The 121,896-nt window shown below is 43.7% G+C and overlaps 1 protein-coding gene and 3 pseudogenes across 7 annotated transcripts; 3 read left to right on the top strand and 1 right to left on the bottom strand.

Annotated features, from left to right (window-relative positions):
* Positions 1-8,310: 8,310 nt before the first annotated feature.
* On the bottom strand, positions 8,311-80,038 carry SOCS2 (suppressor of cytokine signaling 2). 7 transcript variants are annotated; one of them, XM_032594023.1, is made up of 4 exons: positions 79,786-80,038; positions 77,039-77,396; positions 74,875-75,326; positions 8,311-8,755 (listed from the first exon to the last, which is right to left on the bottom strand). In XM_032594023.1, the coding sequence occupies exons 2-4, from the start codon at positions 77,175-77,177 to the stop codon at positions 8,714-8,716; spliced, it is 633 nt and encodes a 210-aa protein (XP_032449914.1). In that variant the 5' UTR covers positions 77,178-77,396; positions 79,786-80,038; the 3' UTR covers positions 8,311-8,713. The 7 variants fall into 7 exon arrangements, with proteins under 7 accessions (XP_032449914.1, XP_032449913.1, XP_032449915.1 ...); XM_032594022.1 differs by having other exon boundaries at positions 79,816-80,038; XM_032594024.1 differs by lacking the exon at positions 79,786-80,038 and adding an exon at positions 79,311-79,481.
* LOC115519437 lies at positions 28,166-29,646 on the top strand (annotated as a pseudogene).
* Positions 80,039-88,918: 8,880 nt separating the features above from the next.
* Positions 88,919-89,936, top strand: LOC115519227 (annotated as a pseudogene).
* Positions 89,937-116,530: 26,594 nt separating this feature from the next.
* LOC115518774 lies at positions 116,531-119,208 on the top strand (annotated as a pseudogene).
* The last annotated feature ends 2,688 nt before the right edge of the window (positions 119,209-121,896 follow it).

The raw sequence follows: 121,896 nt of genomic DNA, 5'->3' as shown, positions 1-121,896 counted from the left end.
TGTATATCTATACCACATCTTCTTTATCCATTCATTAGTCGATGGACATTTGGGCCCTTTCCATACTTTGGCTACAGTCGATAGGGCTGTTTTAAACACTGGGGTACATGTGCCCCTACAAATCAGCACTCCTGTATCCACTGGATAGATTCCTGGTAGTATTATTGCTGGGTCATAAGGTAATTCTACTTTTCCTTTTCTGAGGAATCTCCACACTGTTTTCCAGAGTGGCTGCACCAGTTTGCATTCTCACTAACACTGCAAGAGGTTTCCCCTTATCTCCATATCCTCACCAACATCTGTTGTTTCCTGAGTTGTTAATGTTTGCTATTTTGACAGGTGTGAGGTGGTATCTCATTGTGGTTTTGATTTGTATTTCCCTGATGATGAGTGATGTTGAGCATTTTTTCATGGGTCTGTTACCATCTGGATATCTTCTTTGGAAAAGTGTGTATTCATGTCTTTTGCCCATTTCTTCAGTGGATTATTTGTTTTCTGGGTGTTGAGTTTGATAAGTTCTTTACAGATTTGGGATACTAACCCTTTATCGGATATGTCATTTGCAAATATCTTCTCCCATTCCCTCAGCTGCCTTTTAGTTTTGCTGATTGTCTCCTTCTCTGCGTAGAAGCTTTTTATCTTGATGAGTCCCCAATAGTTATGAATTTGGTAGTGTGTGGGTATCTGAGAATTTGTCCATCTCTTCCAATTGTCCAGTTTGTTGACATACAATTTTTTATACTATTAATAATTGTTGTATTTCTGTTGTGTTGGTTGTGAGCTCTCCTCTTTCATTTGTGACTTTATCTATTTGGGTCCTCTCTTTTTTCTTCATGAGAAGTCTGAATAGGGGTTTATCAATTTTGTTTTTCTTCCAAAAAACTAACTCTTAGGTTCATTGATCTGTTCTACTGGGTTTTTTTTTTTTTTTATTCTATATTGTTTATTTCTGCTCTAATCTTTATTATTTCTCTTCTGCTGGTTTTGGGCTTTCTTTGCTGCTATCTTTCTAGTTCCTTTAGGTGTGAAGTCAGGTTCTGTGTTTGGGATTTTTCTTGCTTCTTGAGATAGGCCTGGATTGCAATGTATTTTCCTCTTAGGACTACATTTGCTGCATCCCAAAGGGTTTGGACTGTCGTGTTTTCATTTGCTTCCATATATTTTTAAACTTCTTTAATTTCCTGGTTGACTCATTCATTCTTTAATAGGATGTTCTTTAACCTCCATGTATTTGGGGGCTCTCCAAATGTTTTCTTGTGGTTGAGTTCAAGTTTCATAGTGTTGTGTGATCTGAAAATATGCATGGTATGATCTAAGAGTCAGAGGTTTAACCAGCTGAGCCACCCAGGTGCCCTTAGAAGTTCTTTTAAAAATTAAAAGTAAAATTACTATATGATCCAGCAATCCCACTTCTGGGATTATCCAGAAGAATTGAGAATAGGATCTCTGTATGACTCCACTCATGTGAGGTGTAGAGTAGCCAAATGCATAGAAATAGAAAGTAGAATGTGGTTACCAAGAGAGGAAATGGGGAGTTGTTCAACGAGCCTAGAATTTCAGTTTTGCAAGATGAAAAGTTCCAGAGATCTGTTGTACCACATGGTGAATATAGTTAACACTGCTGTGCTGTACAATTAAAGATAGTTACGATAGTCAATTTTATGTTATACATTTTTTACAATAGTCATTTTTAAAAACATCCATGAAAGCAAACTGGACCTTAGACTTTATTAAAATTAAAAATCCTGTAGGGATGAAGATTTTGTTATACAAATAAAGTTGGAAAGACCAAAAAAAAAAAATAGCAAATAGAACAGGTGAAACTAAATATGCTTAAAGAAGTAATTCACGTAAACCACATACTACAGTGCCTGACACACAGCAAGTCCCAGTAAATAATGACTGTTATTTTATGTTGTTACTGGCAAGGTTCATATAGCAATTTGTGTTCAAATAGTGAAACAATTTCCTAGGTTAGAGCAACACTTTCTTGAAATGACCATACTGTAGTCTCAGCTCCATTTCTAGGCATCTAGAGGATACTCTTTAGTGCACATGAGATATGTATATGAAAGTTTATTCTATTATTGATACTGCCTCTCCTGAAAAAGTGGCAGATCAACCTATCTAGATGTGAATAAATCTCAAATGTATATGCTTACCTGAAGATGGCAAATTTTAGAAGAATAGTGTGATGTGCACTTTGAAAATACATGGAATAATTCTATGTATACATACTTACTTACCTATGCAGGAAGCATCGCAACATTTGTATGGTGATACCCAGCAATCTCATGCTATATATTACTTCTGGATAAGGAAAAAATCAACGGATGAAGGATAGAACTTACGCTGTAACTATTGCATTTTATTTCCTAAAATTAAAACAAATGTTAGGAGAGATATCTAAAACAAAGCTCACTGTATTACACTTGGGTCATGGATATGCAGAAGTCTGCTACAGTATTTTCTGTGTTTTGTGTATGTGTAATATGCTTCATAGTTTACAGCCTATAACATTAGAGTGTTAATATTAATTTTCACACGCATTTTCATTACTCAGTAAAACTCATAAGCACCCCTCTTGAAAGCCTCCTCAGAATCCTCTGGAAGTTTCTCTTTCTGGACTCCCACAGCATCTATTTTAGTCCCCTATGGTCAGTTCCTTATTTATTTTTTTTAAAACTCAAGGGTAAACTGTTAGATTCTCATTTTCAGTGACTGGCACTTCTTCACCTTTGTATCCTATCCAAAGCTTAAGGCCAAATTGGCTATGTTAGCAAATTTTTAATAAACATACAATAAAATAATGAGGTTAAATTACATATTTCATAATTGCTGATGAAGTATGATGTGGCTGCTTACAAAAATGAGGAAAGAAGTTAATACAAAAAAAAAAAAAAGGTATAGTCATGAGACAATACACCTGAGAAATCCAATTTATTCATCAAATCCTCAGAAGCCTAAATCTCTGTCTTAGCTCAGGCTACCATAACAAAGTACCATACACTGGGTGCCTTGAACAACAGACATTTATTTCTCACCTTTCTGGAGATTGAGAAGTCCAAGGTCAAGGTGCTGGCCAATTTGATTCCCGGTAAGAGCCCTCCTCCTTGCCACCTTTTCACTGTGTCCTCATATGACACAGACAGAGTTCTTGTGTCTCTTGTTCTGCTCGTAGCAGCACTAATCCTATCATGAAGGCCAACATTCAAGACATAATTACTTATGGAATTTACATTCCAATAATCTTCTTAAGCCTGTGTCTCCAAATACCATCACAATGAAGGTTAGGGCTTCAATATACAAATCTGGGGATAAGCGGGGGTGGGGGGTGGATACAAACATTCAGTCCATAACATCCATCCAGATGTAACACTCCACCTGTGAACATTATCACAAAGTGAGCAGGCACTGTGGGCACTGGGGGCTACTACCCATGCTCAGAGTCTCATGTCTGTGTGAGGCAGAGAGAGGACAATGGTGGCAGAATTGTATGGCTTTTCTCCAGGTCACACATTTCTAAAATCTCTTCCACACCTGAGTGCCAATGAATTTTAACACTTAACACTTCGTAATTGGCTTCGTAATGCTCATCAGCTTGTCATTGATTGCCTTCATGTCTAGATGATGGAGGATTATAGAATTTTGCATTCAATTATAGAATTTCATAATCAATTACACAGCCCTTGAATGGTCTACATCTCCTTCATGCAAAAGTCATCTCAATGTTAAATTATTGAAAAATCCAAGGAAAGCAAAGAAAAAATGATTTGATGCATCCATTTCCTGTGGTTTAAAAAAAAGACCTACCATAAGCATAAATTGTTAGCATTAGATTTAGATAAATTATTGTAAAAATCAATTTAATAGAATTATCAATAATTACAAATCTAAAGAACGGTTTCTACATGAAGGTTGATTATGTTAACATAACCAGGTAGTTGTTTATTGATGGACAAAAGGATGCGTAATTATTCATTGTCTTGGAGATAATGCTGATTCATCGCTCTGCTGATGGGCAACATTAACCGCATCAGAAAAGGAAATCTGGTTCATTTATCTAAGGCTCCATAAAAGTCAAGTGTTAATTTTTGTCACAAAATTAAAAAGGTTCTTTTCTTTATTTTTAATCATGAAATAAAAAACTGTGCACTTTCCTCGTTTAGAACTTGAAGCTCCTGGGTTTGAAAGATAAACTTCCAAGCCTCCCTTTGCCAAAATGAGGTTCCAGGAGATCCCCCCCACCCCCTCTTATTCATTTCCTATAAACCTAGAATTCAAACCAATGACTCACCATATTAGTTTCTCAGCAATAGACTGATACCTCTTATTGCTCTCCTGAGTTCTGCACGTCTAGCCTTAAGAGACCATGATAATCTCTCCCAACTGCAAATTCATTCTCATAAAACTGGATGAGAATTCTATGAGGAGTCATTATAAGAATCACTATCGAGGTGAGCAGTTCTATAATTAATATGTGGGTTGCTTTTTTTCACCAGGTGATGAAATTTTTTCTCCATAGCCCATCAAAGTACTTTCAGCTGAAGAAATGATGACATTGTAATGGTCATTGTAAAACTGGCTCCAAAGCTAGCCAATGGAAAATACACTGAACTAACAGGAAGTAAGCTGAGCTTCAGACATGACTGCCTGACTTATCCTGGGAAAGTCTCTTATTCCGTTCCCAGGCTGCCTTAGGTCTCTAACCCATAACTTTCCAGTCTCTGGAAGTCAAGTGCACTGAGAACTATTCTCTCACCTATTCTTACTTATTACTACAATACACAAACCAAACTGTGTGTAGGAGCGTGTATATGTGGGCATTCATTCATCTGACAAGCTTTATTTTGGGCCAACTATATGCAGACACAGCCTCAGGCTCTCCAGCATTCAGAAAATAAAACACAGTTCGCTGGGAAGGATGTACTTATGTGCAGTGTACGAAATAATGTGATTCAGCAAATCACAATAGAAATACAATGACCAATAAATACTTGAAAAAATGTTCACTCCCACTGGTAATCAAAGAATATTACATGACAATAGGGAACTATTTGTCACCTATCAAATTAGAAAAGGCTTTTAAACATTTTAATATCCTGTACCAAGTAGGGAAGGAACTTGGCTCCTATAAAACAGTTACTCTCAAATCTTCCTTAATAACAAAAAAACTTTTTTTTTTTTTTTTTTTTTTAGGTATTGGATGTGATAGGATACATCTAAGCCAATCACAGAGTCTTGCTGCCCTTACAAGCACCTGGTTTCTGCATTTGCATATGATGTAATTCTGTCTGTCAGACCTAAGGGGAAATTTTCTGGGAAGAGGAGGTTCCTGGGAAGGTTTTCCTCTTCCCCTTTCTTTCTTTCTTTCTTTCTTTCTTTTTTAAGTTTATTCATTTAGTTTGAGAGAGAGAGCAAGCACGAGCAGGGCATGAGGCAGAGAGAGAGGGAGAGAGAGAATCCCAAGCAGGTTCCATGTTATCAGCACAGAGCCTGACTCTGGGCTTGATCCCAGGAACTGTGGGATCATGACCTGAGCTGAAATCAAGAGTTGGTCGCTAAAAAAAAAAAAAATAAATAAAAAAAAAAAAAAAAAAAAAAAAAGAGTTGGTCGCTAAACCGACTAAGCCATCCAGGCGCCCCAAGGTTTTCCTCTTTCTGTGAAAGGGACCCAAGACAGTAACATTTGTTGCTTTCTTTCCTTTGGAACTTGTTTGCACACCCCTGAACTCAGCAACTGTATTTCTAGGTCTTCATCCTTAAGAAACAATCAGAAATATGCAATGATTGACATCCAAGGCCACTCATCCCAGAATTATTTACTACAATGAGAATTAGAAACGGTCATAAACAGTAGAAAACTGGCATAATATACATGGTGCTCTATTTTTTCCAAGGATTACCCCATTGAGGGTCAATTGGTTGGGAAAGAACTGCTAATATTACATTGCTCTGAATAAAGAATGTTATAAATTGGGGGGGGGGGGGAAGAAATAGTCATAAACATCTGACGATCCATTTTGTTAAATAAAGTATGGGACGTCCATCCATAAGGTATTACATATTTTTTTTAAATTGTATTATAGGGGCGCCTGGGTGGCTCAGTCGGTTGAGCATCTGACTTCAGCTCAGGTCATGACCTCATGGCTCGTGAGTTCAAGCCCTGCATCAGGCTCTGTGCTGACAGCTCAGAGCCTGGAGCCTGCTTCCAATTCTTTGTCTCCCTCTCTCTCTGCCCCTAACCCGCTTGCATTCTGTCTCTGTCTCTCTCAAAAATAAAATAAACATTAAAATTGTATTATAGATTGGGGTGCCTGGGTGGCTCAGTTGGTTAAGCGTCCAACCTCGGCTCAGGTCATGATCTCTCAGTTCACAAGTTAGAGCCCTGCCTCGGGCTCTGTGATGACAGCTCAGAGCCTGGAGCCTGCTTTGGATTCTGTGTCTCTCTCTCTTTCTGCCCCTCCCCGCTCATACTTTGTCTCTCTCTCTCTCTCTTTCAAAAATAATAAAACATTAAAATTTTTTTAATCGTATTGTAGATGTATAAGAAATTCCTTGTGACATATTGTCAAGAGAATAAGTACAAAATGAAAAGTTTTGGGAAATTATCTGTATATGTACATGATGTGTGTGTGTGTATATATGTTGTACATATATACCTCCTGGAGGGTGCGATGATGGGAGATTTTTATTTTCTTTTTTGTTTGTTTGTTTTGAGACAGAGAGAGAGAGAGTAGGAGCAGAGGAGGGCAGAGCAAGAGCGAGGGAGAGAGAATCTTAAGCAGGCTCCACACTCAGCACAGAACCCACTGCAGGGCTCAGGATCAGGACCTGAGCCAAAATCAAGAGTTGGACGCTTAACCGACTGAGCCACCCAGGCGCCCCCATTTTCTTTTTTGTGCCTATTTGGACTTCCAAAGTTTGTAGCATTAACATTTTTTGGTTACTGCAATTAGAGGGGAAAAATGTTGTTTACAAAACCAAAGCATCATGAGTAGGTGTTGTGACAGAGCATAAAGGAGACACGGCCTAACCCTAACTGTAAGTGTGCTGGAGCTGAGTTTTGAAATTAGCCAGGATTATTTGCTCATAAGGAGGAAGGGATATTTCAGGCAGGGGGGGAAAGTACACCTTGAAAACTGAGCCTTTGGGGAACATAGCCCTTTCAGGGAAACGCTCATGGTTTAACCTGGTTAGAGGCTGGTAGATAGAGTGTGTGATAGGACCTCGTGGCAGATCACACTGGGGAGTGGCTCTCACAAAGGCCCTTGCAAAACATGCTCTGAATCTTAACTTATCTTTCAGGCAGTGGGATGTGACAGAGACACAGAAAATTACTTACTTACGTGGAAAAGCAGACATTTGCGTGGCCACTTTTTTGTTTTGTGATATTTCCTCCATGCTTTTGGGGGAGTCAAACTCCTATCTATCTACCATCCGCTGCAGCACCATCCTGAGGTCCCTTTCTGGACTTTCCTGCATCACACTTGAAGTCCAACGCACAAGATAATAATCCCCACCCATCACCTATTGCAGACGTCAGTGTGATCACCATGTCCAGTGTGGCCCACAGGCCAGAACCTGCAACTCCTACACCAGTGCCTCACCACCCTGGAAGGGCAGTATTGTTGCATCGTGCCGTTTAAGGGCAGTTGGGAAAGGCTACCCAAACCCAAGAAGTAAATAATTACCTGATGACTAAGAAGCCAAAGCCATCCTTAGAGATTCATTCTCCAGAGGTATAGAAGAAAGAAAAGCGTGTCTGCACTCTGCCCACGTTCCTTTTCAAAAAACGTCAGCAGCGAGTACGGGGTACCGGGTAAATGTGTTTTGAGCTGGCGGCCAAGCACCACCTTTCTGGAATGTCCCCCTCTTCCTTATCCCACAGATGTCATAGAGTGATGGTTCAGAGACTGACACTTATTATGAGCTGGAATTAACCCAGTTCTCTCAAAGGAATGTGAAATACGAAATACAATTTTTTTAATTTTTTTTAAATGTTTTTGTTTATTTTTGAGAGAGCGAGCACGCAAGCAGGGGAGGGGCAGAAAGAGAGGGAGACACAGAATCCGAAGCAGGCTCCAGGCTCTGAGCTGTCGGCACAGAGCCTGACGCGGGGCTTGAACTCATGCACTGCAAGATCACGCATGACCTGAGCTGAAGTCGGATGCCTAACCAACTGAGCCACACAGGCACCCCTGAAATAAATGTTTTTAGTTGCAATCAAGCTGTTCTCTTGAATGGAAGAGAGGTCACCTTGGTTGCTATGGTTGGTGGCCACTTTCCCTCATGCTGAATAAGAAGGCAGAGGAAGCTGGTATGCAGCAGACAGAAGATGAAGGGGGCAGGCAAAAGCAGACTCAAGTTATGGTGCATTTGGGTAGACCACTATAAGAAACAATCCCAAGTCTCCGTGGCTTAACACAATGCAAGTTTATTTCTTGCTCACACAAAGTCCAATGTTAATGTTGTTGGCTGGGCAGTTCTCTGGTGCAGCTCTCTCCAAGAGGTGATTCAGGGACTCAGGCTCTTTCATTCCATCTCCACAATCTGGTGGTTTCAAGATCCCCCCAGCCTCATCCCCTCCCATCCAGTACTGAAGAGAGAGAACATGAAAAATCACACGGGATATTTTGTAAGCAGGTCTCGAGGAGGCATATATCACTTCTTCCCACAATCTATTGGCCAGAACTCAGTCGTGTAGCTCCATCTAGACACGAGGAGGGCAAGGAAATAGAACTTCACTTTGTGTCTATGAACGAGAACAGAACCAGATATTGGTCAGCACTGGAAGGATCTGCTGCATATGGAGAGAGAGAGAACCTCTTGGTTTCCCGTAGCCCCTCAATCTTGCCTCATATATGAGGCTTCATTAGTCAAATCCAGTATCTTACTGATGCTCACTCAGTTGACTTCTACTATTTACAACCCAAGGAAAACACTAACGAATAATCAAAAGACTTTTCAGATCGTAAAGCAGTCCAACCACTCACAATCTCAATGAAATCTCACATCAAGCCTGTGGGATAAATATTATTACCATTCTCATTTTCTTGACGAATAAACAGAGTCTCAGAGAAATGGTATCAATTGCCCAAGTCCCATACCAACATGTCCCGTCAGGACTGGAATTAAGGCCTTCAGACTCCAAAGCCGAGCTCTCTCTTCACTTCATTGTGAGGAAGAACCTCTGGGAGGATGGGAATTACACTCCTGACTCCTTACTGTGAGTGGTTTTTATGAGACTAGTGAGAACGCTGACAAGAACTCCGGAGGGAGAGTGAAAGATGGTACAAAGCCGCCAGATCTCAGGGGGAAGGGTAGATAAGGATGAAACAGAAGGACTTTCCTGTAGAACGTCCAGGAAGAGCAGGCACTCCACTTTCTTTCCAATTTTGCAGAGGCTGTGCTGGGAATTCAGAAAGAAAATCTGATCAGAGCTGAAAGGGTAGGAGCCGTTGCCGTATGGAGACCCACATTTTGCGTTCGGTGCCGGAACGCAGTCCAGACCATGACCGTGAAGAAACACTTAAAGAAAGCCCTGAAGGAAAGCAAGACAAATGCAAAGTCCTTGAGTCGTGGCACCAAGATGAAAGGCATCCGTTCCCCCAGCCTGGGTGAGAAGAACAAGGATGCGGGAGAGCTATAAATCCATCTTGGTGCACAATGAATGATGAGATAGCTCTGGAACGACAGCGAACAGCTGCCTGGTTTCCTCCGAGCTAACAGCTGCCGCCTCTGCTGGGCTTTCTCCGCCACCAGCTCCTTTGACATCCAGCCTAACAGAATTGATGATCAAGGCTCTCCGGTGTGGCAGCGAAGCCTCTGCCAGGGGGAAAGGCGTTTGAACTGCCGCTGAGTGAGAGGGGAAAGTGCCAGGTGGGAACAACCTTGACAAAATAAGGATAACAGAAAGTGCTCAAAGCAAATTGGTAAGAGGGAATGGATAGGGCTCTTAAGGTAGCCGTTCTCATGTGTCTTTGTAGAGATTTTCACTGGTCCCAGGCAAAAAGAGAAAAAGGACAATGTAGCAAGTATTTCTTTTTAAATGCATTCCATTTAAAGGACCGTCCTTTATTGCAAGATTATTTCCTTGCTTGCTTTGATGTTAAAATGTCCTTTTATGAAGTGATAATAATAGAAAATGGTATTTTTAAAAAGGTGTACTCCCGGCAAAATAAAATGTTGGCAGAGGATTTCAGTTCTCAACTTTTTTCTCTTTTGTTGGTCCATGAAATTGATAAGTCTGGTACCCATTCAAAAGTCCAAAACTCTTTAGGCATTATTCACAAAGAAATTATAAAAAGGAGAAAACTTGGCAAACACCCTTACGAATCAGAAGGTTAAACCACACAAACTTCAAGGGTACATCAGTACTTACAAGTAGGATAAATAATAGACCTTTGAGAACAGCCATAACTCCCAACAGAAATGAATTAAATACTCAGCTTCTATCAGCCTCAAAAATCAGAATTCTGGGGGTGCCTTGGTGGCTCAGTCACTTAAGTGTCCCACTCTCGATTTTGGCTCAGGTCATGATCCCACGGTCGTGACAACAAGCTCCACGTTGGGCTCCACGCTGACAGCATGGAGTCTGCTTGAGATTCTCTCTTTCTCTCTCCTTCTCTCTCCCTCTCTCCCTCCCAAAATAAATAAGTAAACTTAAAAAAAATTCAGAATTCTGGGTGCCCCTTCAAGACATGTGAAAAAGGGTTTAGATGGCCCAACCAGTCTCAACTATTACTCATAATTATCTCTAAGACAAGAAATGTTATGCACATGAAAAACCAGAGGCTATTCCATTTTGCAGAATGCATTACAAAATACTACCAAGGAGCCAGCTGCAAAGACTTAGATAGCAAAATAGTCCCCAGTGTTCACAAGGAGACTGGGAAGCACTCACAACAGCAGCTGTTTTACAAACGTGCAAAACACAGGTAAAAGAACAAGAGGAAAATGCTTGGAATAGAAGCCACAAGTGTTTCTACATGAAGGGGACTACCTCCACCTGCCCCCTGCTTGCATTATAGGACCAGGGCATGTGACAAAATGAGACAGGTTGGGAAAGGCAAAGGCTTGGGGTGCAGTGCAGAGGAGCAGGGTAAAAGAGTAAGGTATCTTTTCCTTGACTGGTTTTCCATGAATTTCGGATACCCATGCCTCAGCTTAATTCAAGGTTGTGTTCCTAGCTTGCAATAACTTAAAGAAATATTGAGTGCTTTATAAGTAGGAAAAGAATTGTAAATGGAATGTCAAGACATTCACGTTCCCTGAAAATTATAACAATCATTCCCTTGTCCCATGTTTTTAACTTTCCAATGGAAACAGAAGTGATCGAGAAGGGTTTGGGGGAAGGAACTAACATTTATTAAACACCTATTATGGACCAGGCATGGTGCTTGAAACCCTCTTTATGTATGTTATCTCATCAACTTCCAACAACATTCTGAGGTATCATGGCCCCACTTTTCAGACAAGAACTCTGAGGCTCAGTGACAATGAGATGCTTGCCCAGCGGTCAATAGCTAAGTGTCAGAGTCAAGCACGTGTTTTCGCCACTACTGTCCACATCCAGCTACTCTCTCTGCATGGGGGCAGGATGAATGGCTATGGCAACTGAGATGAAGACGACCCCTTCTCTCAGAATCCCTCCTCCTACTGTTGCCCCCTTTGTCCTCCACAGCGTCAGTTTCACACTCCAGTGTCTGCCCCACCTAATGCTGAACCCTCTTATTAGCTCACATCAAAGTTAATTTACTTTTCCTTTCTGGTAAGCACAGAAAATCACTTTGGTGCACCAAGTTAGAAGAGCATTTATCCGGTCAAATAATACAAATAATCTAACAGAGGAGGACAAAAGAACAAATCCCCTACAGGGTAGAGATACTGGACCTGTCTTTATTAGCAACCGATTACAGATTCCACTGGGAGGAATTTCAAGTCCACTAACAGGATTGCTCAGCAGAAATCTGGTGGGGTTTTCTACTTCCACTATCCAAAAAGCATTCCTTTTGTAGTAATTACCAGTTCAAAACTACAATGGCTAAAAAATATATGCAGGTATCCTGTTCCCAGCAGGCACAAAGACATGAAAACTGAAAGACTTGTGATGCTGGGTTGAACAGTGCCTCTAGTCTGTACTCCCAAATGCATGCCCACCAGAAACCTGTAAATGTAACCTTATTTGAAGATAAGTCTTTGCTAAAATGAGATCATACCTGATTAGGTGGGCCCTGATCCAATGGCTGTGGTCATTATAAGAAGGAAATTTAAACACAAACACATACAGAGGGAAGATGGCCGTGATGGAGACAGAGTTTGGAGTAAAACAGCTACAAGCCAAGGAACACCAAGGATTATAGGCAACCACTAGAAGCTGGAAAGAGACAATCTTCCCTCGAGCCTTTTAGAGGGACCATGGCCCTGCCAGTACTTTGATTGCAGATGTCTGGCCTCCAGAACTGTGAGAGAATAAGATTCTGTTGTTTTAAGTCATCCTATTTGCAGTACTTGGGTTCAGCAGCCCTGGAAAACTAACACACTTAGCACGTTCCATCAGTGAGAGTCTTGTCTAATGCAAAATGGCTAATTCTGTTCAAATTCATGTTTGCTGCAACTCCAAACAATACCTAAGTCCCTCCATCCTAATCAAAATCTCAGTGGGATTAGTGGAGGGGACAATTTAACAAGTTGACACTTTGTGTTGTCTGGAGCTAACTGGATCCTAGCAAGATGGCAAACTACCAGAACAGTGTTCGTGGGGCATGCCCAGAGATGCTCTTACTGAGCAGAGAATGAAGGAGGCAAGGAAGAAAGCCCTGAAGGCAGACGACTCCTCCAAGCAGAGGAGCAAAATGCAAAAGCACAAAGACTCTTGGAGGGAGTGTGTCTGAGGCCTCAAGGAACCAGAAGAGCCTGGGGAACAGGGTCTGGTGAGCAGCAGGAGATGAGTTTGGAACACCCAGAACACGAGGAGCGCATGCAGCTCTATGAGATCTGCGTGAACCCTGCGAGAAACTTTTGGGGAATGAGGACAGTTGGAAGAAGAGAGGATTCTTTGGGAGTTGTGTTCTTTCTTCCTCTCTCACAATACCCTGGGGTTGATTTTCACCTGCCTCTAGAGAAGCAGAAAAACAGTGGCACCAGCCCCACAGTGCCAGCGTAGGCAGGGTAACACATTGGCAGGCGGCCCTGGAGCTGGGTGGATGAGAAGAAAACAACAGGTGCAGGTGGACTGGCCAGCACAAGGTACTTCATCCTGCTCTCATGCCCACCCTTAAGAGAGAGAAACTCTTGGAAAAAGCTCAAATGTAAGGCAGAAGTGATGGAGGTTCCCTAAGGGACAGGTGACTTGCCCTATGTGTGATGAACAGGACACAGCAAAGATGGCTCAAGCCCATACTATGGGGCTGAGAGTGGGAGGCAAGGAACTCTCCATCCTGGGGCAGGAGACCCTCTGCCTCCCAGGACCTGACCCCACCACACCCAAGACCTGACAGTTCCCCAGTACAAGTGCATATTGTCAAATACTGAAGTCAATTTCCCAGGGTAACAGAAACCCAAAGAGAGGAGCGTTACTATTTAACAAAAAAAAAAAACAAAACAAAACAAAAAAAAAAAAACGACAACAAAAAGAGAAGAAACAATTAATGGAGTAGTTAAATAATGCTAAATGAGCATCAAAATTTTCAAACACATGAGACAATATTGGTAACATGACATCAGAACTAACAGAATAAAGCACCAGGTTGAATACCTAATTTGCTTTGTTGAAATAACTCAATAAATGAGATTAATAACTTGAGAACTACACCCAAAGAACAAGTTGCTGAGCTGGGAGACCAAGTTGGAGGAACTCTACCATATAGATACACAGAAGGGATAGGATGATGAAAAATGTATAAGAAAAATTAAGAGATAGGAGAATAGACATAGAAATGTCAACATGTGTTATAATGGGAATCCCAGAAGGAGAAAAAACAAACAGAGGGGAGGAAGTGTTTGAAAGGGTAACAGAATTTACCAGAGAGAGGAAAGCTGTTTTAGATCAAAAGACCTTACAGAAAGCCAAACAAAATTAAGGGAAAGACAACACCTGGATGTATTATGCTGAAACTTATAACCCAGCTAAAGTATCTTTTCTATGTGAGCATACAATAAAGAAGAAAAAAAGACCCAGAAAGTTTACCATCCTGTGGCCCTTTTTGAAAAACAAAAACAAAAACAAAAACAAAAACAAAAAACAACTCTTGAAAGAGAAATACAGAAGGCTGCTACCATGATAAAGGAAAATAAATAACTTGGAAATATTCATTGCCAGACAAGATGGAGTTCAAGACCAAAAGCACAAGGGATAAAGAGGGACATTATGCATGAGAGAAGGAACAGAGTTCAATACAAGATAATGGCTAAGGGGGCAACTGGATGGCTCAGTCAGTAGAGCATGCAACTCTTGATCTTGGGGTTGTGAGTTCGAGCCCCCCACTGGGTGTAGAGATTACTTAAAAACAAAAAATCTTTTAAGCAATCATTCTCCACCCCCCCCCAAAAAGTTAAAAGAACAACAACAAGATGACTGTGGACCTCTCTTCACTAAATAAAACAACAGCTGGCAGAACTATGGGGAGAAACAGAGCTATGAATGTTGTTGGTATGTTTAATATATGCTTGTCAGAAGCTCTGTGATCAAGCAAACACCACCTCCCTCCACAAAACCCAACAGGCACACACATACACAAATATATGGATTGTTTGAAAAACCAACTAATGAACAAACATGCACCGAGCAGAGAATATACATTCTTTCCAAGCAAACATAGTAATACTCACAAAAAGTAATAACAAAGGCCACCTTAATAAAGTACAGTTGATGTCTTACCAACAATGTTCTAATAAATAATAACAAAAGGATATTTAAAGTTATTCTTTATGTCTGAAAACTAAAATATATTCTACTGAACTAATTCTTAGGTTAAAGCAGAAATTGTAAGGAGCATTTAAAAATGCTTAGGGTCACCTGTGTGGCTCAGTTGGTTAAGTATCCAACTCTTGATTTTGGCTCAAGTCATGATCTAATTGTTCATGGGTTTGAGTCCTGCACTGGGCTCTGCACAGCATGGAGCCTGCTTGGGATTTTCTCTCTCTCCCTGTCTCTCTGTATTGAACCTCAAAAGACCTGAATAGCCAAAGCAATCCTGAAAAAGAAAAACCAAGCTGGAGGCATCACGATTCTGGATTTCAAGCTATATTACAAAGCTGTAGTCATCAAGACAGCATGGTGCTGGCACAAAAACAGACACAAAAAATAGATCAAGGGAACAGAATAGAAAACTGAGAAATGGACCCACAAATGAATGGCCAACTAATCTTTGACAAAGCAGGAAAGAATATCCAATGGAATAAAGACAGCCCCTACAGCCAGTGGTGCTAGGAAAACTGGACAGCGACATGCAGAAGAATGAACCTGGACCACTTTCTTACACCGTACACAAAAATAAATTCAAAATGGATGAAAGACCTAAATGTAAGACAGGAAGCCATCAAAATCCTAGAGGAGAAAACAGGTAGCAACCTCTTTGACCTTGGCCAGAGCAACTTCTTTCTAGACACATCTAGACACAAGACAAGGGAAACAAAAGCAAACATGAACTATTGGGACCTCATCAAGATAAAAAGCTTTTGCACAGTGAAGGAAACAATCAACAAAACTGAAAGGCAGACTACGGAATGGGAGAAGATATCTGCAAATGACATATCAGATAAAGGGTTAGTATCCAAAATCTATAAAGAACTTATCAAACTCAACACCCAAAAAAACAAACAACTCAGTTAAGAAAAGGGCAGAAGATATGAATAGACACTTTTCCAAAGAAGACATCCAGATGGCTAACAGACATATGAAAAGATGTTCCACATCACTCATCATCTGGGAAGTACAAATCAAAACCACACTGATATACCACTTCACACCTGTCAGAATGGCTAACATTAACAACTCAGGCAACAACAGACGTTGGTGAGGATGCAGAGAAAGGGAAACCCTCTTGCACTGTTGGTGGGAATGCAAACTGATGCAGCCACTCTGGAAAACAGTATGGAGTGTCCTCAAAAACTAAAAATAGAACTACCTTGCAATCCAACAACTGCACAATTAGGCATTTACCCAAAAGATACAAAATTACAGATTCAAAGGGATACATGTACCCCAATGTTTATAGCAACGTTATCAACAACAGCCAAACTATGGAGAGAGCCCAAATATCCATCAACTGATGAATGGATGAAGAAGATGTTGTATGTATATATAATGGAATATTACTCAGCCATCAAAAAGAATGAAATCTTGTCATTTGCAACAATGTGGATGGAGACAGAATGCATTATGCTAAGCAACAATAAGTCAATCAGACAAAGTCAAATATATGATTTCACATACGTGGAATTTAAGAAACAAAATAGATGAACATATGGGAAGGGGGGACAAAAAAGAGAAGAAAGGGAAATAAGCCACAAGAGACTCTTAATGACAGAGAACAAACTGAGGGCTGATGGAGGGGAGGTGGTTGGGGGATGGGCTAGATGGGTGATGTGTATTAAGGAGGGCACTTGTGATGAGCACTGGGCCTTGTATGTGAGTGATGAATCACTGAATTCTACTTCTGAAACCAATATTGTACTATATGTTAACTAGCTAAAATATTTAAAAAATTAATTTAAAAAATGCTTAGAATTGAAAACATCAGAAATGCTACAGGAAAGAAATATCAAGAAAGTACCAAGAAGAGAATTTAGAGCTTTGCATACATTTATTAGAAAATGAGAAATTGAAAGAAAATGAGCTAAACTCTTCTTAATCTGTGAATTTAGAAAAAAAAATGAATAAGCTCAGTGAAATAAGAGGGAAAGAAGTAATGAAGGTAAGGATAGAAAGAAAATAGAGAAGACTAATAACCAACAACAAATTACTTGAAAAGATGAACAAAATAGGCAGAACGATCTGTGGGATTTTACACTGAGTGTGCATTTTAAGCACACACAACAAACAATACACATCTTATAAGGGTGTGTATGTTATTTGAAGACCTACATCAACCATACTAAGGTGAATGTCGATGCATAAGAAATGAGAGTAGGATCAGTGATGGAAGTAAAAACATAAATCAAGAGATGGGTCTCACATGGATGAATGCGAACAGAGTTCTGTGACATTGGATACGATGAGCAAAGAAAGCCATTTGGTAACTTGTAGGAGAATAATTTGGGGGAAAAATAATAAAGTTAAATCCTTCTTCACTCCCTACAGTACTTTCTTCAGGTGGATTAAAAAGTTTAATGTTAAAAACGAAACCAAATAGCTAAATAAATGTCTGATTATTTACCTTAATTTATCCTATCTATCTTATCTTTAACTCACGGTAAGTATAAATGCAGTAAAAGAAATATCAAAAGAGGAAAAAATGAATGCGTTGACTTCATTAAAATAAAACCTTTAAAAAATAAAATCATTTTGTCCAACAAAGAGACATTAGAAAAATTAGGTACCGGGGCGCCTGGGTGGCTCAGTCAGTTAAGCGTCCACCTCCTGAGTTCCAATCAGGTCACGATCTCGCAGTTCATGGGTTCCAGCCCCACACTGGGCTGTGTGCTGATGATGCGGAGCATGCTTGGGATTCTGCCTCCCTCCTTCTCTGCCCTTCCCCTGCTTGTTCTCTATCTCTCTCTCAAAATAAATAAGAAAAAGAAAAAGAAAAGAAAAATTAGATACCAAAAACAAGTGGGAAAGAATATTTGCAACAAAAAGTACAAAAGAAAAATATCCACAGTGTATTAAATAAGGAAAATAAGCCTTACTAAGAGCTGGGCAAAAAAATTCTTAATCCACAAAGAATATACAATTGGCTAATAAACATGAAAAATATTCTATCTCAGTAGCAATATAAAAAATGCAAATTAAAACAGAAATTTTCCATCTACTAAATAAGCAAGCTACTATGCTCATACACTCCCCTTGAGAATATAAACTGGTCCCACTTCCTGGAAAGCAATTTCACACTGCATGTCAAGAGACTTTTAAATTTTCATATATTTTGACTAAGTAATTCCTCTTCTAAGCATCTGTCTTTAGGAAAATATCTACACATTCATCAAAATGGAATACTAATTTTGGTACATTCATACTGTCACAGTGAAGCTCCATGAGAACATAGTCTCTGAATCCCCAGGGCCTGCCACACAGCAGGGACTCAACAAATGTTTGTTAAATGACTCTGAAATTCTATGTGACAGTTACAAAAAAAAGAATGAATTCAAATTATTAAATGGAAAAATCCCTTAGACATATGTTACGTGGTAAAGAAAACAAGATGAACAATAGGACATACAGGATGATCCACCGATGTAAAACTAAAACCAGCATCAAAATAAACAAAAAACATGTGTGTGTGTGTGTGTGTGTGTGTATGTCTGAGTGTGTGTGTGAAATGCATAGACAAATACATTAAAAAGTATACACACTAAGCTGATAAGAGTGATTATGTCTAGAAGGAGATGCATATGCCCTATGAAGGGGACTTCGTGTTATTGAATGGTTTCAGGTATAAGCATATTCTCAGATGAATTGCCTACTTTAAAAATGAAGGTGTCCTTTAGGACACATACATACATACATACATACATACATACATTAACATACATGCAAAGATGTTAATGATAGCATGATTTGTAACAGTGAAAAGTTGAAAATAAACCCCTTAGAAGAATAGTTAGATACACGTTAGCCATGAAATATCATGTAGGCATAATAAGTCATGTTTTCTGAGGAAGAGTTGACAGGAAATGTCATGGTACATTATCAAGTGAAAACAACAGCAGCGACAACAACAAAGATTCAATGCAAAAGATACAGACTCACCTTTCAGGAAACACCAAAGAAAGTTGTTCAAGCTGAAAGCAAGTAAGTCTGGAGAGTAGTTTGACTCCAGACACAAAATACATAGAAAACCCGGGAAGGTAATTATGTAGGTAATTATAAGAGAAAGGCTAAATGCATAAAATGTATATTTCTTTTCTTAACTTATTTTAATAGCAATTATATAAAACAGTTTATATATAATCCTTGGGCCCCCACAACATATAGGAACATAATATATTTGAGAGTAACAGCACATAGAAGGAACAAAGCTGTACTGGAGTAAGGAAATGACACTAGATGGTAATGCACACACACAGTAACAATGGAGAGAACTAGACAGAATAAATAAGGCTAATATAACAAACAAATATAAACAAACTAATACATACTTGTAGTATAAATGTATACTACACAATATGTATATGTACATATTATACATATATACATATATGATACCTATATATGGTATATACCCAACAATCCGTCATTATTACTATTATTTTATATAATTTTATGTCTTTTAAAGAAATTGCGAGAAGAAAGGATATATATAACAGCACAAGAAGGGGGAAGAGGGAATAAAACTATGGAGGAGAAAATTTTCTATATGTCATTGTAATTAAATTTGTATAAATCTTAAGTCGATTCCAATAAGCTAAAGAGGATATGGTAAGACCTAGAGCAACAACTAAGAAAATAACGCAAAAAATGTAGTGAGAAAAATCATTTGAGGAATTAAAATGTTATACTAAAAAATAACCACTTAATGCAAAAGAAACAGCAAAGGAGACTAAAGGAACAAAAAAGACATGAGTTGGGGTGGGGGGAAGGAAAATGGCAGACATAAATCCAACTATTTCAATAATAATGGTAAATGTGAATAGATCAAACAATCCAATCAAAAGGAAGAGATTGTCAGACAGAATCAAAAAAATAAGAACCAAATACATGCTGTATATAAGGGACACAATTTAGATTCAAAGATACAAATAGGCTGAAAGTAAAAGGATAAAAAAAGTTGCATCAGGCAAATGGCAACCATAAGAAAGCTGGAGTGGCTATACTAATATCAGACAAAATCAATTTTAAAACCAAAATAAGTATTACTAGAGATAAAGACGGATGTATTATAATGATTATAAAGTCAGTTCAGCAGGAAAATACAATAATTATAAATCTATCTGTACGCTTAACAACAGAGCCCCAAAACACACGAAACAAAAACTGACAGAATTGAAGGAAGAAATAGACAATTCAATACTCATGGCTGGAGACGTCAATACCCTTCTTTCAATAATTGATAGAACTAGGCAGAGGATCAACAAGGAAATGGAAGACTTGAACAGCACTGTAAACCGACTATACCTAACATCTATAGAACACTCCATTCAACAACAGTAGAATACACATTCTTTTCAAGTGCACTATGAAACATTCTCCAGGGTATATATTAGTCTAAATAAATGTAAAGAGGATTGGAATCATACAAAATATGTTCTCTGACCATAGTGGAATAAAAATAGAAATCCATAACAGAAAGAATAACAGAATTTTAGGAAAATTCACAAATATGTGGAAATTGAACAACATATTTCTAAATAACAACTCAAAGAAGAAATCACGAGGGAAATTTAAAAATATTTTCAGAAGAATGAAAATGAAAGTCTTACATACCAACATTTATGGGATGCAGCTAAAGCAGTGTTTTCAAGGGAATTTATAGCTATAAACACCCATACTGGAAAGGGGAGAAAACATCTCAAAGCTGTAACCCAAACTTACACCTTAAGACATTGGAAAAAGAAAAGCAAGCTAAACCCAAACCAAGTAGAAGGAGGGAAATAATTACAATTATAGTGGAAATTAATGAGATAGAGTATAGAAAAACAGCAGAGAAAAATCAACAAAACCAAAAGTTGATTCTTTGAAAAGATAAACCACATTGACCAATATTTAGCTAGACTAACCACGGAAAAAAAGAGAGAAGGCTTGAATTACTAAAATTAGAAGTGAGAAAAGGGACATTGTTACCAACATTAGAGAAACAAAAAGGACTGTAAGAAAATACTATGCACAACTGAATGCCAACAAATTAAATAACATAGATGAGGGGCGCCTGGGTGGCGCAGTCGGTTAAGCGTCCGACTTCAGCCAGGTCACGATCTCGCGGTCCGTGAGTTCGAGCCCCGCGTCAGGCTCTGGGCTGATGGCTCGGAGCCTGGAGCCTGTTTCCGATTCTGTGTCTCCCTCTCTCTCTGCCCCTCCCCCGTTCATGCTCTGTCTCTCTCTGTCCCAAAAATAAATAAACGTTGAAAAAAAATTTAAAAAAAAAAAAAAAAAAAAAAAAAAAAAAAAAAAAATAACATAGATGAAACAAACACATTTCTACAAACAAAAACTACCCAAAGTGACTCAACAAGAAATGGAAAATCTAAAGAGTCCTATAATAAATAAAGAGATTGAATTTGTGTATTAATCATGCATTTTTATTTTCTGTATTTCTGATGCGTTGATATCTGAAGTCTTGTGGAACCTGAGAGACTGCCCCTTCCAGATTAGCCAATTCCCACAGGTAGTAACCTACTCACCTGTGAGTATACCTTTCATATGTAAACTAACACATCCAAAGCCCACCCCCCACCCCAGCCCCCACCATCTCTGTTAATGGGCTCTTATACTCTGGGCCACTATTCCACTGCCCTAATCATCCCAGCTCCAAGTGCTAGGCAACCAGGAAAAATCACTATGCCCTAGAGCCTGCTGAAACCATTAAATTAACCATCCTAAACCTGATGGCACTGCTTTCCATGAAAACCATAAAAAAAGTCCTTGCCAAAGTGTTCCTTCCCCTTGATCTCCTTGCCTCCTCACTGACGATGTTGTTTCCCCATGTGTGTAAGACCTTGGGAACTTCGAGTAACAAACTATCTTCTCAACAGCAATGATCTCCTCATCTAATAGCTTTACCACACTTGAATGATAATAAAATAAAAAATAATTGTTTTAAAACAATTAGTAATTTTGAAACTATCCACAGAAAAATCTCAGGTACAGATGGATTCACTGATAAATTCTACAGATAATTAAAAGAAGAATCAAGGGGTGCCTGGATGGCTCAGTCAGTTAAGCCTCCTACTCTTGATTTTGGCTCAGGTCCTGATCTCATGGTTCGTGAGACTGAGCCCCATATCGGGCTCTGTGCTGACAACTCAGAGCCTGGAGCCTGCTTCGGATTCTGTGTCTCCCTCTTTCTCTGCCCTTCCCCCACTCATGCTTTGTCTGTCTCTCTCTCAAAAATAAGTAAACATTAAAAAAAATTTTAAAAATTAAAAACAGAAATATAGATGCAAAGATACAGAAAAGCATTTGACAAAATCCAACACCATTTCATTAATTAAAAAACACTCCACAAACTAAGAATAGAAACTTTCTCAAGCTGATAAAGGGCATCTATGAAAAACCCACAGCTAACATCAGACTTAATGGTAAAAGACTAAATGCTTTCTGCCTAAGACTAGGAACAAGACAAGGATGTCCATTCCCACCACTTGTATTAAACATTGTACTGCAGTGAATTAGGCAAATAGACAAGAAAAGAAATAAAGGCATTCAGATAGGAAAGGAAGAAGTAAAACTGTATTTGCAGATGACACAATCTTATACATAGAAAATCCTAAGGAATCCGCCAAAAAACTATTCAAACTAAAAAATGAGTTCAGCAAGGTTATAAGATAGAATATCACTATATGAAAGTCAATTGTATTTCTATACACTTGCAATGACCAATCCGAAAATGAAATTAAGAAAATGATTCCATTGGGGCGCCTGGGTGGCTCAGTCAGTTAAGCGTCCAACTTTAGGTTTCTGCTCAGGTCGTGATCTCACAGCTCAATTTGAGCCCTGTGTCATGCTTTGTGCTGACAGGGCAGAGCCCTCTCTCCCCCTCTCTCTCTCTCTCACTCTCTCTCTGCCCCTTTCCTGCTCACATGCTCTCTCTCTCTCTCTCAAAATAAATAAACTTTAAAAAAAGAAAATAATTCCATTTATAATAGCATCAAAAGGAATAAAATACTTAGAAATTAAAAATTAACAAAGGAAGTTCAAAGTATATACCCTGAAAGTTATAAAATACTGCTGAAAGAAACTAAAGAAGACCTATTAAATGGAAAGACATCTCATGTTCATTGATCAAACGACAACATTGTTGGATAGGGCAAGTCTCATCCAATTGATCCACAAATCCAGTGCAACTCCTTTTGAGATTCTAGCTGACCTGTTTGCAAAAATTGACAAGCTGATCCTAAAATTCATATGAAAATTCAAGAGACCCAGAAGAGCCAAAATAATCCTAAAATAGAAGAATGAAGTTGGAAAATTCACACTTATCAATTACACAATAGTACAAGCTACAGTAAGCAAGGTAGTGTGGTTATTGGCACTAGGACATATATATATAGAGCAACAGAATAGAATTGAGAATGAGAAATAAATCCTTTTTTAAGTTTATTTATTTATTTTAAGAGAGAGAGAGAAGGTGGGGGAGGGGCAGAGAGAGAGAGAGAGGGAAAGAGAGAATCCCAAGCAGGCTCCACCCTCCACCAGAAGCCCAATGCAGGACTCCATCTCACAACTGATCTCATGACGGCAAGATCAGGACCTGAGCCAATATCAACAGCAGGGTGTTTAACCAACTGAGCCACCCAGGAGCCTCCAGAAATAAATCCTTACATCTACAGTCAATTGATTTTCAAGAAGGTTGCCCAAGCAATTGGAGAGAGGAAAAATAATTTCCTCAACAGATGTACTGGAACAATAGATATTCACATGAAGAAAGTAGGACCTCTATCTCACACCATTTACAAATATTAACTAAAAATGGATCAAAAACCTCTTAAATATAAGAGCTAAAACTACCAACCTCCTGGAAGAAACTATAGGTGAAAATCTTCAGTATCCTGGATTAAGCAATGATTTCTTAGATATGACACCAAAAACACAACAACAAAACGAAAACTAGATAAATTGGGCTTCAAAATTTAAAACTTTCATGCTTCAAAGGACACTATCAGGAAAGCGGAAAGACAACTCACAAAATGGGAGAAAATGTTTACAATTTCTCTATCTGAAAAAGAAATTGGACTTGAAATATATAAAGAATTTTGACAACTAGATAATAAAAATAAATAAAGAAACCAGTTACAAATAGGCTAAGGATCTGAATGGGCATTTCTCCAAAGAAGATATATGAATGGTCAGTAAACACATGAAAAAAATATTCTACTTCCTGAGCCATCAAGGAGGAAACACAAATCAAACCCACAATGAGATACCACGTAAGACCTGCCAAGACAGTTATAATCAAAAAGGCAAATAATAATAAGCGTGGGTAAGGATGTGGAGAATTTGGAACCCTGGTACATTGCTGGTGGGAATCTAAGCCGGTGTCACCCCTTTGGAAAAAAGTCTAGCAACATAAAGCTGGAGAGGTGGGCCATGCTAAGGAGTCAAGACTCAGCATAGTCTGCAAAAGTATGTCCGCATTCAGCCGAGCCTTTAAGAAGCCTTCAAGGAATACATTGTTAAGACAAAATGGCAGCTGTGGGATAAACAAAAAGAGGCTCATTTTACTTTAAATACTCCCTAGGAAGACTTAAGCGATGATCTCAAGCTGTAAAGAGCCAAGTCTGGCAGAACAGTTTAACAGCGGGGCTAAGTATTCGCTGTAGTGTCCACCCTGGGTGCCCCTCACATCGCTTATCACTTTCATCAGGCCTTTCTCTCTTAGTTACTGAGCATCCTATATTTTCAGGGCTTTTTGAAAATCATAAAACAGGATTGCACCACTGACTCTGCTAGTCTCATTACTGAATAATTTCAGACACAGGGTTGGATGCCAGAAGGGTGGAAGGTAGCAAAACAATGGATCCAATGGGCAAAAGAATGATGATATGCCCTTCTTTTTCATCAAGGAATTCCTACGCTTCTTGAAGCCGAATCCTGAATTTAATACTCTTGGCTAAAGTTGGGACTTGGTTAAAGATTAAATAATCAAATTTTTATTTCATCTGTATGAACCAGAAAACTACAATACCAGTGAAGACGTGCACTGAGAAAGCAGAGATTTGGTATTAGATGACTGAAACTCTTTTTGAGAGTCTTACTTTGCATGTGCGTGTGACCCATCAACAAAAATAAATAAGAGAACTAGTAAGGATACATGAGGATGTTTTAAACTATTTGGCTCCCCCAGGAGATGGCCAGAAAGCTGGTGCCTGATTCAGCATGGGAAATAACCAGTAAGAGCAAATGCCAAATAACCAGTAAGAGCAAATGCCAACAGTGAAGGGATCTGAAAGCAACATCAGAGGTGGGGAGAAGTAAGACCTTCCCTTGCTGCTGAGAATTTTAAAAGGATGAGCTTAAGGGATTAGTGAAGGGCTGGGCCCTAATCTGCTTGTTTCAATGGTAGTTTATAAGATACAATTGGAAAAGAACAGTAAGTTGCATCAGTCACTTTCATTGCTAACCCAACAAGATTCTTTCCACCAAGGAACATCTTGCCGGGTCTTGTTTTGGGGTTCTATCATTAGCATGGCATCAGAAACAACTTCATCTACGTAGCTTCTACAGAACTACAGCTTCCCCCCACCTTAGTTTATGAAATGGCATGCAAGTCCCGTTAAGAAATTCTAACAATCTAGGCAATCTCCAATGCCTGCAACATTCACATGCTCTGCTCTTATAAAATAACACCCTCCGTGGTGCACATGGGTGGCTGAATTGGTTAAGTGTGTGACTCCTGATTTCAGCTTGGGTTATGATCTCATGGGTTGTGAGATCGAGTCCTGCATTGGGCTCCACACCGGGCATGGAGCCTGCTTAAGATTCTCTCTCTCTTCCATCCGCCTCTTTCTCTCTCAAAATAAATAAATAAATTAACTAATTCATTCATTAAAATAATAAAACAATGCCCCGCAAAGTTGTTTGGGAGGGCACACATCCCTGTATAGTATCTTTCTTTAAAAATTTTTTTAACGTTTCTTCATCTTTGAAGGAGAGAGACATGGAAGTGAGTTGGGGAGGGGCAGAGAGAGAGGGAGACACAGAATCTGAAGCAGGCTCCAGGTTCTGAGATGAGACATAGGGCTTGAGCTCACGAACTGAGAGATCATGACCTGAGCCAAAGTCAGACACTTAACTGACTGAGACACCCAGGTGCCACCCACTCCCCCATAGTATCTTCAGTGGCACCTTATTCGTGTACCTGGAGATCCAATAAATATGGCTTGGTGCTGTTGATTATCCAGGCAGGAGTAAGTATCTTAATTGAATTTCAAACTCTAAAAAGTAAAGTCATCGTGGCATTTGCAACCTCTGTAGGCCTTCTTCCTAAAGAACTCAAAGTGATTATTAAAAAAACAAAACAAAACAAAAAAACTTGCTTAAAGTAATCATACCTCAAACCTCTCAGAAGACAGAAAATTAGTAGCTATTACTTGTTGAATGCTTATCACGTGGCAAGCAGTCTTCAAAGCATGCACTAGTTGTATCACTTTGGGCAAATTCTGTATTCTCCATGAGCTTCAGTTTATCTGTAAAATGGGGCAAACAGTCCTCCTCAAGAATCATAAACTCGGCTGCCCCCGGGGTAGCTAAGTAAGTAGCGGGAGCTGGATGTATGCACTTGAGCTGTTACCAGGTGAGCTGTACCTGGCATTCTTGAGAGCCTACTCACCAACCTTGTTTCCTTCCTGTAGGCAGATCCTGCCTTCCCACTTAGAACAGCAGGAAGTGTGGGACATGCTTCCCGGCCCCCTTGCCCCCCCCCCCCCCCGGGGAATTGGTAATATGATCCAGTCCTGGCCACTGTGAGCTCAGGGGGAAGTCAGCTAGGGTTCTGTTTTGTTGTTGTTGTTTTTTAAGACTTGCCTTCATAAGAAAAAGAAACCAATGCAAGGGCATGCTCTCCTCTTCTGGACACGTGTGTTTTTGCATGCGTCCTATGAGCCTTTGGAGCGTTGGGAGAAATGAGGAGGAACATCATTGCTGACATGCTTGAAGATATCAGAGAGGAAAGGCAGAAGACCTCAGCACTGGGGGAGGAGCAGTCCTTAACAGTGTTTTTGTGCCACTGTATTAACCTTGGAACTACCCCCACCTCGGGCTTAACTGAGGTTATAAATCCTCGCCTGAAGCAACCGTGTCACCACTGAAATCAACCCATGGTATGGTGGCGGGGCTAAGGGCACGCCTCCTCTGAAGAAGCCGGCCGCATGGAGCCCCTGCTGGTTGCTGCCACATGAGGATTTTTAAAGAAGAGCCAGGAATCCAGATTTTTATAGAAAAGTCCAGATTTTTAAATATTGGCTCATTTGAAAGAAACGTGTGCAAGCCAAACAAAACACGTTTGGAAGCCAAGTTCGGCCCATAGACGGGCAGTTTTCAACCCCTGCTCCACCTCAGAGAGTTGTAGGAACTAAATTAAATGAGTTTAAAATAAGATCGGTAATAATAATGGCAAACACTCACATAGCACTTAATACGGCCCAGGCGTTATTCTGCTTGCTTTACCGACCCAGTCCTCGTATGTAACCATGTCCTGCAAGCACCTCATAGAGATATTTTAACAGATAAAGAAAGTAAGGAAAAGAGAACCCCCTCGCCTTGCCCCTTCAGGCCTAGGGGTGGGGGTGGCTTTCCCTGGGAGCTGGTTCCCTTAGCCCTGCCCACATTTCTGTACAAGGTCCCTTTGTTAAATTCTTCTTGGTTATACTCTTTTGAGTATGCCATCCGCTGCCCTCCGGGACACTCACTGACTGATATGAATGACGAAGAAGGTGGATGGGTCCTTGCCCTCCTGATGCGCACATTCTGGTAACAACTACATAAACGAGATAGCCACGGGTACCGTGAAGAAAATAAAAGGTGATGCGACTGAAGAATGGCCGAGAGAGGCTACTCGAGGGGGAGACATCTGAGCTGAGACAGAAGGTCCGAAGGGGAGCCAGCAACCCCAGGACCTGGGAGACCCCTCTTCAGGCACACGTGCCTGTCTATGTCAAAGTTTTGGGGCTAGAACAAGCATGGCATGCTGGAAGGATGACAAGAGGCCAGGGGGGCTGGAAATTGGTGAGGTGGGGGAGAGTGGTGGGACGATGGTCAGGGAGACAGAAGGCACCAGTCACTGCTGGGCGTGCTGGGATCTGGGCTTTAAGACTATTGGCAATTCTTACATTTCCTGTAGGAGCCACAGGGATGAGAGGAGGGTGGCTGTCTCCTCTCCCCACGATGGCATGTATTTATTCATTGATATCCTTATACTCCGAAAAGGGGGAATCATCTGGCAGAAATGCTACTTTGCCTGCCATGTTCAAGCCTCCAATTCGACCTGATGTTGTGAACTTTGTTCACACCCACTCGGCAAGAACGACAGACAGCCCCGTGTTGTCAGTGAGTTAGCAGGCCATCGAAGCAGTGCTGAGTCCTGGGGTGCTGGCAGAGCCGCGGCTCCAATTCCCAGAGTTCAAGGCAGTGGGGCTCACCGTTCTGGCCAGGTGCCTCTGGAAACATGTGTTGTGGGGGCCGCGTGTTCGCACCAACCGAAACCTGGCGTCGTTAGCACTGCAGAATGAGCACGACACAGAGGCGGTGCGTCATCTGCTCTGCCTGGCTGCCTCCGCCTTACCAGTGCTGGTCATGTCTGAAGGTCATCGTATTGGGCCCCTGGGTGGCTCAGTCGGTTCAGTGTCTGACTCTTGATCTCAGCTCAGGTCATGATCTCACGGTGGTTCGTGAGTTTGAGCCCCCCCCCACCCTTGGGCTCCATACTGACAGCGCTGGGGCCTGGTTGGGATTCTGTCTCTCCCTCTCCCTCCCTCAAAATAAACAAACTTTAAAAAAACTAAGTAAATAAAAATAACGGTCATCGTATTGAGGAAGTTCCTGAACTTCCTTTGATGGTTGAAGATAAAGTTGAAGGTTACAAGAAGTCCAAGGTGGCCGTTTTGCTTCCTAAGAGACTTAAAGCCTGGAATGATATCAAAGAGTTCTATGCCTCTCAGCAAATGAGAGCTGGCAAGGGGCAAAATGAGAAACCGTTGTCATATCCAGTGCAGGGGACCCTGCGTTATCTCTAATGAGGACAACGTTGTCCCCAGAAACATCCCTGGATTTACTTTACTTAATGTAAGCCAAGCGAACATTTTGCAGCTTGCTTCTGGTGGGGATGTGGGACGTTTCTGCATTTGGACTGAAAGTGCTCCCCGCAAGTTAGACGATCTGTATGGCACTTGGCAGAAGGCTGCCTCCCTCAAGAGTAACTATAAGCTTCCCGTGCACAAGATGCTTAACACAGACCTTAGCGGAATCTTGAAAAGCCCAGAGATCCAAAGAGCCCTCTGAGCACCACGAAAGAAGACTCGTCGCAGAGCCCTGAAGAATCACGTTTGAAGCTAACCCTGTATGTCAAGACTCTGCCCCAGAACAGCGTTCATCGCCAGGCCAAGAATCACAAACTCTGGATGGACAGAGCAGCCGCAGCCTTAGAAGCCAAATCAGAGAAGACGGTTCCAGGCAAGAGGTCTGTGGTAGAGAAGAAAGGAAAGAAGCCTGCTGGTGTGAAAAAGCAGAAGAAACTTTGGCGGGGTGGGGGGGAAGGCTGCAGCTTCCAAGCAACTGAGAAGAAGCCTGCACAAGAGAAACCCACCTCGGAAGAAAAGAAGGCTGTTGCATAAAAAGTTAAATTTGTTTATTCCATAAGAGTCAAATCATTTCGGACAGCTAATTTTGAATAAAGACCTGATCAAAGGCAGGAAGAAAAAAAAAAAAAAAGACTTTTAGGAATTCTTTGAAGGTCTTCCAGTAGGGGAGTTATTTGAGCTGTTTTTTAAGTCTACAGTCTTCTTCTGTGTGGACAGTGGATTATACATCAGCGAGAGGTTATTGCCACAGTCCAGCCTAGAGTTGTTGGTGCTTTGAACAAGAGTGGTGGCAATCGGGGCACCTGGGCGGCTCAGTCGGTTAAGCGTCTGACTCTGGATTTGGGCTCAGATCATGATCTCGCGGTTCTTGAGTTTGAGCCCCGCAGTGGGCTCTGTGCTCACATTGCAGAGTCTGCTTGGGATTCTCTCTCTCTCTCTGCCCCTCTCCGCTCTTGCTCTCTCTCAAAATAAATACATAAACTTAAAAAAGAAAAAAAAAGAGTGACGGCAATCAAAGTGGAGAGAGGTGAACAGGTCTGAGGTCCGTTTACACTGATTCTGAGGTATCTTAATATTCCAGTTTTTTCCATCCAGCGTCCTGGACCCCTGGAAGACAGTGAGCATGCTACGAGATTTTTTCTTTTATATTTTCATTTTTATTATATACTTTCAAATTAATATGAACATATTCTGGATCATTTGTGTGCCCACCTTACAAGAGAAGAGTATCATCACATAATTTCAGTGGCCTCATTTGACTGCCTACAATGACCAGCATTCAACACACTGTAATGTTTTTATTGAAATACAACACACAGAGAAAAGTACATCACCCATAAGTACATAGCTCAAGAGATTTTCACAAACGGAACATTTCCGGGTAAACAGCACACAGTCGAAGAACACAACGCTCCAGAAAACTCTCTCGCACCCTCTCCAAGACCCTCCCGGCCCACCTCCCAAAGATAGCCATTGTCCTGCTTTCTAACGCCATAACTTACTTTTGCTTATTTTTTTTAATTTTTTTTAACATTTATTTATTTTTGAGACAGAGAGAGACAGAGCATGAACAGGGGAGGGGCAGAGAGAGAGGGAGACACAGAATCTGAAACGGGCTTCAGGCTCTGAGCTGTAGGCACAGAGCCAGACGCGAGACTGGAACTCACGGACCGTGAGATCATGACCTGAGCCGAAGTCGGACGTTTAACCGACTGAGCCACCCAGGCGCCCCCTATTTTTGAACTTTATATGAATACAGAGAAGAGAGTTACATTAGCAGGATGAATCCGACCTCTAAAAACTCCGTGCTGGTGTGTGTGGGCAGTATGGGTGGGGTTCCCACCAGGGATAGACCCTCCATTTTAGTTCATGCATCCTGGGCATTGTGATGAAGATTTGACCTCAGAGACTAGAAACCAAATTATCACCAAGGCGGGAAGCCATCTCATTAGCATATCTTGCCTGCAACAACAGGCATGGCCCAGCACAGTCATATCAGTGGTGCCGGGCATAGAGAAGGTTCACTTGTTGTGGCTGTGAACCGGCTGTGGCCGGTCTGTGGCACAGAGTTTCCCACACTTAGGGGAGTCATGAGATGTTAAGGGTAAAATAGTGATGTCGTGACTTTTGTCCTTGCCTTTCCAATCTGCACCCCAGCAACTTCCCCAGGTCCAGACCAAAGGGTCTTTTCATTAATCTAGAAGAAAAGCCTGGCTGAATCTGCTTCTAATCACATATATGCCCCCACCTCTAACCACGCCCCATAGCCCCCCACCTCCACCCCATGTCAAAACAGGAAAACAAGCAAAATTTGGTTTTTAGCTACTCTCTTTTTTGCTCCAGTTCTAACGCCTCCTGTTACCCCAGTGACCTCCCAGTAGTCCCCAGAGTCCCTCACTGGAGACACATCCCATACTCATCAAAATGTAGCCCTGTTGTCTCCCATTCCCTCCCAATTCTACTTTCTCTTATGTGATGATGGGTGGCATAGGGTTAATTGGAGGAATGCCCAGTGTGGTTCAGTGGAAAGAGCACTGCATTTGGGGGTAAAGAGGCCTGGTTCTAGTTCTAACATTACATTAGATTAACTGGTTGAAAGGGACAGAATTGAACTTAAGCAAAAAAGCCACACATACACAATAATTAATGAGTTCCTACAGGAATCAGGGATCAGACACATCTGTATCAGGGTCTCCAATGATGTCATTAGGACAGACTCACTCTCTTCATCTCTTGGCACTGTTTTCCTTGGCTCTCCACTCATGGTGACAAGATGGCTGCCAATGGTTGGTCCTATCTTCTCAGCAACCCCAATGGGGCATATGAACTTTTCTTTTCCAATGTTCTGGAATCAAGTCTCATCACCTTTGACTGGCCTCCTGGGAACACATGTTTTGATGCTCTGATTGGCCAGACCCAGTTCATATGCTCATCCTGGATTTGGGAGTAAACCCAGCACCACTCAAAATGCTATGACTGAGAGTGGGAAGGGCTGGTTCCCCCAAAGGGACTGAGTTAGGCAGAAGCAACAGATGTCTTTAGCTATTAATTGATCGTGAAAGCTTAACAAATCTTTCTACCCTTGGGCCTGGTTTCTCACCTGAAAAATGAGAAGGATGATCCCTATAACCTCTAAGGTCCCTTCTACTTCAACATTCTATTATTCTACCTAATTTCTCATAAGAATTCAATATCGTGTTTTCATCTCTCAGAGAATAACTCCCTTAATCCAATTAAAAGGGGGAACAATAAAGACATAACTGTGTATATAATAAGCCTGTTAAGAAGGGCAAATCCCACCATATATGCATGTCTTCCCCATCCACTCTGCAGGATCCCTGCCCAGTGACCCTTAAAGAAGGAAGCAAGAGGCTAGTGCCACTGGAGAGGGAGGGGGACCGCATCGGAACTAGCCACTCGTTAAATGATTAAATCGACCAATAATTATCACGCGCATCCTAGACCCCAAGCACTGTACAAGGCTCTGGGAATGCACAGTGAACAAGATACAGCCCCTGTCTCTAAGACAACAGTCTTGAGCCAGGCATAGACATGTAAGCCACTGATTAATCATCTAGAACGTCAAGGGCTATGGCAGGATGATAAGGCAGCTCAGATGGGCACCTAACGAGTGGAAGACAGGGTTTAGGGCATTAAAAGATGAGGGGATAGTCAGAGACGTCATCCCTAAGATGAGGATCCTGAACAGGGTCTGGAAAGAGAGAAGAAGTTGGCGTGATGGGAAAAGCAGAGAAAGAGCATCCTCAAATGTACCTAGTCAGGCATGCTGGGGCACTGCGGTTTGTTCTGAGTGACTGCCACGTGGAGTTTAATCGGGGCAATGGCAAGAGGGGAGGCTGGGCCTGACTGGGAGGGAAATGAAGGACCAAACCAAGGAGACTGAGTGTTATCACGGAGGCACCTGGGAGCCACTGAAGGATGTCAGCAGGATACAACATCATATTTGCACATGATGTACATATTTGCATGTAACACAATATCATATTTACAAAGGATCTACCAGTATGATGTGGATCAGAGAGACGGAAGGCCAGATTCCAGTCTTTAAGAAGTCTATGATCACGCCATTCCGATGGTAAAGGGACTTCCTGTGCGGTATCTGTCCACTTGCCTTCATAATTTCCATGTTGTGTATGTCTGTTTATTCACATTTCACCTTTCCACATAGAACATAAAGCTCACCCTTCAGAAAAATTCCTGCACCTGAAACAAAGACTTAAAAAGCCCATTCCCATTCCCATTCCAAAAATGGTCATAGGTGATCTACAAATCTCTGCTGAAAATCTGACCACACTCCACTCCCCAGATCTCACATCTGATTGCAGAATACCTCGAGATCTCCGCAAGCCGCAGATATTATAAGGATTTCATAATCCATCAGCATTTACGGGGCAGACCTGGGACCCTCTGCTGGCTGCTCAAAGAACCTCATTGGTCTGCCTTGTGTCGAAGGGAGAAGGTCCAAGTTTCCACAGAAAGTTGCTCTACACAAAGGAAATCGTGGGTCCCTGCCTGCCTAGGCTTGAGGGTAGGAGATCATTCCTGGTGGCATAAATCCTCAGAGCATATGTATCTGGAGGAAAAGCAGAGACGCGCCTGAACAGCAGCGACTCCCCGGACAGGAGAGAAATAAGGAAAAGTACTAACTGATCTGTGAAAATACCATGTACCTGACCAACCCAAAACCCTGGTCTAGAGAACAGGCGGCTTCCCAATTCTGTCATGAAATGACGACTAACTGAAAAAAGCGCCGGTTTGCACGGAAGCATGATGCTGTCAGCGCACCGTAAGGCCAGTCCATCCGGAATCACGTGGGCCAACCACGGGGCGAGCAGACTTCCTTAAAAACTTTTATATTTGGCTGTGAAGTGCACGTTCTTGGTACTAGCTTCAACTCGCAAGCTCTGTTCCCTCCAGCTTAAATGACAGTGACAATGACAGTTGCTCCTTAGAGTCGTCCCACCTTCACATCTCGTTCGCATCCGTTGTCTCGCCTGGGCTCCTCAAGGCCCTGTTCTGTGAGCTCCCTAGCAAACGTCCACCTTGCAGACAAGGGACGCAGGCCACAGCCACCGCACAGCGACCACCGCAGCAGGGCTGGGTGGTTTTCTAGGAGGGGTGGAAAAAGCCGAAAAGAAAACGAAACCAAAGACCAGGGGGCGGAAAATAAAGCCTCGCTGCCCAGGCTTTCCAGGCTCCGCACAGGCTCCTGATAGAAAAGCTGGAGTTACTAACTTGGCCTCTAAACTGATTTAGCTCTTTCCCATCACCATCTCTCAGCTGCTTTCCCAAGGTTTTCTCCTCCCTCCTCAGTGACAACTAAGAGCGTCTCTAGAAAGGGAGGGGTGGGAGGAAAAGGGATTGGAAAGAGAAAGGAAGAGGAAGGAGAAGGAGCAAAAGAGATCCCTGGATAGCAACTCAAGAAATTCCCGTGTAAAAGTTAGGTTCCCTTTGAAGAAAGGAGACGCGGCGGAGCATTAAACAGGAATTATTAATGATGTTATTGGCATTCATTCCACAAACATATGCTGAGATCCTACGGGGTCATGGATCCATGATCGTGAGCTCATGAGTTCAAGCACCGCATCTGGCTCTGTGCCGACCGTGCAGAGCCTGCTTGAGATTCTCTCTCTCTGTGTCTCTCTCTCTCCCTCCCTCTGCCTCTACCCTTCCCCTGCTTGTGCTTTCTCTCTCTCTCAAAATAAATAAACTTTTTAAAAAAGTATATGTGTGTGTGTGTGTGTGTGTGTGTACATATTTATCTGCTGTGTCCACTGCAGAACTCTGGTAACGATTGGCCAGAAACCCACTTCTCTAGGGCACTAGCATACTCTCGTAGAGAGAATTCATTCCAAAGTAAGGGAGCTGAGCACAGACGTCTGTGGCTTAAGGGGGTAGGAATGAGAAAACCTGTTTCCGTGTCAGATCTGAGTTTGAGTGACTTCCAAGTTATATGACGTCAAGCAAATCACTAAACCATTGCTAAGCCTTAGGTTTCTTGCCTATTAAATGGGGAAGAAACACCAACCTCAGAGAGCTGTGAAGACATCTGGGAAGCTATAAAAGTTGAGCAACTCTCAACTTTTAGAAACAGAACACCAAGTATAGGCATTAATAGGATAAAGGGCTCTAAGCCACAGCTTCTCTAAGTGTGGTCCTTACACTCACAGCAGAAAACCTGGGAGCTTGGTTAGCAGTGCAAATCTTCAGGCCCCATCCCACCCAGGCCTGCTGCATCAGAATCTCTGGAGTCCAGGAATCCAAGTTTAAACGATTCTCCAGGCAGAGTGCCTAACCATACAGGTTTGCCCAGGACTGAGGAGCATCTCAGGATGAGGGGCTAAAATCAGAAAGTCCGGTGCAATCTGAGATGAGTCGCTTGCTCTCTCTCCATGTGATTCTTAGTTCTGCTTGATTCTGAGAACCACTGCTCTAACGTACGTATGTGTATTTTCAAATTACTATAATATAGTGGGCAACACGTTTGAAGATTCTGCCAGAGCGTTCCACAAATCCCTCGGAGACAGTTAGGAATTACTGGTTTAAGGGAAACCAGTATTTAGTCAATCTCCTTGTTAGGTCTGACATTTGGATAGATTCTGTTTTACCTGTTTGACCTTATCGCATCTTCTAGGAGGTAGGTATTTTTATCCTTACCTAGGAAACTTAGATTTAAAGAAGTTTGTAATCTGCTCCAGGGTCACCAATGAAGCCAAAAGGCTTGTGGTTCAGAGTTGACAGTTTGCAGAGCCTCTGCTGGTTCCATTCGATGGATGTTTTTCTCCAGGATTGGGATGCGTCTCACCAGGAGTGAGAGATAATTTAATGAGGTACAGGAGATTTTAGCAGGTAGAGGAGACAGAATTAAACAAGACACCACACTGTAAGAAATAATACTAAAAATTGGTAATGCTGGGGTGCCTGGGGGGCTCAGTCGGTTAAGCGGCTGACTTCAGCTCAGGTCATGATTTCGCGGTCCATGAGTTCGAGCCCCGCGTCGGGCTCTGTGCTGACAGCTCAGAGCCTGGAGCCTGTTTCGGATTTTGTGTCTTCCTCTTTCTGACCCTCCCCCATTCATGCTCTGTCTCTCTCTGTCTCAAAAATAAATAAACGTTAAAAATAATAATAATAATAATAAATAATAAATAAATTGGTAATGCTTATTTTATAGCCCTTCTTTTTTTTTTATTTTATTTATTTATTTTTTTATATATATGAAATTTATTGTCAAATTGGTTTCCATACAACACCCAGTGCTCATCCCAAAAGGTGCCCTCCTCAGTACCCATCACCCACCCTCCCCTCCCTCCCACCCCCCATCAACCCTCAGTTTGTTCTGTTTTTAACAGTCTCTTATGCTTTGGCTCTAGCCCTTCTTATCTGCCAGGCACTGTTACAGGAGTCTCATGTGTATGAAGTAGGTAATATTATTATCCTCAGATCTCCAGATGAGGAAAAGGAGGCACAAAGGTCACACGGCTAGTAAGTGATGTGGCCCTGGAATTAGAACACAGGCATCGGGACACAGCGTCCACATCTGAGCTATTTGCCTCCTCCTTGACACTCCTCTTTCAATCTGTCTGATTCCATGAAAAGTAGTTCCGGTTTAGAGCTGGCTTGTCTTTTTCACCATTCCGGATTTGTTAGTCTCCCTTTGTAACTGGGAGAGCAAACCTCAGGTTCAGAACTCTCTGTTTTATTGACATTGTATGTGTTCTTATGGATATCTTCTATCTATGGTGAATGATACTGGATTTTCACTAAGACAGAAATATAAAGTTCCTTTTCCTTTAGGAAAAGTAAGTTATTGAAAGAAAAAAACCTAAGTCCGTAATAATCACACTGAGAGAATTAAGAAGGTGGACCGTGTTAGTGTGTTCCCAGGATGAGGGAAGAGGGGGTAAGGGAGGTGACTGGGGTAGCTGGATTTGGGGAGGTCCTGCATTTCCGCACATGCTCCCACTGTCTCAATCCTCAAGCTGTTTTGGTTCCCTAAATTCCCTTGTTATGTTAAGGAAAGCTGAACCAAGGAAAGGGAGGTACCCAGGATTCTTTTTTTTTTTTTTTTTTTTTTTTTTTTTTTTAGTCCAAGTTAGTTAACATATGGTGTAATAATGGTTTCAGGAGTAGAATTTGGTGATTCATCACTTGCATATAACACCCAGTGCTCATCCCATCAAGTGCCCTCCTTAACGCCCATCCCCCATCTAGCCCATCCCCGCTGCCTTCCCGCGAGCAACCCTCACTCAGTTTGTTCTGTGTATTTAGGTACTCAGCATTCTTAAGAAAATACTTTCCCTTTTCATGGGAGGCTCTCCACATTTCCTTCTGTTGGACTTTCAAGCCTCCTTCAGATTTTTCTCGCCAGCAGCCCTGATCCAAGACCAGGATCTCTGCATTTGAAAAGGAAGATAGAGGAGGAGCAGGGACTTCTGATCCTTCATACTCCGTTCTCTCTCTTTTCTGGGTACTTGGAAGAACCACGCATCTCCCTCTCCTTAAACTTAGGTGGGTCCACGAGACCTGGTTCCGCACTGACTCATGAATGCAAGTGCCGTGTGGCATTTACGAGGGAGAGTGCATTCCCCATGCGTCCTTCCTCTGTCCCAGTGACCTGGGAACTCCATGCTGGGGTCACCTGATGCAAGTAGATTCTGTCCCTGGGCTCCCACTCAGACAGAAGCTACCCTAGAGATCCATCAGGCCTGCAGTGGGTCCAGAGCCGGAGGGCAAAAAAAGAGCTTTTTTGTGCTCCCCTGAGATTTCCGGGGTTGGTTTGCCTTAACCTAGCCTATCCTGACCAATACAAGTACATCTCGTCATATTGTTCATTACCTTAGAAAGCACTTTCCACTACTGAGAGTATAAAGGAACTATCTAAAATGTTCAAGAGGATTTTACAAACAGGATTACTCGAAACTGTAGGACCTAGGACTTCAGCAAGTGGCTCCATGTGCAATGGGACCCCTGGCAGGATTGGGTGCGGCTGATGAGGGATGTGGAGGACACAAACAGAAGGAGAGAATCCTTCCAATTCTATTTCTGAGAAACCATCCCTCCCCCAGAGCCAGCCCACCTTCAGGTCTCTGGTTGATAGAAGCGCTCAGCATGACTCTGGTAGATCAATGTGGGAATTCTTATCCTCCTCTGAAACCAGGGTCAGGAATCATTCGCTGCTCTGGGAGGGTTTCTTTTTGTTTCTGTTGCCAGAATTAATCCTGCTGCCTTTCACATAGGAAGAAGAAGAAGAAGAAGACGTTTCTCCCATTTGTGAGAGTACATTTCCTTGGTATTGTTTTTTAAATCACGTGGAAATCTCTTACCCAAAGTTCTATCCAGTTAAGGCTTCTGCAGAACTAAGAGGTAGCATAATTATGAGAAAACACTTGCAGATGTCTTTATTTTATAAAAAATAAGGCTTTATATTCACTCAGTGATTTGGTGCGTTCTCAAACACGTATGCATCATAGGACACTTAATTCTGACGACAGCCATCATGCACCAAGCACACTCTGTATTAAGCACTTGACTTGCCCTCCAGAGACTCCTCTCAACAGCTCTACAAGGTGGATATTGATACTGTTCTCATTTTAGACACGAAAGAGGGTCCAGCACCTTGCCTAAGTCCCATAGCTAACCAGTGGCCGCAGAGGGATTCGAACCCAGGCCTATTTGATTCCAAAGCCTGTGCTATTCGTGAAATCACAGGCACTGCTACAGCGCTCTTTCAAAGGAGGAAAAGACACAGGGAGTTTTGGTGTTTTGCCGAGCATCCCGTGTGAGATCAGGGAGAGCCTTGCAGCATCAGTGGTTCACAAAGCACTGTTCTGTTGGGGAAATGTTTATTTAGAAAACCACTGGGATGGAGAGAGAGAGAGGTGATGGCTTCATTTGTTATTCAGAGCCTTAGGTGGTTTGAATGGCTGTTCCCCCTCCAATCCCAGTGCCCACCGGAACCAGACTGCAGCCCCACTGCAATGCCTGGCATGTCCCCGGACACACTAGGAGGAGGTGACCAGCTCCAGGGCAGGAGACCCCGGTGGTAGTATCTGAGAATGGAATCATCATCATAGCCAATATGCCCATATTAATGCACTTAATTCCCCATCATGACCCTGCAAAGGGGACTCTCTAAGGCTCAGAGAGGTAGGTTAAGGAACTTATTCAATGTCACACAGTAGGAGGGGCTGAGCTTTAAAGTCAGGCAGGCCAGCTTCAGGGCCAGCACTCTTAATCACCACATGGTATACAAAAAGTAGAGTAGATTGGGAGCCTTAAGGGTTGGTTCTGGGCCTTGCTGTACCACTCACTCTATGTCCTTGAGCAACCATAGCCTTTTTAGGTCTTATCTCTTCACCTGTGACTAAGGGGGTTCATAAGAGTCTATTTTGATGATTGTACCAGGGTCAAAAGAATAACAAAGAAGAAAGTGTGCTTCCTTCTGTGAGATATAATGGCTCCCATGTGGAGCCTGAGTATCTAGAGATGCTGAGATACTACTTCTTCTCATCCTCCTCACCATCATCACCACCATCATCACCATCATTTCTACTACTCATGCTTTCTATGCGTTATCTCTAACCCTCATAAACAACCCTAAGAGGTTGTGTGGTGGACATTATTCAGTCGGCCTGGTATCTCTGCATTTGCTGGGAAAAGGAACTCCCTTCCTTGAGGAAAACCCCTCCACCGACTCCCACATGTGCCTCTACAGAAGGTTGTCAATCACAGGAAACCAGCCACCCTTGCCAAAGCTGACTGCTCCAATGGTCAGCATGTGATCCAACTTAGGCCAATCAGGTCCTTCCCAGGATTTTTCAAGTGAGATCGCAGGGAAGAAAACCAATCTCCCTCTGGTAGAGAAGCTGTGAAATAGGAGGTCATGTTTCCCACCACTAGAAGAACCACCACTCCCTAGGAACTGCGATTTTTGCACGTAGGGACAAGCAGAGAACAGAGACAGAAAAGAGTGTCCTAACAATGTTGCAGATCCTGGTTCCATCTGTCACCAAAATCTAGCTATACCCCACCCTTTGGGGGCTTATAAGAAATAAACCAGATAAGCACCACTGGTCAGTTCCCATTTAGGCCATTTAAGTTATTTACACCTATTTAAGTTCATTTGAGTTAGGTGTCTGTCATGTGTATCCAAGAATTCTGAGTGACAGAGTATTACTATTATTGTCTTTCCACATTCTCAATTTCAAACTGAAACTACCAGGCTAGTGAATGTCATTCTGGGACTAGAGCCCAATCTGTCAGACGCCAATGCCAGGGCTCTTTCCTTCACTATCCTTCCTCTTCCAACCTGAGAAGACAGTCCCAGAAGACAGGGACTCCTTGCCTGGTCTGGTGCCTACTGCAAAAGCATGACTTGAGTTGGCTAAACGTTTTGAACCACTGGCCTCCTCAAGGAGGTAGCCTCTAGATTCCTCTGATACTATTCAGAAGCTTCAAAGAGAAGACACTCAGAGAAGACAGTGAACTGGGGCATGGAGGCTTTTTTGGCTGCACAATGGTGTAGTGGATGGGGCTGGGCTCTGGTGTGAAGAGGTCTTTGCTATAAGGGTTCATGGTCAGATTTAACCAGTGGGCAGGGCAGACCTAAAGAAACCAGGGGAACTTTGGGTTTCAGGAACATACTCATGATCAAGGACCTACATGAGAATAAGGATGAGGCCTGCTAGACTTTTTGGGGTGAAACCCAGCCCATTATACCAAAGGCATCCCGTTCTCTTTTAGAGTTACCGGGCCTCCTGGTTCCCGACCCAATGCTCTTTCCACAGGGCCAAACTGCCTTTGCAATACCGCCCTTCCAGACATTGCGAAACATCACTTGAAATGTAAGAGTAGTTGTCAGGTAGGAGAAATACGGCTTATTCAAGACCTAACTCAAAACAGGAAAAAGGGATTTATTTCATTGACATTTAAAGGCATTCTTGATTTTTTTAAAAAATCCTGTAGCATCTGGGGCGCCTGGGTGGCTCAGTCGGTTAAGCATCCCACTCTCTATTTCAGCTCCTGTCATGATCTCATGGTTCATGAATTTGAGCCCCACATTGAACTCTGTACTGACAGAGTGGAGCCTACTTGGCGTCCTCTCTCTCTCCCTCTCTCTCTGTCCCTCCCCCACTTATGTTCTTTCTCTCTCCCTCTCTCACTCACTCTCTCTCTCAAAATAAATAAACTGAAAAATAAAAAATTTTTCAAAGTTAAAAAAAAAGTCCTGTAGCATGATTACCGATAACATTTATTAAGCACCTGAAGCTTTACTTACAATTTTTATCTATTAAGAAGTCTGTATGAGGGGTGCCTGGGTGGCTCAATCAATTAAGCGTCTGACTCTTGATTTGGGTTCAGGTCATGATCTCACAGTTCGTGAGTTCAAGCCCTGCCTCGGGCTCTGCACTGACAGTACAGAGCCTTCTTGGGATTCTCTCTCTCCCTTTCTCTCTGCCCCTTCCCAGCTCTCTCTCTCTCCCTCTCTCTCTCTCTCAAAAAAAAATAAATAAATAAACATTTTTTAAAAACTCTGTATGAATCCCTATAATATGTACACACTATGCTAGGTCCTGAGGGCTGAGTAATTAGCCAAATAGATATGCTCCCTGCCCTCAAGGAGCCTGTAATGTAGCAGGAGAGATAGATGTGAAATAAACACACACACATACACACACACACACACACACACACACACACACACACACACTTATAAATGGGAATCAGGATTAAAACAGGAGAGAAAAAAAGAGGAACCTAATTTATCAAGGGAAAAATTGAGGAGATAAGGATCGGGGGATTTCCAGCATAGGTTAGATGATATTAACGCATATTTAGACAGACAAACGAAGCAGAGACTTCCATCCACTGTAAATGTAAAAGGCTAAGTGGCATGGTGATTAAAGGGACAGCAGTCGTGTGTTTAGCCAAATGGTCTCAGAGAAAGAACCAGTTAGGTCTCTCAAGAGTTTAGAGCTCCTGTAGCAACAGCTCACTTAGCATGAAAAGCTGGGTTCCCAGAAGTCCCGAACACTGCACTGTGGAGCCATATTGGAACCTGAGACAAAGGGAAAATGTACACTCCTATATACACTCATCAAAATATCCCCAAAATATTTTGAGCCTAGTGAGAAAAATTAGTAAAAGCTCTATAATAAAAAATTATGACCATGTATAAAGCCCCACATTCATTGCCCAATCTGTTCTCACATATTGTCAACCCTCGTAAACCCTCCTGGTGGCACCTGAGGACTTTGGGGCCAGGAATGCGGGGCTAATTGGAAATGACTGTTCCCATCCCACAACAACGCACCATGGTAACCCGAACAACAGCCTATCTTCATTTAAAATTTTGATATGTGTTCAACATGATTTTTTTCATTTGTTTTTACATTTAAAACTTCCATTAAAATATTATTTGTCTTGGGGCGCCTGGGTGGCGCAGTCGGTTAAGCGTCCGACTTCAGCCAGGTCACGATCTCGCGGTCCGGGAGTTCGAGCCCCGCGTCGGGCTCTGGGCTGATGGCTCAGAGCCTGGAGCCTGTTTCCGATTCTGTGTCTCCCTCTCTCTCTGCCCCTCCCCCGTTCATGCTCTGTCTCTCTCTGTCCCAAAAAAAAATAAATAAATGTTGAAAAAAAAAAAAAAAAATATTATTTGTCTTGATTACTAAGTTTTTTGACACTTGCCAGAAGTGAGTTTTGCTGCCAGAAGTGAACGCCACGCTTGTCTCACCCCAATCCTGAAGCTGGTCCTGAACCACACAAAGATTTCACCTTTTAACATTTCCAAAGGCCGAGATCTACAACAGGTGACTGCGTGCCTTATCTAGGGTATTCCCTTCTGTTCCAGCATGAACTCGAATAATGTCAGATGTGGACTTTCAGGAACCAGGCTTCCCATTTGAAATTTTGGTTTTGGCACAGGCCAACTCTTGGAAATTGTGATCAGGGTGAAAGAACGGGGTCACCTGCCAAATGTTGTTGCACGGAAGAAGCTGCTGGTTGGATGATGTTGTAAAAGAGCAACATATGGTTTCAATGCTACTTGTTGCTCCTAAAATAAAATCATTTCTGGAAAATTTGCTACTTTTTATTTAATATTTAGGAGATAGTCCATAGTCTTAACATAGGCACAGAAAAAAGATGTTAGAACATATCTTCTATGAAAGCATTTCCTTCTTTTTAAAAAGATAATAGAGGTGCATTTTCTAGCCTAACCAGAAGCCAGGTATGACCTGAACCAAATTAAAGAATAACATTTCCCTGGTATATGTTCCCGGTTTTGATTGGGCAACACCCAAATGTACTACCCATTGCTCAATAAATGTCACAAAATTCCTTGGACAAAATTAAATGGGTGCTTGCTTTCAACTCTGAAGTACAGGGCACACACTTCTTCCTGGATGATTGTTTTGAATGATGTGATGAAATCAAGCAAACACTGACAAGGTGTGGCAGTCCCAAGGAAGCTGAAATTCCCCGCTCAGTTCCTAGTATTAGAACTTCTCGGCAAACTAGATGCAAACATATGAAGAAACAAAAATACAGCCGCACCCAGCCCTACCACATACTAGCAGTGTGACCTTCAGCAAGAAATCTAATCTCTCTTCTTCTCAAGTGTTCAGTGAGTCAATTTGGGCTTGACTCCTAGTGTTGTTGTAAGGTTAAATAGAAACTCTTCACTGGGGCACAGATTTCTTATGGCTTCCCCAATGTGCATCTCCTCTTATTCTATAGGAATAGAAGCCCCAATATTTACAGCTGCCTTACATGGCTATGCAGAATAAAGACTACATTTCCCAGCTTCCTTTGTAGCCAGATGTGCTCATGTGTTGGATTCTGACCAGGGAAAATGAGCAAGAACTAGTGAGAGAGAGCCAAGAACCATCATAGGCTATGAGTATAAAGGCAATATTGTAGGACTAGCAAAGCAACAAGACAGAAGGAGCTTGGGTACTTGACCTTCATGGAGCCATCCTATCAGCCATGGATTGCGTATGTCCAGACCGTTATGGGAGTCACAAGTAAAATGGTATCTTCTTTAAGCTACTGTTACTTCAGGTCTCTGATACGGTGAACAAAATTGTATCCTCACTAATATCCCATGTACAGTATTCAGCAAGTGACAAACACATCGTAAGGCTTGCAATAAATGCCAGCTATGGTGATGACAGCAGTGGAGATGAATTCTACCTCTATCACCCTTCAGAAGAGCATCGGACAATTAAAATAAAATCCTGAGGGACCCAATGTGAAGCCCATTGCCCTTTCTTCCCTTTACTCAGTTCTCTGACTCAAGTGACAGTCATACAGTAGACACGTTTACAAAGGACATCTACCCATGATCATTTCATGTAATTTCCCTTTATTAATTACAAATGTGCCTGAGGGGAAGGAAAAACATTTCTAAGGAAAAACAGCTTCTACTTAAAAAGTCAAATTGTCAAATGCCAAATCCTGAAAACCTCCAAGAATCAACATTTGTTAACATTTTCCATATTTGCTGTAGACGATTTTTAAAAATAAAGCATCACAGATATGGTTGAAGCCTCTGACTTCACCCATGCAATTTCCAATAGGTAATGACCCTTCAGAAGTAGTTGAGTACCCTCCTCACTGTATAGTTGTGTCTTAATAAATATATGTATCATAAGAAAGACATAGTGTAGCTTTAGATAATTTCTAATCTTATATATTATTTATACACTACATTAACACTTGGCAATTTTCTCATTTGGTAGACTATTAGACAACAATCATCCTTGTTAAATGTGGGGGAGGCATTAATATCATTATTATCTATCTTTTTTGCATGTCTAAAATATATTATAAACATAATTTTAAATAAAAAGTAAGAGAATTTAAAATAAGTACTCAGAAGTTATAGTAACATGCACATCACCAAGACCATTCGGGTTGGGCCAGGTGTTATGTGTGTGGGGTGAGGGAGACAGTTGGTCATTTTCTAAACATTTTACCCTACATGTGTGAGCAATCAACTTTTTTAAAAAAATGCAAATATAGTAAAACCTTGGTTTGCGAGCTTAATTCTTTCAGAAATATGTTTGTAACTCAAAGCACTGGTATATCAAAGCAAATTTCAAGAACCATTGACTCAATTGTAATCATCTGACGTCTGGCATCACATACTACTCTTATTGGAAGACATCACTTGTTTATCAAGTTAAAATGTATTAGAAATGTTTGCTCGTGGGGCGCCTGGGTGGCTCAGTCGTTTGAGCATCCGACTTCGGCTCAGGTCATGATCTCGGGGTCCGTGAGTTTGAGCCCCGCATCAGGCTCTGTGCTCACAGCTCAGAACCTGGAGCCTGCTTCGGATTCTGTGTCTCCCTCTCTCTCTGCCCCTCCCCCACTCATGCTCTGTCTCTCTCTGTCTCAGAAAGAAATAAACATTAAAAAAAAGAAAAAGAAATGTTTGCTCGTCTTGTGGAACACTCTCAGAACAACTTACTCGCACTCCAAGGTTTTACTGTATTCTGAACTTACCCGGATGATAGTTATGTTAATAGGTGACTAATCACTTTACAAATGTAGGTCTAACCTTCTAAAATACCCATGAATAGAAGCGCCTGGATTTCAACTCAGGTTATGATCTCAGGGTCATGAGATAGAGCCCAGCATCAAACTCCATGCTGAGTGTGGAGCCTGCTTAAGATTCTCTCTCTCTCTCTCTCTCTCTCTCTCTCTCTCTCTCTCTCTCTCTCCCTCGGAGCACCTGGATGGCTGAGTCGATTAAGCACCTGACTTTAGCTCACGTCATGATCTTATGGTTCATGAGTTCAAGCCCCACATTGGGTTCCTCTGCTGTCAGCATAGAATCCACTTCAGATCATCTGTACCCTTCTTTCTCTGCTCCTCCCCTTCCTGTGCTCTCTCTCTCTAAAATAAACATTAAAAACAAAAGATGTTCTCTGTGAATCCACTCTGTCCCTCCCTTGCTCTCTCAAAACAAACAACAACAAAAAAGAAGTATTTCGGGGTACCTGGGTGACTCAGTAAGTTAAGTGTCGGACTTCAGCTAAGGTCATGATCTCATGGTTTGTGAGTTTGAGCCCCCCATCGAAGGTTCTGTGCTGACGGCGTGGAGCCTGCTTGGGATTTTGTCTCTCCCCCCCCTCTCTCTCTCTGTCCCTCTTGTACTCTCTCAAAATAAAATAAAATAAATAAATAAGATAACCATTTCCTTAAAAAAAAAAAAACCAACAGTAAGTTTTCCTTAAAACACTGAATTTGGGTATATTTGATAGGCATAACTACCTATAAAATAATATGTCTGACAGGGGCGCCTGGGTGGCTCAGTCGGTTGAGCATCCTACTTCGGCTCAGGTCATGATCTCACAGTTCGTGAGTTCGAGCCCCGCGTCGGGCTCTAGTGCTGACAGCTCAGAGCCTGGAGCCTGCTTCAGATTCTGTGTCTCGCTCTCTCTCTGCTCCTTCCCTGCTCATGCTGTGTCTCTCTCTGTCTCAAAAATAAATAAACATTAAAAAAAATTTAAATAAAAAAAAAAATAATAATATGTCTGACAAAATTCCTTCTCTATTATAGTTATTATAGTTAATTTTGATAGGTGATCAGTAAAACTCTTTTAAACGTAAAAATATTGGATCAGGAAAAAATGAATCATTTCTTCTTGGTCTGAGGAATATAAATGCAGATTTTGGGGGGTATCAGTTCTCTAAAATAGGCCTTCCCCATATTGTACTGATATATGGCCTATTTGTGCAAGGACAGCCTCTACTACTCACACTTTTAGAGGATTAACAGTGACACAAAACATCGACTTTTATTTTTATTTTTATTTTTTAGGACCTGTGTGTTCAGAAGAATAGAAGGAAAAGGATGTATTTGGAAACTGGCCCTTCTCACACAGGCATAGCCCCCTAACATCGTGTTTGAGCCCAATTCCTCCCCCTCCCAGGCCAGAGCTGACCTGACGTGGTCTGGGTCAGTTACATACTCTGACCCTGAATTTGGACTTGAAGGACGGAGGCAAGGTCTTCTGGATACACAAGCTGAGGGCAGATGACATTGTGAGTTGTGAGGCAATCGTGCACAGAGCAGGAGACGAAGGTGACCCACAGAGAACGAGAAGAGAAAAGAGAAGGCAGGGAAGCAGGGACAAGGAGCCCCGGGTCCAAGAGAGGAGGTGCCTGACAGGACAGCTGCCCCGGACCAAAAGCGTTCTGGTCTTTCCTGAAGCCCCCAACACTCGATCCTTGGAGTCCACGACGTAAGCTTGTATCCCCAGAGTGACACGCCTGTCCTATTTCTGTGATCTCATGTATGGTTGGATACATGTATACATACGTGTGATGTACACATACGTAACGTATACACATCATGTATACGTATTATTATTATTATTTTATTTTTGCTTAAGCCCGTTTGAAGTAGATTTCTGTTACTTGTAAGCGAAAGAGGCTTGACTCTTACACCGACCCCCCTCGGCGAGCAGGCATTCTGTGAGGCCACCACCTGCAACCTGACCTCGCCACATAATTAGCGGAGATCTTACACACGCACGCACCCTGCGAGGACTCACCAGGAAGTGGCCGGCCCCACGGTGTTTTCCCTCTGAGAGCTGTCAAATTAGAAACAAGGATACTGTCTCCATGTGGGTGTTCCCTGAACTTGTTTTAATTAGGTAACGGAACCAACACCTTGCTTTCCATACGCCACTTACGTAAGATCGATACATTTAATTCAGAAATTTTCCAGGGGCAGCTGCTCTGATAATGCAGGCCAATCATCTCCGTAAATACAAGCGCCTGAACCTGATGTTTCTGGTAAAGCAGACGACGAGGAACAGGCAGCCACACTTCTGGCTCCACCCTCAGAGCTTGCTCATCCTCTGATGGTTTCACTGGCCATTTTTTAAAAAAAAATGTTTTGATGTTTATTTTTGAGGGAGAGAGACAGAGTGTGAGCAGGAGAGGAGCAGAGAGAGAGGGAAACACGGAATCCGAAGCAGGCTCCAGGCTCCGAGCTGTCAGCACAGAGCCCGATGCAGGGCCCGCACCCACGAACTGTGAGATCGTGACCTGAGCCGAAGTCGGAGGCTTAACCCACTGAGCCACCCAGGCACCGCTTCACTGGCCATTTTTTTTCCTTTAATTTTTTTTAACGTTTATTTATTTTTGAGACAGAGAGAGACAGAGCATGAACGGGGGAGGGGCAGAGAGAGAGGGAGACACAGAATCTGAAACAGGCTCCAGGCTCTGAGCTGTCAGCACAGAGCCCGACGCGGGGCTCGAACCCACGGACCGCGAGATCACGACCTGAGCCGAAGTCGGCCGCCTAACCGACTGAGCCACCCAGGCGCCCCTTCACTGGCCATTTTAAGACTACATTCCACACAGCTACTGGGTGCCCTTCAAACTGTCAAGCAATTACCCCAAATAACAGTGTGTTGGAAAAATACCTTGGGTTTCTCTGTAAAAAGATAACATGATGAGAATAGGGTAACTTTGTAAATCCGATAGCTTTTTAAAAATAGGAAACAGTAAGAGAACTGGCATTTAATATCTCCCATATAGATGGACACAATTTCTTGATTATTGAACTTGACTCCAGTGATCAACTAAAGTTCCTTGGAGAACCTGGACCAGATCTCATGTAATAAACATCCCACCACAGACGCTGTTGTGGAATGCGGGAAGGCAGGAATAAGAAGTGGTCAAAAACACAGGTTGTGGCCTCTGGCTGGACTGACGTGGGTTCAGGACTGGGCCTTACATCTCAAAGGCTGTTGGACTTTGGGCAGGTGCCTAACTTTTCTGAATCTTGGTTTTCTCACCTGAAAAATAAGGATAATAACAATGACTACTCCGTGCGAGGATGAAGCAAGATAATGCCCGGAGGGAACTTAACCTAATACCTGTGCAGAGTGACTCCAGAAAAATGTTAGCGGTGCCGGGTATTATTGTTGGGGTGGTTGTTACCACGGGATGGCCTGTTAAGCTGAAGGCTGTTGAGACTCAAAGGTCTGGATTTCAAGCTATTTTTGCAAGCAGTGAACTACTAAAAATAGGAGGCAGTGTTTACTCTCATAGCTTCGGGGAACAGCTACGACTTGGTCTCTGACCAAGTAGATTCGGTGGTAGCGTAAGCAGACTGGTAACTGCCTCTCCGTTCAGACCACATCCTGACTGGACTTCCCTCCAGGGAGCTCTGGACAACCCAGAAAAGCAGGCCCAGCAAATTTCTATAGGCCAGCCCCTTCAGGAGGCTTTCCAAGAGAGCGGACCCGGTGCCCTTCTCGTTTCACGCAGGAAACTGCAAACACGGCAGAAGACCCAGGTGACAACCTGGTTGCCTGTTGTGAGTTCACTGAATTTCTGTGTTCCTTATCCTACCACCACCACACCACATAATGCTAGGGCAGTGACTTAGTGACTTACAGAATCCAGAGCTCCGAGGCAGAAAAGAGCCGCCATCTTTTCCGAGGAGCTGAGCAGGGAAGGGGAGTTTTGCTACAACCCGCCCTGCGGACTCTCCTGACTAGAATCCTAAGAGTTGAAGACCATCCAAACTTGAACCTCTCCTGGTCCAAGGGACGCATCAGAGATTAGGGAAATAACACCTCCCAAAGTCTCTTAAAAGCCTATCATACAACCTTTGAATCTTAATTGGAAACTGGATCCATTTCCTGGATTGGATGTTTCCGACAGTAGAAAAGACGTTCTTATTCCAATATGTTGTGCAGCTCACATGACTTTAGACACACACACACACACACACACGCACGGTATGCATGTGTATGTGTGTTCTACAAATACCAAAAATTGACAAAGTTTTCTTTTTCTCATGTTTTCTTAATATTTGTTTGCTTATTTATTTATTTCGAGGGAGAGAGAGAGTGTGTGTGTGTGCGTGTTAGCTGGAGAGGAACAGAGACAGGGAGAGAGAGAGAATCCCAAGCAGGCTCTGCACTGTCGGCATGGAGCTCGACACAGGGCTCGAATCCACAAATTGTGAGATCATGACCGGAGCTGAAACCAAGAGTCAGACACTTAGCCAACTGAACCACCCAGGTGCCCCTTTCTCATTTCTTCCTGACCCACGTCTTGCAATCCGTAATATATGTAGCATTTGTCTGAGTCTATGGTGGTATCACGGTTACCAGCAAGTGATGAATGGTGTCTAATCTCTTAAAGGTTTTTTAAATTATATTTTATTTTTATTATCAAAGTTTCAGTGAACATTCCCTAATAAATTAAGTAGAAAAGAGAATAGGAGGTAAAAATAAAGAAAAAATTTTTTTTTGTTTTTTCATTTTTTTAAATTTTTTAAGTTTATTTATTTATTTCGAGAGAGACAGGGACAGCACAAGCAGGGGAGGAGCAGAGGGAGAGGAAAAGGGAGAGAATCTCAAGCAGGCTCCATGCTGCCTGCACAGAGCCAGACACAGAGCTCGAACTCACAAAACTGTGAGATCATGACCTGAGCCGAAATCAAGAGTCTGATGCTCAACCCACTGAGCCACCCGGGGGCCCCTAAAGGAAACTTGTTGCACGACATATCAAGATATTACATAATGCATCAGGAATGAGTACCCATGTCTTATTTTCCCCCACACATAGATACAAAAGCACTGAATGGAATCATAAATCCTCCGGTTTGGAAGGGGCTTAAGGAAATTATGTAAAACGTTGGCTAACTGAAACACTAAAACAGCTATTTACGGACAATATGACTGTCTACAAAAAAATCTACAAGACTCTTCAGACAAACTACTAGAATTACAAATGCTGCTGGATACAAATGAATATTAAAAAATCAATAGTGAAAAAAAAATCAATAGTAACACCATATCCCAACAGAAAACTAACAAAAGGCATAAATAAAAAATAAAAACAAGATTCCATTGACAACAGTAACAAAAACTTGGGGAACTTATAAACAAATCTAACAAAGGAAATACAAGGTCATTACGGAGTAAAGCTTGATTGAAGCACACGAAAGACCTGAATAACTGAAACCATGTTCCTGTATGGGATGGGAAGATAAAGAGGTCAGTTCTCTCCAGATCAGTCTGTAAATTCACAGCAATTACATTAAAACCATAGGTTTTCCCCCTGTGGCATTTGACAAGTTGATCTACAAGTTAGTATCAGAGCAAAGAACCAAAAACGCCTAAGATAACTTAGAAGTGCAAAGAAAAGCAGCTCACCACACTAGTTAGCAAGCCTTACGGTTTAGCCACAGTGATGTCAAAAGAATGGCATTGGTGTACGGACAGACAAATAGAACAAGCAAACAGAATAGACAGCCCACAAAGAGACCCATGCTAATGGGGAAACTTGATACATGACAGAGGTAACATTACAAATCAGCAGGGAAAGAAGACTATTCAATAAATGGTGTTGGATCAGGTCATTTGACATTTGGAAAAAAGATTTTTTTAGAAATCCACACTTCCCGTCATTCACAAACTTAATCTCCACATCAATTCAGTAATTAAAGTAGAAAGCTAAACTTTAATATTTTTATGACCTCAGGGTTGGAAAACATAAAAAACATAAAGAACAAGATTGGTAAATCTGACTGTGGTAAAATTTCAAATGTAAACCATTATTTACAAAAGTAAAAAAGCTAAAATCGGAAAAGAGTTTCTAATGCATAAACCCCAGAAAGGTGTTTTCAATGCATATTTCAATATATAAAATCCAACAAGGTAGGGGCCACCTGGGTGGCTCCGTTAGTCAAGCATCCAACTTCGGCTCAGGGCATGATCTCAGAGTTTGTGAGTTTGAGCCCTGCGTCGGGCTCTGTGCTGTCAGCTCAGAGCCTGGAGCCTGCTTTGGATTCTGTGTCTCCCTCTTTCTCTGCTCCTCTTCTGCTCACGCTCTGTTTCTCTCTCTCTCAAAACTGAATAAACATTTTGGGCACCTGGGTGGCTCAGTCGGTTAAGTGTCCGACTTCTGGTCAGGTCATGATCTCACGGTTCATGGGTTCGAGCCCTGGGTCAGGCTCTGTGCTGGCAGCTCGGAGCCTGGAGCCTGCTTCCGATTGTGTGTCGCCCTCTTTCTCTGTCCCTCCCCCATTCGTTCTCTGTCTCTCTCTCTCAAAAACAAATAAACATTAAAAAAAAAAAACTTTAAAAAACCTGAATAAACATTTAAAAGATTAAAATAAAATAATAAAATAAAACCCAACAAGGGACTATTATCTGGAACATATAAAGAACTCCTACACATCAATAAGAAACAGACAAACAGCCCAATGGGAAAGTGGGCATAGGATAGGAACGAGGAATTCCCAGAAAAGAAACCCAAAGGACCAAGAAACATAGTAGCTAGTAAGCAGGAAATGCAAATTATGACAACAATGACCCTCCATTTCATACCCATCAGAGTGGCAATGGTTAAAAGCACAACACCAAATGTTGAGGATGTGGGGAGATGGAAATTCTCAAACACAGCTAGTTACCATAAATTGGTCCAACCTCTTTGGAGAACAATTTTGTACAAAGTTGACAATGGGCATACCTACAGAGCCCAGCAATTCTATTGCCAGGTGTATATCCCAGAGGAAGTCTGGTATCCTATCCATAAGAACCCATATATGAGGATGCTTTGGGCAGAACTGTGTATAGGAGAAACAGAAATATCTTTAAAGACTCTTAATAAGAGAATAAACAGAAAATCTGGTACACTCATACAACGGAATATACATAGCGGTTAAAATGAATTCACTTCACCTAAAAGTATCAACATAAGTAAATTTTGAAACACAATGTTGAATCTGAAATTCAAATGGCAGGAGAAAGCGATATCAAGCCTTTTCATTTTATTAGAAGGTGTCACCATCCCTCTGACTTATCGCTTCCCTGAAACATTGCAACAGCCTAAGTGCTTCCCATTCGTGTCCTTCCTTCTGCCATCTTCCACATGACAACCATGGCACCCATGGCAACCATCCTGCTTCCACCTTTCAACAGCTTCCCACAGCAGCCTTCATAAAATCCAAATTCCTTACCGAGGTCTCCTCGGCCTTTCCTAATCCTCTCCGCCTCCTTCCCACTTCTTACCCTCCAGTCCTCCCCCCCTCTTTCCTTCATGCTGCCCAGTGTTCACATCCAGCCTCTGTGTGAAGTCTTGCTCTTTGATGTACACACCAAACTCATTCCCATGTGAGGGAATCGGCACTTGCTTGCTGTTCCTTCTGTTTGACTTGTTGTTTCTTATCGTTTAGGTTTTGATTTTAAGTATTCTGTTTTTGTTTTTGTCTTGAGAGAGGGAGAGACAGAGTGCCCGAGCAGGGGAGGGGCAGAGAGAGAGGGAGAGGGAGAGGGAGAGGGAGAGGGAGAGGGAGAGGGAGAGGGAGAGGGAGAGGGAGAGGGAGAGGGAAAGGGAGGGAGGGAGAGAGAGAGAGAGAGAGAGAGAGAGAGAGAGAGAGAGAGAGAGAGAATCCTAAGCAGGCTCCTCACCATCAGTGCAGAGCCTGATGTGGGGCTCAAACCCACGAACCATGAGATCATGACCTAAGCTGAAGTCAAGAGCGGGACACTTAACCAACTGAGCTACCCAGGCGCCCCTGTTGAGGTTTTGATTTTAAATGCAGTATCTTCAGCAAGGCCTTTCGTCGGTGCCCTACCAACCCCTCTGCCTACCCTCTGCCAGTCTGAACCACAATATCCTATGTCATCATTTTCGAATTTACAGATACCTACAAGCATCCCATTTGTTCATATGTTTATATATTTAGGACAAGGGTTTTTGCCTTATTCACCATCATATTCCCAGGGTCTAGAGCAATGCCAAGCACACAGTAGGCACTCAATAAATATGTGTTGATTTGTTTAGGTAAATTTTTAAAACACACAAAACTACGCTATATGATGTTACAGGCACCTAGTTACATACAAAAAGAGAAAACCGTGGACAGTAACGGGGGTAGAGTTTATTTCTGGGAAGGGTAAGGGGCCAATAGGATTGGAGAGTGGGACAAAGCTTTAAAATCAATCTGATATTTTTGTAAGTGGTGAAAGAAATACAATGACATTTATCAAATCTGCATATTGTCGAATCTGAGCAGCGGTCATGTAAGTATTGAGCTTTTCTGATTGAGATATTTCATAATGAAAACACAATTGTGGGTTTCAAAGAGATTTGAAATGACAAAATTACAGACATAGAGAATAAATTAGCAGTGGTCAGGGCTTAGGAAGGGGGTGTGGGGGGCAGTGACTCTAAGTGGGAGCTCTTGGCGGTGACTGAAAAGTTCTACATCCTGCTTTTGGGGACAGTCACACTAACCCACAGGTAATAAAATGGCACAGATTTATACAGACATCAATTTTCTGGTCTGCACGTGCTACAGTTACATAAGATGCAATCACTGGGGGAAACCGGGTAAAGGGGACACAGGTCCTCTCTGTCCCTCTCGGTACCGTCTTCACAGTTTCCTGTGAGTCCAGAGTGATTTTTTTTTCTTTTTATAAGAAGAGAGCTATGCAGTCCACCTAACATAATATTATTTCTGTTTGACAGATGAGACGAGTGAGGCCCTGAAGAAGAAAAGTGATGTTTGGCAGGTGGTATGTGGGCAGGGCAGGGGGGCCCCCAGAACCTGCGGTTTTCTTTGAACAACCAAGTCAACAAACGCATGGGTCTAGATCCCCCAGGGGCCCTTCCTCAGGACTCTGCCGTGACCCTGACTTCCCAGTGAGTAACTCGGTCTGCACAGCAGAGCTGCAGACCCCACGCCTTCGAATCGGAGAAACTTGCTCCAAATTCCAACTCTACAACTTAGCAGAGGGATGGCCCTTTACTTCAAGCACTCGGAACCTCGGTTTCCTCATCTGCCAAACAGGGACGGCGTGATGATGCACCACGTATGCTGTTAAAATCAAAGAGTGCACGCAAAGGGCTTGGCATAAAACTTGGCACACAGCAGAGTCAGGGCACAAGCAAGAGTCAAGAAACACAGCCTATTACCTGTGAAAGAAATCCAAACACGTTTACCATTTGTCCCAAGGACCCTCCTACGCAAGATACTGTCCAACCACGCAAACGGTTTTTGTGTCGGGTGAAGTGAAAGTGGAAAGGTGGGGACGTGGCAAACTGTGGACAAGTGGACGCGGAGGGTGAAGTCAGGAGAGAGGCAAATGACCTTAATTGCCTACGCCCTCTATCTGTTATTAGAAAGTAGCGGGGAGACCCAACCAGAAAAAGAAAAGAGCATAAAATCAAACGGCTTATTTTGTTTGTGTAACGCCACAGACGACAATACGATGCAATCACACATTCAATGCCGAGAGAATATCGACTCTGTTGGATCGACCAGACATAAAGCCAACCGAACGCGATACGCTTCAAGTTCCCAAAGACTACAGCAAGACTGTAGACGGTGGTCGTTTAAAATTAAAAAAGAAAAATGAGGACACTTCTTTCCTCTTGGTCACGAACTCCCTAACTTTAAAACCACTGAAACGAGACTGAGTCTCTGAGAGGAGAAGGATCCGGGCTTTGCTTTCAGTTGGCCGAGGAAGAGCATTCCAGCCCCAGAAGCACACACACACACACACACACACACACACACACACACACACACACGCAAGAAACTGGACACTCGATTTGTTCTCAAAAGGTACATTAAAGCTGACAACAAACCCACTTGAAATTCTGAAATCAGAACAACAAAGAATTGGGAGAAAGAATTGGCCTTTCAGCCGAAAATATGCTGACAGGGTGACAGGGTCTGTGCCATGTCGGCAGAAATACATAAATCAGGTGGCTAAAAAAAGGAAGCGATCTGAAGTGCAACTCATTTTTAGGACTAAATCACAAAAATTAATAAAAATACGTGAGGTTTTCCTAAAGTTACTGGGAATCAGGAAAACATGAGTCTATTGTAGAAAGAAAAGGTTGAGCATATTTTATTTTCAGTAAGGGGGAAGGTCCCCAAAGCATAGCCATCCCCTCGCAAATGCTTTTAAATCAGTAATTCCTACGACAAAAAGTGCTTGTTTCCTTTTGACAAGATTGTAAGTACACTAGTAAATCTAAGTTTAATACCCATCAAATATTTTGCAAAAGTAATGAAGTCCAGGTAATAAATGAAATCTCAGTAAATCTCTCCATTTAAAGTATTGCTGACAAGAAGAATCGGTACCCTGTGTTTCTGGCTGGCTCATCCAATTTGACGTATTAGCAGAATGTAGCAAAATTTGCTTAAAGTGCTGGTTGTATAACGGTGAGATTCTTTTCTCATTTTTATTTAAAACGCAAAGATGAATGACCTACAAGTACTAATTTTTCCCTTAACTCCCAGTGTTCGACAGCTCATATTCCTCCACTAACTCCCTTATGTAACATTCTTTCTAGCAATGTGAGCAAATACGTAGTCACAGTATCAGCCATCAGAGCAACAGAATTCTCTACAATGAATTAATTTCATGTTAACTACAAAATAAAAATGGAATTACACCTAAAGAAAGAAGATAAGAATAATGAAAGGAACCAGAGTATTTCCTCTTCTGGAAAATAAAAAATGGGAAAATCATATCAACTCCCATTAGTTCACTGTTAATTAAAGGATAGATTTGGTAAAGAATATCTTCTAAAGTCTTAATGGACTTAAAAAGTTACAAGAGCTGGACGGTAGAAATCGTAGTAGTTAAGAAATATCTTTGTTTCACTTTTAGGCTTTTTTACAGAATATGTAAAGTGCTGTAAAAATGAAAGTACTATAAAATTGAAGGTCAATTTTAGTCAAAATGAGAGGGAGATTCAGGGTTTAGTTAAAACTCCCTATCTCAATTTTCCTCTCTTGACAGTTTCTACATCTTTTCTTAAATTTAAATACATTATTAACTTGAATCCATTACCCTCAGAATTCATATCATAAAAATGTATGTATGTGAAAATGTGAAAAGCATCTGACCTTAGAAACCAATTTATTTTTCCCTTCTTATTTCAAAAACAATTTATTTCCAAATGTCCAAAGCAAATAATCTCCCAGGTGCTTCCTGCCAGTTGTAAAGAACATTCTATTTAGGGACAACATTGGAACAACACATTTCACCTCCTCTCTCTTCCTGCTGGCTTCCAGTGTGTTGGAAATTAAGAGTTTGAAATTAGGAGTTTTAATTAGGCAGGCTTTCTCTGCCTGTTGGTTTATTTCCTTTATTTTAAGGTAGAAGTCTCTGTATGGTTGAGTGCAGCTCCTTACAAAGCCACAGAGGGTCAGACCTGAAATGGGAAAGTTATTTTAATTTAGTCCAGCATGTTTGTTTTTCCTTTTTGCTGACACCTAGATCCTATTCTGATGTGACTGTGTCTTTGTTTAAGATGGCTTTTCAGGGTATGAGGGAGCTGCGTTTTAAAGGGCTGCGTTTTCTAAATGAGCAGGTAGTTAGTGACATTTAAAAAATTGTCGAAGTTCTGTAATTCCCCAAGAGCTGGCTATCATCTCAAAGGTATCTAGGGGTGCGACTGTGGTGGTTTAAACAGCAACTTCATAGCAACTGGAACCACAAGTTTTCTGAAACGTGACTTGTACCTTGGTATCTGGTTACATCTTGGTTTCATCTGTAACAGGTTTTAACTATAAAAAGCTTAAATAAAAATAAGAAATGAAGTGTTTCTGTAGAGGTGGTCCTCTTGAAGCATTTGAAGTCATAAGCAGATCCCATGGGGCACAGATTCTAGACACAGAGTCAAATCACTGTGGTAAGAAGCACACACAAAATCATCTCTCTCTCCAGAACCACCTATCGGCTGCAGGAAATCAGCGTGTCGTCCACAGAACTGGCCACCCCTCTGGTATTACACGAGAGGGTGCGGGAGGATAAGTGGTTGGTATGAAAAGAAACAAATACAGAAAGAGAAAGCAACAAGAGAGAAACCGGAGATAAGGGGATAGAAAGTAGGGACGACAGACAGGCTGGTTTCAGGAGGAACTTAGTCCGTAGCTGTGCTCAATTGGTGCCTTTTGAACGGAACTCACTGTAGTTGATATTACGATAACACAGAGAAAAGAAATGTTTTTCTGACTCTGACTTAAGATTTCTAAAGACAGTCTGCCGTTTTAACTGGAGCCACAGTCAGAGCATGAGCCATGTGCCTGCTCCCTAGTCCTGGGTGTCTCTGGTCAGGCTGGGTCTGAGGTTCTCAGACTGGGTACTGGGCCAGGCCTCTGGCTGGTTCGAAAGGCCCCAGGGCAGAGCACTTAACATTCCAGAGACAATCATTTCTAGAATGGAAATTTAACTTCCAGGTCATTTAATTAGCAAATGAACAAGCTCATTTGGTCTCAATACTACATATGCTGTTTAAAAATTAACAGCATTTAAAGGAAAACCCTCAACTATGCTTACAACTTAGAGGGCAGTAATTCATTTAAGCCTGAAATATTAATCTAATTGGTGCAACCTTTTTGGAATATGATTTGGAAATATCTACTAAAATGTTAATGCACATATGCTTTCACCCTAATATTCCACTGCTAGAAGTGCACTCATATATATCCCCCTAAGCACATAGTGATGTTGGCACAGAGGTTTTTTCCTGCATCACTGTAATAGCAGAAAACTGGAAACGACCCAAATTTCGCCCATGAGAAGGAGATCCATGCAATCAGTGATGGTGCGTTCATAGGGCGGGACGCTGTGCAGATGTTGAAAAGAATGTGGTGGACCTTTTTGTTATCATAAGGATATACAAAGCTGTACAGATATGAAGAGATCCCAGATACTGAAATAAGAAATTAAATAGCCGAATGCATAACATCCTATTTGGGCTTTTTTTAAAAAAAAATGATTTAAACATACGCTTATCGTGCATTTTAAAATTCTGAAAGAACAAAAGAGAAACTTTTAACAATAGTGACCTCTGGAGAGGAGGCTGGCAATTTGATTTTCCCCTTCATAGGCTTCTGAACTGATTAGACTTCTAATCGTGGTAATAACAGCCCTGTTATTACTTTTAGAATAATTCAAAACGAGCTCATAATACACGCTGACATTAAACCCACATGAGCAAAATCCGCGCGGATGCTCCTCGAGGAGACAATCCAAGGAAGCTACATTCTCCTGTATGTCAGGATCGCTAGGGCTGCGCGAGCAGACGTTAACCCGTTGGACATAGAGCAAAATGCGAAACACAGCCGTTGACTCTGGGTTCCCCGCTCCGCTGGCGCGTTTCCAACATGAAACGCGCTGACATCGGTCGGTTTCTAAAGGTCTCCTGTCTCCCGACGCTGCAGGGCAGGACGGGCAGGAGCCCCGGGCAGCCGCAGCCGCGTCCGGGGGGGAGCTGGCGGGCCGCGGCCTCGCACAAAGGACTGTTTCTGTATCACCCAGCGGCGCCAGTATCCCTTCCCCGGCCACAGCCTGTGTGCACGTGTCGCAGACATTAGAGCCAGTCCCTGCGGCAGCTCCGTTCGAAAACTCGAAAGCTCTCGAGTAGAAGGAAGGGAAACTATCCCAAGTGAGATTCCTCCTCTTCCCGCAGACACACACACACACTTTCTTCTCCTCGCTCCCCGTCTTTTTCACGCTCCTCTCTACTGGTTCCTAGAAATATCTACCGGGCTATTTCGTTTCTGGTCTAGTATGCATAAATCAAAATTCGTTTCCAGTCTGTCGTAGGAAGCCTTGGTTTTAACCCCCTTTATTCACCATACCGTTTCTCTCTTCTGGTGCTGCCTTAACCTGCTTATTAAATGTCTTCAAAAAATTGGGTTTGAAGGTCTGTAGCTTAAATGTCTTCCAAATATAAAACTTCCCTCCACTATAATTATATTTCAATAATGCATTAAAAAAAAAAAAGTCCCTTTGCTCCCAGAGTATTTTGAGGCTTAACAGCAATGCCAACAAGTAAAAACTTGTTATCTTCAGTGTTAAGGGAGAAGCCAGTAAGTTTAAAGAAAAGTTAACTCATCGTATTCTCTGGCAATACCTCTCACGTCTTCCCTAACAATCTTTTTTTTTTTTAAATTTTTTTTTTTTCTCAACGTTTATTTATTTTTGGGACAGAGAGAGACAGAGCATGAACGGGGGAGGGGCAGAGAGAGAGGGAGACACAGAATCGGAAACAGGCTCCAGGCTCTGAGCCATCAGCCCAGAGCCTGACGCGGGGCTCGAACTCACGGACCGCGAGATCGTGACCTGGCTGAAGTCGGACGCTTAACCGACTGCGCCACCCAGGCGCCCCGTTCCCTAACAATCTTTAACTTTAACTTGCTCTTCAGATATTTATAATGCAAATGTGGGGGGGGGGGGGAAAGGACTGTGATTTTCATGTATAAATTGGGAAGCTAACTTTTCCACAGTGTGTTTCTCCCAAATCCTGCTCTCTCTCCCTCCCTCCAAAAAAACAGCAGCAGTAAACAGCAAACAAATCTCAGGGTTAACCCCAAAGTAATCTCTTTAGTTACTGAGTTGAGAAATGTTACATAGAAAATAAGGGGGGAGGGGGAATGTGCTTTTTTCTAAAAATTTGGGGGCTAATCTAATGTCAGTAGCTAAAACTGTATTTTACTGCATCAGTAACTTTCACAAGTCCAGATACTTGCTTATTTGTGCCATAAATCCATATTAACAATCCACTACTTTGTCAACCTTCTCAGCTTTGGCGCTAATGGAAGGTGCTGTTAACAGCCCTCAAAACTAAAGTTCCTTTATTTCTTCTGCCACTTGAGAAAAAGTTCTGCCACAAAATTCTAATAACACTAAGTTCCTACAAATCAACTTGGAAACGTCTAAATGTGTTTTTCCTAGAAAAAGTGCCAGACATCAATTTTATCTGGCAACCATCAAAATACATCAGACCACAAAACTATACATTCCCGGACCTCACAAGACGCACGGCAAAAAATTTCCTCCAGCCAACCAAGTGTTCAGCTGCAACTCTGCAGTCTACAACATGGGCAACAACACTGAAATTAACCTCTGCTACCAAGCCAAGTAACACGCCCCCCTCCCCCCTCCCGCAGAGGGATGGGTGGAAATTTCAAATCCACCTTCTCAATTTCTGGTGCGAGATTACACAGGGTTATTCAACTCGGCATCACACTAGACTCACTTTCACAAAAAACAAGCATAAAGTCCAAGTAATGGAATTTTTATTTGCACATTCGGTGTTATTTTATATGAAGACAAATGACAGAAAACATGGGAATTTAAGTAAAAGACCAATTTCCTAGAATGTCACGGTTGGTAAAACGTCTGTAACTGGAGTATGGCATAATTGATGTACACGGTGACCTCAAGAGAGGGAGTGCCTTTGGGATCTATCAGTCATTTATTCAACACCTAAAATGAAAAACATAGTGGGGATTACAAGGCACTTTCCTGAACAGAATTTGCCATCTAGCTAGACAAGATAACACTACAAGAGTTCAGAACAATGTAGGATTGACAGCTGGGGGTGGGGGGTGGGAACCAAGGGATAGTGATCTTTGATTATGTCTCTCCATACTGCTTTATTTTTTCAAAACCTTGCTACATGTCTGACATTAATAAAGGTTTAAGAGTTGAACATCAGTGATGGAAAGGAAAGGACAGATGTGGCAAGGAACAGGAAGAATTCTGCTCTAGCCAGAAACTTGATGGGGGAGCAGGGTACACACAGATCTCTCCTTCTGCCTATGTCCCAGATCTATCAGCAAGTTCCCGCTGTCTCTAGAATCTCCCCCAGATTCTTCCTCCTCACCCTCTTCCCCACCGCTGCTTCAGGCTGGCCGCCCTGCTCACAATCCCCTTCCTCTGGTATTTGAGTTCTGACCTCTTTTGACAGTCCAGCAAAGACCATGGACCCCCTGCTTGGAATACTGTTTTGAAATAAAAAAATTGGAATATGCAGATCACAAAAGATGAATTCTATTAAAATGCACACACCAAAATGTTTTATTGGTGATGTAACAAGATAGATTTTATCAATTCGTTCAATGACAAGATGTAGCTGTGGGTCTATAGGCTACAGGATTTTCAGTTTAGTGAAAAATGTAAAGGGTATTTTGAGACAGCAGCAACAACCGTACTATGGTATCTATATAATATGTAACAAAAATTCCTGATTTCTATTGGTGATAAACTCACGTCTTCTCTTTCTTTTTCCATTTTTTTTAAGTTTATTTATTTATTTTGAGAGAAAGGGTGGGGGAGGGGCAGAGAATCCCAAGCAGGCTGCGCACTGTCAGCATGGAGCCCAATGTGGGGCTCAAACTCAGAATTCCTGAGATCATGACCTGAGCTGAAGTCAAGAGTTGGATGCTTAAACGACTGAGCCACCCAGGCGCCCCTCTTCTGCTAATTCTATTGTGATTCGTCGCCTACATTTATATTTGAAGGAAATGCTTGATTTCACATAGAGGTTAATGACAAAAACAATTTTTCACATCTGAGTTCGCAGATCCCAAGCATTCTGTCCAGGGATTTCTTGCATCTTAATCTTGGATTAAGAAGTCCTGATCTAGAGATCTGCTCCTCCTGACCAGCATCCACATTGCCAGTAAATCTGATGTTATCGTTCTTCAGCGCAAAAGTCTTCCACAGCTCACTTCCCGGGGCAAATGCAAACTTTTTTGAAAGGCAAGCAAAACCCTCGGTGCTCTGTTCTCTGCTCACCATCTGGGGCTTATCCCCCAACTCTTGCAACCCCGGCGCCCTGCCTGTAGCTCAGGCCAACCCATCCTTTCAGTGCCAGGTCAAAAGCTGCCTCCTCCCGAATGCCTTCCCTGATGTCTTCAAGCAGACCCAGGCGTGTCTCTTCCGTCTCCACTGCTCATTGCACAAACCTCATCACAGGGATTATTTTACTGTGCTATGGTTGCCGCCATGTGTGTTGTCTTTCCACCACCGGCAATCCCCTTGAGGCGGAAACTGTTTTTTAACTTTGTGCTGGACCTTGCCTCATGCCTAGCACAAAGAGACGCTCAGTAAATCTCTGATGAAGAATTGAGTGAATGAAGATCTAAATAAATGAAAGATAAATATAAAGAGGGAGAAGTCAAAGATAAAGCTACAGGTTGTTTATTTATGTTTGAGAGAGAGAGAGAGAGAGAGAGAGAGCAAGAATGGGGAAGGGGCAGAGAGAAAAAGAGGGATTTCCAAGAGGGCTCTGCACTATCAGCATGGAACCTGATGAGGGTTGAAGCTGGGCTCAATGGGGACGGAGGGGGGTGGTGGTGGTGGAGGGCTGACGGGGAGGGTCTGGAGGGAGGATGCTCAAACCCACAAACTGTGAGGTCATGACTTGAGCAGAAATCAAGAGTCTTGCTTAACTGACTAAGCCACCCAGGTGCCCAGATAATGCTACAGTTTCTGATCTGGATTAATGTAGGGAAAAAAGAGAGAGCTAGAGAGAGAGAGAATGAAGGAAAAATTGTGCTCATAAAGTTTTAAATTAAGTACATGTACAGATTCTAATTTTTTCAAAGATATTCACTCATGAATACAGCAGAGCATAATTATCCACTCAAACACACCATTTATTCTAGTATTCTTATTATACATACATGTGCTACAGAAAAAGATCCAAACTAGAAACAGGTTGCATTCTGAAACAAGGTTTGCAAACCGGTCGTCTGGAGTTTAGAACACAGTTTCCCCCGGAAGCAAATTGAAATTAGTAAGAAGGTGCCCAATGTATCTCACAAGTCCATTTGATTTGTAGTGTGCCTGAATGTCTCTGTGTTTAACTGAAAACCAGTAGAAGTAATACTGTTCAATACTATCGTAATATAGCCAATTGGACAAAGCAGCAAGAAGCGAATGGGAACATTATTTATCCTGAATATTGACGTTGGAGAAAAGACAGGTTTAATTTTAGCAGGCTGAGGAAGCCAGGAGAGATATTTACGAAGATCAGAAGGAACTTCTGGTTATTTCAGAAGCTTTTGAGGGAAGAAGCCTTGGCTGTTTAATATGTATAATTTCACTTCAAGACTGAAGACGTTTCCTTTTGGCTCAAGGGAAGGAAAGAGAAAAGCTATTTTGCAGTACTTGAAAACGTTTTGGAAGACAAAGGGGAAGGAGGAATGGAATTCGAGAGGTTCTGTGTGTCCTATAAAGGTTACCTGAGGTCGAATTAGCCAAAATAGAAAAAAAGAAGCAAGCTTTATATGGCATGGTATAAGTGGGGGGTTGTTACTGCTGCTAAGTATTTCTGGTTTTCTCCCCATCCTGGACACAGGGGAGGGCTGGACCACCCGGCCTCCTTGTGTCTGAGTGGCACCCCTTTGCAGAGTGCCGGCCAATGAGTGGAGAGTAGAAGTGACAAGGCAATTAAATGCCAAGGAGAGATCCTTGGGTTTCTCCTTTCCCACTGGCTCAGCACCTCAGCCACGTTTTAAGAGGTGACCCCTTTGGATGCCTGGGTTCTGAAATGACTTAAAGAAGAGCCCCCCTTGTGACACATGACAGACACGTATAGACAGGGAAATCTGTTAAGATATAAACCGTTGTTGTTTTAAGTCACTGAGAGTATGGAGATACTTGTTTTGCTGCATAACCTAGCTTATTATGACTGACACATTGTTCTTATACTTTACCTCCAGAGAAATGAGAAAGGCTAGCAGGGAAGAGACAACCGGTTATGGCTGCCCTGGTTAGACATCTAAAGGAGAACAGAAGAAGGGAGAAGAGGTGTCAATCAGATGGAAGCGATCTTCCCCAGCTGGTGCTCAGGGTTTGGGGAGATCTTGTTTTACCTGGAAATTAAAGACCCAATAATACCACAACAAATTGGAAAGACAGGGCCCTAGCCTTCTTGCAATTAACTACGTGCAACTAGAAGGTACACAGCCTTGCATTCATCACTGAGGTACATGCTAGGTGGAGTCCTCAGAGCTTAACAGCATTTGTAAGCTTGAGAAAAATGACGTAAGAGTGAATAAAAGCATGGATTTGGGAGTCATACTGGCCTGAGTTCAAATCTTAGCTCTCCCTCTTAAGTCACTAAATCTCCTTTTCTCTAAAGGAGATAAAACCAGAATCGACTTCAAAGGTTTGCTGGGAGCACTGAATGAGGTCATATTTGTTAAGTGGCAAAAGCAGTGTTTGGCATTACTACATATTCTAGCTTTTTCGAGTCTTCTGGAAGCCCAAGAGTTGGTTTGTTATAGAAAGGTCACCTCATTGTCATGTCCTGAACATAACAAATCCCATGGCCTACGAAGTGTAGTTTCGAGCTGGATCTCGTGGGAGCTCTCAACCATTACTAAGCTCAGTGACATGCCTCTGCCTATGACAGCTGCACACCCCCATCCTCCTAGGCTATCAAGATCAAAGGTGCGCCCCACTTTAAAACAGATGCAGGAAAATCCAAAGATGCAAGATGGATAGATTGGGGCAGTATCCATCATGCTCCAAGATTCTTTTCATTTTACCAAAGAATCCAAGAATTCCAATAGTATTTTGCAGGTTTTTTTCATTTCTTCTTCTTCTTTTCTTTTTTTTTTTTTTTTTAATGAATTGCTTGACAAAGAAAAGGAAAAACAAAGCTCAGTGGTTCCCTTCTCCATGAAGGAGCAATCAGAAATGAGAATAATCTATGTAGGTGGGAAGAAGGACTTGTGGAAACACATCTGTGGCCCGCAGTTTCCTAGGGGCACATCTATGACACTGGTCAGGGAGCAAAGCCAGCCCTCCAGGTCCTTGGTAATGAAAATTCATGCAGAGTTATTGTGATAATAGAGGACACATGTCGGATTCCTGTTTCTCCAGCACAACCAAGATCTACAACCCCACATTCAAACTCCTTGATTACAGGGAGGCCCTCAAAGATCCACAGTCAGGTGAAAACACAAAATTCTTCTAACCGGGATAAAAATGGAATCAATTGGCTCCAGCTGTGAAAAAGTCCACAGTTAAAAGGAAGTTACTATTTTTTCAAAATAAATGAAAATATATTATGGCATAGAGGTAACAATCTACACTATAATTTAAGTGGAAGCTGAGACGCCACAAAAATGTGGAGCCTGCCTCTCCTAGGGCCGCTCCCACCCCAGTGGGAGAGAGATGGCGCTCACATCTGTGCACGTGGGGTACTTTATCAGACAGGATCGAAAAGCATGAAGACGCCAAGCTTCTCATTGTACAGATGAGATAACCGAGGCCCTGAGAGATTCAGCGTTTGGCCCCAGGTCAGACAACCAGAAGTGGACCCCAAGTTTACCCAGTCCTGAAAGAGACTGCATTTTGACTTCGTTCCATACTTTGCAATTGATTAAATTCTTTCCGACTATCTCTCGACTCAGGCAAAGCAGCCCATGATGGGAACGGCCACTACCCCCTCAGGCAGCAAGGACTGCCCTGATGCCAACAAGACCCCGCATGACTGACCCCAAGATGAGGCTCAGCCTGACCTTTATTGCCCACCTGCTTGTACTCACCGACCTTCTCCCCCTAGTTTCCTTACACAAACCTGGAAATATTTTCGGCACTTTGGAGTCAGTCTTTGAGACACTAGTCTGCTGTCTTGACCTCATGGAAATAAGTTCCTCATTCTGCCTTTGGGTTTTGTCAGCAGCGAGTGGCCAAACCTGGTGTGTGTGGGACGGGGACCCCCGCCCCCACTCCGAGCTGGTGTTCTTGCACCCGTGCACACTGGATACGGTCGTAGTTCAAGTTTCTGCTGCTGCATCACCACCTCCTCCTTTCCTGAGGATGGAATCTGCCAAGTACGTACCCCGCCTGGCCGGTGTGGAAGCCCACCTTCCAAGGGAAGCATGTGCCTGCAGGACCTAAAGCCCCAGACTCCAGGGCAACTGTGAGCCTGCAGAGGAGGAAGGGGGTCAACGGCTGCCCCCTTCTCCATCTTCTGCCAATCTTGCCTCCTCCTCTCCCCACGCCTAGCAGCTCACACCTGCCTAGTCTCCTTAACTCTCCACTCTCGCTTTGTCCAGGACATTTTCCAAAGGGGCTCCAGAGGGATGATATAAAACACAAACCTAGTTTAGCTACGCCCCCATTTAAAAAGCTTTTATCCACTTGCCCTCCAGATAAATCCCAAGCTATTAAGATCTACAAGATCTACCCCCAACTCACCCCTACCCTCCTCTCCAATCCCTCAAAGAAACGCCTCTGTCACCGAGGAGTCTAAAGACTCCTTCCTGCCCTTTAATAAGCAGACACAAGGCACCTTCCTCTGAGGTCCTTCTCCAACCCCTTAAGGCAAGTTGATGGCACGTTGTCCACAGGTAACTATTATTGCCTTTATGACAGCATTTTACAATACATTGTTCACAGAATTCAAGCTCCTAAATGGGATCCTAAGACACAGAACTGAGCTTCAGAGCCCCCCCGAAAACCCTGGGTTTAAACCATGTTACTGGAAAGCTGTTTTCTTTCTCCAAGCCTCAGTTTCATTTTCAATAAATGGGGAAATCCACACCTTACCAGTTTGTTGCAGGGATTAAATGGAATGACAAGGCAAGGCATAGAAGGTACAAGAGTGTTGACTAAGTTATCTCTTCCCCTGGGCTATAAGAGTTCAGTAATGCAAGAACAGGTTTTTTGTTTTCTGGTTTTTTTTTTTTTTTTTACTCTTTTGTATTCCTCATGAATAATACAGTAGACATGCATTAAATGTTGGCAGAATAAAGGGGAGAGGGAGAAAAGCAAGTGAGAAGGGAGGGAGGGAAGGAAATTAAGTAATGAAATGAATGAATGAAGCTAGGAGCAAAAAAAGACACCCTGATCTGTTAGAGCTAAAAGAGGTATTTTTTTTTTCAACGTTTTTTATTTATTTTTGGGACAGAGAGAGACAGAGCATGAACGGGGGAGGGGCAGAGAGAGAGGGAGACACAGAATCGGAAACAGGCTCCAGGCTCTGAGCCATCAGCCCAGAGCCCGACGCGGGGCTCGAACTCACGGACCGCGAGATCGTGACCTGGCTGAAGTCGGACGCGTAACCGACTGCGCCACCCAGGCGCCCCTAAAAGAGGTATTTTTAAATATTAGTCATAGGACTTTGAGAATGTCCTATTGCTCCCTACTAGGAAACTCTGACAAGATATCTGCAGACACTAGGAAAAGATCATCAAGAGACCGGCCCATCCACCAGAAAGCAGTGTAGTTCAATATAGGATTGGCATACAGATTTTAATGTATTCCTCAATTTGTTCATTCCTACTCTGCTCTAAAACACTGGACTTGTCACAAAGGAGGATACAAATAAACTGATCTTACCGTCAAGAGGTCTCAGTTATAGAGGACATAATACCTGGATCAGTGGTGTTGTTAAACCAATCATCCAGGGAGGGGGGGCAGGGAAAGCCTAATTTGTTGTGTCTGCCAATTGCTGTGGTGTAACTATTCCCACCGTGGCTGAGTTCCATCTACCAATGATTTACTCATAATTATTGAGCTCCCAAAAAAACCCCTATGTATAGTGGTTCGCCCCCACCCGCCTTTATCCACAGGGGATGTATTCCAAGATGGCCAGTGGATGCCTGAAACACGGGTAATACCAAACCCAATATATATACCCCGTTTTTCTTATCCATACATTCCTATGATCAAGTTTAATTTATACATTAGGCACAGTAAGAGATAAGCAATAACATAGAACTACAACAATATACTGTAATAAGTTTATGTGAATGTAGTCTCTCTCAAAATATCTTACTGTACTCACCCTTCTTGTGATGATGGGAGATGATAAAATGCCTACATGAGGGGATGAAGCAAAGTGAGTGACAGAGGGATTGTGTCATCTCGTCTGGCCCTACATCAGAATGAGAATCATCTGCCTTGGGAACCTTGATTGGTCGGCGGTAACTGACCCAGCTGGAAGCCAGCAACTAGACGGCGGGTAAGAAGTCACGGCTGTGTTTAACAACTGGCTCTCAGGAGCCCTCAGCCGGCCACGGATTCTCCATCCCTCTTAGTTTTCTCATTCCTGCCATCGTTTTAGTTACTCTGTTGTTTATTAGCATCCTCACTGCCTGATGGACAAGGAAAATAGATCAGAGAGGCAACTAATTTTTCTGTCAGTGGTTCTAGCAAAGGAGATTGAATGGGGAGGAAGGTCAAAACTATTAGCTACGGTATGTTCATAGGTTCCTACTATCCCCCTTCTCTCTGCCCCGGATTCCTGCAGATGAGCGAAGACAGGTACCCTAATCAAATGCGCAAAATACGAACACACTTTCTGACCGAATATCGACTTGACGGCCGCAACCTGGAAACAGAAATGGGGAGAAAGCAGCTATGTTGGAAACCTAAGAAAGGTCGCGTTCATCGAGATGGCAGAGGGGATATGAAAATGGGACTTCTCTGGGTAGAAATAGCAGGGAAAATATTTTTCTGAAAGTTACAGATCACAGCAGCTTTCTGGACCCAAATCTCAACAGGAAAAAACATACCAAACTAATAAGGGAAAACTGTTCAGCAAAACATACATTTTTATCTTAACATGGTTAGAAACCGGGGCGACATGGAAAAGTTTTATGAAGTTCTGTGATGAAGGCCCACTCTCTCAGCTGTAGGAAAGGTGTTCCCTGGGTGGTATTTATGCTTTGACAGAAGAGAAAGGCACTGGCCACATTGCCTTCCCCCTCCCAGTGTTTGTAAGGGAGGCGGCACCCCCCTGAATAACACGTCACAAAATGTGCTCCTGACCTCCAGGGGAAGTAGAGGGTGCAGTTCCGAGTAAGGCTTGTCTATAAAAGCGGTTTTCTTTTTATGGCTCAGCAAATGTCTTTTGATGTGAACACCATTCTCTGTAACCACACTTCGTCTGATCCCGAGCTCCTGAAGGAACACCCTAGCCCTGCTCCGTGATTTCAGCTTACTTACTGTCTAGGCATTCGGGATTCCGGGGCTTTTAGAGGCTACGGTGGCAACAGCTGTTGCTTTACTTCGGTACTAAAGTTAAGCACCCTGAACTCAAGCCACACAGAGGAAACATTAGAAAAATCAAAACTATGTGAAGGTGAGTGAGAATACAAGAAAAAATATGCCTCTGCAGGAGGAAAGAAACACAACTATCACAGACTCATTCTCAAGGAGACGAGAAGGGAGGGATGGAAGGCACTCCCACTCTGTTCAAATGAAGTGCAATTTAACAGTATAGGAGCCTCCAGGATTTGACATTAAGAAAATAATAACAAACACATGCACGTAACAAGTGTGCATTTAGGGCTGGCTACCTGTTTCACAACCTGAAAGGAATCAGAGAGAGACTGGAGACAGATTTAATCTCCAGGTATTCGAAATGACCCAACTCAAGGAGAATATAATTACCCTCTTTCACTGGAGTAAATAAGGCTGGGCAGGGCTGTGTCAAATGAGCTAAAAGGGCAAATTTATGGCACAGAGGGCAGAAAGTAAGGCAGGAATTAACTGTGCCATTATGCCCGTGAGCGGACAAAAGAAAGAATGGGCTCCACTGGTGAGGAAAGGAGGGTGGGCAGTGACCCGGGCACCCACGACTGTGTGTGAGTCACATCTGGCAGAGGCAGAAATGAGATCATAAAACAACATGGATGGCAGGTTTTCGATCTTCAAACAGCAAATAGATTAGAAGCGTTGAGGAGTTAAAGTTAACACACAACTCTAACGTGGATTGAGACGTCATGAAAACCAGCAAGGGTGGATTCTCCAGGGTGGGGTGGAAAGAGCCGAGAACTGGTTATTACACCGCATGGCATTCCAAAGGCCTGCTCTCCAAATTTTCAGAGGAAGAAGAACGTGATGTTAAAAGCACTGTAGGGCTTGCACACGCGGGGTGGAAAGGTACAGCTTTTATGAACACTGAGCCCAAGGCCAGACTATCCGGGCACAAATATACCAAGTCCACCGTCGATTTGCTGAACTGCGTGTGTGCCCACACACGCACAGGTACACTCAGATCTGTGGACCTCCCTGGGTCTGAAAATTCTCTTCAGTGAAATGCCGGAACTAAACTCTGCGATCTGAACGGTGATTTCACGTTTCAAAATTCTAGGAAATAAACCATCGGGAGACGTTACAGGCCTCTTAGTAAATGAAAGGTCTAGGATGAACGATAACCCTTTTTTGCTCCAAAACACAGAACTGAGACCATGACCACAGAGGCAAGACAGGCCTCAGCCCAGCTGTTACATGGAACCACAGCCACTCAACCCCCACTACCCTGTGCCTAAAACCGACAACCGAGAAGGGCACGGCCTGGTCTCAGGACATTCCATCCCTTGGATTACTTCATGACGTCTCTGTCTCCTACCCGCCTACCAGGGTACAATTTTCTAAAAGCAGAAAAAAAAAATCCTTCCCAAGAAAATAAACACTCCAAACAACTGTCCCATTCTGTTACCTATTTGGATTACATAATTACTATGAAGTCAAGACTTTCTTACTGACATGCCAAAAAAGAACTCTCAGCTCCTAAGTTGAACTTTTTCTCCACCGTTCAAAGCTCTAAAAACTAAAACCCAAGTCCCTAAAAAGCAGTCCCTAGTGCCCACTACGATGGAATAAAAACCCCTCTGCCTCAAATCTGCTCAGAGTGGAAACTCACATCAAAATATCTTAAGTCCATGGAGATTTAGAAGTTCATGTACTCTGTTCTTCAACAGTAAAAACAATAGTACAGACCCTCACTAAAGGCCCAAAGTGCCTCCATAGGGAGAGAATACCGGCTTTCTTCCTGGCTCCATTGAGGATAACTTAGTCAAGTGTACCTTCACCTTTTCCGTTTGCCCATCTATAAAATGGGGCTACCAATAATTGGTAACTGGCATCATTTGCCCACAACCAAGCAAAATAGTTAACCCTCGGGGCACCTGGGTAGCTCAGTCAATTAAGCATCCAAACTCTTGATTTCCACTCAGGTCATGATCTCAAGGTTTGGTTCGTGAGTTCTAGCCCCAAATCGGGCTTCATGCTGACAGCACGGAGTCTGCTTGGGATTCTCTCCCCTTCATGCTCTCGCTCTCTCGCAAAATAAATAAAACTTTAAAAAAAATCTAAGGGGCACCTGGGTGGCTCAGTCGGTTAAGTGTCCGACTTCAGCTCAGGTCACGACCTCACGGTCTGTGGGTTCGAGCCCTGAGTGGGGCTCTGTGCTGACAGCTCAGAGCGTCGAGCCTGCTTCGGGTCTTGTGTCTTACTCTTCCTCTGCCCCTCACCTGCTCATGCTCTCTCTGTGTCTCTCAAAAATAAACAAACACTAAAAAAAAATTTTTTTTTTAAGTTAACCCCTTCCTCACCCCTACACCAGGAAAAAACTACTGGGCCAAGGTGATTCAAATCCCACAGAGGACATTAATTAAGGTACCTGTACTTTTCCAGTTGGGGCAGCAGTGAAAAGGCTGAGGGTTCCTTTTATAGCCTGTTGTAACTTGTTTGTCTGGATCAATGTAGAAATAGCAGCACTTTGCTCTTCCTAATTCCTCTCCAGGAATAAAAAGCGCTAGGATATTCCTGGAATGCCTCCTCACTCACAAATTGTAAGTCGGACCTCCTGCAAATCACTGAACTTTGCTCATACGGTCGGTGTCAAGATTAAATGAGATAATGCATGTAAAGAGCTGAGCAAGAACTAAATAAATGTTAAAAAAAAAAACAACCCACAGCGAACCACCACGCACACACACACCTGCCCCCACTAAAGAAAGGACTATCTCCTGATGGTTATCAACTTACTTGGAATAGGGAAGACTGAAATGTAAGGTAATCGTTCCACGGCACACTCTAGAGATCCTGGCTAGCCTCTGGTGTTCTCATAGTCAGTCACCTGCTAGTAGTAACGCCAAGAACTTTCCACAATTCCGTGTGCTCGTTCATACCCCAGCAGTCCCGTCCAACTCTCAACATCAAGAGGCATCAGAGAGTTTGAACCAATGGGAACAGAAATGCAAAAGACCTTGTAGAAAGTCCAAAGCCCCGGACATTGATCATGTGGAAGTTTTGCCAGAAAAGTCAAATACCCCACACTAACCGTTTAGTGGGGGGGGGGGGGGGGAAATAAGGCACAGAATCTAAACATCCTAATGAAAAAGTCCACATCTAGACCAGCCCCTAAAAGTAGAGCTCTTCTCTAAATTTTAGGCTACAAATAAATTCTTCGTAAGGCACACCTAGCCATCTTTGCTGTTTGGCTGTGCATGGTTATGTTTTCCTTCTAGGCCCAAAACCGTTTTTCAAGAGCTTCATGAAAATACGAATATTTTCATGACGAGGGATATGCGGGTTTTACTATAATTTATAACTGAGTTTTATAATTCACTTGGGGCACACAAGACATATGACACTCACTTTGCCAGTGACACGCCAAAGAATGTAACCAAGCAGGGCATTTTTTTTTTTCTTTTTAGAGACGGCCAAATGAATACTGTCTGGGCTCTACATCTGCAACGGTCATGAGGTGGTGGCAAAAAGTAAATAGCCATAAAACTTTGAATTTTTATTGTGTGTTATGCCTATCAACCCATAAAAGACCAGGATACGTCACAGTTTTTGTAGTTTCTAAACCATTTTTTGGGGAAACACACAGGGCATTAGTGTTACGCTTATTCAATCAGTAAAAAACCAGGCCGCTCGAAGGCACTTGTACTTTCTAAGCCACGCCTGCCAAATGCAAAGGGCAAATGCGGCCCATAAGTTTAGGGAAGGGTAAGTCACGTGCTACCTCTTGCTGAGTGGTTGGTTGATGTCACATGACAGACGTTTTTACACAACTGGCTAGTACCAGGAACGTGTATGTTCCCTACAATTCAAAGTAACAAGTGCAACTTGTAAAAGTCAAGTATTTTTATTTAATACATTCTAATCAAATAGTAACAGCAGTAAATAAACACTTTGAAAAACAGGCAAGTATCCCCCTATCTCTGGAAGAAAATTAAGCCGAAGTATTCTACATGGTAGAAGGGAGACCAAGTGCTGATGTCCGTGGTCAGACAATTCAAGGACAACTTGGAAATTTCTAAAGCTGTTTCCCAAAAGTCAATGGCAACGGGTTGGGATACAGCTACTTCAAAGGATAAAATGTCTGTATCTACATGGTTTTATTAACAGGGATTGAGTTGCACCTGTATAGCACGACATTCTTTAGCCTTAAAGGAAAAGACAAAGTCTTTTCCGTTTGCACCAGTTTGAAATATTTCTGAAATAAGGCTCCCTTAAAATGGATTACTACAGTACTCATTCACATGAGAGAGTTCATACATGTAGTAAAAAGTCAAATACAGGATTTCATGGTCACTTTTTTGGTTGATTTGGTTAATTGCATAAAAAGGAGGATAAATACTCACAAGCAGGATCTGTTTAACAAAACTCCTAGGTACATCAAGAACGCAAAAACAGAAAACGTCCTAAAGTAGACTCTGATCACCAGGCACGTAAAATTAAAGCTAAGCCTGCGTCAGTTTTTTCCTTCGACTTCTTCAGTGCTCCTGCACGGAGTTCTCGCTCTACCGCCAGGGTCTGGGCCCTCTACCTAACAAACAGGAACCCTGGGAAGGCAAGGCATTCTGATAAAATGTTCCTTCAGCCTCTACTCAGGACATTTTATTTTTAACTTAAAAGGATCAGCTGGTCTTGGTCAGCCTTAGGAAAGGAAGCATTACTCAGGTGAAAACATTTGGGGAAACTTTAAATACCTAGCTACCTCGTCACACGTTTAAGTTAGATGGACTTCAGCTGTTTTTAGAATGCCGAGTAGTTATCCAGAGTAGTGACTCAAGTTTTGGTTCCTTTTTTTTTTTTTTTTTTTTTTTTTTTATACATAGCTGCATTCGGAGATACTCTATAGGAGGCATGTTTAGAAAAAGAGAAACACTTATACCTGGAATTTATATTCTTCCAAGTAATCTTTTAGTCTTGTTGGTAAAGGCAGTCCCCAGATGGTGCCGGTGCATTTGTTAATGGTGAGTCTACAGAGATGCTGCAGAGGCGGGGCTGATGTGTAGAGCGGTTTGGTCAGATAAAGGTGAACGGTGCCGTTCCGGGGCGCTTCTGGGCCTGTCCGCTTATCCTTGCACATCTGAACGTAGTAGTCGATCAGATGAACCACACTGTCAAACTGTTTAAGCTTGGATTTGACACATATGATCGAGTCCAACCTGAATTTCCCATCTTGGTATTCGATTCGCAGATTAGTTGGTCCAGCTGATGTTTTAACAGATATTGTTAGTAGGTAGTCTGAGTGCGAGCTATCTCTAATCAAGAAAGTTCCTTCTGGTGCCTCTTTTAATTTCTCTTTGGCTTCATTAACAGTCATACTTCCCCAGTACCAACCTGGGGTTTCCGTTCAAGAAGAAAAAGAAGAGAGGGTAAAATAGTTATTATACAGAATTTCTTAAATAGGGTAAATACTTGGCAACAATTTTTCTAGCTCTAAAGAGAAGTGTGTGACAGTTTACCACAGACTACCATAAATATTTTAGGTAGACATCTAATGAAAATGTGGGTCCGTTTTATGAACAAACTGTGAGCCAGTTTTCTTCTTTAAAAAGTAACGTTCGGTAGCCCTTTAAACTCTCTTGAGATTTTCTCCGAAGGACACAGAATTTTGCCATAGGACACACTGGCTGAGAAAGCATGATGCTTCTAGCACCGTTCAAGTGAAATCAAAGTAAATTAGAAGTAACTCGGAAGTTAGAAATAGAAGGCGTGCCCTTACAAAGGTGGAAACCCCAACTCCTGTAATCCCAGCAGTTTTGTAATCCCAAAACTTCTTGGAAGACTCGCGACCACCCTCTCCCTCCCTCCCCAAATCCGTTCATGGCAGAAACTCTGTTCAGAGACCTTGGAAAGTACTGCTATTTCCTTGTTTTTAAAGAGCGGTTCTACTACAACAGCTTCTGTTTGTTGCTTTGGTTACAACTACCATATCAGCCACTGAGAAATGAGGGAAACCCCAACTGATAAGAAGTAATTCAAGTTTACAATCCGCACCTCCTTTGGACTTTGCCCTAATCCAAATCCCATCACAACCTTCCGTCTCCCCAGCATTCTCCATTTCATTTGCCTGCACCATCCCGGGGCCCATCTCGTTTTCAAAAATCACTTCGAGCCATTCTGCATAAGAAGTCTGAACAATGCGCTCTTCCACCCCACCCCCCATCCCCCACCCCCCAAATTGCTCGGATACCTGCAATCTGCCTGGTCCGCCCCGCTGAGGGAAAGTCGGTGGTCCACACTCAAAGACCGAACCGCAAATGACTTTTCCCTCTCTCTAGTGCTACCAAAACTTCAATTTTGCCCCAAACGTAAGCTTTTGGGATTCAGATTTTGAAAGCTTGCGTAGTTTGCCAGATTTTTTTTTTTTTTTCCAATCTTCTCTTCTTTCAGACGCCGAGAGACGACGGCGGGCCACGCAAAGCGCAGGACTGCGCTTGAACCAAGCAATAACCCTGGGCGCGCAGCCCCTCAAGGCCGCGCTCTGCAAGGGGCTTCGCTGGCCGCCTTCCTCCCGGCGCTGCTGCAGCCGCCCGCGCGGCAATCAGTCCTTGGAACTTGGCCGCCAAGGTCCCGGGCTGCAGCGGCGGCTCGGCTCGGAAGCCGGATGCGGCTGAAACTGCGGGCAGCGCAGCGCCCACTGGCCGCCCTCGTTCCCCGCGGAAAGGGAGGCGCCTGGCTCTTTCTCCCGCTAGGGTTCAAGCCCGTGTACCGACCCCTGAGCAGCTGCGGCAAACAGCTGAAGGCTCCAGCTCCCTGAGAGGCTATTTCCAAGCAGCCCTTCTCGCGTTCTGCCCACCCCTAGGCCTCTGGGTCCCCCGAGAACCACTTTTCTTTCGCATTCCCAAGGATCCAGGCCGTGCGGACATCCTCTCCGCGGGCCCCCGCCCTGAGGCGGGGACGGGAGGCGAGGGGCTGCTGTTCAATCCCATTCTTCGCTCCGCACCGCGGCCCCGCTTCCTAGCCGCGCTCCGCGTCAGCAAAGCCCCCAACCGCGTCTTTGGGGAAGCGACCCTTCTCGCGCGCGTCGCGGCTGGTCGGCTCCCTACCTGTTTGACCGAGCTCCCGTAGGGCCTTCGCCAGACGCGCCGCCTCCGGGGACGGCTCTTCCGCGGACCCCGCGGTCCCCCACTGGCTCTGCGTCCCTTCCGCGCCATTCCCGGAGGACTCGAGGCACCGCAGGGTCATGGGAGAGGGGTCACCGCGGCAAAGACAGGTGGCCGCCCGCGCTGGGATCAGAGAGGGGCACGCGTCCTTCTTGGAAATCAGTGAGAACCCCAAAGCAAGTCTCTGCGGGGTATCCGAATTGGTGGAGGGGGAGGGGATGGGAGGCTTCTGGCTTTTCCTCCCCAGGTCCCAGTGGACGGATGGCAAAGTCCCCCGCAGGCGCGGTCACCCACAGTTTGCCTGCAAAAAAGAAAGTATGGGCTTGGGTCGGTCCAAATTGGACCCCTGCGTCCGGGATTGTGGGTGGGAAGACAGACGTGGAAAATCCTGGGGACTCCTCCGCGTCTATCCTCCCGCACCATTTAACCCCAAGCATCCAGTGACTGCCCCGGCCCAGCTGTAGAGAAAGGAGGATAAAAGAGAGAGCAGCGATCCAAGACGCCGGAGTTGCAGAGGGGGAGGGGGGAGGGACAGGATGAGGGTGGGGAACAGGGTGTCTTCCCGCCCAGGGCTACTAGCTGAAATCGCAGACTAGCAAAGACCAGTCACCTGCGGGTATGGTGGCAAATAGGCCCTAGTCAAGGACAAGCAGAAAAATCGCAAAGGAAAGAACAGGAGATATCCCCAAATTGGCACCCCTCTATCTCACACCCCGCACAGCCCGGGGGCCCCGAGACGAAGCACCCTGAGCCGCCAGCCCGGGGCGCCAAGGTGCGCGAGCTGCCGCACCCCCGCCCGGAGGCTGCCTGGCTCCTCTCTGCCCGCTCCCCAGCGCCCGCTTGGGGCAGAGTTGGGGGGCTCCCCGGCTGCCCCTCTAGTGGCCGGGCGGCGGCGGCTGCTGCAGCCGCCGCGGGCGCTGTCGAGGAATCGGCCCAAGCGCGCAGCCCTCGCGGGGGCTCGGAGCCCGGAGCCGGGACCCGGGCCGGGGCAGAACGGGCGGCTGCGAGCGCCGCTGGACTTGCAAGACAACGAACGCCGAGCCCTTACCTCGGCCTCGGCCGCAGCGTCCACACCAGGCAGCCTCCCCAGCGGACATGGGGCGGGGGAGTCGGGAGGGGCCAGGGAGAGGAGGGGTTTCTGCCCGAGTTTCCCCAGTTGACTTTTAATTTGGGAACGAGATGCCTGGGGATGCGCTCCGCACTAGCCAGAGCTCTCTGCGCAGAGGGCAAACAAAAGCCCGGGGGATCTTCGCCTAGAACCCCCGGGCTCTGAAATCCCCCACCCTGGGCAGCTGCTGGCTTTCCCTCCGGCTGCGACCAAGGAGGTGGGAAGAAGAGAGGGAGGAGGAAGGAACTAGGGCGGGAGGCAGGCGGGTGGGGAGGAGCGGCAGATCAGGTTATTAGGAGGATTATTAATTTGGATGGCTGTTTGGGGCGGGGGAGTAAACTCCGGAGACTTCCCGACGCCTAGAAGGAGCCGAAGAAAGCAGGCAGTAGCGCCCGGCCGCGGGGCAGAGCCGAAGCTCGGACTCTCTCCCTGGCCGCTCTGAACTGCGGAAGCCAAGGCCGCCCGGCGCTCGCAGCCGCGCCCCGTGCCCTCCCCGGCGACCCTCCATGGGGAGGAGCCTTCGGGCTCCCGGGACCAGTACCTGCCGCCAACCCCGGGCCGAGCTCCTCCGGCGCCCGGGCTGCGGGCGCAGGGGATCCTGAGGCTGTGCGCACCGGGCCCGGGGGCGCACTGTCCGCGGCCCGCGCAGCGCCGGTTGCGGCGGGCGAGGAGGTTCATGCTTCAAGGGAAGCCCAAGGCCCGTGAGCCGCGGTGGCGGCGGCCAGACATGGCAAGAGTTAAACGTCTGTCCCCGGAGTCGGGTGTGCGCGCGACTTCCCAGCCCCGCGCGCCTCCCTAGCTCCCCGCCTCCCTCCCCTGTCCGCGCTCTCAGTGCGCCCCTCCCGGCTGCTGCGGAGGCCGCTTTCCAGGAACTTTCCAGGAATCCGTCTCACGTGACCGCGGCCCCCGCTCCTGCTTTAAAGAGGCTCCGGCGCTAATGCGCAGGCTTCAGGGGAGGCGGGTTTGTAGCGCTCGTTGCGGTGCCGGGCGGCGCGGCTGCCTAGGAGTCCGCCCGCCTCTGACCGCACAGCTCCGAGTGCTCCGAGGCGCGCACAAGCCCCACCGCCACCACCGTCCCCGCTTCGGCGGCCGGAGCCTGACCCCCACCGTGTCAGCTGTGCGCGGGGGTCTGATGACCAAGCGATATCCTCGCCCAGCCGCGGGGCTCTGTCTTTCCCACCCGCTCCGCGCCTTCTCGACGTGACCCTCCCAACTGCACATTTTGTGAAAGGGATGCGGGAGAGGCTGGGGGTCCCCGAAAACGGCCCCTCTCGCTCTACGGCACATTAGTGGGGGTGGGAGAGGCCCCGATCCAGGCCCCCGCGCTCCCCACCGAGAGCCAGAGGGAGCGGACCGAAGGCTGTGCCCTCGCCCAGGTCCTAGAAGGCAGCCAGCGAGCTGAGAGCGGTGCCTCCTTAAGCGGCGCTAGCGGCTCTCAGTCTCCTCCCCCAGGCGCTCCTGCTCTCAAGTCTCCGGCGGCAGCCTAGCCGGGCTCCTCCTCCCCTCCTCCCCTTTCTCCTCCTCCCTCTGTTCGTAGTCTACACGGCCCCACTGTCTCCTTCCGCTGGCAGACCCCGCTCACCTGCTCTGACTGCTGAAGGGGCTCCCTTACCTACGCTCCCGGGTCGTGCTGGACCGCCGGCCTCGGTGCCTTGCAGTCACGAGAGCTCTCGTCTTGGCGATTTCTCCCGCAGGGCTAGCGCCCAGGGACTGGAAATTCGGAAAGATCTAGTCACTCCCCTGCCCGGAGACCCTCACCTCCTCCCACCCGATTGGAGGCCACCTGGACTCCGTTGGAACTCAGCTCCTCGCCTGCATGCCCGCCTCCAAAGTGTGACCTACTTTTAAAAAACCATTAGCACTCACGGGAAAACCGGATCCCAAATTTCGATAACCATTTTTCTTTGAAATACTATTCTATTGCATCACTGCTCAAAAGCTTGAAAGGTCAATGGCCACTTTCAGTTGAAGCAGGGGCTAAGGGGAAGTTGGGCGAGGAAGGGGGAGGAGGCGTGGGGGAGGCCGGCTCACAAACCTTGCCTGGTGTCCCCCCTGCTGGCCCTAGGAGGAAACGTAAACCAGCTTCCTGCCTTCCCGGACAGGCAGGAGTCAAGCAGGAATGATTCTCTCAATAATTTTCCTGCTTTTGAGTAAGTAACTATGCAAATGATAGGCAGGTGAGCCAGGAAGTAGGGGCGGGGGGGGGGGGGGGGGGGGGGGGGGCATTTCCAAGCTAACAAATGACTTTGTCAACAATAGAGTGGTGTGGATGGAATCGTGTTTTGTTTTTTAGTCTAACAAGTACAGGGCAGAGCTAATTCAACCCTAGTTAAAACTCTATAAAGTGGCTGAGTAATTTGGCCAAATCATTTACCATCTTTGGGCCCTCGGCCTTTTCTATAAAATGAAGGAACTGGACTCCAGTCCTGGCTCAGGGACTGGGATGAATGAACAAATCAGATTCATGTAGAGTTTGTGTGTAGTCTGAGGCCCAGAGAACCTTTAAGAACCACTATCTACTAGGGTTCACTATGTTCTAGGTTATTCCATTTGGCTTCTTATTCCTCTGCGGAGAATCCCAGACCAAGGATGTACCCCCTGTTCTGCAGTTTAAAAGATTTTAAGGTTTTTACAAAGATAAATTTCTATTTAATTGCCAGTTGAAATGAATCTGCCAGCAACCTTCATGCAGCCTACATGCATGTACTTTCCTGTTGCCTCCTAGCACATGCTGTTCCCTCTTCCTGGGATGCCCTTCACCAGAATGGGTGTGTGGCCAGCTCTCATCATTCAGCTCCCAGCTCAAAGTCACCTCCACAGACAGTCATTGTTCACGAAAATTACACTAAGCACAATGCAACTGCAGGGGCACCAAATTTTGTAGCAAAGAAAGATTTTCGACTTTTGTTTCTGAACTGTTTCTCAGAGATCCCAGCATTTTGTTGGCTTTTTTAATCCCCAAGAAACACATATGGGAGGGCCTCTTAGGAAAATATTTATGGGATGGTGTTAAGTGAGAAAAAAGTAGAATGTGAAAATGTATCTATGCTATGGTTACAACATTATAACATTATGTATATGCCTGTGGGCAAAAACAGAAGGAAATGTAGAGAAATGAAAGCAGCTTTTTCTCGGGTGGCAGGATATGGGTAAGTTTTTAAACTTGACTTTCTTTAATACTGTTCCAGTATTTTGGATACAGTCATTGTTTTCCAAAGTTGCATGTGAGTGTCTTCAGTGACTCTAAGAGGGTAGAGTGTAATCCGTAGAGCTTATGACTCTAGTCCTGACGGACCTCTCTCCTGAACTCCCAGGCGGGTCACTCAGCACTGCCTTTCAGATGTCTAATGGGTACCCCCAGTGTAGCACACCCCAAACCTAGACCCGATAATTTCTTTTTTTTTAATGTTTATTTATTTTTGAGACAGAGAGAGACAGAGCATGAACGGGGTAGGGGCAGAGAGAGAGGGAGACACAGAATCGGAAACAGGGTCCAGGCTCTGAGCCATCAGCCCAGAGCCCGACGCGGGGCTCGAACTCACGGACCACGAGATCGTGACCTGAGCTGAAGTCAGACGCTTAACCGACTGAGCCACCCAGGCGCCCCCCGATAATTTCTTAAAACAACCCCGTTTGAGACAAAAACAAAAGCAGTTCCTCCTTCATTTCTCCCCATCTCTGAGAAATGTCATTTCTAATCTTCCGTTGCTCTGGCTAAAAGCCTTAAAATCATCCTTGCCTGCTCTCTGTCACACGCCCCACATCCCACGTGTTGGCCAATCCTTTGACTCTGATTTCACAACAAACCCAGAAGTAAAGCCCTTGCCACATTTTCACCACACACCAGTCCAAGCCAGGCTTCCCAGTCTCTGCCTGGCCTGCTGCTGCAGCCTCTACCTGGTACCTTTGTCCCTCCGACAGACTCTTCCTGACAGAGCAACGACAGTGACCCTGTTTAAGGATCTGCTCCAGTCCAAATGGCTGCATCACACAAGAGTGAAAGACAAAATCGCAGTAGCTTCTCGGTTCTATTTATCTCCCTGATCTCATCCCCTCCTGCTCTGTCCCTTGATCATTCCGCTCAAGGCACATTGGACTCCTTGCCTTTTCCAACACCTACTGCCCTTACTCCTTCCTCAGCACCTTCTCCTCGACCCACCAGGCTCCTCCTTCAGATATCTGCGTGGTTTGTTCCCTTACTTCCACGGACCTTTATTCAGTGCCACCGGCTCAGTGAGACCTTGCCTGACCACCGTATTCAGATTCAACCCACCTCCACACGCAGTTCTCTCTCTTCCCTGCTCTGGTTTTCTCCTTAACACTGATCGCTATCTAACCTAGTTATATTTTATTTATTGGTCTGGTTTCCCGTATTTCTCCTTCACTAGAATGTAAGTTCCATGAGGCCATGTACTCGTGTTTGCATTCTTCACAGCTACATCTCAGCACCTCCAATAGTCCCCCGCATGTAGCCGGCATTCCCCGCACGTGTTGAATGAGTCAGTGGATGGATGGGTGGTCCGTTAGCAGTGTGGCTTTAAGGTTAAACTTCCCAGGCATGAATCCTCACTCTGCCACCACTTGCTACATGAGTGATCTCTGGCAAATTATTTATCCTCTTACAGAGATAATACTGGAACTTACCTTAGAGAGCGGTGGGGAGAATTAAATGAGATCATCATATCTCATATCTATATCCCTGTATCTCTCTAACGCTGTATCTCATATCTGTTCTGTTCAGCGGGGCAGGTGCATGGCTGCGATGCTGAACTGTCATTCTGCTTGACGGGGGAAGGGAGAAGTTTCTTCTGTGGCCTGCGTTGAGGAATTGCCAAGGCCTGAAAATCTCTCTGAGCCAAAGTCAAACTGGATGCTCTTGATTTGCGATGCAGATGTTCTAATACTGGAGTTGACAAGTGCTCCACACTTAGTTGTTGTTGCTGTTGTTGTTGTTTTTGTTTTGCCTATTTGCAGACACGATCCCCCCTCCGGCCCCCGCTTCTGAGATGATGAGCAGTGATGACCATGTGAGCCAAATTTTCTACCATCTAGAAGGAGCCCTTCAAAGAAGGGAAGCAACGGAGAATGCAGAGCTCAGGCTAGAGTGGGAGGAAGAGGTCTCTGAGCGCTTGAATCCAGTTCGCCTGAGGCCACACCACCCTTGGGCTCAGATACAGGAGCCAACACGTTAATTTTTCCTCCTTAGTTTGACTTGGGTCCTGTAACTTGTCATCAGAGACACTCTCGTGGGGTGTAGGGAGTTGGGTAGGAAAGACTCCATGGGAGGGAGTGGAATAGAGAATTGAAAAGATACAGGACAGAACTATCTTCTGTATGATGAGTGTCTCTTACTTCTCCCCTGGTGCTACTCAATACCAATTCCCTTTTACAAGGTCCTGCTTGCTCCACCCCATGATGGAGCCTACTCCTTGGTGTCCTGGCCGGCTTCAGCGCTCTGGGTCAGGGATTCCAGGAGGGAGAAGCTGGGCAGATGGCTTTCCCCTAGACTTCTGGGCCCCAGGAGCATGCGAGATGGACATGCCCTTGGTCTTTCAAGTCACAGAAGCTGAGGGGAGTCATATTCTAGGATAGTAGTTGTTAATCTAAAATCACAGATCTCTCAGAAATTCTGGTAAAATCTATAGACTGGAGTCCACAAACCACCTGCCTGTGGGCCATATTTGATCCCTCGGAGTGTCACGGTTGGTGTGCCAAGATTCTCTCTAAAACCATGTGAATCAAATTAAAATTCTAGAGATTTCACCCCAAAGCGATCCAGAATTCTGCTTTCTCTTAACCAACCTGAAGCTCTGTCAACACTGGATCCCATTCCCTCAAGGCAGAGATCAGCTGAAGCAGAGTGGTGGCTGCCTCTGTGGAAGGCACATTCACCACAGTCCTCACCATCCCCCGGCCTCCCCAACTCTGAACATGACTTGCCATTTGTCATCACACCTGCAGTGTTTTTCTTACGGTGGTGAGATATTTCTCTGGACCCCAGTCTCTACCAGAAGCAGGGAAATAAAAGATCGAAAAGACCAGATATTTCCAGACAACTGGGAGAGAACTTCTTTCTCTATAAAAGTGAAACATATTCCTCTGTGTATCATAAGCAAACAAAGTGTGGCTAGATTCTCATACCTGACCTGTTTCATTCTTCTATGTTCCTACACGGCCCAGGCATGTGTGGACAGCCTCCATCTAAGACAGTCTCTGCAGAAATATCTTCTGGAAGCACAGATTTGGGGGATCAGTTGACAACCTGAAGCCCAACTATGAATCCTGAGGGGCCTCTTGACCTGAGGCAAGAACCGTGTCCTGAGGTGGAGAACCTCCAAGGAAGTGCTTCTCTAGAGATGAGAGTACTGGGGATAAAAGCCATCTGCCCAGCTTCTCCGTCCTGGAATCCCTGACCCAGAGCGCTGAAGCCGGCCAGGACACCAAGGAGTAGGCTCCATCATGGGGTGGAGCAAGCAGGACCTTGTAAAAGGGAATTGGTATTGCACAGCACCAGGGGAGAAGTAAGAGATGCTCATCATACAGAAGATAGTTCTGTATGGGTCTTTCTGTATTGAATTGGTTGTATAGTCAGAGGATCACCAATCATAAGATTTGGTGCTCGAAAGGACATCGTTTCACTGGTGCAGAATAATTTTCCTTGTCCTCTTTCTTCTCCCTCACGATGTTCTAATCCTCTTGCCTCATTTCTCAAACATACAAGCCTGCCTCAAGGCCTTTGCACTTGCTCTTTGCCCCATATTCTCATGGCATCACTCCCTCACTTTGTTCGGGTCTTTGCTCAGAGAGGCCTCCCGTTTCTTATCAACGACGAGTTCTTTCTCCTGCTTTATTTTTCATCTCAGCAGCTACTATTACCTGACATTATAATGGCTTTTATTTGTCATTTGTTTAATGTCTCTCTCTCATTGAAACATAAGCAGAGATTTTGTATGTTATAATCACTACTCTATCCCCAATGCCTAAAGAAGCTCCTGGCCCATAGTAGATACCCAGTATAAAGTTAATGAATGAATGAATGAATGAATGAATGAATTGAATGCATCCACAAGTAAGGAAACAAATGCGTTTACCACTTTTCTGCCCTGGATCCCTTGACTTTTCATCTTCCCCAGATGCTCACCTTAATCTATGGCTTAGCCTTCCGACTCTGGTCTGTTACCAAGAAGAAATTGGCTGTTTTAGAATTTCTTCTTAATCTCTGGAGCCTGACCTCACAACTATGGTACCTAGTAGACAGCATGTGAGAGACTCACCCCCCCAATAAATGTTCATGAGTATTTAAATGCTCTAGGCCTTGTAGACAAATATAATCCAGCCCACTCTTAAGAGGGTCTCAGTTAAGTGAGAGGGACATCACTGATGATGCTAACAAAGGGTTAAAAGTAATAGAGAAATGCAGACTGGTTTTGCAAACAGCTGGGGAGCACCCCTACAACCACCTTGGGAAGTCCAGAAAGGCTTCACAGGAGAGGGGACCTTGATCAAGCCCCTTAACTTCTTGGGATTCGTGTTTTCTCAAAACAAAAAAAAAACTTGGATTTGATGAGCAGTTGTGTTTCCTTCTCATTCAAATCACCTTCCAAGCCCCACTCCACAACCTCCCAAAGAGCAACTGATGATGTTTTTATACATAAGCCTGGGCAGCTTCTAGGTATGTTTGATTTTCCAGAGAAGTTCACAAAGGTCAAGGCCTGGTGTGATGATGTGGTAAGCAGAGCAGTCAGAAGAAATACCTATTAGTAAATAACAAACAGCACTCCTGGCTTACTCATGGAATTCTGAGAAGCAGCAGTACCCAGTGAACCAGGCTAGAGATTGGCAGTCATGGGTGAGACTAACTTTAACCTAAGGCATGTGGCAAGGCTACAAAAGGCAAGCTCTGAATAGCACAATTGCCATCTCCTTGAGCCATGGGACAACCTCCATACGCATTCCACATTGGAAGGCACGCTGGTCACATATACAGGCCTTTTCTGCTAACGTAGCATGTTAAAATTATAATGGTCGTGCCCTGACCTAATGGAAAGCAATATAATATCACCAGTTTGCCTGTATATAATGGCTTAAATCTCTCTTCACCAATGTATTATAACATATACCTGATCTTATTCACATAACACGTTGACAATAGTAGGAAAAAATGCCTAGTTTATGTGTAAATAAATTAAGCCGAAGTCAATTAAGTAGGTTATTCTGTACTTGTAAACAAATTGTCCTTGGGAAAACAGTATAGAGTTTAATATGAACAAAGAAAACATTTTTAAGTGGAAAAGTAGCTTGGAGGGTAAGTTGCTTTTTTTTTTTTTTGTTTTTTAATTTTAGAGAGAGAAACAGAACACGATCAGGGGAGAGGGGCAGAGAGAGAAAGAGAAAGAGAGAATATCAAGCAGGCTCTACACCCAGCACAGAACCTGAAGCAGGGCTCAATCCCACAACCCTGGGATCATGACCTGAGCTGAAATCAAGAGTTGGCTGCTCAACTAACTGAGTCACGCAGGGGCCTCAGGTAAGTTGCTTTTTAAATAGGTCATTCAAGTCACTAAAAGTACCTATCCCAACAAATGTGGCTGTAATATTTTCAAATGTTATTTACAACATTTGAACAAAAGCAAAGGATAGAAGTTGAAGGGAAAAGTTAGGTTCCTTTGTTTTGTTTTAAAATATTCCCAATCAAGAAATTGTTACATTTCAGTATGTGCCAACAATTCTAAAATAAACATAAAAGGAAAGTCTTATTTCTTATAAAATACATTGAAAAAAATCTATTTAGAAATAACTCTGTGGACATCATGCTGGTAAATCCTGCCATTTTTCCCTTTGGCTTTTCCAGTGTTGCAGAGATTTTATTTCAAGTTCTCCCCTTCCCCCCCACCTCTTTTATTCCTTCCCTCTTTTATTTTTTTAAATGTTTATTTATTTATTTCAAGGGAGAAAGAGAGGGCACACACAGGAGGGGCAGAGAGAGGAGAGAGAGAGAGTCCCAAGCAGACTCCATGCTCTCAGTGCAGAGCCCGATGCGGGGCTTGAATTCATGACCTGAACTGAAATCAAGAGTTGGGCGCTTAACCCACTGAGCCACCTAGGCGCCCCACCCTTCCCATTTTTAACACCAATACTTAAAAGAGAAAAATTTGCCTGGCAAAGTCATCAGGCAGATCCTTATCTTTCACCACATAGAATTTTTAGTCCAAAGTCTATCATGCCTTCTGTTTGCTACTATCACCTAGTTTCCCCCCCAACCCCACCACATGCTCATTCTCTACCAGATTAATTATATTGTAATCTGTTGATTCTAGCCATTAAATGGACAAAAATAAAGATAGCATAGTAAATAAAGATGGTATGAATAAATAAGTATCACTAATAGCAACTGGGAAATCAGAAAACAGTTATAATATGACAACATCTCACGTAAAGATGACCACTACAAAAGAATAAAACACCAAACACCGAACCCTACCCAAAAGAAATGGATAATCTGTATAGCCCTATTTTTATAAAGAAATAGATTCCAGATTCAGAAAGCTTCACTGGTGAATTTTACCAAACAATTAAGAAATAACACCTATTCTTTATTAAATTTTCCCCCCAAAATAAAAGTGGGAATATTTCACAACTCATTCTAGGAGGCCAGAATGTTCTAGATATAAAAACAAAACAAAACAAAACAAAACAAAACAAAACAAAAAAAACAGATAATACAGAAAAGAAAACTATAGACCAATATTTCTCAAAAGCACAATCACAAAATAATGGCAAATTGAATCCAGAAATACATAAAGAGGATGATATATGAATGACCCACTTGGATATATTCCAGGAAGGTGAGGTTGGTTCAACATTCACAGTCAGTCGGTAATTCACAATCTCAACAGACTAAAAGAGTAAAATCATGTCTTGATACATGTAAAAAAATCATTTATAAAATTCAACATTCATCCATCATAAAAAAAATTTCAGCAAACTAGGAATAGAAGGGAACTTCCTCAATCTGACAAACCTTACCTACAAAACAACAACAACAACAACAACAACAACAACAACAACAACAACCACAGCCAACATCATAGTAATGGTGAAAGATTGAAGGCTCCCCCACTAAGATTGGGAAGAAAGCAAGAATGTCCATTTTTACAACTTCTTTTCACCATTGTATTGGAGGTACTGGCCTGTGCCTTAAGACAAAAAAAATAAATAAAAGTATATAGATCGTAAAGGAAGAAATAAAAATGTCTTTAGTTACAAACAGCATGATCTCTACATAGAAAATTGTGAGGAATCAAAAACAAAAACAGTTACTACAACAAATATGTGAGTTTAGCTAGGTTTCGGGATACAAGATCAATACAAAAAATAAGTTTTACTAATTACCAGTAACAAACTACTGGAAATTGAAAATGTTAGTAATACCACCTACAATAGATTTAAAAACATGAAATATTAATAAAGTTAATCAAATATGTGCAAGAGCTGTACATGTAAAAGAAAATTTTTGAGTGCTGAGAAAAGTTAAGGAAAATTAAATGAAGAGACAGACCATGCTCATGGATGGGAAGGTCAATATTGTTAAACAAAATCTCAACAGCCTTTCTCCTTGTGTTGTAAAAATCAACAAACTGATTCTAAAATGTATTTGGAACACATGCGCAACCGTTTCCCCCAAACATGGAGCCTTGTAGTCCCGGTCTCACCTGATGAGGATGAGGGAGTGGTGGGTTCAGGTTGGGCTATTGGCTGTGCCCTTGCTCGCAGCCTGTCTGCATATCCCACCCCTCGCCCGCCTCCTACCCCCACCCCCAGCTTTCTCCTGCTCTTTACTCCTGGAAGTTGTCAGGCAAATTTTTCACCTACAAGGGATTGCGCATCTTCTACCAAGACTCTTCTGGTGTGGTTGGAAGTCCTGAGATAGTTGTGCTTTTACATGGCCTTCTAACATTCCAGCTATGATTAGTAGAGGATTTGGGAAACCCTAAGGTTTCATCAAGTGATTGCCCTTGATTTTGTGGGCTTTGGCTTCAGTAACAAATTGAGACCACATTACTATTCCATGTTTGAGCAGGCCAGCATTGTGGAGGCACTTTTGTGGTACCTGGGGTTCCAGAACCACAGGATCAACCTTTTGTCTCATGATTATGGAGATATCGTTGCTCAGGAGCTGCTTTGTAGGTTCAGGCAGAATCGATCTGGTAGCCTTACCATAAGGAGTCTCTATCTGTCAAATGGAAGGTATATTTCCTGAGACTTACCGTCCTCTCCTTCTCCAAAAGTTTCTCAAAGATGGAGGCATGATGTCACCCATCCTCACACGATTGATGAACTTCTTTGTATTCTCTTGAGGTCTCATCCCAGTCTTTAGGCTGTACACCCGCCTCTCTAAGAGTGAGCCATGGGACATGTGGGCAGGGATCTGCCACAATGATGGAAGCTTAGTTATCGACAGTCTTTTACAGTACATCAACCTGAGGAAGACGTTTAGAAGATGCTGGATGGGAGCTCTGGCTTCTCTAACTGTCCCCATTCATTTTATCTATGGACCATTGGATCCCATAAATCCCTTATCCAGAGTTTTTGGAGCTGTACAGGAAAACACCACGATTCTGGAAAACAAATCGATTCTGGATGATTCTGGATGACCACGTTAGCCACTATCCACAGCTAGGGGATCCCCTGGGCTTCCTGACTGCCTGTATGGGCTTCCTCAACTCCTTCTGAACTGCAAAGAGTAGATTCCCTGTATTACCTCCCCTACTCCCTTACCTGCTGTGTATTCCACTTAGAAAGAAATGCCCAAAAGAAGTCTTGGCCACCAAACACTATTCTCTCACAAAAGTTCACCTGACTCACTGGTGATCAGCATATAGTAAAAAACCCACAGAAGCTCCAGCTAAGGATGGCCCTAACAGTTCACCTCCCATTCTTCTAACATCTGAGCGAATATATGCACTTGCCTTTGCCTTTGCACTGTTAGGAAGTTCTGATGAGCACTACTGCTCACAAATACAGAAAGATAGGGAGACATTCTTAAAAGTCTTAACACTTCTGTGGACTTTTCTGAAATATTTAAAAATGCTAATTTCTGGCCCATCCTCGGTTGGAATCCTATGGTAAAGAATGAGGAGAGGCTGTCTCCTTACACGTCTTCGAATGGCTTTAAGGGCACATCCTTTTGTAACTTCTCTAAGCAACACAGCTTAGTGAGAGTAAGTCTCCCTTGTCATAACTTTGTATTTCGTTCCATCAGGTGCTTTTAATTATAGGCATTTTGTTGACATAGATTTTGGTTTGAATATGTATACTTTATTCTTTTAATGTTTATTTTTTTGAGAGAGAGAGAGAAATCACAAGAGGGGAGATGCAGAGAGAGAGAGAGAGAGAGAGAGAGAGAGAGAAAGAGAATCTGAAACAGGCTCCAGGCTCTGAGCTGTCAGTGCAGAGCCTGACCCAGGGCTTGAACTCACAAGCTGTGAGATCATGACCTGAGCTGAAATCAGACGCTTACCCACTTAACCAACTGAGCCACCAGGCACTCCTAAATATGCTTTAAGACTATGATTCACCTGCACATATTATATATATTTTATAAGGATACTAAACCAGCGATGCTTTGGCAGAGTAGTGAACCTTATTCAACAGGTTTATTTTCTGAATAAACTGAATCAAATCCAAACTATTTACAGAATTTCCTAAAATCACAGGATGTTAAGGACCAGTAGCATCCGTGCCAGAGATTTACTGTTATTAACTAATTCTGACAGCAAATAACAGTCTGCCTCTTCATACTTCAGTGCTTAGAAGCACATCCCTCCTGAGCTAGAGGGAAGGGGATCGTTGTACTGTCCAAGTTTACTGTGCTAAATGTACACGGATTCCTTTTATGATGATTGCTTAAGTTCTCTTTGGTTGTCCCAGAGAGGCTGCCTCTTGTAGCTCGGTAATTCCTGTTCTTTACAGACAGGAAAGTTCCAGAAACTTTAAGAATAAATTCTGAAAGGCCTATGAGCAAATGGTGCTGAATACTTTTTTCGTAAGCCACAGCTTCATTGTCTTAGTCAAAACAGGATGATGGAGTGATTATTTTAAATTTTTTTTTATTAGCACTTCAAGTATAACAACTGACACTGGAATAAGTGTTTATTTTTTATTAATAAAAATGAATTTTGCCAAAAAATAAAGAAATAAAATGTATTTGGAAATGCAAAGGACCTAGAAATTATTCCAGATTATTCTAGAAAAAGAATAACAAAGTTGGAGGAGTCACGTTATCTGATTTGAATTTTTATTCTAAAGCTATAGTAATCAAGACAGAGTAATACTGGTCTAAAGACAAAAATACAGGTCAAGGGAACAGACTAGAGAGTCCAGAAATAGATCCACCAAAATGTAGTCAACTGATTTTAGACAAAACTGCCCAGGTAATTCAATGAAGAAAGGATAGTTTTTCAACAAATGGTGCTGAAACAATTGGACGTCCATACACCAAAAAAACGAATCTTGACCCTTACTTCATACCACACACAAACATTAACTTTAAATCAAATATAAGAGACAAAACTATAAAACTTCTGAGAAAACAAAGGAGAAAATCTTGTTACCTTGGGTCAGGCAAAGGATTCCTTTTTTTTTTTTTTTAGAATAATTTATTTATTTTTTAATTTACATCCAGGTTAGTTGGCATATAGTGCAACAATGATTTCAGGAGTAGATTCCTTAATGCCCCTTACCCATTTAGCCCATCCCCCTTCCCACAACCCCTCCAGTAACCCTCTGTTCTCCATATTTAAGAGTCTCTTATGTTTTGTCCCCCTCCCTGTTTTTATATTATTTTTGCTTCCCTTCCCTTTTATATTATTTTTGCTTCCCTTCCCTTATGTTCATCTGTTCTGTGTCTTAAAGTTCTCATATGAGTGAAGTCATATGATTTTTGTCTTTCTCTGACTAATTTTGCTTAGCATAATACCCTCGAGTTCCATCCACATAGTTAGTTGCAAATGGCAAGATTTCATTCATTTTGATTGCCAAATAATACTCCATTGTGTGTGTCCGTGTGTGTGTGTGTGTGTGTGTGTGTGTGTGTGTGTGTATACCACATTTTCTTTATCCATTCATCCATCGATGGACATTTGGGCTCTCTCCATCCTTTGGCTATTGTTGATAGTGCTGTTTCTTACACAGGACACACACATCACAAACCATAAGAAAATATTGATACATTGGACTTGACATCAAAATGAAAACTTTCTGCTCTTCGAAAGATAATGTTATGTGAATATATCTCAATAAAGCTGTTACAAAAAAAAAGATAATGTTGACAAAAATCTTAAAAGCCACAGACTTGGAAAATTATTAGAAAATTCTATATCTGATAAGGAACTTGTATCTAGAATACTTATAAAAAACCTTCACAGCTTGGTTAGAATATAAAAATCCAACTAAAAAGTGGTCAAAATATTTAAACAGACACTTTTCATCACAGAGTGTATATAAATGACCAATCAATTCATTAAAAGATGCTAATTTGAATTTAGAGAAATCTAAGTGAAAACATGATAAAATACCACTGCACACCCACTAGCATGCCGAAAATTTTAAAGATTGGCATTATCAAACTCTGGCAGGCATATGAAGCAACTGCAACTCTCACATTGCTGGTGAGAACGGAACATGGTAAAACCACTTGAAAACAGTTGAGTGGTGGGGTGCCTGGGTGGCTCCGTCAGTTAAGCATCTGCCTCTTGATTTCAGCTCAGGTCATGATCTCATGGTTCATGAGATCGAGCCCCGAGTGGGGCTCTGCACTGGCAGCATGGAGCCTGCTTGGGATTCTCTCTCTCTCTCTCTCTCTCTCTCTCTCTCTCTCTCTCGATCTCTGCCTTTCTCCCACGTGTTCTCTCTGTGTGTCTCTGTCTCTGTCTCTCTCTCTCTCTCAAAATAAATAACCTTTAAAAATAAAATAGCTTAGTGGTTTCTTATAAAATCAAACATGCACTTCCTGTGGTTGGTACTACCACCCCCAGGTATTTATGCAAGAGAAATGATTTCGTATGTCCGCACAAAGGCCTGTACATGAATGTTTGTAACAACGTCTTCATACTAGCTAAAGACTGGAAGCAGCCCAAATGTTCACCAGCCGGTAAATAGATTAAAAAATCATACTATATCCAGACCATAGAACAATAATAGTCAACAATTAAAAAAAAAAAAAGCAAACTACAGACACATACAACACTATGAATTCGTCCGGAAGCAGTATGTGAAGTATGAGAAGCTAGACACAAAAGGCTACATATTATAGAAGTCCATTGACGTGCCTTTCTGGAAAACAGATTAGATGTTGCCAGGAAATGGGGGTGGGTGAGGAGACTGACTGTGGAGGAGCACGAGGAGGCTTTTGGAGTTGGTAGAAAGGTTTTACGTTTTGATTCAGGCAGCAATTACACGACTGTATACAATGGACAGAACTCACTGAACGATATACTCTTAAAGGGGTAAATTTTATTTTCCGTAAATTATTCCCCAGTAAATCTGACTCTTAGAAAGGTAAAACTAAAAAATAACTAACTTGGAGAAGAACAAAGAAAGGGGAAAAGCTGAAATCTTGTATCGTGCAGTCTAAGAAGTCAGTGTACATGGAAGATTCCATCACTGAATAACCTTCCTTCCCTCTAACCCACATTTTGGCATTTGTACAGTCCTCACCCTAGAAAGACAAATAAGAGAGGTAAGGGTGATTTTTTTTTTTTTTTAATTCCCACAACTGAAAGGTCTAGGCACATGCTCACCCTCCACCTTAATTCAGATTATTCAAGAAGGAAAATAGTTTAGGGTCAGTGAAATTACAGGTAAGAAAAGATACTGACTTACCTTCAGTACAAAAACAGGTTTAAAAATAGCACTCTTGGGGCACCTGGGTGGCTTAGTCACTTAAGCTTGCAGCTTTTGATTTTGGCTCGGGTCATGATCTCCTGGTTCATGAGATGGGAGTCCCGGGTCAGGCTCTGCACTGATGGTGTAAAGCCTGCTTGGGATTCTCTCTCCCCCTCTCTCTGCCCCTCCCCTGCTTGTGCTCTCTCTTTCTCAAAATAAATAGACATTTTTAAACATTAGCACTCTCACTAGATCTTAAGTGTTATAATCATAAGAAAGAAATAATGTTATGGGATGGGGTGATAATCATGTTGTCATCTATAAACGTATCAAATCAACATGTTATATATCCTAAACCTACACAATGTTAGATGTTAATTATGTCTCGATTTTAAATAATTTTTTAACGTTTATTTATTTTGGGGAGATAGAGAGACAGAGTGGGGGGCAGGCCCAGGCAGAGAGAGAGGGAGACACAGAATCGGAAGCAGGCTCTAGGCTCTGAGCTGTCAGCACAGAGCCCGACGCGGGACTCGGACCCACAAAGCGCGCGATCGTGACCTGGGCCGAAGTCAGACACTCGGCCGACTGAGCCACCCAGGTGCCCCAATTACATCTCGGTCTTAAAAGATAAAAATACATCAAAAAACAAAAATAGCACGCTTACATTCTCCCAGATAGGCTGGGGTGGTTTACACACATTCGTTCTTAGCTCCTGATAGTTCTGCGAGTGGAATGCAGATAGAGCAAGATGCTGTGGAGACTGAATGGTTTCCACCCGGGGGGACATGCACCTGATTTACATGTTGCGGGGGTCACTCTGATGGTCGTGGTGGGAAAGCTGAATTTGATGAGGGCAAAGCGAGATGGACGGACGTGGTTGTTGAAATCATCCCTTGACAGATGATCAGACCCCTCACTTGGGATACTTGGAGACAACGGAATTAGGGGCAGCACCCCAATGAGCCTTGGACATTGGTTGAGTGTGAGGGGTGCCAGAGAAAGTGACTTTGGCGGGGGGGGGGGTCACACTAAAGTTCCTGACTTGGTGGGGGATGTTACGCCAAAAGGACCGGGAAAGCAGGGTCAGAGGTCATGCTTGGGACGAGCAAGTGTTCCCCTGTGACGCTTGTCCGTGTTGATCTGGGCATTTCACCTTGGCATTTCCCATAAGTCCTAACAAGGTGCCCACCAGAGAAAAGATGTTCCATAAATGTTTGCAGAATTGATTGAGGTGAGGAGGTTGTGCTTGAGCTGGCAGCTCATATCTGGCAGAGAAGAGAGGGCGGACCAGGTAAACTCTCATAAACATTGCGTACCTACACCGGGCTTAGGGGCAGGGACACGGCGGTAACAACACGCTCCAGCAAAGCTGCTTTAAGGCCATGAAGGAGGGGTTCCTCCCTCTCAGAACAGCTCCAGAAAGATTCTTATTTATGATTCACTTTATTTCCAGGAGCCAATGTCTAGACACAACCCTAGAATTCCCCTTACTGATGTATCTCGCCGTGTGCTGACCTGTGACCTGTGACCTTCCACTTCCCCGTAAAATGACTCCACACCCCATCTCACCCCTGCTTCTAGTGGCCCTCTCTTGTGTGCATCTTATGTGACTTTCCAGGACAGCTCCCTAGGTGAGGACACACCACTGTGAATAATGGAGGGGCCCCTGGTGAGGTTGTTCACTTCGCATGGAAGCGTCTTTTCTGGGCGCCCCCATGCTGCAGTCTTATGCTTCTGGAAGTCAGAACCTGATCTAGATAAAAGGAAAGTGGCAGGTCTCCACTAAGTCCTGAAGGAACAGGAGACGGTGGCATGGAGAACCGGAACTCCATTCCCAGGGCTGTATCTATCTGTCCTTCTCTGAATAACTCCCAGAGCCCAAGCCCCACTCAAGGACCAAGGACCATAAGCAAGTTATTTAACTTCTCTGCGTCTCAGTTTCCTCATTTCTAAAATGGAGATCATTCTCCCTCATAAGACTGTTGTGGGAGGTAAACAAGACTGTATATGTGAAGTGCTTTCTTTATAAATTGTAAAGCTGGAGCCAAATAGTCACAGCATCTGACAAATAGTATGTGCTCAATAAATAGTTATGTGTTTGTTTTTGTCTTAGCTTTCTAAAAAGCAGCAGGATGGTAGTCTCACCCCCTAAACCAGGACTTCATTTTAAACTTCATTTTTGGCTCTATTTTTAGTTCTAGGAGCCCTCTAAGTGTTCTTCCTCAGACACTCCTAGGTGTTATATTTAAACGCCCAGCACGTCAGTTCTGCCCTAAACACTTTTCCATTGCGTCACTATGACGGCTGATCTCACATGTTGACATGACTGAGCAGAGAAACGCCCAGATACCTGCTAAAACATTTCCTGGTATGTCTGTGAGAGTGTTTCTGGAAAGGATTAGTATGGGTAGAGTGAGTGAAGAAGATCACCCTCCGCCATGTGGGTGGGCATTGTCCAATCTGTCAAGGGCCTGAATAAGAACAGAAAAGCAGAGGAAGGGAGAATTTGTTCTCTGCCTGAGCTGGGACATCCATCTTCTCCTGCCCTCAGACGTCATGCTCCTGGTTCTCAGCTCAGGCTGGGACTTAGACCATCACATACCCCAACCCCCTTCCTCAGGCCGTTGGCCTTGAACTGAAATATACCACTGGCTTTCCTAGTTCTCCAGCTTATAGGCAAGAGATAGTGGAACTTCTCAGCCTCCATAATTATATCAATATATACGTGTGTGTGTGTGTGTGTGTGTGTGTGTGTGTGTGTGTGCGTATTAGCATCTCCTATTGGTATTATTTGTCTGGTGAACCCTGGGTAATATAATCACCTTATATCTTATTGGAATCTTCAGGCAGGAGCTTCCTGATGATTTTTCCAAGCAATCTCTTTTACTTTTGTGGGGGAAGAGCTACCATTTGAACGACAGCCCCCTACTGATTTCAGTGGATCAACTCACATCTCCTGGCAACTTCCACCAACACTTTCCTATCTTCCTCCAAATGCAACTTTGTAATCAGCGCTGTTGTGTGCTGTCCAGATTCCCTTCACCGGCAGGTGTACCGGCCCATGGCTACCGCAAGTAACGGCTGCCACAGGCTTACAGCTGCTCCCTTCCCTTGCAGAGTCGCCCTTTACCCATGGGAGCCAACTTGCCCAGCAACATTCGGGAGAGTATTCTACCCTCAGGGCAGCCCATAGCCAATGGCTAGCTGACGCAGGGCATGGAAGTTCAACCGCCTTACCTCAAGCTGCAACAACTTTGTGGTACTGTGTGGTGTTTTCTGACACCAAATGTGGTTTTTCCTGACACGAAGCAATTCTCCAACACCTATTGGGTGTCCAGCAATTTAGTTCAGTTCTAACGCTATCTATCTGGAGTTAGTTAGCATGCGATCTTACAAGTTAAAGGCCTCAGTCCCACAAGACAGACCCCACTTCAGATGCCAACCACAAATGGGGTCCCCAAGTGGCCAGCACTTCTGTCTAATGGACTACAGATTCAGGGCTTCCCACGAGGCCCCCCACCCAGTTTCGATAATTTGCTAGAACAATTCATCATAGAAATTCAGAAAGCGCTCTACTTACTATTACAGTTTATTATAAAGGATAAAAATGAACAGCCAGGTGAAGACGTACATAGGGGGAGATCTGAAAGGCTTCCAAGAGCGGAGCTTCTTAGGTTAAGGGTGTGCCACCCTTCCAGCACGTAGACGTGTTCACCACCCCCAAAAGCTCCCCGAACCTCACGGCATAGGGGTTTTGTGGAGGTTTTATTCTGTGGGCACAACTGATTCAATCACTGGCCATTGGTGATTGTCCTCAATCTCCCGCCCCTATGCCCTCCCCGGAGGTGGGGACGCAGGGCTGAAAGTTCTAACCTTCTAATCATGTGGCTATTTTTTTCTGTGGAGCAGCTCCCATCCTGAAGCTATCTAGGCCCCCCCAGAACTCACCTCATTAGCAAACAAAAGAGAATCATTTCTAAGGGTTTTAGGAGTTCTGTGTCAGATATATACTTTTTATTATGTCACGGGCACCTTGTGGGATCCAGCCGAGGCGGTACCCACCTCTGCCTAGCTTCTCCCCTGCCTTGTCCTGCTTCACTCGCATCCTCAAAGGTTTCACCCTAGAGCCCTTTGTCAATAAAGCACGCACACACGCAGCCCTGCATCTGTGGGTTTCTACTCCTCACAGATATATGTGTGTCGTTTATGTGACTTTTTTGACGCATCCCTTGAGATCTAACCCATATCTAGTTTACCTTTGCCTTCCTGTAACATGTTGACAATGCCTTACACATATCCAATTGTCAGAGAATTTTGTGGAATGACTTCTTTCATATTTTGAAGTCATGTTAATTCCCATTCTGCACCCCACCCCCAAAACTTAGCATATGAACAACAGTTCAGTTCTCCCCTGTGAAGATGAGGGCAAAGGATTTCAAGAAACTGCTCAAGAACAGACCCCCATGGCGATACCTCCAGGCCATTTCTGCCTGGTGCCGGAGATAGCCCACCAAGGCTGTTCAGTGCCTCGAGTATTTTTGTTCCTTCCAACTTCTCTGCCCGATCAAGTTAAATAGTCCCTAAGAGTAAATACATGTGGCAAAGATAAAACAAATATTTTTTTCCAGTTGGATTGGTTCATTCCTTGCGTGGGTTCAGACGAGGGAGAACCAGAATGTTTTGATCAAATCAGCTGTTGCCATGAAATGATTTGCTTGTTTACTAACGGGCTGTCTTACTTCTTGCCATTATCTACCAAAGTGGGAATGCTTGGTATTATTGAGTGAACTGCTTTGAATAGGAAAATGACAAGGTTCCTTAACCTAATGTTCTTACTATGTGACAAAGTATAAAAACACCGAATCAAAAGCAACAGACAAGTACAACCCTGTATAATTGCAGAGGAGAGAAGAAAGGAAAGCAGGTGGGCTCCCTTCGTATCCTGTTTACAAGTCTTTTTGCGCGGTGTGTTTCCGAAAATGTAACTTTTCCACTTTCCTTTCTTTTTATATATTATATGTGCATCTCACCCAGGCACTGCCATGACATTTTGACCTCCTAAAAAGAGAGGTGTTGTTGCTCCAATAACTTCCACAGTGTGGGGACCACAGCTCTTCCAACCTAGAAGGTCTCCGTGATCCCGTGAGGTGCCACTGACTTTGTGGTGGTGATTGCTTAGTTATTAAGCATCCAGGGTTATGTGACCCTGTACTACTGGTAACAGTAATTAGGATAGATAACACTGATTGGATCTGTCAGGCATTGTTCTAGGACTTCACATGTATTCATTTATTAATGCCCCAACACAGCTCTATGAGCGAGGCAATTTTATTTTCATTTTTTAATGCTTATTTATTTTGAGAGAGAGAGAGGTGGCAGAGAGAGATGGGGAGACAGAGAATCCCAAGCAGACTCACTGCTGTCAGAGCAAAGCCTGACACGGGGCTCCATCCCACAACTGTGAGATCATGACCTGAGCCGAAATCAAGAGTCGGACACTTAACCGACTGAGTCACCCAGGTGCCCCTGTTTTCTTGTTTAAAAAAAAAAAATTCCAGGGATGCCTGGGAGGCTCGGTTAAGCATCTGACTGCAGCTCAGGTCATGATCTTGTGGTTTGTGAGTTCGAGCCCTGTGCCGGGTTCTGTGCCGACAGCTCAGAGCCTGGAGCTGCTTCAGATTCTGTCTCCCTCTCTCTCTGCCCCTCCCCTGCTCACACTCTATCTTTCTCTCTCTCTCAAAAATCAATATTAAACAAAATTTTTTTAATTCCATCTGATATATTTTTATACACCTAAGAGCTTTTTAAAAAACATAACCATCTTACCATTATCTCAGCATTAATATCATCAAATATCCACTGAGATATTTTCTCAGTGTTTATATTCCCCCAGTCACTTTATAATATTCTTTATTATATATTTCTCAGTGTTTATATTCCCCCAGTCACTTTATAATATTCTTTAAAAGATTTTTAATTTTATTTTTTTTTTTATTTTTTTTTTTTTAGTTTTTAATGTTTATTTTTGAGAGAGAGAGAGACAGAGACAGAGCATGAGCATGAGCATGAGCAGGGGAGGGGCAGAGAGAGAGGGAGACACAGAATCCGAAGCAGGCTCCAGGCTCTGAGCTGTCAGCACAGAGCCCAACTCGGGGCTCGGACTCACCAACTGATTTATCATGACCTGAGCTAAAGTCAGACGCCTAACCGACTGAGCCACCCAGTCATCCCTAAAGATTTTATTTTTAAGTAATCTCTACACCCAACGCGGGGCTCAAACTCACAACCCCAGATCATGGGTCACATGTGCTACCGACTGAGCAAGCCAGGCAACCCGGTAGGTAACTTTAATATCATCATTTTGCACATGAGAAAACTGGGCCTGATAGATGTTAAAGGACTTGCCCAAGCATAGAAATTCTAACTGACAGAGCCAACTTTGACCCTACAAATCCTGGCTCCAGACCCAAGGATTTACAAATCATTACACATACTGCCTCATAGCGTTAGGTGTAACAGCAGCCAACAACGTTCGAGTCTCAGTTGTATGCCAACGATGATGCTTGTTATATGTATTGACATTAATCCTCACAAAAACTCGATCAGATTGATATTTATCATCCTCTTTTTATGAGGCACAGAGAGGTTAAGCAGCTTGCCTTGGGTTACCCAGCTGGTAAGTGAAGGAACTAGGTTTCAAGTCTTTGTAGAGTGCCTTTGTAGGCAATACTCTTAGGCTGTGCTCTTAGGGTGTGCTCTTGCTCACAGGTGCTGTGAGCTTTGGCTTTGTGGAACAGGTGCACAACACTACAGATACCACTTTGTAAAGTATGGTTTCTGCTGTCTCCCCTGGGAAAGATCCAGAGAGGCACAGAACAAGACATACTGGAGACCCAGTCTCCACTATACATCTTCTCTGGCCTCTTTGTTTGCCTGCTAGCATTTTCCTCTCATTTTGCTAAGAGCATTCTGGTTTTCTATTGGGGAATATATTGGTTTTCTGTCATTGCCATAATAAGTGACCGTTAACTTAGTGGCTGAAAACCACGCAAATTTATTACCTTACAGTTCTGGAGGTCAGTTGTCCAAAACAGGTTGCGCTGAGCTAAAAGGCAAGCTATCATCAGGGCTGAATTTCTCTAGGAGGCCCTCAGGGACAATCTGTTCCTTTGTCTTTTCCAGTTTCTAGAGACGCTCACATTCCTAGGCTCATGGCTGGGTTCCTCCACCTTCAAAGCCAGCAACCTGTCAGGCCAAGTCCTCTTCTCGCACTGGTTCGTCGACTTAACGATCCTGTTGACTGTATCGGGTTTACCTGGACAATCTCCCTGGGTGAAGGAGCTGACCAGCCACCTTAATTCCTCTGTGCCTGTTCACGGCTCCTCAGCGTTAGGAGATATGTGTCTCTGGGAGCCTCATTCTACCTGCCCCAGGAGACCTCCCTCTTTCACTCTCGGACCATATATTCTGCATTAGTCCAGCTCAATAACCCTGCGTCACAGGATGAGTCTGGGACCTTACTGGAATTCTTGGAAAAGGGAGGCTCTCCTCATCCCCCAAAGAGCTGATCACAGCTCAAGAGTGGGCCCTCTCCCTGAGTGGTCGGAGCCTTTTGCACTGGCTGTTAAATACGGTGACAGTCCTCCCTGCTGCTGAGGGTGATGAGCCGGTAGCTGCTGTGCCCAACTTTATGGAAACATGGGACGAGCGTCCCTAAAAATGAGGCCCCTTCCTCCTGCTGCTCCTTCGGGGAGCTACTATGCGGCACTTAACAATCTCTAAAAAACAAAGACAACTCAAATAAGATCTCTTTAATGCGACCCAGCTTAGCACTGTTCAGTACTTCGTTTGGTACTCGCCAGCTTGCTTTGAGCGTCAGGATGCACACCAGTGTTCAGCATGTTGACTGCTTCTCCAGCCTCTCCTTTGTCATTCTTGGCATCCCCGAAGCTTAAAAAACTGCAATAAAATATCTTTTTGCTAGGATCCACCCGAAGCACACGTTATTAGTGGGGCTTCTGCGCTGTGAATGCTGTGTAAGAAATGACACAAGTCTCTGTGGCACACCAGAAGCATTTCTTTTTCTTCCTCACAGGTCTGTGGGGCTGCTGGGGCAGCTCTGCCTCGGGCCGCAGATGGAGATTGGGTCCACTCCCATTTCTCTCACTGTCCTTGGACCAGAAGGTACCCAAGGGCAGTTCGTTCGTTCTTTCTTTCTTTCTTTCTTTCTTTCTTTCTTTCTTCTTTTTTAACGTTTTTATTTATTATTTTTGAGAGACAGAGAGAGAGACAGAGCACAAGCCTGGGAGGGGCAGAGAGAGAGGGAGACACAGAATCGGAAATAGGCTCCAGGCTCTGAGCTGTCAGCACAGAGCCCGACGCGGGGCTTGAACTCATGAATGGTGAGATCATGACCTAAGCCGAAGTCAGACGCTTAACTGACTGAGCCACCCAGGCACCCCAGGGACAGTTCTCATGGTAGAGGACAGAAGGACAAGAGGTCAAGCCAAACTACAGGAGCATGTTTAAAGTCTCTGCTCATATCATGTCCGCTAATATATTCCATTGGCCAAAACAAGCCATATGCCAAGTCCAACATCAGTGGATGGGAAAATATACTCTGGTCTCTCCAGTAGGGGGGTGAGGGGTGGAGGGGCAAGGTAGAGAGAGTATCATGGCAAAGACTGGACACATTCCAAGGGGGAAGAGAAGAATTAGAATAATCCAGTCCTATCACAGACACCCTCCATTAAAAAAAAAAAAATTTTTTTTAATGTTCATTTACTGAGGGGAGGAGGGGCAGAGAGAGAGGGAGACAGAATCTGAAGCAGGCTCCAGGCTCTGAGCTGTCAGCACAGAGCCCAATGTGGGGCTCGAACCCACAAACCACGAGATCATGACCTGAGCTGAAGTCAGACAATTAACCGACTGAGCCACCCAGGCACCCCCAGACACCCTCCATCTTTAAATTGCCCTCTTCTTTCATGAAAAAAAAGAGAAAACCACATAAAAAGGTCATTTCAAGGATTTCTGCAAAAATTTTCTGAAAGCTATTTCCAGAAGTTACCAGGATTAGTAAAATTTCATTCCATCTCCTACCTTTAGGTCTGACTTCATGGGACTCAGGCAGGAGCATGGGGGTCCACATTCAGAAGGACCCCATATTTGCTTTAATGTTCTGCTGTCCCTGTCTTGAGGTTCTTAATAATTTTTGAATAAGGGGCTCTAAATTTTCATTTTGCACGGGTCCCCACAAATTATGTAGCCAGTCCTGTCTATACATGTTATATTTATGGTCCCAGATAGTGAGGACTAATGCTCAGAATGGCAACCCTAAGACCTATAGATTCCAAAATGATCCCCAATCCAATTACAATAACCATGTTCTTTCATGCATTCAACATGCTTATTGGGTACTGTTATAATTCCAGGATTTAAAGGTCAAACCATGAACTAACCAGCCCTGCCCTCGTGGCATTCACACTGTGCCATACTTCCTGTTATCTGCCCACTGGACAGATGACTTTCATGCACAGCTGTTCAGGGGACATCAGAGGCAGACACATATAGCAGAGTGTGTCATAGGCACTGTCGGGTGGGGGGCACATGCAAATCCCAGCAGTCACCAGGAACTCCATCCACCCCAATCTCTCAGAAACAAATCAGAAATGCAAGAGGGTGAGAGTGATAATATCAGAGCGCTCATCTTAAACCCACTCTGCATTGTAAAAGATAATAAATCTTTCACAACTCTGCTACTTTAGATGTTATTCTAGTCTCTAAAGTGGCAAAAAGACAGATCCATTTTAGAAAGGTTTTCAACCATAAAGACTGAAGTCAAAGAGCCAACCGAGTTTCTGGTTAGCATTTCCCAGGGGCTCTTCAAATATTGTGAGAAATGCCACTCTGTGACAGCTTCAGCCGAACACTAGCCCCATCCTTCAAGAAAGCTGCTGGCTCTGGAGTGGGAGGATGTCAAGCTGCTGATCTGCTTGAAAGATCAGAACAGGTGTATTTCACACTCCAGCTGCAGGGACCTTGCCCTGGGAAGGAACCCGTCCTTTTCCTCACTGCCTTGCTTTCCAAAAATTCATGCCCTTAGACCCCGCACCCCCATGTACCCCCACCCCAAACCAGACTCCCTGCTTCCAAGCAAGCCCAGCTGGAGTAAACATGTTACTACCACACACATGCGCCTCCCTGAGCACACGGCACCAGTAGTTCTGTCAAAGTTGGTTCCTCCAGGCTCCGGAGGCCGGAGTGCCCACATCAGGGTCACCTGCGGGCTTGTTAAACACAGATTTTAGGGCTCCACCCTAGAGGTTTTGATTCAGTAGGTCTTGGAGGGGTCCTCAAAATTTGCTTTTCTAGTAAATTCCCAGCTGCCTGATGCTGCTGATCTGGGTTACAGCCTTTGAGAACTACTGCTTTAGGGCATTGCCTCCTGAAAGGCTGCCTCAGCAACACTGTCGTCATGGTGAGACCCTAGTTCTCTGGCTTCTGACCAGCCCCGCTTCGACTTTGCTCAGTTCCCATCCATTCGTCAGCTCCCTTCAGCAGTCCCCTTGCTCCACTGAAAGTATTCTTGCTAAAATTAAAAATGATACACCTACTGCCACATTTAACGGACAGGGGACATCACTCTCAGGTGTCTCACCTGCTGTGTCACAACTCGGCACGTCCAGATGGAACTCCCCACCTTCCTCTGCACCATGAGCCTGCTCAGCCGCGTGGGTCCGCCTCCTTCTGATGACAGTATCGCTCTTCTTGGCAGCAGCTGCCCCGCCCAGTTTGCATAGTTCAGGTGTGATTTCCTGACACCTTGATTTGGGACCTGTGGCCTCCAGAACTGTGAGAAAATGAATTCTGTTGTTTTAAACCTCCTCCCCCCACCCGAGCTTGTGATAATTTGTTATAGCAGCCATAGGAAACTAATACATCCTGCTTCCATTCTTTTTAAGTTTACTTATTGTGAGAGACAGACAGTGGGGGAGGGGCAGAGAGAGGGAGAGGGAGAATCCCAGGCAGGCTCCACACCATCAGTGTGAATCCTGATGCGGGGCTCGAACCCACAAACCGTGAGATCATGACCTGAGCTGGAGTCAAGAGTTGGACGCTCAACCGACTGAGCCACCCAGGAGCCCCGATCCTGCTTCCATTCTAATGGGGGTGGTGGAGGGGGGAACACTGCTTAGGAGATTTGACCTAAGACATCGAAAACAGGAAATTTCAAAGCTTCCTCAGGGCAGGTCTGGTGCTTGAAAAATAGTCCGGGCACCAGCCTATCCAATATGAAGGTAGTTACCATTTTGGGACAGATTAGTAACCTACCAAAGTAGGACCATCTGTTTCTTACGCCAGTCCTGTATATTTGGTCCCTTGAGGTTGTAGGAAATTCTTTCTCTGGTAGATGGGAGATAGGTTTTCTTTATATAATAAATTCAGAAAAGTTTCCAGTTTCACTGAACAGCTCCTTTCCCAGAAAGTTTAAAATTAATTTTCTTTGTAATTTCTGATAATAAGTACCGATAGCAAATTTCCTTACCAGCTTTTGTAATCCCGATGCCGTCACAGATCCACTATTGCTGTAGGAAATCATTCTTCTTTGTGGCTGTGATGACATCAACCTCTATGAGGGGGAAAGAAGAAAAACAACAGGAAATTCTGTGTTCAGCTGTTAACTGATAGGTGAAGGAGGAACTGGTTTTTAAGTAAGTTCCCTTAATGAAGCGGCATCCTCCATTACTTGGCTTTATTTATTCAATCTATTTATTTACATTAAATCATTTGTAGTAGAAGTCCTTCGTCAAAAAAATCAGGGAGTATACTGCAGAAGCCATCACTTTGGTAGGGTCCTAGGTCATATTGCCCCATGTCAGGCATGAGCAGAGGGGCTGAAAAAGACCCCAACACAGGGTGAGAAGATAATTTTAAGAAAGAAAGAAAAAGAAAGAAAGAAGGAAAGAAAGAAAGAGTAAGGAGAAGGAGGGAGGAAGACTGGAAGGAAGAAAGAGAACGAAAAAGAGAAAGAAAAAGAAGAGAGACAGAAGAAAGAAAGAAGAAGAAGATAGCACAGAAAAGAAAGAAGAAGAAAAAAGACATCATACAGGAAACTGACAGACATCCAGCCAGATGTAGAGTTCCTGTCGTCAAATACCTCCACCCACCTAACGCCCCTACCGCAGCCCCCCACGCGAACGCCCCCCGCCCAGAGAAAGAAGAAAGGATAAAGAAAGAAAGAAAGAAAGAAAGAAAGAAAGGGAAGGAAGGAAGGAGGAAGGAAGAGAAAAAGAAGGAAAAAAGGAAAGAAGGAAGAAAAGAGAAAAGAAATACAGATGGCTAATAAACAGTTGACGTGGGCAACTTCACTGATTGTATTAGTTAGGGTTCTCCAGAAAAACAAAACCAACAAGATATGTGTATATTTAGAAATTGAACTTTATTTTAAGGAAGTGGCTCATGCCATTGTGGGGACAGGCAAGTCCAAAACATGCAGGGCAGGACAGCAGGCTGGAGACCCAGGGAAAAACTGACCCAAGTTTTTCCTCTGAAGGCCTTCAACTGATTGGATGAGGCCCACCACATTACAGAGGGTAGTCTGCTTTACTCAAGAGCTATTGATTTCAATGTTAATCTCCTCTAAAATATGCTTTCACAGCAGCATCTAGACTAGGGTTTGACAAAAAAACTGGGCACCAAAGCCTAGCCACACTGACACATAAAATTAACCGTCACATTCATAACAAAAAAGCAAATATAATTGACAATAAGGTATTTTTCACTCAGCAGGTATCCAGAGATTGAAAAGAATTGCACCCTTTTTTGAGAGATAACAGAATACTCACACACCACTGCTGGGGGCACAGACACCAACAAATTTTTCTGTACTGCAGTTTGGCAGTATTAAATTGTCAAATGTGCATATTCTTTGACCCCACTATTCCACTTCTAGGAGCTTACTCTAAGAGAATATTCAAACAAGTACAAAGAGGCGGGTATATGTACATGGTCCAGCAATGTTACATATCGTGATAAAAAATTGGAAGCATCTTCAATGTCACAGATTATGAGCAGGTTACGTAAATTATAGAACATCTGTACAATGGAATACATACTAGACTTTAGAAAGCATAAGGATAGTCTATATTCCTAGACATGAAATGATCTTTGATCTAATTTATGTACAAGTAAGTTAATTGATACATTTCCTAGAAAAGACATTTACCAAAATCATAATCGTGGTTCTCTCTGGGTGGTGGAATTTCAGGTTATTTTTGTAGTAGTTATTGAGGGCTTATTATGTGTCAGGTATTCTTTTTAAGTACTTTCTGTGGATTCAACTCATTTAATAATCTGTATTATTTGCATCTTTTTAAAAAACAAAAGCATTATCATTGTTTTCCCAAAAACTACAAAGTAGTTTTTTTTTTTTTTTTTTTTTAATTTTTTTTTTTTTTAACGTTTATTTATTTTTGGGACAGAGAGAGACAGAGCATGAACAGGGGAGGGGCAGAGAGAGAGGGAGACACAGAATCGGAAACAGGCTCCAGGCTCTGAGCCATCAGCCCAGAGCCCGACGCGGGGCTCGAACTCACGGACCGCGAGATCGTGACCTGGCTGAAGTCGGACGCTTAACCGACTGCGCCACCCAGGCGCCCCCAAAGTAGTTTTTAAAAATATCCCTTCTAGGGACGCCTGGGTGGCTCAGTTGGTGAAGCGTCCAACTCTTGATTTCCATTCAGGTCATGATCTCATGGTCCTCAGATCAAGCCTTGTATCAGGCTCCACACTGGGCCTGAAGCCTGCTTAAGATTCTCTCTCTCCCTCTCCCTCTGCCCCTCCCCTGCTCGTGCACTCTCCCTCTCCCTCTCTCTCTCTCTCTCTCTCAGGTATATAAAAGAAAATAAAAAATAAAAATAAAATAAAAATATCCCTTCGATTCTCCTGCATGAGAGGGAGCCCCTGTTTCCTAAAGCCCCACAATCTTGGAACCACCAAGAGTCGGAAACTACTCCACGCACACCCTACGAAGCATTATTATTGGGAATCTCCTCATTTTGCGGGGGAAAAAACAAACAAACAAACAAACAAACAAACAAACCCTGACATTCTCTCATTGCTGTTGGAGTGTTTTGTTTGTTTGGTTGTTTTCATGGTCCTCTCTTGTTTATTGTGGACTGAGTGAGTGACTGAGTGAGCAATGGGTTCTCTTTTAACCCTGATTCTTACTCCTAACCCTTTCCCATAGGCAGCCCCTCTGATGTATCTAATTTGCATCCTTCCGTTTCTGAGTGTTCTCACATGCATTGTACTTTTAATTTACCTAAAGGGTCTGATTTTATCTTTCATTCAAGGGTCTTCCCTGCCTCCCTCCCCCGGCCCGCCACACTTCCACCCACCCAACACCAGATACTCAACGCTCTCCCTGTTTCTGCTGTGGCTGCCACGGGATTCCTGGAGTTGCAGGTGCGTCCTTCATCAACCCTCCATCCACGACTCACCCCCAACGCCTGGCTCGGCCCAGTATTTAAGGTTCACCCAAAAGTCAACCTTGGTTTTTGTTTTGTTTTGTTTTGTTTCCTACGTGTAGCCCTCTCCAGAGAAACTTGGTGCAAGTTTTCCATTGGCCAGCCTGGAGGGAATTGCAAGGCCAGCACTGAGTGCCCAGTGAGAGTATTCCTTGCAGATCCCAAACTAAGGCATCTGGGCAAGACACTGTCTCCTTGCTCTCTTACCTCCAAATAACCCCCCTGCCCTCCTAGGTCATTTTCTCTTCTCCACTGGGTTGAAACAGCCTTACTTTCCAGTCTGTGCTAATGCTTACCTCTGGAGGCCTGTCAGCCCAAAGACTCCTTTATGTATCTTCCCGAAGACCTAACGTGTCCTTCATCATCTCCCAGTCTGAGGGCTTGATATTTGCAAGAGGAATATGAGTCCCCACTGTGATCTTTCTATAATTTCTGCCTTCTACTCATCCCACTGGCTGCCTTTAAGTTTAGTCGGATTTAATCTGCAGAAAAATGCTAGGAGGGGTGGGGCTGGTCAGAGGAGGATTTCTCTCAAAGTTAATGAAGCTTGAGTTTCAAGCCCCTAACTTGGCAAGGCCTGAGAAGGAGCCCTAACAACGTGTTCACAAAGGCACATGTTTTTGTTACATTTGCAAATTTATGGTATTTTAACCACGATCAGTTAAGACCTCTGTCTTTGCTCTCCGACTTTCCTTCCATCACAATCTCCCTCCTGTCAGAGAGCTTTGAAGTGGCCTTAGACATTATGGGATCTAGCTGAAGGAAAGTTGGCTTGGGGATACATGTTGTAGGGTTTAGTGGATATATTTAAATGTTTCTTAAGCACTGTTGTGTCTCCTTGTTGCAGTATTCTATCCTAAAATTGTATTATTTTCTCAAAGAATGTTTCTAAAATTATAATGCTTTCTTTCACTTCACAAAGCCGAGTCTTCCCACGCCATGAAGCACAGTGCTTTTCACTTCAGGGGCACCTGGGTGGCTCAGTCGGTTAAGCATTCTACTTCAGCCCAGCTCCTGATCTCACAGTTTGTGACTTCAAGCCCTGCGTGGGGCTCTGTGCTGACAATGCAGAGCCTGCTTGGGATTCTCTCTCTCTCTCTCTCTCTCTCTCTCTCTCAAAATAAATCAACTTAAAAAAAAAAAGAACTTACATATCCCTCAGGATGTCCTTGGGTATTGATGATGCTTCTGTCCTGATCTTAGTTTTGAAACATTCGTGTTGTAGGTGGACCCCCAATTTCCACTCAACAAGTGCAGCCCTTGGCTCAGAGTATGGCTTCCAACTCATATATCTTTGTTAGTTTTCTTTCTGGGGCCTCTCCCCACTGTCACCTTACACACGCACTCTCTCTCTCTCCCTCTCTCTCCCTTTTATATCTGGCTCAGTTCAATCTCCTATTTAAGTATCACAAGCTGGAGTGCAGAATGGCAATGAGCCAGTTTTTCAAAATGAGCTAAAATCTACAAGGCACACACTTTCAAGAACGCCCACAGCTGCCAGTCTTAACCTTAGAGGACAGGAGTAGGAAACAGGCTTACGTGGCAGGTGCTCTGTCTGGGTGTTTGGAATTGAAGCTGTTTAATGAGATAAAAATAGTTCCAACTCTTCACCTAACAAAATGGTAAAAGTATTAAATTCTTTTAAATTAGAAAATTCCCTCAAACTAACATCTCAGAAAAATTTTTAGTGCACACACACACACACACACACACGAATAGTTGCCCAAGAACTAGTAGGTTAACAGAATCTCCTTTTAGTGAAACCACTACAATGTCTCAGAAGAGAGGTTTTTCCATTGACTTAGATTCAAGATCAAGTTTTTTGTTGGTGGTCTTTCTTTGTGGGGGCAGGGGGATCTATTTTTTTATCTTCTTTTCCCCCTCTAAAATGCCTTTCCAGGAGTGTTAACCCTACCTATAGTTTTTAAAAGTGTTAACCTTCAGGGGCACCTGGGTGGCTCAGTCGGTTAAGTGTCTGGCTTCAGCTTAGGTCATGATCTCACGGTTTGTGGGTTCAAGCCCCACATCAGGTTCTGTGCTGACAGCTCAGAGCCTGGAGCCTGCTTCAGATTCTGTTTCTGTCTTTCTCTGCCCCTCCCCTGCTTGCTCTCCGTCTGTCTCTCTCTCCCTCCCCCGCCTCCTCTCTCTCTCTCTTTCTCAAAAATAAATAAACATTAAAATTTTTTTTTTAATTTTTTTTTCAACGTTTATTTATTTTTGGGACAGAGAGAGACAGAGCATGAACGGGGGAGGGGCAGAGAGAGAGGGAGACACAGAATTGGAAACAGGCTCCAGGCTCTGAGCCATCAGCCCAGAGCCTGACGCGGGGCTCGAACTCACAGACCGCGAGATCGTGACCTGGCTGAAGTCGGACGCTTAACCGACTGCGCCACCCAGGTGCCCCTAAAATTTTTTTTTTTAAATGTTAACCTTCATTTCTCTGGCAGTAATCCAGTCATGTATTGATGAAACAAATATTTACTGAGTGCCTACAATATTTCAGGCCTTGTTCTAGGTACTTCTTTCACTAGGAGAATTTTCCTATGTTATTTTTTTTAATTTTATTTTTTATTTTTAAAAATTTACATCCAAATTAGTTAGCATATAGTGCAACAATGATTTCAGGAGTAGATTCCTTGATGCCCCTTACCCATTTAGCCCATCCCCCCTCCCACAACCCCTCCAGTAACTCAGTTTGTTCTCCATATTTAGGAGTCTCTTCTGTTTTGTCTCCCTCCCTGTTTTTATATTATTTTTGTTTCCCTTCCCTTATGTTCATCTGTTTTGTCTCTTAAGGTCCTCATATGAGTGAAGTCATACGATTTTTGTCTTTCTCTGACTGACTAATTTCACTTAGCATAATACCCTCCAGTTCCATCCACATAGTTGCAAATGGCAAGATTGCATTCTTTTTGATTGCCGAGTAATACTCCATCATGTGTGTGTGTGTGTGTGTGTGTGTGTGTGTGTGTGTGTGTATATATTTTATATATATATACCACGTCTTCTTTATCCATTCATCCATCAATGGACATTTGGGCTCTTTCCATACTTTGGCTATTGTTGATAGTGCTGCTATAAACATGGGGGTGCATGTGTCCCTTCAAAACAGCACACCTGTACCCTGTGGATAAATGCCAAGTAGTGCAATTGCTGGGTTGTAGGGTACTTCTATTTTTAGTTTTTTGAGGAACCTCCATACTGTTTTCCAGAGTGGCTGCACCAGCTTGCATTCCCACCAGCAGTGCAAAAGAGATCCTCTTTCTTTGCATTCTCGCCAACATCTGTTGTTGCCTGAGTTGTTAATGTTAGCCATTCTGACAGGTCTAAGGTGGTATCTCCTTGTGGTTTTGATTTGTATTTCCCCGATAATGAGTGATGTTGAGCATTTTTCATGTGTCGGTTGGCCATCTGGATGTCTTCTTTGGAGAAGTGTCTATTTATGTCTTTTGCCCATTTCTTCACTGGATTATTTGTTTTTTGGGTGTTGAGTTTGATAAGTTCTTTATAGATTTTGGATACTAACCCTTTATCTGATATGTCGTTTGCATATATCTTTTCCCATTCGGTCTGTTGCCTTTTAGTTTTGCTGATTGTTTCCTTCGCTGTGCAGAAGCTTTTTATTTTGATGAGGTCCCAGGAATTCATTGTTGCTTTTGTTTCCCTTGCCTCCAGAGACGTGTTGAGTAAGAAGTTGCTGCGGCCAAGATCAAAGAGGTTTTTGCCTGCTTTCTCCTCGAGGATTTTGATGGCTTCCTGTCTTACATTTAGGTCTTTCATCCATTTTGAGTTTATTTTTGTGTATGGTGTAAGAAACTTGTCCAGGCTCATTCTTCTGCATATTGCTGTCCAGTTTTCCCAGCACCATTTGCTGAAGAGACTGTCTTTATTCCATTGGATATTCTTTCCTACTTTGTCAAAGATTAGTTGGCCAGAGAATCTTCCCATGTTATTAACTCTCTTTGCAAACATGATTTAGTATCATAATATTTTATAATAAGCAGACCTGAGAATTTATTTAGCCATTCTGGTTTTGTTAAACATTTAGACCATTTCCAATTTCTCCCTATTATAAGTAAGGCAGCAATGATCCTCCTTGTAATAGACACTTGTCCGTATCTGTGATTAATTCTACAGGACAGACATCTACAAGTGGAATTACTAGATTGGAGGGTATGAACACTTGAGTTTCTTGACAAATATTTCTGGCAGACTTTCTAATGCATATTATCACCTTTGACTTCCTCAAATCCTCTTCAACTGAAGAATCACCCACCCCCATTTAAAGACAGGAGAGCGTATTCAATTCCTTCTGTAGAGGTTTGCTGGTTCCTAAAATAATGGCAACAAAAGTAATCAGGTTGTTTTCTTGAACACCTCTAGTCCTTTCTGTACCATACCCATTGTCTAGGATCACATTTCTGCACTCTTTTTGCAAAGGCAAAACACTCACAGAAGAAAGAGTATCCATTTACTCGTCTGCTCATTATTATCACTCTAGGCAGATGAGAAGTCAACCTGGGGAGGAAATCACCCACGAGAAATACAGAATCATACAAAGGAATGTAAGGTTATAGTAATCATTACCGTTCGTATTGGGGCCTCTGAGGAGGAGGGAGTGACAATGTATCCTAAACACACCCCTGAGTGGCCTTGCTCACAATCGCAGCCCACATTGAGGAAATGAGCCTTCCTAGCTATCAGCATCTCTGCTCTGGCAAGTCAAACGGTAAAAATACCTCACAGGGGTGCTTTTCAATGTAGAAGTAAATTTCATCGCCTAGTTCTTTGTCCTCTAATATTTTCTGGAATAACTTCATTTTCCTGTCTACCAAGAAAAACTTCTGCCTTCCAAGAAAACCAGTGCCATCTTGAGAATGCCCCCAGGACATGGTGCTCAAAAAGAAAATCTAGGGGAAACAAAACCAGGAGCAAGTCCCCTTTGGTCTAGTTCGAGGCAGCGTATTTGCTAACTGTGTTGCCTTGTTATCTTATTTGGATCAGAAGCCCCTTTAAGCAGGAATTTTGTTTTGATAATGGTCTGCTTAGGACAACAGCTAGTAAGACTGAAATTCAAGCTTTTCTCTTTCCTGGGAGTTAGGCAGCCTAAGCACAACTGATTGCCTGGGTGTTTCCCCCTCTCACTGAGTCCAGACTGTTGGAAAATCCCTGATGAGGGCACAGTTCCTTCTCTGGCTGACCAAAAGGGCTTTTTACCAAAGTGGAGAACAGAATCTGTGGTGGGTACAGAATGGCCATGATTCATTCACCCACCAATGAGTACTGGATGCTCAGTACAGGCTAGTACAGGCTAGAAACTAGGCGGGGCATTGTGTGAGTAAAATGGGCAGATAACTTGCCCTCATGGAGCTTGCTGCTGAGTGAGAGGCAAACAGTAAACAAATGATTGTGCCCAGAAACATAAAACTTCAGGCTTGGTAAGTTCTGGGGCATCACAGACACAGAGCTGTGAATGCCTATGACAAGAATGACCCGATTAGGAGGTAGGCAGCTGTGGGAAGGAAGTGTGTTTCTGGCAGAGGGAAGAGCATGGACAGAGGGACCAAAGCTCAGTGAGAAGGGGGTGCATGCAGAAGGGGGTGTATGCAGAGAGGTGATCAGGGCCACGCAGGGTTTGGGTCTTCATCCTAAATGGATCTTTAGATTGCTGAACCCCATGTTACTTGGTGACAATTCCACTCTTAGGTATTTACCCAAGAGAAATGAAAACTCACATCCTCAGAGGACTTAGATATTCATAGAAGCCTTAAAATAGCCTAAAACTGAAAACAAACCAAATGTCCATCAACAAGAGAATGGATAAACTGTGGAATATACTCATACTTAATTTAAAGGAATGAACACACAACAACATGGGACACTCTCAAAAAACTTACATTGAGTAAAAATAGGCACAAAAGTCCATACCGTGTGATTATATTTGTATCAAATCCAAAACCAGGCAAAACTAATCAGTAGTGATGAAAATCAGAAAGTGGTTGCCTCTGGGAGTGGAGGCTAAAGAAATGAAAAAAGAGAAAGAAAGAAATGTTTATATCTTATTTGGGGTGGTGATTTCACACAGGCATATTCAGTTATCAAAACTCCTCAAACTGTACTGAACATCTGTGCATTGTGTTATTTGTATAATATACATCAAACGTACTATTTTTTTAAAGTATAATACATACAGCAAAGTGTTTTAACCACAGGAGTCATAGGAGATTTGAAATGTGAAAGGAGCCCTCTGGCTGTGGTCTGGAGAAGGGTAAGAAAGGCCCAGAATGGAAGTAGGTAGACCAGTTACCTCTGCTTTATGTGACTGACCTAGAAGCCAGAATACTCCTGAGGGGCATATCAGCCCCTCATCAGCCTTTAAAAAAGGAGAATTCAGACCTCCCCTCGCTGACATCCCTCAGGAATTGTGCAAAGGGAATTTAGCCGGAGCAAAAAAGCTGGGACACTGGGCTAAGAGAACTAAGGCAACCACAGACAAAGGAATTAGATTGAACCAAATGACTATTACATAGGATCTTTCAAGACAGGATTAAAGTAATCATGTGTGTTTTGAATATTTCAAATCTGGTGAATGCTTTCTTAGGTTCTCTTCCCCACATCTACAAGTTTCTTCTGAAATTAAGAAATCTAGCAGGCTGCAACTGGCTGATGTAACAGGAAGGCAAAAAATGATCTTTTATCCAGTTAGAACGAACAGAATTAACATGGGATGAGAATGAGGTTACGACTCCGAAAGAACATGGGCAATATTACAGCAGTGAAGGAGGGTTTGGGGGCGGGGGGACTGGGTTGTAGAATCATGTGTAGAATCCTAAGGCACCCGTGCAAAGTCAGAGAGGCATTTGCTTGATGAAAATTTAAAAGAACTACAGAATCTAAGCATCTCAGGGTTGGGAAGGATTCTCAGAAAGCATATCAATCTACACATTTCACAGATGAAATGCAGAGGTAAAGGGACAAAATTACCCAGGAGTATTCATAACTAGCATTTGATTAGCACTTCACCAAGTATGTCCACACCTTGTATGTCCACACTCATTCAATCATCATAAAGTGCTGGCAAATAGCAATTACTAATTTTTCTGTTCAGAAGAAAACTTGGGGCTCAGAGGGTGGCGCAGAGAAAGCTAGTTCTTATCGATGTTCAAGTTTCTCCTCTTCCAGGACACGCCACGAGATCACAGATCTCTGCTCTCTTGCAGTTGGTAGGATGGGCTGGCAGAGAACTGAGTTGTGGCCAATGGAATGTGGCAGAAGCCCCCTCTTTGGGGGCTGACTAAAACCTGGCACATAAGCCTCTCTTCTCCACACTCACTCTTCTCCTTGGCCTGCCATTAGATACACAGGATCCAGTAGAGGACTTGAGGCCCCAGAGGATGGTGAAGCCACAGCTTGGCAGGAGCCTGGGTTCTGTGAATGGCTCTGTGTAGCAGAGATTTTTTTCCCATTCACTGACCCAAGTTAGATTGTAATAGGAGTGTGGTGCTTGGGTGGCTCAGTCGGTTAAGCATCCTAGTCTTGATTTCAGCTCAGGTCATGATCTCACAGTTTGTGCTGTCATCACAGAGCCAGACTGAGATATTCTCCCCTCTCTGCCCCTTCCCCACTCATGGTCGCTTATACTCGCTCTCTCTCTCAAAATAAATAAAAAAACATTTTAAAAATCTTTAAAAAGGGACGCCTGGGTGGCTCAGTCAGTTAAGCATCTATCTTCAGCTCGGGTCACGATCTCATGGTTCATGAGTTTGAGCCCCACATCAGGCTTTCTGCTCTCTGTGCAGTGCCTGCTTCAGATCCTCTGTCCCCCTTTTCTCACCCCTCCCCCACTTGCGCTCTCTCTCTCAATCTCTCTCTCTATCTCTCTCTCTCAAATGAATAAATAAAAACTTTTAAAAACCCAGCAGCAAGCGGACGGCTACTGATAAGGATCGAGGGGAAGAGGATGCTGATGGCAGCAAAACCCAGGACCTGTTCCGCAGGGTGCGCTCCATACTGAATAAGCTGACACCCCGGATGTTCCAGGAGCTGATGAAGCAGGTGACACAGCGGGCCATCGACACTGAGGAACGCCTCAAAGGGTTCATTGACCTCATCTTCGACCAGGCCATTTCAGGGCCCAGCTTCTCTGTGGCCTTTGCCAACATGTGCCGCTGCCTCACGGTGCTGAAAGTGCCCACTACAGAAAAGCCAACGGTGACTGTGAACTTCCGAAAACTATTGTTGAATCCGTGTCAGAAGGAGTTTGAGAAAGACAAAGATGATGATGAGGTTTTTGAGAAGAAGCAAAAAGAAATGGATGAAGCTGCTACGGCAGAAGAACGAGGACGCCTGAAGGAAGAGTTGGAAGAGGCTCGAGACATAGCCTGGCGGCGCTCGTTAGGGAATATCAAGTTTATCGGGGAGTCGTTTAAGCTGAAGATGTTAACGGAGGCAATAACGCATGGCTGTGTGGTTAAACTACTTAAGAACCATGATGAAGAGTCTCTTGAATGCCTTTGTCGTCTGCTCACTACCATTGGCAAAGATCTGGACTTTGAAAAAGCCAAGCCCCGAATGGATCAGTATTTCAACCAGACGGAAAAAATCATTAAGGAAAAGAAGACTTCATCCCGAATCCGCTTTATGCTGCAAGACGTGCTGGATCTGCGACGGAGCAATTGGGTGCCACGCCGTGGGGACCAGGGTCCCAAGACCATGCTGCAAGACCAGATCCACAAGGAGGCTGAGATGCAGGAGCACTGGGAGCATGTAAAAGCGCAGCAGCTAATGGTCAAGGGCAGCGACAAGCGTGGGGGTGGCCCTCCAGGCCCACCCATTAGCCGAGGCCTCCCACTTGTGGATGATGGTGGCTGGAACACAGTCCCCATCGGCAAGCGCAGCCTTGCTGACACCTACTGACACCTCACGGCTCACCAAGATCCCGAAGCCTGGCTCCATTGATTCTCACAACCAGCTCTTTGCACCTGGCGGGCGATCGAGCTGCGGCAAGGGCAGCAGTGGAGGCTCAGGGGCCAAGCCCTCTGACGCAGCACCAGCAGCTGCTCGTCCAGCTACTAGTACCTTGAACGGCTTCTCAGCCCTTCAACAAGCAGTACCTACAGAAAACACAGATAGCAGACGTGTGGTACAGAGGAGTAGCTTGAGCCGGGAAAGAGGTGAGAAAGCTGGGGACCGGGGGGGACCGCCTAGAGCGGAGTGAACGGGGAAGTGAGCGTGGAGACCGGCTCGATCGCTCTCGGACACCTGCCACCAAGCGGAGCTTCAGCCAGGAAGAGGAAGAGCGGAGTAGAGAGCGGCCCTTCCAGCCTGAGTGACCGCGCAAGGCAGCTAGCCTCACGGAGGATCGGGACCGTGGGCGGGATGCTGTGAAGCGAGAAGCCACGCTGCCCCCGGCGAGCCCCCCAAAGGCTGCGCTCTCTGAGGAAGAGCTGGAAAAAGAAATCCAAGGCCATTATTGAAGAATATCTCCATCTCAATGGCATGAAGGAGGCAGCGCAGTGCGTACAGGAGCTGGCCTCACCCTCCCTGCTCTTCACCTTTGTGCCGCACGGCATCCAGTCGGCACTGGAGCGCAGCACCATCGCTCGTGGGCATATGGGGCGGCTGCTGCACCAGCTGCTCTTTGCCGGGCACCTCTCCACTGCTCAGTACTACCAAGGTTTGTATGAAATCCTAGAATTGGCTGAAGACATGGAAATTGACACACACCCCCCATGTGTGGCTCTACTGAGCAGAACTCATGACGCCCATTCTGCAGGAAGGTGGAGGACCTATGGGGAAGCTGTTCAGGGAGATTATAAAACCTCTGAGACCCCTGGGCAAAGCTGCTTCTCTGTTGGAGATCCTGGGGCTTCTGTGTAAAAGCATGGGTCCCAAAAAGGTGGGGATGCTGGGGCGAGAAGCTGGACTCAGCTGGAAAGAATTTCTATCTGAAGGCCAGGACGTCAGGGCATTCGTCGCTGAACAGAAGGTGGGGTACACCTTGGGCGAGGAGTCTGAAGCCCCTGGCCAGAGGATGCTCTCCTCTGAGGAGCTGAGCAGACAGCTGGAGAAGCTGCTGAAGGAGGGCAGCAGTAACCAGCGGGTGTTTGACTGGATAGAGGCCAACCTGAGTCAGCAGCAGGTAGCATCCAACACACTGGTTCTTGCCCTCGTGACAGCTGTCTGCTATTCTGCAATTCTCTTTGAGACGCCCCTCCAAGTGGATGTGGCGGTGCTGAAAGCTTGAGCGAAACTGCTACAGAAATACTTATGTGATGAACAGAAGGAGTTGCAGGCGCTCTACGCCCTCCACGCCCTTGTAGTGACCTTAGAACAGCCCGCCAGCCTGCTTCGGATGTTCTTTGATGCGCTGTATGACGAGGACATGGTGGAAGAGGAGGCCTTCTATAGCTGGGAGGGTAGCAAGGACCCCGCTGAGCAACAGGGCAAGGGCGTAGCCTTAAATCTGTCACAGCCTTCTTCAAGTGGCTTCATGAAGCGGAGGAGGAGGAGTCTGACCACAACTGAGGGCGGGTGGGGCCGGGGACTTGGAGCCCCATGGACACTCGGATGGCCCGGCCAGCCGCCCGGACTTCCCATAATTTGGCTCTTGTTGATGACATTGCTATAAACATTGGGGTACATGTGCCCCTTCGAATCAGCATTTTTGTATCCTGTGGATAATTACCTAGTAGTGCAATTGCTGGGTCATAGGGTAATTTTTTAAGTTTTTTGAGGAACCTCCATACTGTTTTCCAGAGAGGTTACACCAGTTTGCATTCCCAACAGCAGTTAAAAAGGGTTCCTCTTTCTCTGTATCCTCACAAACATCTGTTGTTTCCTGAGTTGTTAATTTTAGCCATTCTGACAGGTGTGAGGTGATATCTCATTGTGGTTTTGATTTGTATTTCCCTGATGATGAGTGATGTTGAGCATCTTTTCATGGGTCTGTTACCATCTGGATGTCTTTGGAAAAGTGTGTATTCATGTCTTTTGCCCATTTCTTCAGTACATTATTTGTTTTTTGGGTGTTCAGTTTGGTAAGTTCTCTACAGATTTTGGATACCAACCAATATGTCATTTGCAAATATCTTCTCCCATTCCATCAGGTGCCTTTTAGCTTTGTTGAATGTTTCCTTTGCTGTTCAGAAGCTTTTTATCTTTTTTTGTGTGTTTCTTTTTTTTAACCATTTTTTAATTTATTTTTTTTAATTTACATCCTAGTTAGTTAGCGTATGGTACAACAATGATTTCAGGAGTAGATTCCTTAATGCCCCTTATCCACTTAGCCCATCCCCCCCACAACCTTTCCAGTAACCCTCTTTTTGTTCTCCATATTTAAGAGTCTCTTATGTTTTGTCCCCCTCCCTGTTTTTATATTATTTTTGAGAAGCTTTTTATCTTGATGAGGTCCGAATAGTTCATTTTTGCTTTTATTTCCCTTGCCTCCACAGGTATGTCAAGCAAGAAGTTGCTGTGGCCAAGGTCAAAGAGGTTGCTGCCTGTTTTCTCCTGTAGGATTAAGTGTCTGACTCCTGATTTCAGCTCAGCCCATGATCTCACAGTTTGTGAGACTGAGCTCTGTGATGATCAGAAGCCCCCTTGGGATTCCTCTCTCTCTCTCTCTCTCTCTCTCTCTCCCTCTCTCTCTGCCTGTTCTCCACTCGTTCTCTCTCTCTGTCAAGATAAATAAATAAGCTTTTTTTAAAAAAAAAAAGATTCTTTTGGTTATAAGTAACAGAAAGATTCATTCAAATGGGCTTGAGCACAAAGTTAATTTTTGGTTCAAGTAATTAGGCGTGGGTTCCTCTTTCTCTTTCAGCTCTGTGTCTTTCAGGCTGGCTCCATCCTCAGACAGAGAATCCCTTCATGCTTATGAGATGGCTGCAGAAATCCCAGCCTCACAGACCCTTAAGTTCATATTCAAGGGAGAAGAAAAATATATCTGCTGGTAGCATTAACAAATATCCCGAAACGTGCTCGGACTGTACTGGGTTAGGTGAAGTACTTACCTCCGGAACACATGTGCAGATTGTCTTGGGCCTGGGTCATGGCTCAAGGATCTTGATCTTGGGCTCTGATACAGGGATCATAGTGCACTGAGATCTCATAGACTCAAAGTGGGGGAAAGGTCAATCCCCAGAAGAAAACTAGAGGATAATTCTGTAAGGAGGGGCTGGCAAAGAAAAACTATGGAATGCAATGACTAACAATGCATTGAATGCATTGAGTGATTATAAGCACTGAACCCTAACCAGATTCTTTTTAAAGTACAAAGCCATTAGCCAACTTGGATAGCTGTCCTTGAATTCTGCAAATGCCTGGGTAAACATAAGGATTAAGGCTTCTACTTATCCTCACGGACTAGAAAAGCTAAAGAGTAGATAGTAAAACCTGTCAAAATAACTCTTCAGTTATGGAAAGTGTAAGTTTGAGTAAGCACTTGGTAGGTTGTAATTAAGGGGTGAAAGATAAGAAAGTATACATACTTTCTCTTACAAATCATTTATTTCTTGTTGCTTTAGAAATGGGAGATTTAGGGGCACCTGGGTGGCTCAGTCAGTTAAGCTTCCAACTTCGGCTCAGGTCATCATCTCGCAGTTTGTGGGTTCGAGCCCAGCGTCGGGCTCTGTGCTGACAGCTCAGAACCCGGAGCCTGCTTCAGATTCTGTGTCTCTCCATCTCTTGGCCCCTCCCCTGTTCATGCTCTGTGTGTCCCTCTCAATAATAAATGTTAAAAAAAAAAATTTTTAATGGGAGATTTAACAAAGTAACAAGATAATATACAATCAGTACAATAAAGTGCAGAAAGTGAAGAATAGAAAATACAATTTAAATTAAGGTTGTTAATAAGAAAAAGATCCTTGGGAGACCACCTGGGATAGAGGTTCTACTATTAGGCATAAGTAGGAAAAAAAATCATTTTGAACAACTTCTGGGATGCACAAGTACGGGAGGGGCAAAGAGAGACGGAAAGAGAAAGAATCCTAAGCAGGCTCTGCACTCTCAGCAGGGCTCAAACTCCCTATTGTGAGCTCATGACGTGAGCCAAAGTCAAAGTTGGATGCTTATGGACTGAGCCACCCAGATGCCCCCCAACTGCTGCTTTTATTAGGAAAAACGCAATAGCCATTTGTGGTTACTTTACTTCTTACTATTTGAGTGGGTTGTTTGAAATCCTTGTCAGAATGAAGTTAACTTCATTTTAAATGATAAAGGATAAAGGATTAAAGACCTAAATGTGAGACCTGAAATCATAAAAATCCCAGAAGAAAACA

Source organism: Lynx canadensis, chromosome B4, assembly GCF_007474595.2.
Source record: "Lynx canadensis isolate LIC74 chromosome B4, mLynCan4.pri.v2, whole genome shotgun sequence".
NCBI classification, from domain to species: domain Eukaryota; kingdom Metazoa; phylum Chordata; class Mammalia; order Carnivora; family Felidae; genus Lynx; species Lynx canadensis.
Note: the sequence above shows the minus strand (reverse complement) of the source record. Positions and strands in the feature narration are given on the sequence as shown.

What these genes read in the sequence shown, in the direction of transcription:
- SOCS2 (XM_032594023.1), bottom strand. Translation starts at nt 77,177, where the DNA reads ATGACCCTGCGGTGCCTCGAGTCCTCCGGGAATGGCGCGGAAGGGACG. An exon ending in ACGGGAGCTCGGTCAAACAG is followed by an intron (nt 75,327 to 77,038) that starts GTAGGGAGCCGA and finishes CGGAAACCCCAG; the next exon opens with GTTGGTACTGGGGAAGTATG. An exon ending in TGGAAGAATATAAATTCCAG is followed by an intron (nt 8,756 to 74,874) that starts GTATAAGTGTTT and finishes TCTCGTTCATAG; the next exon opens with ACACAAAGTGAAGTTCTATT.